The 141,500-nt window shown below is 42.9% G+C and overlaps 5 protein-coding genes and 3 non-coding genes across 12 annotated transcripts in view; 6 read left to right on the forward strand and 2 right to left on the reverse strand.

The window, feature by feature from the left end:
• ZNF485 (zinc finger protein 485) overlaps window positions 1-71 on the reverse strand; it is a 22,109-nt gene extending 22,038 nt beyond the window's left edge. Inside the window, 1 exon segment of the mRNA XM_076010250.1 lies at window positions 1-71. This exon segment is cut by the window's left edge and continues 270 nt beyond it. The gene's annotated coding sequence lies outside the window, so the exon portion shown is untranslated.
• An 11,940-nt stretch (window positions 72-12,011) lies between these two features.
• LOC142875787 (U7 small nuclear RNA) lies at window positions 12,012-12,073 on the forward strand. The gene has a single exon (XR_012923073.1). It is a non-coding gene; the product is annotated as a U7 small nuclear RNA (small nuclear RNA).
• A 7,471-nt stretch (window positions 12,074-19,544) lies between these two features.
• Window positions 19,545-32,248, forward strand: ZNF239 (zinc finger protein 239). The gene is made up of 2 exons (XM_076010251.1): window positions 19,545-25,245; window positions 28,479-32,248. The coding sequence occupies exon 2, from the start codon at window positions 28,782-28,784 to the stop codon at window positions 29,955-29,957; it is 1,176 nt and encodes a 391-aa protein (XP_075866366.1). The 5' UTR covers window positions 19,545-25,245; window positions 28,479-28,781; the 3' UTR covers window positions 29,958-32,248.
• A 6,060-nt stretch (window positions 32,249-38,308) lies between these two features.
• On the forward strand, window positions 38,309-39,808 carry LOC142875577 (high mobility group protein B1). The gene has a single exon (XM_076010253.1). The coding sequence runs from the start codon at window positions 39,080-39,082 to the stop codon at window positions 39,566-39,568; it is 489 nt and encodes a 162-aa protein (XP_075866368.1). The 5' UTR covers window positions 38,309-39,079; the 3' UTR covers window positions 39,569-39,808.
• A 3,888-nt stretch (window positions 39,809-43,696) lies between these two features.
• Window positions 43,697-100,311, reverse strand: ZNF487 (zinc finger protein 487). The gene is given in 12 exon segments (XM_076010252.1): window positions 43,697-48,427; window positions 48,429-48,549; window positions 48,552-48,725; window positions 48,728-49,586; window positions 51,797-51,892; window positions 52,168-52,292; window positions 74,827-74,885; window positions 76,766-76,968; window positions 78,383-78,433; window positions 79,615-79,785; window positions 95,640-95,833; window positions 97,383-100,311. Coding segments are annotated over 4 exon segments (630 nt in total). The 5' UTR covers window positions 48,834-49,586; window positions 51,797-51,892; window positions 52,168-52,292; window positions 74,827-74,885; window positions 76,766-76,968; window positions 78,383-78,433; window positions 79,615-79,785; window positions 95,640-95,833; window positions 97,383-100,311; the 3' UTR covers window positions 43,697-48,198.
• LOC142875839 (small Cajal body-specific RNA 2) lies at window positions 95,071-95,375 on the forward strand. The gene has a single exon (XR_012923119.1).
• LOC142875838 (small Cajal body-specific RNA 2) lies at window positions 95,469-95,837 on the forward strand. Its single transcript, XR_012923118.1, has one exon.
• Window positions 100,312-115,956: 15,645 nt separating the features above from the next.
• HNRNPF (heterogeneous nuclear ribonucleoprotein F) lies at window positions 115,957-136,230 on the forward strand. Of its 5 annotated transcripts, XM_012778924.3 has the most exons (6): window positions 115,957-116,043; window positions 116,365-116,428; window positions 126,642-126,801; window positions 127,330-127,459; window positions 129,088-129,146; window positions 134,304-136,230. In XM_012778924.3, the coding sequence occupies exon 6, from the start codon at window positions 134,358-134,360 to the stop codon at window positions 135,603-135,605; it is 1,248 nt and encodes a 415-aa protein (XP_012634378.1). In that variant the 5' UTR covers window positions 115,957-116,043; window positions 116,365-116,428; window positions 126,642-126,801; window positions 127,330-127,459; window positions 129,088-129,146; window positions 134,304-134,357; the 3' UTR covers window positions 135,606-136,230. The 5 variants fall into 5 exon arrangements, with proteins under 5 accessions (XP_012634378.1, XP_012634379.1, XP_012634380.1 ...); XM_012778925.3 differs by lacking the exon at window positions 126,642-126,801; XM_012778926.2 differs by lacking the exons at window positions 115,957-116,043; window positions 116,365-116,428 and adding an exon at window positions 117,011-117,160.
• Window positions 136,231-141,500: the final 5,270 nt, after the last annotated feature.

A 141,500-nucleotide genomic window follows, 5' to 3' on the forward strand; every position in this document is an offset into this window, starting at 1 on the left:
GCAACCGCACACCACAGAGGTGTCGACCGGCCAACCAGGCCAGCGACGCTCGCCCACGCATGCGGGGGGCCGGAAGCGGAAGTGGCCGCGGAGGCCTCTGGGAAGTGTGGTCTGGAGCCCTGGGGCCTGCGTATTGGGCGCTCTGGCACCGCCTGGGTCCCCGCGCCGGAGGTTCTGTGCTGGTCGTCCAGGTTGTGGTCCTAGCGTCGGGATTTTTAAAAGCTCCCAAGTGATTATAATGTGCTGCCAAGATTGGCACCCGCCCCATTCTGATGAAGATATGAGAGGCATATTTTGTTACTTCGGATAGCTGTTTATGATTGCTTATTTGTTTCCAAATAATCCTATTTTGATTTCAAACGAAGAAAAAGCACATCAGAAAAGTACGGCACCCAGAACATAAAAATGTTATTTCTTCACCATTTGCTGACAGAGAAAATGAAACAAGATTGATTCCATTTTAACAAATGTATTATTTTCTAGAAAGAAATATCTTTTTCAACTTATAAACTGCAGAAATTGGGAAGTATAGGAAGGAAAATGTATCTCTTTTGTTCAATTAGGACGTTTCTTTTAAAAGAAGATTTCTCAGGACGGGCGTTGCTTTGCAGATTTGGCAATGGTTGCTGAAAGCCCCACTACATGCCACTCACTTGACTGCACTTGAGGCAGGCTCCTTCACATCTTCCTTTCCACTGTGCTTCACCTTGGTCTGATGAGCCCAGTTTCAGCAAAGAATCCTGATAAACCGCTTTATCAAGAACCGCCCCCCCTTGATATCCAATGAAGCTCCTCTTCCCCTGCACTTGATACCAAGTTCCTCTTAGTAATTTTCCATCTACTCCCTCACTCTGCCCATTGGTATAAACCCCCACTTGGGCCTTTTGCGTTCAGAGTTAAGTGCAATCGCTTTCCCCTATTGCAGTAGTCCTGAATAAAGTCTTCCTTGCCATTTTTAACAAGTGTCAGGATAACATCTCTTTAATACAGTGAACAAATGAATAATGACCTCCTCAAAAACCTACGTTCCAATGGGGGTCCAGAGGACAGAAATTAAACAAAAGCAAAAGGGTCAAGAAGTGGGAGAGGATTGTTATTTAATATAAATGACAACAACAACAACAAAAAAGCCAAACCGTAAAATAATTTTAAAGAGATTTATTCTGAGCCAAATTTGAAGACCATGACCTGGAGCCACTCCCAAGAGGCCTTGAGCAGTGGACTCCATGTGACTGGCTTACAGTTTGGTTTTTATTCATTTCAGGGAAACAGGAGTTACAGGTAAAATCATAAATCAATACGTGGGAGGCATACATTGGTTTGGCCCAAAAAAGTTGGGATATCTTGAAGCAGGGGGGCTTACAGGTTATAGGTGGGTTTAAAGGTTCTTTGGATTGTAATTGGTTAAAGACATGAAGCTTTGTCTACAGGCTTGGAATGTTTTCATATAAGGAGCTGTTATCAGAGAGAAGCCACCCGACATACATGTGTTGTGTAAATTGAGGACCTGCAGGATTGTCTTGCATACCCTTAGGCCTGTTAATGGGTTATAAAGGATGTCTCCAGACAGGCATGATGAGGCCTGTCTGACCACCCTCCTCCTGGCAGACAATTTAATTTTAGGATATTCCTTTGGCCACGAGGGGGTCCATTCAGTAAGCTGGTGGGGGTTGAGCCTTAAAATTTTACTTTAGTTCACGTAGAGCTATGATGAATGGCCTCTTTGATAAGAAATTATATGAGCAAAAGAGGACTAAAGTGAGGTAACAAGGAGTGCATTTGTGGAAAGCCTGTTCCAGGCAGATGAAACAGCAAACGCAAAGACCCTACAGAGAGTGTGTTTTGTTTATATGAGGAACAGCAAAAAGTCAATGTGTGAGGACGCTAAAGACAGGAAAGACCGGGCGTGGTGGCGCACGCCTGTAATCCTGGCACTCTGGGAGGCCAAGGCGGGCGGATTGCTCGAGATCAGGAGTTTGAAACCAGCCTGAGTAAGAGTGAGACCCCGTCTCTACTATAAATAGAAAGAAGTTAATTGGCCAACTAATATATATAGAAAAAATTAGCCAGGCATGGTGGCGCATGCCTGTAGTCCCAGCTACTCGGGAGGCTGAGGCAGAAGGATTGCTGGAGCCCAGGAGTTTGAGGTTGCTGTGAGCTAGGCTGACGCCACGGCACTCACTCTAGCCTGGGCAACAAAAGTGAGACTCTGTCTCAAAAAAAAAAAGACAGGAATAAGCCAGATCATATTTTTCCATTTAGTCCACCAAAAGGATGTTGGCTCTTATTTTAATGAAATAAGCCATCAGAATGTAAAGAAATTGGAACCCTCATTTATTGTTGATGGGATAGCAAAATGGTACAGCTACTTTGGAAAACAGTTTGGCAGTTCCTCAAAATGTTAACCATGGACTTACTGTATCATCCAGTGATTTTATTCCTAAGTATCTACTGAAAACAAATGAAATTTATACATGAATATTCATAGCAGCATTATTCATAAAAGCCAAAAAATGGAAGCAACACAAATATTCATGAACTAGTGAATGGATAGAAAAAAATGTGATATATCCTGTCAATGGAAAAGAAGCCAAACTGTTTAAAGTAATTTTAACGAGATTTATTCTGAGCCAAATTTGAGGATCATGACCCAGAGCCATATCCAAGAAGCCTTGAGCAAGTGGACTCAGTATGGCTGGTTACAGTTTGGTTTTATACATTTCAGGGAGACAGGGGTTACAGGTAAAGTCATAAATCAATACATGGGAGGCATACATTGGTTTGGCCTGAAAAATCTTGAAGGTGGAGTGCTTCCAAGTTATACATGGGTTTAAAGATTCTTTGACTTATAATTGGTTAAAGACAGGAAGCTTTGTCTAAAGACTTGGAAGGTTTTTAAGATAAGGAACTGTTAATCAGAGTCAAACCACCAGACATATATTTGTCCTGCAAATTGAGGATCTGCAGATTTGTCTTGCATACTCTTAGGCCTGTTAATGGGTTACAAAGGATGATTCCAAGAAGGGAGGGGGGCATAATGAGGCATGTATGATCTCCCTCCACATGGGGGGCAAGCTTTAAGATTTTATTTCAGGCTGGGCGCGGTGGCTCACCCTTATAATACTAGCACTCTGGGAGGCCGAGGCAGGAGGAGCGCTCAAGGTCAGGAGTTCAAAACCAGCCTGAGCAAGAGCGAGACCCCGTCTCTACTAAAAATAAGAAAGAAATTAATTGGCCAACTAAAAATATATAGAAAATATTAGCCGAGCATGGTGGCACATGCCTGTAGTCCAACTACTTGGGAGGGTGAGGCAGCAGGATTGCTTGAGCCCAGGAGTCTGAAGTTGCTGTGAGCTAGGCTGAGGCCACAGGCAACAGAGTGAGACTCGGTCTAAAAAAAAAAAAGGATTTTATTTTAGTTCACAATCCAAATGATGGAATAATATTTGTCAATAAAAGTAATGAAGTACTGATACATACTACATGGATGAACCCTTTGAAAACACATTAAGTGAAAGAAGACAGCCACAAAATGTCATTCATTGTATGACTGTATTTATATAAAATATCCCAAAAAGGCAATTCCATAGAGGAATTAGGAAATAGATTAATGGTTGCCAGCAGCTTTAGGGGAAAAGGGCTGGGAGGAGGTATGGGAAGGTAGGAATAGAAAATGACTGCTAATGTGTATGTAGTTTTTTAGAGGTGATGAAATGTTCCCAAATTAGATGGTGGTTGTATTAGTTTCCTAAGGCTGCTGCAACAAAGTACTACAAACTTAAACAACAGAAATCACTTTTATAGTTCTGGAGGCCAGACTTGCAAAATCAATACATCAAGAGGGTTGGTTCCTTCTGGGACTCTGTATGGAATTCTTCCTTGAATCTACCTAGTTTCTGGTCACTGTCAATCCTGAGCGTTCCTTGGCTTGCTGTTGTATCACTCCAGTCTGCACCTCTGCCGTCGTGTGGTGTCCTTCCTGTGTGTCTCTGTCTTCATATATCATCTCCTCCTCTTATGAGAACACCAGTTATATTGGATTAGAGCACACTATGTTTTCATCTTAATGTAATCACCTCTGCAAAGACCCTATTTCCAAATAAGGTCACATTCTGGGTACTGAGGGTGAGGAACTTGACATAGACATTGATGGGGGCACAATTCAACTCATTTTAGTACTTAGTTTTGTGTTTTGTTTTGTTTGTTAATGTTTTGCCCTTAATAATCTGTGATTTGTTTTTGTAAAATTCACATAGTGTAAGTGATGGATCTAAGTTTGTTTCAGATGACTGGTTAATGGCCCAGCATCATTCATTGTGAGGACTGAACTCTGATCTTTTTATTTTGCTTTAAACTCCTTCCTAAGGAGGCCAGCTGGGTCAGGCTGACAAATGGTAAATTCCCACTAAGCAGCTTTTATTAACCAAATAAAGCAGTGGTTTACTTCCCTGATTCTGGTATAGCATTAACATCACCTAAAAGATAAAAAGCCCCTATCTTAACTCAAGCATCCTAACAGATGCCTATCTTAAACTTGAAATATTCTCCTGTCTGGACTTCCCAGAGTGCTCATTTAATTTGTCTTAAATTAAGCATATCCTTTCTGGTCTTTTAGATAAAGCCTAACTCTCTCATCCAGTTGCCAGCCAAAGAATCTTTAAACCCACCTATAACCTGTAAGCCCCAGCTTTGAGATGTCCCACCTGTAAGGCTGGTGGCAGGGGCCCCCTCCCCTCCCTAGATGGAAAAAGAAAACGCTTAGTGACCTGACCTGCCAAGGACAAACTGCCAGGCCCCACTGAGAGGAACCACACCCAGATCTCCACCTGGATTCGCTCCTGGATTCCACAATACCTCCAGCCCCTCCTATTTCTCAACGACCTTCCAAGGTCACAATAGAGAATCCCAGCTCTTCCCGCCACAAGTCCCTAGCCCCGCCCAAAGGGTATAAAATGCCTCAGCCCCTTCAAACTGCGGCGACTTCTGGGGCGCCCGCTCTTGGGGCCCCAGAACCTCGTCCACAAGTGTATAATAAAGCCACGTGGTTTGGCCCCCCCACTCTTTCTCTTTCTGTGTCTCTTTTCTTTTCGCCACCGCCGAAAAACCTTACACCACCTTTTGGGGCCAAACCAATGTATGCCTCTCACGTATTGATTTGTAACTTTACCTGTAACCCCTGCCTCTCAGAAATGTTTAAAAACCAAACTGTAACCCAGTCACATCAAGTCCACTTGTCCAAGGCCTCTTGGCAGTGGCTCCGTGTCATGGCCTTCAAATTTGGTTCAGAATAAATCTCTTTAAAATTATTTTACAGAGCTTGGCTTTTTTTCCATTGACAATTGAAAAGTCCATTCACTCCTCCACTAAAACAGAAAACCATCATCATCTCATGCCACACTCCACTGTTTTAAGTCACAAGAGAGATGATTATTGTCAAAAACAACTCTCCAGGCTCCTCAAGAGACACAGCGTGAATGCTGAGCAAATGCTCTGATGGTCTCCCTTTGACTGGCTGCGTTTATTCCTCAGATTGTGGCTCCTGCAGTATCTTCTCCAAGCCCCCAAGGTGGCACAGGGCTCAGAAGGCAGGAAGGGGGGAGGTAATGGTGGAGAGGGACTCATGCTGGTGAAGTCAGTCAGTGGCCGAGTATCTGAAACAGCAAGCCATGTGGCCAAAAATGGGATTGGTACACCCACCATCAGGAGACCAGGAGACCTAAGTCTGCACCAGGCCTGTGAATGTAGGGATGACAGTAACGATCACTATCACTATTGTTTCACTAGGTCCCAAAGGGACCACATCATTGAACCATTCCCCTTTTTCCAACAAGGGCACCTGAGGACTACCCCCTCCTTACTTTGGGGCCTGATCCAGAACCTGCATTCATTTACATATGGACATGCAGAGCTCCTTGCTTATGTAATTGCACTGAATCCTTTCCCCTGCTGAAGGAGGTACAGTTATTATTCCCATTTTGCAGAGAACTCGGTTTGTCTTCTGTCCCTCACCTAGAAAAGAGCAGAGCTGGGATACCAGCACCTATTGTTGGTTCCCAAAGCAAAACTGCCACATTGGCTTTCCGTTGTCCCTTGGCACTTTTACAAAAGCAAGAGAAAGCATTAATCTTACATTTCTATCTTGTTTTTGCACAATCTGGGGGGTTTGGAGCCTTGAGATGGGTTTTGTAGGAGTCACCAGCTACAGCTAAGATTCAGCCGAGAGGAAGCCTCTGAAGTAGCGTAATTATGGACATTAATCCTAGTTGAAATACATCCTGCATCCTGTGATATAAGCCCAAGTGCATTTCTCTAGGTACTTGAAGTATGTCAGGCACCTCAGGGGTCCGGGGCATTTTGACCATGGCCTAGCAGCTATAGTTTGTGGGCAGTTGTACCGTGCACCACCGCCCTTCCCCTTAGTTTCTAAACTTAATCACACTACCAGAGGCGAGATGGCAGGTGCAGAATCAGATAAGGGTCTGTTGAAAATTTTCCACTCTCCTAAGCAAGCAAGCATAATACAGAAGGTAATGGCAGGTTATTTGCTACCTATGGTCCCTAGGCCCTAACAAATGTGCTCACAAAATATTCTTGAGTGAAAAAAATCAGTTTACAAAACAGCCTGTGTAATACAATCCCAGATACTAACTATCCCACATAATGAGGAGACAACAGTGGAGACTGGCTGCAAGGTAAGACCCACCAGATGGCAAGCCCTGTGCTAAGCCTTGTGAACTAAAATAAAATCTTAAGGCTCATCCCCCTACCAGCTGACTGAATGGAGCCCCTCTTGGCCAAAGGAATATACTAAAACTAAATATTATAGCTGGATAACTGGATTGAAAAAAAAAATAAATAAAAATAAATAAATAAAACTAAATTGCCTGCCAGGAAGAGGGAAGTCAGACAAGCTTCATCATGCCCCCCTCCCTTCTTGGAGACATCCTTTGTAATCCATTAATAGGCCTAAAGCTATGCAAGACAAACCTGCAGGTCCTGATTTACAAAATAAACCTATGTCAGGTGGCTTGTCTCTGATAAACAGCTCCTTAAGTTAAAACATTCCAAACCTTTAGACAAAGCTTCATGTCTTTAACCAATTGCAAGTCAAACAATCTTTAAACCCACCTATAACCTGTAAGTGCCACCCCGCCCGCCCCTCAGGCCAAACCAATGTAGGCCTCCCATGCATTGATTTGTGACTTCACCTGTAACCCCTGCCCCCCTGGTATAAAACCAAAGTGTAATCCAGCCACACCAAGTCCACTTGCTCAAGGCTTCTTGGGCGTGACTCCGGGTCCTGGTCATCAAATTTGGCTCAAAGTAAATCTCTTTAAAATTATTTTACAGAGTTTGGCTTCTTTTCTGTTGACATATCCAAAATGCCCTCAGTGCCTTACATCTTTCCTTTATAGCTAGTTTGTTTGAATGAAATAGGGAGGCTTCAAGTTGGTCCTGGGTCCTTTACAGCAGGAAGCCCCTGGTCTTGGGGCTTCCCTGTGCGCTGGCAGGACAAGGCATCCCAGGCTCACACCACGTCGCCAGGAACTAGCCGTTTCCCCCAAAGAGCCCCGGCTTCTTCAGCTCCCTGGGTCGTGTGCAGGAGCCAGGCAGGGTGCTCTGCCAGGTTCCCACAATGTTCTCAGGGCTGCTTGCCCACAGTTCCACTCAGGGGCTCTCTTCTCCGGGGCTGCGTTATTTGTTGGCAATTTCTGGGCTCCAGGATTCTCACTATTTTAGCGCAGCTGTTAAAATCTGGTGGTGGTTTGGTCCCACCATCCGTCCTCTGGGATTTGTGGGGATGCCCTGACCCCTGGTTCCAGGAGGAAGTTTCTTCTGCTACCCTACTGACTCCCTTCATTTTTATGAGCAATTTGGGGAGATCAAAAAAATGCTGCCATTACGATGTCACCCTGCTCCCCATTTGTTTAACAGATGAGGAAGATTTAGGAAGGCTAAAGAGTTTGGCCTCAGTTTGCTCATCTGCAAAACAGTTAATAATCTCTGTTCACCTACATGCCAGGACTGCTGTGAGAATTAACCCAGATAAAAGAAATGAAGCCTCAGGGGCCTCAAGGAGCAGTGTCCCACAGGGGGACAAGGGCAAGGGCAAGGGCAGACACACTGGAGCAGGCAAGAAATGTCCTCCTGTGACACTGTCATGGCTCTGAGGTCATGCCTCCAATGACTGCCATCTGAAAGTCAGAGATGCCAGTGACAAAAGCTGACTTTTACTGCCACGCACTATGATAGCACCTTCTGTACAAGATCTCACACGCCAGCCTCATACAAAAACAATCTGCAGCAACCTTGGAAGTCAGAACTCGGTGACATCGATAAACCTCCAAGTCACACAGTTTTCTGGTGGCAGAGCCTGCATTTAAACTCAGGCTATCTGTCTGGCTCCACACCCCACCTTTGGCTCTGAGAGCTGAAGAGGTACTAATTTTCGCTGAAGATGTAGGAAAGAGAGAGGAGCATGGAAGGAGGTCTGGTTGGACACTCTGCTAAGGGGCTTCAGCAGGATGGAGTCTGTCCACACAGCTACTGTCAGTGTCCACTTTCTCTGTGCCAGGTGACCAAGGTGAAGGCAGGGCTGAGCCCAGCTTTTGGTGAGCCTACAAGATGGCAAATCCACTTCTAGTCTTCTGAGGAGTTCTCAGAAGCATGCCCCTCTTCTAGGGCTTGTCTGAGACAATATAGGATGCCCAGCTACATTGAACTGCAGAAAAACAAACGTTGCATGGGACACACATTCTATTTTTTTAAAAAGTGTTCACTGTTTATCTGAAAGTCAAGTTTAGCTGGGTATACTGTGTATTTATTTGCTAAACCTGGCAACCCAACCCTCCTCACACCATACAGATATATATTTTTTTTTACACATTTCTATTACCTGAATACAACATCTAAAAAGCCACAATTCCTTGGTGTAAAATCTAAATCGTTAGGGATGCCCTATGTAAATACATCTGACCCTGGATTAGGGGGATTCCTCCCTTAGGTTGTGATCTACTCATCAGTGTCCTTCACTGGCTGCACCCAACATCTTTTAAAAAGTCTTTGGGTGGAGTTTGAAGACAGGTGGGGAGGTGCAGCCACAGCACAGGACTAGGGAGAAGCTGAAAGGAGGAGGGAGAATTCATGGTGCCAGAAACATCTAAACTCTCCTTGGCTAGTGCTGGCCGAGCCCTACAGAGAAACAGCATTTTGTGTGGCAATGTACACAGTGTACATGCAGCGAATGCATTTGAGTAAGTGTGGGAGTGATGAGTTTCTGCATCCTGAGACCATTTTCCCTGGACCCCTAGCAGGGCAGCACCAAGAGCCAGGCAGGATTCTTTCCCTCCTCCCTCCTCCGCACTTGCCTGGGTGTGCTCGAACAATTCTCAACCCTCAGTATGAAGAGTGAAGAGGGCTGGATGAGACCACCCTTATTGCACTATCTCCATGGCATCGTGGCATTTGGAGACATCCTGGGGACAGCTGGGTACATTCTTGGAACCCACAGAGATCTGCAAGGAGACTGTCTTGTGTTCCCTGCTGTGGGGGCCATCTGGGTTGGGGAAGGTGCTGTAATCCACACAGGAGAGTCAGGAGGAAAGGTAAGGAGTCTCAGGTACTGGCCTTCCTTTCCAGCTGCTACTGTGATTTCTTCAGCTTTCCCTGGAGTCTGTTATGGCCAGGCCTGGGTCTACCACCAACCCTGCTCAGATTGATGTTGACTTTCTGTGTCAGAGCCCCTCCCCCATGGGCTGGGCTAGGTGGCCAGTCGAAGGGGCCACACGGAACCCTCTTCCCTCCACTCTGGCCTGTGCTGTGTGCGACGCCCTGAGAAGACACAGCGCTCCTGAGCCATCACACAGGTCTGAGTCCCAGCTCTGCCCTTCACCAGCACACGGCAAGCCACTGCCGTCCTCGTCCTCTGCGCTCTCACCTTAGCACGGTGAGCAATCACCCTACTCTGCAGAGCCATTAGGAGGCCAGGACAAAGGCTGGGCCCTGAGCCAGGCAAGGCACCCAGGAGGAAACCAGTAAACGTGGTGGGGTTCTGTGAACAAGGGGGTGAACATGAGGAAGGGGTACAGAAAGCACATGTCTCCCTCTGCCTGGGGCTGCTGAACACAGCCTGGGTGCCTTACTAACAACAGAAACTTATTTCTCAGTTCTGGAGTCTGAAAAGTCCAGGATCAAAGCACTGGCACATTCTGTGTCTGGTGAGGCCCCGCTTCCTGGCTCGTAAGTGGCTGTCTTGTCGCTGTGTCCTCACATGGCAGAAGAGGCAAGGAGTCTCGGGCCTCTTTTATAAGGGCACTAAGCCTATTGATAAGGGCTCCGCCACCATGACATACCAAAAGTCCCACCTCCTAATAACAACACCTTGCAGGGTTAGGATTTCAACATATGAATCATATGAATTCTGGGGGGACACAAACATTCAGCCCATAGCAGTGTGTATGTGCAAGTGTGAGGTTGCATGCAACAGGGAGGCCTATGATATGTGGAGGTGAGTTCCTAAGATAAAGTGTGACAGTGTACTGGTTAGCTATTTTCACAGTGCTATGTAAAAAGAAAATACCCCAAAACGTGGTGGCTTGCAACAATCACTTGTTTTGTGCTCGTGCATCTGCAGGCCAGCTGGGGACTGGATGATCTAGGCTGGGCACAATTGGGCTTGGCTTTGGGCCACAAGTTGGGTTCAGATCTGTTCCACATGTCCCTTATTTTCCTAGGGCAAGAGGACTGTCCAGGCCATGTTCTTCTCATACGAATGGCATGAGAAGTGCAACAGAACCAGTACAACCCTACAATTCCAAGCATCAGTGGGCTTGGAATTGCATCCTTCCTCTAGTAAAAGAAATGCAAATTTATATGGAAAAGAATGTGAATAGATGAAAAATTAAAACAGGGACTTCTTGTTCCAGCCAAGATGGGGTATTCCCAATTCTCCCAAGTCCTCTCTCCTACGACTAACACATTCTGAATATAGCACAGTTAACAGGCCCAGAAGGCCCCTCAAAGGTGGGGGGAAAAGGCAGACTGCCTAGGGACCTTTGGACTTGAATAACAACAGCAAGTTCCCAGGTTTTCTTTCATGCTTTCCATATATCCCAGACAGGGTTCTGGGAAAAACCTACAGCCCAGAACTACCAATGATCACAGACCCCCCCAAAAAAGTGAGAAAAACCTGGTCCCCCTGGAAAAAGATTGGAAAGAAAAGGGCTTGACAGACAATGTATTTTGACACTAACCTCCCCGCTCCAGCCAAACACAGATGGAAAACCTCTCTGCCCACCCCCCCAACACACATTCAGCAGAGCCAAGTGGATAGCTGATTTCCCACCTGCCAAACAGCCCCCCACCCTACAGAAGAAGGTGGAAGTGGCAAGCAATGCTCCAATTCTCGTCACCCCAACCCCCAATGGTAGTAGCAGCAGGGCTGAGCCGGTAGCTATTTTTCTGTCCCCTGCCTGGAAGAAGCAGGCAGGGCTCTGATTTCCTGCTGGGTGGTGTTGGCAGAGCTGAGCAAGGAGCAGATCTCTATCCCCTGTGTAGCAGAAGCATGTGGTTCCAGTTCCCTCATGGGGAGAGTGTCAATGGGGTCCACGAGGGAGCTGAGCCTCTATGCTCACTTGGCAGTGATGAGACGTTACAAGGTGGTGCAAGGAGGGATAGCTACGGCAGTGGGCAGTCTGCTTTGCCCTCCGCCCTGTATCGAGGGTTGAGCAGACAGCAAGCGTCGACTCTCAGCCAGCAGCAACGAGGTGCAACAGCGGGTGAGTGAGACAGGGCTAGTCTACACTCCACCTTCTACCCATGCTTATACCAACAAGACACAGCTGGGAGCTGAATCTCCAACTCCAACCAACATCAACTAGGAGAAATGAGATGGTAGGAGGAGTTGTGGTCAGTTCATTGGTGTAGATTGGGGCTAATCAGCACTACCCTCCTTCCACTGAATGGATTTTAAAAAAGTGCTGGCTATATTCTGTCTTCAAGAAATTCCCTCCAAGTGTTACAGCTCTTTTAGAATTTGTCTAGCAGGTCTTCCGGTCCTTACCGGAAGGCCCCCCCCACACACACAAAAAAAAAAAAAAAAAAAAAGAAATTCCCTCCAAACATAATGACATAAGTAGGTTGAAAGTAAAATAATGGAAAAATATATTATGCAAATTACATGATAAAAAGATTAACCCATCAGGAAGAAATAGTGATCATAAATGGGTATACATCTGTCAACCTAAATGAAAGAACACTAGAGAAAATTATTCCTAAATATGCTGAGTCTACTTGGAAATAAAAATAACGATTATAATCTGGAATGCATGAAATGACAAGCTGCCAGTATATTCTAAGAGGGAAGGGTAATGATAGCTTTTATTAGCAAAAAGAGTGACTTACATAAGCTACTTAGAAACAGAGTTCATTGGTTCTAGAGGTTCAAAGCCAGTGTTCTGGTCAGTTCTTTGGTGTAGATTCTGTTACCTAAAGGCTTGAAGAGCTCCCCTGTATACCATCTATAAAAGAAATATTTGAGGCACTTAGGGAGATTGAAGTCATGCACTTTGAAGATGGAGGAAAGGGTTGCGAGTATATATGTAGTCACTGGAAGCTGGAAAAGGCAAAGAAATATTCTTCTCTACAGCCTCCAGAAGGAATTATCCCTGCCCACATGTTGACTTCAGCTCAGGGAAACTGACTTCAGACTTCTGACCTCCAGAAGCTTAAGAGTCTAAATCTGTTGTACACCACTAAGCTTGTGCAGATTTGTTATTGCAGCAATTGGAAACTAACACACCAAGGAAAGGAGAGTACATAATAGGTCCAGGCAACAGCACTTTCATCTTCAAAATACATCCAAAGGAAAGGAACTGGGAAGAGACCAAATGGCCTGGACCGGCTCTTTGTCACTCAGTGAGAAGGGAAGGAATTCTGATACAGCCTTGGAGAATGTTGGTGCCACCCCTTGAAGGCATAAACGACTAAAAGGGTCTCAGAAGGCAAGGTTTCTGTATCCCCAGTGAATCTATGATACACAGTACTAGTGAATTTTCAAAAGCAAACTGCAGGCCCATATATATGCCAAGACCTCATTTTTGTTTAAAAAGTATATCTACATGTGTAAATAGCTATGTCTGCTTATGCTGACTGCTGGGTACCGCCTAACTAATCCCCACACCTCCTCAGTCTTTGCTCCAAGATCTCCTATTTAAAATTGCAAAGTGCACTCCAAACCCACACCCACCCACACAAGCTCCCCTAACCCCCAACCCAGCTCTATTTTTTCCATAACACGTATCACCTTATAACACGCTATGCCATTTATTAGTAGCCAGACACTGAATAGGCTATGCCATTTATTTATTATAATTATGGATTACTTGTTTACTCCACTAGAATTCAACACCCACGAGGACAGTGATTTTTGTGTAAGCGTCTTTAACAGCTCCTGTTACACAGCTGCCTCTTAAATAATATTTGTTAAACGAATGAACTTCAGAGGTGAGATGGAAGATGCCAAATGGTCAATATTTATTTCAGAATAGTTTTAAAGGTAAGGACAAATTATGGGTGTTATTTACCTCCTTTTCCCTCAGTAGCACTTTAACAGGTATTGCTAAAATAATTCTTATACGTCTGTGATATTAAAAAAAAAAAAAAAAAAACTAGGAAAGCTTGAAAGAAGTCGTGCCCGTGGCCAGGTCCCTCTCTCATTACAGCGCCCTCAGATAGGCCTGGACCGGCGCCGGAAGTGGGCGCCGGAAGTAGGTGCCGCCCGCGCGCGGCTCCCTGGGACTTGTAGTTCGGGGCCCGCCTCGCGGGAGCCGTCAGTGTCCGAACCCGGCGCCACCAGGTCTGGGATTCCACGTGGGAGGTGAGACCCACCCGGTCACCCGCGCCGCCGGCGGCGGCGTCCCGGGGTCCTGACGTGGGTGTGGCGCGGGGGAGGCGCCGGGCCTCCGAGCTCCGGAAGGCGGGCGGGGCGGCCGTGGGAGGGCGCGCGACCTGCGGAGGCGCGGCCCGGGGCGCACGTGGATCCCGCGCCGCGTTTGCGAGCTGCTGCGTGCGCCCGGCCCCGCTGCGGTCACGCGGAGGCGGGCGGCTCCGAACCACCTTCTGTTGCCTGGGGTGATCTGGCCTGGGTGGGCCTCGGGGCTTCTAGCTGGCCACAGGGGCCTTTTCCACGCCAGTGACCCGGCTTATTCCAGCGAGGTCTTCGGAGGGCGTTAGGTGACGGACAGGGGCTCCTGTGAGGGAGGTTCTGCGCCACAGCACTGCCCTTGCCGAAGAGAGTCTGCTCCTCTGCTCTGAGAATGAGACTGGGGACGGCCTCTTGGGCGACCGCAACCCATCCCAAGAGGCAAAACGCGGGAGCTCCTACTCTAGCTAGAACTTGAGGGCAGAAAACCAAAGGCCTGCGAAATGGGCACATCTTAGAGCTGCTGGCAGCTGTGGAATTTGCTTAACCTTATGTGTTTTGGGAGAAGGCTTTGCCTGTTTGATCTAAGCCCCGTGGAGAGAGATGAGGGAGGTGACGGGAAAAGCGCCCCAGGAGAGGGAGTGCGAGAGAAGGGTTGACTGAAGAGGGGCCAGGAGCAGGAGCTGAGTAACTCCCTACAGTCTTGCTGGGCTGGCTAGTGTGTGTCCCGCAAGGTGGGCTTGGTGTTCGTGGCCCTTCTTCATTCCCTAACTCTGCCTTTCCAGGAATCTTCCCCGCCCTGAGGGGAGAAAATGAGCAGGGTCCTGGTGAATTGGGGTTTATTTTTTCCTGAAATGCCATCTCAGAAATGCCTCTGTACTGTGTGTTGTTTCTCTATTGTCAGACCCAGTGTAAGACATAGAGTATATATAGCTGTGGGTACAGGGACATTAGGATACTCAGGGCATATAGCTAGCAAATGATGTCACCAGGCTCCACACAGAGGAGCTTTCTCTGTCTTACCCTGCCTCTATGAATTTGGGCCACTACTCAAAGCACTGGGCTGTGCTCTTTTGTAGAATCCCCAGAGCACCTTTGCCTGGTCCTCTCAGAGCCTGCCTTTTCCTGCCAGACATTTCACTGCCATTGAAAGTCATTCAAAGCTATTCCATGCTCAGCAGTGCTAAGAGGTCTAAATATGGTGCTTTTCTTCAAGGAGTTTACTGTTTTAATGAGATTACCTGTATGCAAAAAGTATGCATATTAATAGTGATCATTTTTAACCATTAGAAAGTAAAAAACATGAGAAAATTTGTTAAATGGCAGCATAGTAGTTACAAAATCACTCCTAGAAATGTTCCTCAACCAGGCTGTGCACCAGAATTATCTGTGGTGTTACAAAGTTAAGATTCCTTAATGAGGTGACTCATTAGCTCTGCGGGCACCAGGGAGACTATTCATTTTTGAGTCCTTCAGTCCCGACTCTGTCTTGCTTTAACAGGAGCACTATTCTCTTTCCCTTTCTCCCTTCCCCGTCACAAAGATCCCTCTCATTTGGTCCACTCTCGCCATTTTTACCTATTACAGAGTTAGTAGCCTATCAACACATCCTTTCCATTCTCAGCATGGAATTGCCCCCACACTTTATCTGCAGGATCTTAAAAAAATTAATAACTCTGATCTATGGATGGAAGTTGACAAAATGTGTACTTAAGAAGAACTGATAAGGAGTTATTGTGGTCTAGGTGAAAAAAAAATGAGGGCCTAAGACAGTGGCAGTGGAAATGGAGAAGAGATAACATATTGGAGGGAAATTTAGGAGGTAGAATTGACAAGATCTGAAGTGGTTTGAATATTGTTGGGGTAGAGAAGGAGACTTAGGCAATCCAGATGACTGAGTAGAAAGTGCATAAAAAAATAAAGGGAGAAAAGATGATCAATGGGCTTGAGTCTCAGAAGAGAGAGGAAGGGAGGGACCTCGAATGTACAGGGAGAGATTAACCTTGAACAGAAGGAATCCTTTTTTCCCTGCACTCAGAAGGAAAAGCTCTGGTGGAGAGGATCAGCCAGTCCACTTGCTTGACCTTCCCAGGGTTATGCTTTGCTGATGGGTGTGGTGCTGAGGTTGTAAGCTGCTTCCACTGCTTCTTTGTCCCACCCTTGCTTGGAGCTTGCGTGCTTCTCTATCATGGCAGAGTGGAAAGCAGTGAACTCCAAAGGAGAGCTTGGGAGAAAGCTCACTCTTTCCTCATCCTGACCTTCTCCGATGGTGACCCATTGGGAAAGTCATGTCCTTCTGCAGGGCAAGCCTGAGGAGGAAGGAAGTGGTGTCCCTTCAGCCTCAAGTTGAAGCTGGCTTAGCTGATCCAGTTTACAAGACAGCCTTCATTGTCTTTTATATATTCTGTCACTCTGCTTTTCAAAGTGTGCCTTATGGACTGGTGCCAGCCCATGCACCATGCAGACACAGGACAGAAATAGAGAGTGTTTATTTAGAAAACAAAAACCTGGTTCTTCACCACATGTAGCTTGAGAAGTATTGCTCCAGCAGACGGAACCCTGGAGGAAACCAGATTCACTGAAGTTAACTGAGTAAATATTTGGACTGCTTTTATGTGCCAAGCCCGCTTGGGGCTTTGGGGATGCAATAGGGGACAAATCACACAGCCTCTCTGCTCCCAGGGAACTTAGGTCTCAGCGGGGAGAAACGGACAGTAAATAAAAGAGCAAATGAATAAACAAGAAAACAAGGTAAGGCGTAAGTAATAGGAAGAAATTAAAACCAGGAAAGTGATAGTTACTGGGTGCTACCGTGATTAAATGGTAAAGGAAATGCTTTTCTGAGGAGGCAACAGTTGGGCTGAGGCATGAAGGATAAGGACAAGGACAAGGCATGTGAAGATGTGGGAAAAGAACATTCTGCAGAGAGGGCAACTAGTGCAAAGGCCCTAGGTTGAGAATGGGTTTGACGTGGCTCAAGGGCTGTGATGTTGCTGTGGATGTGTGTGATCGTAAGAGAGGACTCACTCAGGCCAAGGCGGAGAGGTGACAGGAGCCAGATCTGCAGAGCTCCGCCAGGGTAAAGATTCTGGGTTTTACTTGATATCCACTGAAAAGCCTTTGGAGGGTTCCACACCTGACCTGGTTGGTGTTTTGAAAGATCACCCTGGCTGCTGTGTGGAAAACTCGTGCAGGGAGAAAGTGGAGACAGAGACCAAGCAGGAGGCTGGTGCGGGAGATAATGGCGGTGGGACCTGGAATGCGGGGTGGGAAGAGGTGGGGAGATGCACACATGCTTTAGAGGCAGAGGAGTGGGACGTGTTGATAGGTGGGATGTGAGGAAGAGAGAAGAGAATGAAATGACTTCTGGGATTTGGGTTGAGCCCACTTGGGTGGGCCGTGTGGCTGTTTGCTAAAATGGGACAACTAGGAGTGAGCAGATGGTGAAGGAGATTGCCAGGGCAAGAGTCTTGTAAGCTTTAAGCACCTTTTAGACATCCCAGCGTAGCTCTTAGGTGGAAAGCTGGAGTCTGCAGTGCAGGGGAATGGTTAGGGCTGAATATAAATATTTGGCAGTGGATGGTATTTTAAGCCACAGGACTGGATAGGATACCTAAGGAGTGTTTTGTGGTTGGGTGTATATGTGCTATTTTATTTTTCCAGTAATATTCAACTACTGAGGTAGGAAGAAGAAAGGACATATGATTGATACAGCTAGGGAAAACCTTGAGATAGAAATGTGCTTTTACTAGAGAAAAAAGAAGAAGAGTTACAAGGGTAGTCATCTTGATTGATAAAGTAGATGTGAGGGAAGAGAAAGAACAGAAAGAATAGGCAGTATCTTTAAGGTATAAGATACTAAGAAATTAGTATTTGAAAAGCAGAGGGGTCCAAGTAGTGAGCTAGACCTGATTATGTTTATTGCAGTTTGATGAAATGAGGCAGAGATTATTGACATTATGGAGATTGAGGTCACTGGGTAAATTGTCTCGAATGTTGAGGTATAATGGAATAGTGGCTGATGAAATAGGGTGAAAAGAACAACTAAGCAATGACCAGGAAATGACAGTGACAAGGAAAGATTCAGTAGCTGATAGCTTGAGCTTGGACTGCTTGTGGGCAGGAGGGAAAGGAATTGGATGGGTGTAGCAAAGTAGGTGAGAAAGGAAAGATTTTCTAACAAAACTTGACTTAGCTTACTCAGATTTCCTGAACTGCATACTAGTCTTCTATACTTTTCTTACCTTTTCCAGTGCTACTAACATCACCCTCCCTCCAGGGCATTTGTGGTTGTCAGCTGAGCAGAAATGTGCTTAATGTCTTAGGAACCAGTCACATTCAAGGATGTGTCTGTGGACTTCACCGAGAAGGAGTGGGGTTGCCTTGACCCTGCTCAGAGGAAGCGGTGCAGGGGTGTGATATGGAAAACTACAGGAACTTGGTCTCAGTGGGTAAGACGTATGAGCGTGGACACTTACCCATTGTGTTCTTTGTTTCCTAATTCCTTTTTGATACAAATGATGTTTCCTGACTATTCTAAGCAGCTAAAGAAATTTACTTGGTAAGAATTGGAAAATGGTATTAATAGTGTTACTGAGTTTTCTCAGAAAGCGTACCTATTCCTTCCCTTGTAAGCCAGAGCTTGGGACTGATTTTGCTTTCTGCACAATCACCCAATCCCTGTGTGTTTCCCAGATGTGATCATTCAGTTGGAGTAAGATAAAGATCATTATGTAATGGAGAATGAACTCCAAAGATTATCAGCCATCATGGCAAGTTCCAAGCCCAGGCTACTCCATGAAAGAGAAGTCCCTTGATACATGTTCTGGGAATTCTCTGACATCTGGTCTGTGTACACATGTGATCTGTGTAGAGAGGGGGGCTTCTGGGACACTTTCTACATACTGTTCCACCTGGATCTATTCACTTACTCTGCCTCCTACCTCAATAGAAGGTTATGGTCTTCTCCATGATGGCTCTCTTCTCTGTATTCTTATCTTTTCCCACGTTGCTCCCACATTGGTCTTGTATAGTCTTTGCTTAGACTTATTTTCATTGAGTATCCTTCCCCTGCCTTGTGGTATCTAGTTTCCATTGTTTCTTTTCTTAAATATTCAGGGATTCATCCATCTTCCCTCCTGAAAATGATCAAAACCTCATGGTGAGACTGTCATACCCTAGAAATAGATAAGAGTATAATTGATACAGTTTTTCTGAAAACACTTTGCATGAATCAAAGAGCTTTAAACATTTCAAATGTAGTATTTCATTTTTAAGTATCTGTCCTAAGGTACCAGTCAGTAACTCCAAGCGAAAATCATAAACAAAGATAGTCATTTTAGAATTATTTAAAATACTGAAAAATTAGTTACAAATGTATCACAGGGGATTGGTCAAATTATCATGGATTATAGAAAAGAAAGATATGTAGCCATTAAAATTGTGTTGATAAAGAATTTTTGATTGTAGGCCGGGCACAGTGGCTCACGCCTGTAATCCTAGCTCTCTGGGAGGCCGAGGCGGGCGGATTGCTCGAGGTCAGGAGTTCAAAACCAGCCTGAGCAAGAGTGAGACCCTGTCTCTACTATAAATAGAAAGAAATTAATTGGCCAACTAATATATATAGAAAAAATTAGCTGGGCATGGTGGCACATGCCTGTAATCCCAGCTACTTGGGAGGCTGAGGCAGAAAGATTGCTTGAGCCCAGGAGTTGGAGGTTGCTGTGAGCTAGGCTGACGCCATGGCACTCACTCTAGCCTAGGCAACAAAGCGAGACTCTGTCTCAAAAAAAAAAAAAAAAAAAGAATTTTTGATTGTATGGGGAGTTGAATGTACACCTACTTGGTTGAACCATGTTAAATTGCCTGCCATTTTGTAGTCAAAAGCAGACATTCTACAGAAACAACTGAGAAGAGGCCATCATGGTGCCTTTCGGGTTTTGTTCCCACATCAGCTCTTGGGAGGGCCCTGATTCTCTCCCCTCAGTGACCTGGTTCTCTACTATCAGCTAAGCCTGAAGAACAAGAAAGGGAAAGTGCTGTAGCGTGCAGTGGTTATCCCTAGGTGGGGAGTCGGGTATTTCCACATTTTTAAAGTAAATTTTTATTCTTTTAGAGACATGATCACAGCTCACTGCAGCCTTGAACTCCTGGGCTCAAGCAATCCTCCTACCTCAGCCCCCCGAGTAGCTGGGACTACAGGTGTGTGCCACCACGCCTGGCTCACTAATGGTTTTTACAATGTTGACCTTCTCGTAAAATTCTTTGTCTTATATGAAATCATAGTTTTCCTCTTTCTCCTGCCTTCTTTCTTATTCCTTTCCCCACAGATTCACTGGCTTCTCTTTCTTCTAACTTTGCAAATCCCAAAGGGCTCTTTGCTTTTCTGTCACAGCACGTACCACTGTACATAGCATTCTTTGACCTTTTTTTTATCATCACTCTCCCTCCACTAAAAGGAGACAAGCTAAATTTCTCCTTTAGAGAAATTAGGTGCTAAGGAATGAGATGTGTTAGATAGGATTGAGGTTTTGCGGGCCACAAACCGAGTGTAGTATGTAAGATTTTTCGTTCTCCCCAAGATCCAGTTCTCACCGTTGAGGGCAGCGGTGCCCCTATGAGAATGCATGCTGGGCATGCCCACTCATATAAGGAGCCATTACACATTTCATGGTTTCGGCTGTCCATTTACTTATTTATTTATTGAGAGATGGAGTCTTGCTCTCTTACCTGGCTAGAGTGCCATGGCATCAGCCTAGCCCACAGCAACCTCAAACTCCTGTGCTCAAGCAATCCTCCTGCCTCAGCCTCCTGGGTAGCTGGGACTATAGGCATGCACCACCATGCCTGGCTAATTTTTCAAATTTTTAGTTGTTTGGCTAATTTCTTTCTATTTTTTGTAGAGACAGGATCTCGCTCTTGTTCAGGCTGATCTTGAACTCCTGAGCTCAAGCAATCCACCCACCTCGGCCTCCCAGAGTGCTAGGATTACAGGCGTGAGCCACCATGCCTGGCCTGTCCACTTATTTTGATAACTCTAATGATAGGCAGAGCAGTAGTTACCCTGTTCTATACTGAGCCCGACCACTCCCGCCATTAACTGCAGGTAGCAGAAAGTCACCTACCCAATCCGGATGCCTCCTAACACACCAGTTGATATGGATCAGAGACTTTACATCTCCAGTCACCTGCCTGACCACAAAAACAATACGGATCATGAGTTCTACCCAGGAACAACAAAGAATTGAATGGTGCAGGTAGGGGTGGCGGGGATTATCTCTCCCCAACTTATAAAAATCCTCACAAAACCCCCTTCTGTGCTGACTCTCTTTTTGGACTCAGCCCACCCGCACCAGAGTGAATAAACCAGCCGTGTTGCTCCCACACAGCCTGTGTGTGAAATCTGTCCTTTGGGTCATTCATTCTTTCACCTAATATCTTTATTTCCTGTCATGGTATTAAACTCTATTCCCACATGTTTTCTTGGCTATGGGATATCTACACTGGAATATATAGCCACTTCATATTCAGTGTGTTGAGAATTTTAAAAGTTCCTTTTCTTAACCTCCTTTGCTGTATTTCCACTTTTGTCAGGATTAAAGTTCTTCCATTCCCTTTATTTATTTATTTATTTATTTATTTATTTATTTATTTATTTATTTATTTATTTTTGAGACAGAGTCTCACTCTGTCACCTGGGCTAGAGTGTCATGGTGTCAGCCTAGCTCACAGCAACCTCAAACTCTGGACTCCATTGATCCTCCTGCCTCAGCCTCCCGAGTAGCTGGGACTACAGGCACATGCCACCATGCCTGGCTAATTTTTCTATTTTTAGTAGAGATGGTGTCACTCTTGCTCAGGCTGGTCTCCAACTTCTGACCTCAAGCAATCCTCCTGCCTCAACCTCCCAGAGTGCTAGGATTACAGGCGTGAGCCACCGCGCCCGGCCAGTCCCCTAGTATAGAAATAGGTCTTTACTGCATTGTTCCTCTCTCCCCCATCCTTAGTATCTGCAAATTTATCGACAGTTCTTTTTTAACTTCCTTTAAATTTATTAACTCTCTTAATTCCCACAGATATCACCGTAAAATGGATCCATTTAATGCCTGAATTATGGTATAAATTGGCCAGGTTGTTAACATCATTTTTCATGCTCAAGTTAGATGTTGCAAATAGACTTGTCTCCCTTAAATACATCACTTACAATGTCACTCTTTGGATGAAAAGTCAAATTACCCTCAGCTGCTGTGTGTACATAATCAATATTTAGTAATTGCTGCAGAATTTACCAGAGAAAAAGTAGTTGTTACAGTCTTGTAGCAGAAACATTAAGTAAACACAACATAAATTTGACAAGTCCTGTGAAAGCTAGAACAGTGCTCTGAGAGAACCAAGGCATGTGAAGGGACAAGGGTGACGTAGGTGTTGCTGAGAGTGTCAGGGAAAGCCTCTGAAGTGACATTTAAACCAGAAGGTAAAAGATTAAATAAGTGACTGGGGAGAAGAACATCCCAGAGAAGGGAAACTATGCAAGGGGAGACCCAAAGACCTGGAAGGAAGAGCATGGCTAGAACACAGGGTACATCTGGGCAGAACAGAGTGGGCAGAAGTGGTGGGCATGCCTGGCTCATGACACTGACGCATTGGTAAAAAGTGGATCTATGCTACATTCATTGGATAACAGAGTGGTATGCTCTGAATGACCCAGCGTCACTGTGACTGCTTTGTGGAGAATGATTTGCAGAGGAGCAAAAACAAAGTTGGAGATGGGTTTCCAGTTTCAAGCTCTGCCCTAGATTATTGTGTTTTGTTTTGTTTTTTGAGACAGGGTCTCACTCTATTGCCCAGATTAGAGTGTGGTGGCGTCATCATAGTTTACTGCAACCACAAACAATCCTCCTGCCTCAGCCTCCTGAGTAGCTCAACTGCAGGCATGTGTCACCACACTTGGCCGATTTTTTTAATTTTTTGTAGAGGTGAGGTCTTTGTTGCTCAGCCTCACTTTTCATTTTTAGTATTATAAAATTGAACATAGTTGTTCAACATTTTTGTTTTATACAAGTAAGACATAAAAGTCAAAAATGCAAACACAAGCATAATATGAAATAAAATCACTAATAGTTTGTGATTCTATATTTCTATGTACTCTATACATATGTATATATATTACAAATTTATATGTTAAAATTTTATGAGATTATACTGTATGTATTATTCAATGTGCTGTTTTATGCAGTGTGTTAAGTGCTTCTTTATGTCATGTTAACTACCTATAAAAGGACCCCTTTTCTCATGTCAGTATTTTCTCCTAATGGTATGTATTTATTCTTCATATTATTTTAGATATTAAAAAACTAATATCACAAAGTTTCAGCACTACTTATGAAAACGTACCATTAATAAAATTCCTCCCCTATTTTCATATGCCTATGATTTCTGCAGCCACTAGCCATTCCCAAGTACTGTACAGTAAAAGCTGCTGAAGCAATCCTTTAACCCTTCATTTCAGGCCACTTCATGACTTAACTGGCACAAACTGCACTCTTTTATCATTTTTAATTTTTCTTTTTGCCATTACTTTTGAAATTTGTAAACAAAATGATACATTCACCAGGGTAAAGCAAATTGTATTTACAAGCTTTTAATAAAAATGTTGCCCGGCCCCGCTGCTCCTGCAGCAGCATGGCTTCTCAGAGGCACTCCATGTTAATCCTGTCAGCTGTTCCCTACTCAGTTCCTCTTCATACATCCAAGCCATGTGCTTATACAGTTATTTCTTTTTTGTCTCTTTCTTTTAAAAGAATAAATGTATTCACATGGTTTATAAGAAGTATAAAAAGATGCACAATTAGGGGCAGGACCTCTTGGCTAGTCACACACATTTGGCTCGGATAAACCTCTTTAAAAGTTTCTTTAATGTCTGTAACTCCAGTCTACTCAGGTTCTGGTCATTGGCTTCTACAGAGTATCTGTTATCTCATAAATGTCATTTCTCCATTACGCTTGGAAATCTGAAGAGTAAAGCCACCAAGCTGTAATGCTGAGTGTATACATTTGTGATTTTAATTGATGACTGTCAAAATGTCCATCCGTCATCATGGGTGATACCAGTTTATATTCATGAGCAATTTTAATCTTCAGACTTTTTGGGTTTGTGCTGATGTAATAGGTGGAAAATGGTACCTTAGAATCATTTTAATTTGAATTTATTTATTGTGATATACTGCTATGTCTCAATTTATCACTATTTTATATTGACTTTCTCATATCGTAGATGAGAATATAGCTTTTTGGTTTTTTTTTTTTGTTTTTTTGTTTTTTTTTTTGAGACAGAGTCTCACTTTGTTGCCTAGGCTAGAGTGAGTGCCGTGGCGGTCAGCCTGGCTCACAGCATCCTCAATCTCCGGGGCTCAGCGATCCTACTGCCTCAGCCTCCCGAGTAGCTGGGACTACAGGCATGCGCCACCATGCCCGGCTAATTTTTTGTATATATATTTTTAGTTGGTCAATTAATTTATTTCTATTTTTGGTAGAGACGGGGTCTCGGTCAGGCTGGTTTCGAACTCCTGACCTTGAGCAATCCGCCCACCTCGGCCTCCCAAAGTGCTAGGATTACAGGCGTGAGCCAGAGAATATAGCTTTTTTACATTATTTCCCCCAACATGCCCAGTCTCCCAATGATTTATGTTAGAGTCATGTCAGTGATTAGTGCGTAGGTTCTTTGACCTGGTAATTACTGTTTACTCTACAGGCAAGTAGTATACTATAATTATAGTTCCTTTTCCTTCCTTTGAGGTAATAGTTGCTTTTTAAAAACATATTTTATTTGGGGGGATTTTCATTCCATACTGTGATTATAGTCTTAAGTAATTATTTTTTCTTTCATTTATCAACAATTAATTCAACTTCATTATGTATTTTATTGACTTATTTGTTTACTGCAATTTCCTGTATGATATATCATCTTTTATTTAAATTAATTTTAAAGATTTTGCTATAGTACATTCTTTTTTTTTTTTTTTTTTTGAGACAGAGTCTCACTCTGTTCCCAGGCTAGAATGCCATGGCATTAGCCTAGCTCACAGCAACCTCAACCTCAGACTCCTGGGCTCAGACAATCCTTGTGCCTCAGCCTCCCGAATAGCTGGGACTACAGGCATGTACCACCATGTCTGGCTAATTTTTTCTATATATATATATTTAGTTGTCCAGCTAATTTCTTTCTATTTATAGTGGAGACAGAGTCTCAATTTGCGCAGCTGGTTTTGAACTCCTGACCTTGAGCGATCTGCCTGCCTCAGCCTCCAAGAGTGCTAGGATTACAGGTGTGAACCACCGCTACCGGCCTATAGTACATTCTTGAGTAATTGTTTCAGTAATCGAATCCTTTCTTGTCTAAAAAAGTATCTATTTTTTCCTCTCATTGAAATGGTTAATTGGCTGGGTAGAGAATTCTAATTTCATACTTTTCCTCCAAAATTTGAAGATACTGCTCTAATATTTCCAGATACAAAGTTCCATATCAATGTAATTCTTACTTATTTGTACATAATCTGGCTTTAGGTGTGATGCTTTTAGAATTTTCTTGGGATTTTTTTTTCCCCCTAAAGTCCTGAGGTTTTATAAGGGTATGTTTAGTTGTAGGTTTTTTTCTCATACCATTTTTAGCATTCACTGGGCTCTGAATCTTGATTTCTGGGAAACATTTTTTTCTGTTATGTGTTTGACCATTGTCTCTTGCTTCATTCTATCTTCACTATCCTCATGGAACTCCCCAAGATGGGCTTTTTTCTTTATCTTTCCATTTGTCTATCCTTTTAATATGCATTCCAGGAATCCCTCAGTCTTCTGTCGTACCATGTTTCCATTTGGCTCTTCAACCCTCTAGATCAGGGGTCCTCAAGCTTTTTAAACAGGGGGCCAGTTCACTGTCCCTCAGACCGTTGGAGAGTGCGCACTGTGGGCCCAGGACAAGTTGGCTGCTAAGCAGGACAGGTAGCGGCAGCAAAAACACCCAGCAGGCTAGATAAATGTCCTTGGCAGGCCGCATGTGCTCTACGCGCCATAGTTTGAGGACCCCTGCTCTAGATTGTAGGCCTTACAAAGATAGCCTGACACTTAGCTATGAGCCAAGTTACTTTAACCTCTTTCAACTTTGGTTTCCTCATGTGCAAAATGGGTGTCCTAATAGTTCCTCTCACATAAGATTTCACAATCCTTGGCTGAGAGCTTCAATCAAACACAGTAGGTATTTCTTAGTATTATCATCTTCTTTAATACATTTTACTAATTTAGAATTATGGTTCTTTTTTGTAGCAACAGGTCTATGTTTTATAATTAGATTGTGTTTAAATGTGACACTTTCTATGATTTCTGTGAGATTTTAATTATGTACCTTTTAAATTGTTTCCTCTGATCACTGTTTCTCATTTGTGCTTCTTTTATTAACTTGCTACTTTTTTTTTGTTCTCCTTATATATTTTTTAACTGTCTCCTTATATGTTTTTTGAAAAGTCTTATGTTTCTCTGTATGATACTGGAGTGTGCATCCTCGGCAGATGTTCGACCTACTTTGGGGCACATATGTGTTCTACTTTAGGGGATGCCTCTGCCAGTTGGGTGGGGGGGGGAGATAAGAATCCAGATGGTAGATGGTGTAGGCCATTTTTTAAGGCTGCCTCTTCATGCTAGAAAGTTCTCTGGGGCACACCCTGCTTCTTCAGCCCCAGCTCTGGACTACCTGCCTTGTCAGAGCTCCCTCTTCAGAGGTTACCTTGAGGCTTTTTCCTGGGCACATAGGGAGTCAATTGCTCTTTTTTGTACCTAGGTCGACTTTGTCATTGTGTAGATTCAGTGTTAACGCAGCCTCTGCTTCTTTCTTCAGCCTCAATACTAATACTACTATTAGCAATCTTTCTTTGGCAGATCATTTGTTTGATTCTTGAGGCTTTATATGGGGCCACTGCTATTATCTACCCAATATTTCTATTTTTGAAGGGAAAAGGGGCATTAGGAGAGGTGCTGCTAATGGCAACAACTAGCCCAGCCATTAAGAATGCCTAACTTGAATTAATGAATCTGTCTTTGTTACTGTTGATTCTGAGGTTGGAATTAGAATTTCTAGGAGTTGCTGAGAAGATCTCTTAGCCCTGAGGGAGGCTTCTCCTGTACAAGATTTGAACTGTGCATTTTTTCCCTGGTTTCTCCATCTTTCCCAATCCATCTGCTCTTTATCATCTAGGAGTTCCTCAACATTTTTATTCTGGTGACATCAACCTTTCTTTTTTTTCCAAGACTACTATGGATTTCTTTTTGTCATTTCAGTGTAATATTTGGATGTTCACTGTAACTGTTTTGACCAACATATATTCCAGTAAGTCTAAACTACTCTGTATTCCTAGCACAGTTCTCTCAAGAGTTCCAAAGCCCTACATGTCACTGCTCGCTCAGCAGGGCTGCAAGTGTTCCAGCAGCACAGATCAAACAAGGCAGATTTTGAGTTTGTCATCCACTCCCTTCCCCACTCCAGCCTTGCCCTCCTGCATTTCCTGTCTTATTGTACAGCACCACTGTACCTAGTCGCTCAGGCAAGGAGCTCAGGGAGCATGCATGGTGCCTCCTTTCCCTTGCCTTCTAGGTTTAGTTTGTCATCACCTAATTTGAATGAATCTCTCCCCTTTTCTCTACAACCATCATCCTTACCGTTTTTCTTCTGGTTTGCTATAGCAGCTGTCCTCTACCTAAAGCCTTGCTTTCCAGTGGTGTTTATAATCACAAAGTCAGTTACTTCACTACGAATTTAAATCCTTTAATAGTATTCACTCCCTGCAGAGATTAGCCCCAAGTCCTTAGGATTAGACACCAAGCCCTTTGCTTAGGCTCCTACCTTCCCTGCGGGGACACATTCTTTACCACTGTTAAGCTTTTTTTTTTTTTATCTCCTTCACAAGAAGCTACTAGTAGTCTTCCTGAACATGTCATATTTTTCTCTCTACATTTCGCTTTTTTCCCCCATCATTTTCTCCCAGAAATCTTCCCAATACCCCAAAGTACAAGTTGTGTGCTCCAGTTCTGCGTTCTCATAACTGATTGTGCATGTATCTGTTGTATGTTCATCCACACAGCTTACTATTATTGTTGTTGGTATATCTTGTCTTTCTCCCAAGAGGCTTTATCTTGTTAAGCAAAAGGATTTCTATTTTCTTCCTTGTATTCACAATGCCTGTGACAGTGGAGGAGTACTAATTAAATATAAATTTAATTAAAAGAAAATGAAGGGAAATGAAGTGGAATGTTATTTGTGGCAATGTATAGGATTCAGAGCCTTATGCAGGACTAGTGAAGGAATACTTCTATTGGCTATGCTTAAAAGCAGAGAAAAAATTTCTATCTTCTGTACCCAGATATTCTCTCCTTCTGACATTAACCCAAGGGAGAGGACTATAAGGACAAGTTGAACGTTTTCCCAGTTACTAAATGTTCAGGCCTTAGGCACTCCCATTCTGAAATCTTGAAATCTACCTTCTGTTCTTATCACTGAATACTCTTTGTTCCCTAGGAAACTTGAATGAAAATTTCGTGGAGCATCTTCAAGAGAAAAGACTTAAGGATCTGTCATATGAGCTTTCTTGCTGGCTAACTTTGGAAGAGATGGCCAGTACAATAACTGGAAGTCAGGATGGTGTTGTGCATCTTTAAGGGGAAGTGTATGGGAAGCCTGAACTAGATCTCCCCCCTTGTCAAAAGTGGGGAGAAGCATCTTCTCATATTTCCAGAAAAGGGCAGTGTGGCGACTCTTCAAAGTGATGATTTCAAAAACACTGGAAGTGAAAAATATTTGTCTTTGAAAGTCCCCAGCCAAATGGCCACACAAGAGTCATCAATAAAGGTCTATAAAGACAAGCATCAGGATGCTCGGGCAAGCACGTGTCTCTCTATAACTGAAGAAAGCACTGAGAGCAAGGTGACAAGCAGGGGAAGTTCTTCTGTGGACCGCTGTGCAGAGAACCTTCAAGTTAAACCCATGTCTGATGTAACAGAACTGGCCTCACCATTGTACAGTGGTGAAGGAACTTGCCAGAATGGCCAGTTGAAAGAATCTTTGGATACCTTTGACTGTAACTGCAAAGACATTTATGGGCAGAAATCACAGTTGGTCAGTTGTCAGCAGCGAGCTCCTACAGAGGAGAAACCCGGTACCCGTAATGACCATGGGAAAGTACTTAATACCAGCCAAGGTGCTCATCCATTTGAGAAAGTCCACACTCCAGAGAAACTATACAGATGTGGCCATTGTGGTAAGGACTTCAGTCAAAGCTCAGAGCTGCTACTTCATCAGAGAGACCACGCAGAAGAAAAGCCCTACAAATGTGAAGAGTGTGGGAAGGGCTTCACCAGGAGCTCAAGTCTGCTAGTCCATCAAGCAGTCCACATGGATGAGAAACCCTATAAGTGTGACAAGTGTGGGAAGGGCTTCACCAGGAGCTCGAGTCTGCTCATTCATCATGCAGTCCATACAGGCGAGAAGCCTTATAAATGTGATAAATGTGGGAAGGGCTTTAGTCAGAGCTCCAAACTGCACATCCACCAGCGAGTGCACACTGGGGAGAAGCCTTATGAGTGTGGGGAGTGTGGTATGAGCTTCAGTCAACGCTCAAACCTGCACATCCACCAGCGCGTCCACACAGGGGAGAGGCCCTACAAGTGTGGTGAATGTGGGAAGGGCTTCAGTCAGAGCTCGAACCTCCACATTCACCGGTGCATCCACACAGGAGAGAAGCCTTACCAGTGCTATGAGTGTGGGAAGGGCTTCAGCCAGAGCTCAGATCTTCGCATCCATCTCAGAGTCCACACTGGAGAGAAGCCATATCACTGTGGCAAATGTGGGAAGGGATTCAGCCAGAGTTCCAAACTCCTCATCCACCAGAGGGTACATACTGGAGAGAAGCCCTATGAGTGCAGCAAGTGTGGAAAGGGCTTCAGCCAGAGCTCCAACCTGCACATCCACCAGCGGGTTCACAGGAAAGATCCCCATTAAGTGACATGAGCCACTCAGGTCTTCAGAGGGCTCGTACTGTTAAAACTGTCACATATTTTCAACATCACTCTTTATATTCTACAAAGGAGAGAGAAAATAAGGGTTATTGAGATATTTTCCCTCACTGAAAAATCATTCATTCATTTAAAGTATTTAAGTATCAAGCACTTTGTTATGCTATACAATGAATAACTTGTTCTGATTTCGTAGATGGGTAGAGTGAAAACATCTGTACTTTGCAATTCAGTGTTATTAGAACTACATATTCTACCCAGCATTTTTAATTGCCAGAACTTTGTATTTGTCAAACCATGGCATATTTCCCATTGTTCACATTCTCTTAGAAATTGAAACTTTGTTTTTTCTTCAAATTATGTGCCTGCGTTTTTTTGTATTTTTTTGTATTACCTTCCAGTCCTGATTAGCCCTTTCTAAACTACAATTATATTATATAATATGCCCATTTTAGGCTGAGGGGGTAGTTGGAGATACAATGAACATGGAAATCTCTTCTGTTTACTGTAAATATGTACAGTGGTTTGTGACCACACCACAAGAAGGTAGAAAGTTACTCATTACTCATGTAGTACACCCTCATGTACTGTTTTGACAGAAAGTAGAACAACTTCTTCCCTCCCGGGCAACTGTTCAGGAATGTAAGTAGTTTTTTCTTGAGTACATCTAGTTTACTGGGGGTACTTCCAGAGTGAAAGCAGGGGAAGGTCCAAAGCAATATGCCCCAAGTAGTTGACAGAGTGTGGCTGGCAGTGAAGGATGGCACCTGAGAGCAGGTGATACCAACAGATAGGTTCCAGACACAGAGCTTGGAAAAGCTAATACATAGGGAGCACATGTCAACTGATGAGCAAAGGCTGCAGAAATCACTGGGGCTTGGTAAACTATTAATAAAAATGGCTAGCAGAGAAAGTTCTAATTCTCTAATGAATGTGCTTTTGTTAAACATATCTGGATGTCCCTGAACAACATTAAAATGCTAGGAAAAAGTTTTTTTATAAAACCACAGCAATAGAGAATGGGAGAAGACCATCAGCAAGTGCGATCTCAACACAAATTTGAAAGACGGAAAGAAAATGGAAGGAGAGTTATTAGAGCATAAGCAGGCACAGATATGCTGCTTATACGTGGGGATAAGGAAAAGACAGAACCAGTTTGGCTCCAGGCTCAGACATGGTTAATATCCTGGAGGATGGGAGTGAGACTCAAAGAGAAAGCAGTGAAACTAATGGCCGTTTTATATGGAACATTCTTCCTTGTCCCATAAATACACATTTTCCCCCAACCCCTGTGCATGGCCAACCAGGGATTTTTCCTCCAGCTAGAGATGGGAAATTTCTTCTCTGCAGAAGTTGAATGGTCCCAAGGAAAGGACCTCTATATTCTGGCACTTGGGAATCCAATAGTAAAGCAGCTATCTTTCTAGCTGTGTATATACACATATATTAATAATATAGCTTCTAAACCCATGATATAAAAACTGATACAATTGAAATACATAGAGGTAAATTTTAAATTATAATTAGATATTTCAATAATCAAGTAATTGATAGCACAAGTAGACAAAAAGTACGGCTATATAGACTGGACATGTACTCTCAACTAACGACTAATTTGCATTTGTAGAACACTTCACTCAAGAGCATAATATACATTCTCTTCATGTGTACCTATTATGGATTATAAAATTAAGTCTTTAAAAATTTAAAAGAAGGCCGGGCGCTGTGGCTCACGCCTGTAATCCTAGCTCTTGGGAGGCCGAGGCGGGCGGATTGCTCAAGGTCAGGAGTTCAAAACCAGCCTGAGCAAGAGCGAGACCCCGTCTCTACTATAAATAGAAAGAAATTAATTGGCCAACTGATATATATATATAAAAAATTAGCCGGGCATGGTGACGCATGCCTGTAGTCCCAGCTACTCGGGAGGCTGAGGCAGAAGGATCACTCGAGCCCAGGAGTTTGAGGTTGCTGTGAGCTAGGCTGACGCCATGGCACTCACTCTAGCCTGGGCAACAAAGCGAGACTCTGTCTCAAAAAAAAAAAAAAAAAAAAAAAAAAAAATTTAAAAGAGTGAAAACTATGCAAAGTATGTTATTGCCCCAGGACAGAATTAAGTTAGACATCAGTAAAAAAGATATCTGAAGAATCCTCAAATATTTGGAAACTAAACAACACACTTGTAAATGAGCAATAGGTTAAAAAGAAAGAAAATTTTGAACTGAATGAATATTAGCAGAATTTGTGAGAATGCAGCTAAAGAAGTGCTTAGAAGGAAAATAATAACATAAAATACTTAAATTAGATAAAAAGAAAGAAATCAATAGTCTAAGCTCCAACCTTAAGAAACTAGAAAAAGAGCAGATTTAGCCCAAAGCAAGTGGAATAGGAGATGATAAATATAAGAACTAAAAACCATGAAATAGCAAATGGACAATAGAGAAAATTCAGTGGAACGAAAACCTTGCTTTTTGAAAAGATCAAAAGAATTGCCAGTATCAGGAATGAAAGAGGAAGCATACTACAGATTCTATAGGTGGTAAAAGTATAACAAGCAATTTTATTAACAATTTTATGGCAATAAATTCAACAACTTCGATGGAATGAAAGAACGCTAAATTGGCATATTAACGTATTAGAGGCTCACCTTCATGGCAGATCAAGCAACCATAGAAGCACACACATCCAGGCTTGTAGGTAAGAGCTGCGATCTGTCTTGTTCTTACCCACACTTTAAGGAGTAATAGGGTCCAAGTAACCCTCGGGAGTGGCAAGACCCTTCCTAAAGATCAGGGCATTAGTATTCCCCATCCAGGGGACCAGAGACCAACACAGGCATCAGATTACCTTGTAACTGGCTCCTCCAGGCAATCTGCAACCAATGACAGAGATGGTAGCCCCATAGCTTAACACAGTGCCCTCCATCTCAAGCTATTGGAGTTATACACAGGTACAATTCACCACATGGGAGCTTAAGCTGGGGGATCAAACTCACTAATCTCTACTGGCAAGAGATGAAAACAACAGTTCATAGGTCACTCAAATTGATAAAATACCTCAAAGGCAATACAAGACCAGCACACCTCTTCCCACCACTGTCAAGGAACATCCTTGGGGGCTTGAAGTAGAGGCACAAACCAGGCCTAGCACTCTAAGTTCTCAACTACCCTGATGAGAAAGAACCAGCGAAAGAATGCAGGAAATATGAAAGATTAGAGAGAAAAGTCACTCCCAAAAGAAATCATTAGACCCTCAAAAATAGACACTAATTTAAGTGAAATGATTAAAATGACAAAGGAAGAATTCTGAATATGGATTATAAGGAAACTCAGTGTAATTGAAGAGAAAATGGAAACAATACAGGCCACAAGAATAATACAGGAAATAAATAAAAAATTCTCTAAAGAAATTGAAATATTATGAAAGAACAAACAGAAATCCTGGAAATGAAAGAGGCATTCAAGGAACTTCAAAACACAGTGGAAAGCCTTAAAAATAGAATGGATCACACAGGAAAGAATCTCAGAGCTTGAAGATAGTGTCTGTGTGCTAAACAAATCAGATGAAACAAAGAACACAGAAGCAAGAGACAAGAACAAAACATAAAAGAAATGTGGAGTTGTGTAAGGAAACAAAATAAAAGAATTATAGGCAGCCTAGAGAGAGAAGAAGAAAATATACAAGGGCTGGATAAATCTATTTCTTGGAATACTAAAGGAAAATATGCCTGGCCTAGCCAGAAACCTAGATATCCAGATATAAGAAGTACACAGAAGTCTTGGGAGACTCAATGTGAAAAAGCAATCACCACGTCACATAATTATTAGAGTAGCCAAAGTAAACATGAAAGAGGCAATCCTTGAAGCAGTAAGGTGAAAACAGCAAATAACCTATAAAGGAAAACCTATCAGACTAACTGCAGACTTCTCAACTGAAACCCTCCAAGCTAGAAGGGACTGGGGACCCATCCTCAATCTTCTAAAACATAATAATGGCCAACCTAGAATCCTTTATCTGGCAAAACTAACCTTCATCTATGAGGGAGAACTAAAGTCTGTCCAAGCAATCACTGATGGAATTTGCAAAGACCAAACCTGCCCTGCAGGAAGTACTCAGACCTGCATTGTACACTGAACAGTGCAATAGACACTGACCAAAATAAAATTACTCAGGAGTTAAAAACTAGAACCCAGATTCCACAATGGCTTGAAAGGTAAAACAAAACAATAAGAATTTACCCAAAAATATGAACAGAAATCTACCCCAAATATCAATCTTCTCAATAAAAGTGAATGGTTTGTCCAGATGCAGTGGCTCACACCTGTAATCCTACCACTCTGGGAGGCCAAGGGGGAAGAATAGTTTGAGCTCAGGAGTTTGAGACCAGCCTGAGTAATAGCAAGACCCCATCTCTACTATAAATAGAAAGAAATTAGCTGAGCATGGTGGCGCATGCCAGGAGTCCCAGCTGCTTGGGAGACTGAGACAGAAGGATTGCTTGAGCCTGGAAGTCTGAGGTTGCTGTGAGCTAGGCTGGTGCCACAGCACTCTAGCCCAGGCAACAGAGTGAGACTCTGTCTATAAATAAATAAGCAAACAAATGAACAAACAAATAAGAATGTCTCAAACTGTCCTCTGAAGAGACATAGACTGGCTGAGTGGATAAAAAATTATAAACCAAGTATCTGCTGTCTCCAGGAAATGCATTTAACCCACAAAGACGCTTTCAGACTCAAGGCTTGGAAAACAAAGTTCCAGGCAAATGGAAGCCAAAAGAGAGCAGGGTAACAATCTTGATTTGAGACACCATAAACTTTAAAATAGCAAAAGTAAAGACAAAGATGGTCACTATATAATGGTGAAAGGAAAAATCCAACAAGAAGACTTAAAAATTCTTAATACTTATGCAGCCAACCCAGGGACACCCAGATACATAATGCAAACCCTGTTTGATCTAAATAGCATGATAAACAGTACTGCAATGGTAGCTAACAATTTCGACACCCCACTGATGGACAGATATTCCAAACAGAAAATAAGCAAAGAAACAATGGACTTAAAAAGAGCTCTAGAAAAAGTAGGTCTCACAGACATATACAGAACATTCCACCCAAATAAAGCCAAACATCCAAACATACATTCTTCTCATCAGCTTATGGAACTTCTCTAAAAGGCCACAAATCAGACCTCAACAAATTTTAAAAAATAGAAATTGTACCATGTATCTTCTCGGACCCTAGTGGTATAAAATTAGAGATCAATTCCAGGAGAAACAACACTTTGTAAAGTAATGGAAATAAAGCAATCTACTGCTGAATGATTACTGGGTCAAGGAGGAGATCCAGGTGGAAATGAAAAGATTCCTTGAACTAAATGACAATGGGGACACAAGTCATCAAAATCTGTGGGATACAGGGAAAGTATTCCTGAGGGGAAAACTAATAGCATTAAATGCTCACATCCAAAAGCAGCTCACAAATCAAGAAACTAAAAAACTGAAGATGGCGGACAAAATACACCGCCAGACAGAGTGTCTCTGCAGAAAAGACAGATTCTAGCACAAATTAGAAGAAAGAAGCAAGAAGACGTGCATACAGTGGATGAGGGTCGGAAGGAGGTGTACCTGAGAGCACAGGAGACTCCACGGGAGGAGGTTGCGGAGGAGAACTGGAAGCAGAGACGTCAGGAGCAGCCTGGAGACCAGTGGCAAGGGTAGGTAAAGTGGTTAACTCTCCCCTCCCTTGCATCTCGGACTGCTGGTGGGCTCCACAGTGGGTGGAGAGACCTGCGGACACGAGCCCAGAGATGGCCGCCGCCAGTGAGCGGTAAGCCAGTAGCAGATGCGGCACCATGCTCTCAAATCCCGCAGGGAAACTCCGTGTGCACAGACCCAAGCCACGCGGCAGGCGCCATATTGATTTATTCTCCCTTCTGCCAGCCCTATCCCGGATTACGCAGAGAGACAATATAGCCACAAGCCGGAGGCACCTCCAGGGAATGGGACCTTCCCTTTTGGGGCCCTACAGCTGACGAAGGGGAACTTAGACTGTGAGCTCCCTACCCGCCAGCCCTCCCAGGTGCTGCTGGCATGGTGTTCCCAGGAGAACAGGGCAGACCATGAGGCTGAGAGACATAGACCCAGCTTGGGCTCCCCGTGGGTGAATTGGGACTGGGACTGCTCTCCCTGGTGGGGATATAGTTTGAACTCTGGGGCCCAGAGGTCAGACCTGCAGACCAGATCCTGTGCACCAAGGTCTCGCATTGCCCGAGGAACAGAAGGGATATACGTGAACAGCCTACTGAGGTGTGTGTGCCTTCGGGGGCAGATCAGCGTCCTAGAGGGCAACCCTTCTCCCAAAGGAAGGCTGTGAGCCCAACCCAGGTGGCTTTCCTGCACAGGGAACCTCCCTGCCGGCATCACAGTCAGGGGAGGCCTGGTGGTGGGAGGTCTGGCCTGCTTGCAGAGGCCCAGGAGTAGCTGCAGAGTTGGAAAGGGTGGAAAGAAGTGAGGCCCGCTCCAGACTGTGGGTCTCAGACGGCATCACCCCACACGTAGACTTTCTGACTGAGTGGGGCCATTCCAGCCCCTCCCTGACAGCCTTTCCTGAAAGCAGAGAACAGAACTCTGACCCCTGCTAATGACATTGGTGGTGCCTGAGGGCAGGCTGACCTAACTCAGCTCTGCCCAGACTCATTCCCAGACCAGCACTCACTGAAGGGGAGAAAAGTACTCACCTGGAAGTCCCATGACCCCACCAACCACCTGAGGCACTAGAGTGCCCCTCTACAGTACAAGAGCTGATAACAGGACACAAAAACAACAGTGTAGCCTGCTCCTCCAAGAAAGCGCCACCTACTGACAGGGAGAGCATCCTGCACACCCTAATCATGGCACCTACTGACTCATTATACAGAGAGTGGTCGAATCTCACCCACAGACATCACCTACCAGCTGAGAAACTAAGCAAGGCATGTGAATATCCAAACAAAAACCTAAATGAGAGAAACAACAACTGATCGACATGGGAAGAAATCAGAGAAGGAACTCTGGAAATATGAAGGACCAAATGGAAAACACACCCCCAGAGGAGTACCAGCCCATTGGAAATGGACACCAACCAAAATCAGGCAACCAAAATGACAGAAGAGGAATTTCGAATGTGGATCATAAGAAAATTCAACAACCTGTAAGAACAACTCAATAACCAACACAAAGAAACCACAAAAAACCTCCAGGACCTGGAACAAAAGTTCACTAAGGAAATCGACACAATGAAGAAAAGGTTAACCGAACACCTGGAAATGAAGAATCAATTCAATGAAATACAAAATACAGTGGAAAGTCTCAAGAACAGGGTAGATCAAACAGAAGAAACAATCTCAGAGATTGAAGATAACACCCTCCAATTAAAGAAATCAGTCACAGAGATAGAGCAGAGAAACAAGAGAAAAGAGCAAAGCCTACAAGAGATGTGGGATTATGTGAAGAAACCTACTGTGAGGGTCATAGGGTTAGCAGAAGGGGAAGAAGACAACACTCAAGGGTTGGACAAGCTATTTGAAGATACAATAGAGGAAAATTTCCCAGGCCTTGCTCAAAATCTCGATATACAAGTTCAAGAAGCTCAGAGGACTCCTGGGAGATTCAATGCAAGCAGGAAGACGTTACAACATGCAGTCATCAGACTGACCACAATATCAACTAAAGAGGCCCTTCTAAGTGCTGTAAGATGAAAGAAGCAAGTAACATACAAGGGAAAGCCAATTCGAATAACACCAGACTTCTCTACTGAGACTTTACAAGCAAGGAGAGACTGGGGCCCCATTCTCACTCTTCTGAGACAGAACCGTGCCCAGCCTACAATCTTATTCCCTGCAAAACTAAGCTTCGTATATGAAGGAGAAGTAAAGACATGCTCAGGTAGGCAAAGTCTCAGAGAATTCTCCAAGATAAGACCAGCCCTACAAGAAGTACTCAAAACAGTCTTAGGCACAAAACATCATAATAGAAACTCACGAACATAAAAACAACCAAAACCCAAAGATTAAAGGCCAGATATTACAATGGCTCAAGAGAGAAATCAAAGCAACAACATCCAACAAAACAGAATGAACAGTAATCTACCTTACCTATCAGTTCTCTCAATAAACATGAATGGCTTACACTCTCCACTCAAGAGACATAGGCTGGCTGAATGGATAAGAAAATGCAGGCCAAGTATATGCTGTCTTCAGGAAACACATCTAACCTGCAAGGATGCATATAGACTAAAAGTAAAAGGGTGGAGATCAGTATTCCAGTCAAGTGGAACCCAAAAGAAGGCTGACATGGCAGTACTAATTTCAGACGATTTAGTTTTTTTTTTTTTTTTTTTTTTTTTTTGAGACAGAGTCTCGCTTGTTGACCAGGCTAGAGTGAGTGCCATGGCGTCAGCGTAGCTCACAGCAACCTCAAACTCCTGGACTCAAGCAATCCTTCTGCCTCAGCCTCCCGAGTAGCTGGGACTACAGGCATGTGCCACTATGCCCGGCTAATTTTATATATATATTAGTTGGCCAATTAATTTCTTTCTATTTATAGTAGAGATGGGGTCTTGCTCTTGCTCAGGCTGGTTTCGAACTCCTGACCTCGAACAATCCGCCCGCCTCAGCCTCCCAGAGAGCTAGGATTACAGGCGTGAGCCACCGCGCCCGGCTGACGATTTAGTTTTTAAAGCAACAAAAGTAGGGAAAGACAAAGAGGGTCATTATATAATGGTAACGGGCACAGTTCAGCAAGAAGAGATAACAATTTTAAATATATATGCACCCAACTTAGGGGCACCCAGTTTCATAAAGCAAACCTTACTGGATCTAAGCAAATGGATTAATAGCAACTCCATAATCACCGGAGATTTCAACACCCCACTGATGGCACAAGACAGATCCTCCAAACAGAAAATTAATAAAGAAATAATGGGTTACAGAGCGGAGAGAGTGAGGAGGCTGCGTCTGGCTCCCGCTCTCACAGCCATTGCAGTACATTGAGCTCCATAGAGACAGCGCCGGGGCAAGTGAGAGCCGGACAGGCACTAGGCGACTCTGTGCCTTGCTGAGGAAAAATAACTAAACATGGGCAAAGGAGATCCTAAGAAGCCGAGAGGCAAAATGTCATCATACGCATTCTTTGTGCAAACTTGCCGAGAGGAGCACAAGAAGAAGCACCCAGATGCTTCAGTCAACTTCTCAGGGTTTTCTAAGAAGTGCTCAGAGAGGTGGAAGACCATGTCTGCTAAAGAGAAAGGAAAGTTTGAAGATATGGCAAAGGCAGACAAGGCCCGTTATGAAAGAGAAATGAAGACCTATATCCCTCCTAAAGGGGAAACAAAAAAGAAGTTCAAGGATCCCAATGCACCCAAGAGGCCTCCTTCAGCCTTTTTCTTGTTCTGTTCTGAGTATCGCCCTAAAATCAAAAGAGAACATCCTGGCCTTTCCACTGATGATGTTGCAAAGAAGCTGGGAGAGATGTGGAATGATGCTGCTGCAGATGACGAGCAGCCTTATGGAAAGAAGGCTGCAAAGCTGAAGGAAAAGTACGAAAAGGACATCGCTGCATACTGAGCTAAAGGTAAGCCTGACGCAGCAAAAAAGGGAGTCGTCAAGGCTGAAAAAAGCAAGAAAAAGAAGTAAGAGGAGGAAGATGAAAAGGATGAAGAGGAGGAGGAAGATGAAGAAGAAGATGATGATGATGAATAAGTTGGTTCTAGCGCAGTTTTTTTTTTCTTGTCTATAAAGCATTTAACCCCCCTGTACACAACTCACTCCTTTTAAAGAAAAAAATTGAAATGTAAGGCTGTGTAAGATTTGTTTTTAAACTGTACAGTGTCTTTTTTTGTATAGTTAACACACTACCGAATGTGTCTTTAGCTAGGCCTGTCCTGGTGGTATTTTCAATAGCCACTAACCTTGCCTGGTACAGTATGGGGGTTGTAAATTGGCATGGAAATTTAAAGCAGGTTCTTGTTGGTGCACAGCACAAATTAGTTATATATGGGGATGGTACTTTTTTTACTCTTCAGTTGTCTCTGATGCAGCTTATACGAAATAATTGTTGTTCTGTTAACTGAATACCACTCTGTAATTGCAAAAAAAAAGTTGCAGCTGTTTTGTTGACATTCTGAATGCTTCTAAGTAAATAAAAAAAAAAAAGAAATAATGAACTTAAGCAAAACCCTGGAACAATTGGGTCTGACTGACATCTACAGGACATTCTACCCAAAATCTACTGAATATACGTTCTTCTCATCAGCTCACGGGACATTCTCTAAGATTGACCATATCCTAGGACACAAAGAAAATCTCAAGAAATTTAAAAAAATAGAAAGCATACCATGTACCTTCTCAGATCACAGTGGAATAAAACTAGAAATCAACCCTAACAGAAACTCACATTTCTACACAAAAACGTGTAAATTAAACAACCTCTTACTAAAAGATTACTTCATAAATGAAGAAATCAAGACGGAAATAAAAAAATTCTATGAAGAAAACGACAATGGAGAGACAAGTTATCAACTCCTCTGGGACACAGCTAAAGCAGTTCTGAGAGGAAAGTTTACCTCCATAAATGCCTATAACCAAAAGACAAGAAGATCACAAATAGACAATCTAATGAAACGACTCAAAGAGCTGGAAAAAGAAGAACAGACCAACCCCAAACCCAGCAGAAGAAGTGAAATCAACAAGATCAAATCAGAACTAAACGAAATTGAAAACAGGAAAGCTATTCAGGAGATTAATAAAACAAAAAGTTGGTTCTTTGAAAAAATAAACAAAATTGACACACCATTGGCTAAGCTAACGAAAAGCAGAAAAGAGAAATCTCTAATAAGCTCTATCAGGAACAAAAAAGGAGATATCACAACTGATCCCAAAGAGATACAAGATACAATTTATGAATACTACAAAAATCTTTATGCACACAAACTGGAAAATGTGGAGGAAATGGACAAATTTCTAGAAACACACAGCCTCCCTAGGCTCAACCAGGAAGAAATAGATTCCCTGAATAGACCAATCTCAACAGCTGAAATAGAAACAGCAATTAAAAATCTCCCTAAAAAGAAAAGTCCCAGTCCAGATGGCTTCACACCTGAATTTTACCACACTTACAAAGAAGAACTAGTACCTATCTTACAGAAACTATTCCACAACATCGAGAAGAACGGAAACCTCCCGACACTTTTTATGAAGCGAATATTACTCTGATACCAAAACCAGGAAAGGATGCAACAAAAAAAGAAAACTACAGACCAATATCCCTAATGAATATAGATGCAAAAATTTTCAACAAAATCTTAGCTAACCGAATCCAGACACTTATCAAAAAAATAATCCACCACGACCAAGTGGGCTTCATCCCAGGGATGCAGGGATGGTTCAACATATGTAAATCTATAAATGCAATTCACCACATAAACAGAAGCAAAAACAAAGACCACATGATTCTTTCAATAGATGCAGAAAAAGCTTTTGACAAAATTCAGCACCCTTTCATGATACAAATACTTAAGAAAATAGGCATAGAAGGGACATACCTAAAAATGATACAAGCCATATATGACAGACCCATAGCCAACATCATACTGAATGGGGAAAAATTGAAATCATTCCCACTTAGAACTGGAACCAGACAAGGCTGCCCACTATCTCCACTTCTGTTCAACATAGTGCTGGAAGTCTTGGCTACAGCAATCAGACAGGAAAATGGAATCAAAGGTATCCAAATAGGGGCTGAAGAGATCAAACTTTCACTGTTTGCTGATGATATGACATTGTATCTAGAAAACCCCAAAGATTCAACCAAGAAACTCCTGGAACTGATCAATGAATTTAGTAAAGTCTCAGGATACAAAATCAATATACAGAAATCAGAGGCATTCATATACGCCAACAAAATCTAATTGAGAAACAAATCAAAGACTCAATTCCCTTCACAATAGCAACAAAGAAATTAAAGTACCTAGGAATTTACTTAACCAAGGACGTAAAAGACCTCTACAGGGAGAACTATGAAACACTGAGGAAGGAAACAGCAGAGGATGTAAACAGATGGAAATCCATACCATGCTCGTGGATCGGCAGACTCAATATCATCAAAATGTCTATACTACCCAAACTGATCTACAGATTCAATGCAATACCTATTAAAATCCCATCAGCATACTTCACAGATATAGAAAAAATAATTTTACGCTTCATATGGAACCAAAGAAGACGCCGAATATCAAGAGCAATTCTAGGCAACAAAAACAAAATGGGAGGCATTAATATGCCAGATATCAAACTATACTACAAAGCTGTAGTAATTAAATCAATATGGTATTGGCACAAAAATAGGAATATTGACCAGTGGAACAGATGTGAGAATCCTGATATAAAACCATCCTCATATAGCCATCTAATCTTTGACAAAGCAGACAAAAACATACGCTGGGGAAAAGAATCCCTTTTCAATAAATGGTGCTGGGAAAACTGGATAGCCACCTGCAGAAGGCTAAAACAGGACCCACACCTTTCACCTCTCACAAAAACCAACTCACGCTGGATAACAGACTTAAACCTAAGGTATGAAACTATTAGAACTCTAAAGGAAAAAGTTGGAAACACTCTCCTAGACATCGGCCTGGGCAAAGAGTTTATGAAGAAGTCCCCAAAGGCAATCACAGCAGCAACAAAAATAAATAAATGGGACGTGATCAAACTACAAAGCTTCTGCACAGCCAAAGAAATAGTCATGAAAGTAAACAGACAACCTACAGAATGGGAGAAAATTTTTGCATCCTATGCATCCGATAAGGGACTGATAACTAGAATATACTTAGAACTCACGAAAATCAGGAAGAAAAAATCAAATAACCCCATTAAAAAGTGGGCAAAGGACTTGAACAGAAACTTTTCTAAAGAAGACATAAGAATGGCCAACAAACATATGAAAAAATGCTCAACATCCCTAATCATCAGGGAAATGCAAATCAAAACCACAATGAGATATCACTTAACCCCAGTGAGAATGGCCTTTATCAAAAAATCTCCAAACAATAAATGCTGGCGTGGTTGCGGAGAGAGAGGAACACTCCTACACTGCTGGTGGGACTGCAAACTAGTTCAACCTCTGTGGAAAGCAATATGGAGATACCTTAAAGCGATACAAGTGAATCTACCATTTGATCCAGCAATCCTATTGCTGGGCATCTACCCAAATGATCCAATGACACTCTACAAAAAAGACACCTGCACTCGAATGTTTATAGCAGCAAAATTCATAATTGCAAGGTTGTGGAAACAGCCCAAGTGCCCATCAATCCAAGAATGGATTAATAAAATGTGGTATATGTATACCATGGAGTACTATTCAGCTCTAAGAAACAATGGTGATATAGCACATCTTATATTTTCCTGGTTAGAGCTGGAACCCATACTACTAAGTGAAGTATCCCAAGAATGGAAAAACAAGCACCAGATATATTCTCCAGCAAACTGGTATTAACTGAGTAGCACCTAAGTGGACACATAGGTACTACAGTAATAGGGTGTTGGGCAGGTGGGAGGGGGGAGGGGGGCGGGTATATACATACATAATGAGTGAGATGTGCACCATCTTGGGGATGGTCATGATGGAGACTCAGACTTTTGGGGGGAGGGGGGGAAGTGGGCATTTATTGAAACCTTAAAATCTGTACCCCCATAATATGCCGAAATAAAAAAAAGAAAAAAAAAAAGACAACATTTCAAAACAGACAAACAAAAAAACCTACCAAACATTATCACAGGGAGGTAACATTGACGTAAGCTATAAATACAAATATCTTGTTAATGAAAGGAAGGAACATTAGGGAAATATGTTATTCTAATTAGGAAGAGAGAAAAAATAGTATCACTGGTGTGCAAATATCAGAAATGGAAAGCTGAAGGAATCAAGAAAAATGTTACTACTCAGTTTTACCTAGAATTAACTAAAATCATGAGATTTTATTCCATAAACGAATTAAATATTACTAAATATATTAAAGTAAAATCTTTGAAACCCTCAGACACATGATGGGGACACAGGAAGGAGGAGCCTCAGACAGCAGCTGGAGACCATTTCGGTCCAGACCCTAATTAGATGCAGCCCCTTGGAGCAGCCTGGAGTGGAGCAGGAGGCCTGCCTGTCGACTGACCATTGTCCAGAGGGCGACAGCAGCCAGACATGGGGCCTCTGTCCCTGCACAGTTCCTGGCTCACCTGCCAACATGGTGGGTCCTTCCCTCTGGGGACTGTCTCTAGCATACTCCTCCTTCCACCCAGAATGTTCTACATTCCCTGTGTGTCCATTCAGACCTATAAATAAATAATAAAATAAGGTAAAATATTTGAAATGACCTTGACCTCACATTTATGACCTACTATTCTGAAAGTGATTATTATCAGTGGTAAAAATGAATAATCCTTAACATTTATTGAATATTTACTATATGCCACATAATGTGCTGGGATTATATCATTTAATCTTCACAACATCTCAAATAAAATGAATATTTTTATTGCCTGAAAAAAAAAAAAGAAGTTACCCACTCTGAACAACAAAGAGAAAATTGACTGGGGGGAAATGCATAGAGTGACTGGCACCTGACAGACCAGTCAAAAAACTTAACATTCATGTCATCAGAGTTCCAGAAGGAGAGGAGAAAGAAGAAAGTGCTGGAAAAATACTCAAAGAAATAATGGATCAAAACTCCCCAAATTTGAAGGATTTCTAGAGCAATGCCTTGAGTAGGCAACAGGGCCTGGGAGCTGATTCCCAGGAATACGATCTCAGACATTTCTTCCATAGTAATAGGAAAGAAGGCAGAGTAAATGGGAACAGATGCAGGTAGGTGAATATGTATGGTTATGGGAGTGTAAGAACATTCTCTTGCCATTGCTTTTTTCCTCAGTAAAATAAGAAGCATTGTCATTAGCTGAACAAGAGGTCGGGAAGGAGGTGTTGGAGGTTAAAGAGAGAGGAAAACGTACAGAATACGATCATTCTTGCGCTCAAGAGAGAATGGACTGGAGAAAAACAGTTGGATTGGCCGTGCACGGTGGCTCACGCCTGTAATCCTAGCACTCTGGGAGGCCAAGGCAGGAGGATTGCTTGAGCTCAAGAGTTCGAAAGCAGCCTGAGCAAGAGCGAGACCCCGTCTCTACTGAAAATAGAAAGAAATTAGCCAAACAACTAAAAGTTGAAAAAAAATTATCCAGGCACAGTGGCGCATGCCTGTAGTCCCAACAGTAAGACAGGAGGATCGCTTGAGCCCGGGAGTTGGAGGTTGCTGTGAGCTAGGCTAACACTTGCTGTGAGCTAGGCTGATGCCATGACAACACAGTGAGACTCTGTCTAAAAAAAAAAAAAAGTCAATTTTAAGGGGGAAAATTGTGAGTGGAATAGTGCAACATTAAAATAAAGAGATATAAAAATCAAAAACAGTGAATCAATCTTGATAGAATCCTGGTTCATAAACTATCAGGCATAGGACATTCATTGGACAATTGGATAAATTTGAATTTGGACTGGATATTAGATTATATGATATAGAATAACTGTTAATTTTCTTATATATGATAATGGAATTTCTGGTTAAATCAGAGAATGACATTATTCTTAGCAGATACATGCTGAAATACATATGCATGAAGTGCCAGGATCACCATATTAATTCCAAATGGTTTAAGCAAATAATAATAATATTAATAAACTACACATGGATACATAAATGAAGCAAATATAGAAAAATTTTAATAGTTGTTGAATCTAAGAAGACATCTGGGTGCTCACTGAATTATTCTTTTATATTTTCCCCTATGTTTGAAATGCTCAAGTTGAGAAAAAATAAACTAAGTTCTTAAAGCAAATACAGATGCCATTTAGCCCCTTAAAACCAAGCATTTTGGGATGGATAATACTAAAAGCAGGAATCCTAAAGATATTGACCAACAGATTGTATAATAGTACAGAAAATTAAACACCTTAATTTCAAGTGAAAAACTTTTAGTATTAAATAGAAAACTTGAAAATACACTTGTTACATATTTGAGAGACAAAGATTTATCTTAATTTACAAACTTATATAAATCACTACAAAGTTCAACACTACAATATAAAAAGGCTAAAACATATAGAATAAAGAAAAAATATAAGTGAAAAATTAATATTAAAAGTTTCATTAAGAAAAAGAGGCTGGGCATAGCGGCTCGTGCCTTTAATCCTAGCACTCTGGGAGACTGAGGCAGGATTGCTTGAGCTAAGGAGTTTAAGACCAGCCTGAGCAAGACTCGTGTCTACTACCGTGTTTCCCCGAAAATAAGACAGGGTCTTATATTTATTTTTCCTCAAGAAGACACCCTAGGGCTTATTTTCAGGAGATGTGTTATTTTCCCCTCAAAGCCTCAGCTTGTAGCACGCACAGGATGGCTGGGACCTGACAGGGGGAGTGACCTTGTTGGTGGGGCTGCCCGCACCTTTCTGGTCACCTCTGGGATAGTAGCTGTCATGATGGGGCAGACGAGAACTGTTCATCTTCTTTACCGCTCCTCGATGAAATGCATGGGTTATGCAGATATGCTGTGTAGCCACGCCCATCACTAGGTCTTATTTTTGGGGTGGGGCTTATATTGTGCAAATGCTTAGAATTCCTGCTAGGGCTTATTTTATGGGTAGGTCTTATTTTCAGGGAAACACGGTAAAAGTAGAAAAATTAGCCAGGTGGGTGGCAGGTGTCTGTAGTCCCAGGTACTCGGGAGGCTGAGGCAGGAGGATTGCCTGAGCCCAGGAGTTTGAGGTTGCTGTGAGCTAGGCTGACGCCACGGCACTCTAGCCTGGGCAACAGAGTAATACTCTGCCCCCCCCCAAAAAAAATACATACACACACACACACATATATATATATATATATCAGGGACTACTGAATTCATTGTTTTTTAAAAATCCCTATTCCATATGTGCATAAATTTAAATAACTTTAAATAAACTTTAAATAAAAATATATCTGAAACAGAAATTCAGCAGGGTGTGGTGGCTCACATCTGAAATCCTAGCACTTTGGGAGGCAAGGTGGGAGGACTGCTTGAGGTCAAGAGTTTGAGACCAGGCTGGGAAAGATAATGAGACCCCATCTCTATACAAATTTTTTTAAAAATTAACTGGGCATGGTAGTACACACCTGTAGTCCCAGCTACTAAGGAGTTTGAGGCAGGAAGACTGCCTGAACCCAAGAGTTTGAGGCTACAATGAGCTATGATTGTGCCACTGCACTCCAGCCAAGGCAGTGGAACAAGATGCTGTCTCTAAAAAAAATGTTTTAATAAAAAAATATAGACTTGCTAATATAAGGTATAAACCTTTGTTGACACTACAACAGCTACAAGATATTAATGAGGTTTCCAAATAGCAATTATTTGCTGTTCAATGCAATGTCACTTCTGGGCAAAAGATTTCTCATATTTATTGTGTGCTCCATCCCCACCCTGGGTCATTTCTGCTGTGCAATGAGTCGGACAAAAGGGTAAAGGTTTCTGAGCCTTCTGGATGTTGATAGGAGCTTCTTCTGTGTTGTCTCTCTGATGTTGGTGAAGTCAGGATTCCGGTGAAACATTTCATTATACTCATAGGGTTGCTCCCTGCCTAGTGTGTGTTCTCTGATGTGTTGCAAGAGATGACTTCTGATGGAAAAATTTCCCACATTCACTACATTCATAGGGTTTCTCTCCTGTGGGTCTTCCCTGACTTCAGGGAAGTACTGCAAGGCCTAACCTATATCCAAAGGATATCCAACATTCATTAAATTCATAGGGCTTTTCTCCTCTGTGTATCCTCTTATCTAGAATGAGAGAGGATTTATGGCTGAAGGTTTTCCCACATTCACTATACTCATATGGTTTTTCTCCTGTATCTGTTTTCTGATATATAGGAAGCTTTAGCTTATTGCAAAATGTATTAGCATACTGATTAGTTTCATAGGCTTTTTCTCCTATATGTGTTTCTTGATGCTGAGGGGAATTTAGCTTCTTGCAGAACACTTCCAATCTCTATTATAATCAAAAGTTTTCCCTCCTTTATAAATTTGTTGAGTATGAGTGAGGAGTGCCTTCTTGACAAAACTGTCCTCACTCTTATTACACGCACAGCATTTCTTCTCCATGACAACGCTATGGTGTTTCGAGCTGGCGTCTCACCAACACACAGTGTCTACATTCACAGCGATTCTCCCTTGTGTGAGTTTGCTGATGAACAATGAACACCGGTCTATCAGAAAGGCTTTCACATGTCCATCATATTCACAGGGCTTCTCCCATGAGCACGCTCTCTTTTAGGTAGTGAAGACTGCCTCCTTGTCAAAAGCTTTCCCATGCTCATTATACTCAAAAAACTGCTTCAGAGTTTGAATGTTCTGATGCTGTCAGGGCCTCATTCTGACTGATGGCTTTCCCATTTCTATCATGTTCAAATGGTTTCTCTCTGGCATGAGGATTCTTGTGCTTTCTACAAAGGAGAAATTTCCCACATGCCTTAAATTCATCAGCTTCCTTACCAAGGAGTTTCTATTGCTAATAATTAATTCTGAAATATAATATAAACTCATTCCATATGAGTAATAGTTACCAGGTATTTTTCTTAATAGAATAGGGTTTGTGTCCAGATAAAATGTTTTTCCTAATACACTATTTCTTTCCTAAGTCAGTGTTTTGCTGTTGACAAATGCTGGTGTTGGTTTTCCTGGCTCTTCTCCATCAGATCATCAATTATGCATAAATCTAGAAATAAGCATAAGTTACCACCATTTACAAATGTTAACATATTTCTCATGAAAAGGACACATATTCACATGCCTTATAATAGACTGGTCTTTTGGTATGAAAGAAATCCCAAGGGTATACTTCCTCACTCCCACAGGTTTAGAAAAATCAAATAACTTGTAGTAGTAAAAAATGACTAGGAAATTTGGCAACAAAACACTTTAATTTGGTACTTCAAAAATGTGACTTTGAAAAATGGACAGATAATTTGAAATAAACACAAACAATACATAAAATTTCAGAAAGTGTCAATTTCTACATGTTCAAAGGAAAATTCTATTGCCTGGCCTACATTTGATTCTAACTGGGATTCATAAGAAATACTAGTGTCCAAACAAAGTACATATTACATTCATGCTGTTTTTAGAACAGGATCAGATACACACCTTTATTCATCTAGGACAACATCATCTAAAACTAATAGCCTGTATTTCACTTATACAATAAATTACAGCAGGCCAGGTGTGGTGGCTCATGCCTATAATCCTATCACTCTGGGAGGCCAAGGTGGGCCGATTCTATGAGCTCAGGAGTTCAAGACCAACCTGAGCAAGAGCGAGATACCATCTCTACTAAAAATAGAAAGAAATTAGCCGAACAACTAAAAATAGAAAAACTTAGCTGGGCACGGTGGTGTGTGTCTGTAGTCCCAGATACCGGGGAGGCTGAGGCAGAAGGATTGCTTGAGCCCAGGAGTTTGAGGTTGCTGTGAACTAGGCTGACACCATGGCACTCTAGCCAGGGCAACAAAGCGAGACTCTGTCTTAAAATAAATAAATAAATGCACATAATCATTAGATTCTACGTGCTTCTACCTGTCTCTTTTCATTCATCTTCTGATGTATCTAATAATTGTGAAGTCTTCCTCCTTTGAATTTTCTACCCTTTGAAACTAAGGGGAGAAAATAAAATTCTGAATTCTCAACTCTGCCCAATGAAAGCTAAAAAAGGAAACTACAAATAAGGTATCTCCAGGCTTCTTTCATATCTTCATTACAATTGATGCAATACTTCAGGCAACTCAGTAAGAAAATTGAAAGGTGGACCGGGCATGAGCAAGAGCAAGACCCTGTCTCTACTAAAATAGAAAGAAATTAATTGGACAACTAAAAATATATAGAAAAAAACAGCCAGGCACGGTGGCACATGCCTGTAGTGCCAGCTAGTTGAGAGGCTGAGGCAAAAGGATTGCTTGAGCCCAAGAGTCTGAGGTTGCTGTGAGCTAGGCTGATGCCATGGCACTCACTCTAGCCTGGGCAACAGAGTGAGACTCTGTCTCAAAAAACAAAAAAAGAAAACCAAAAGGTGATATAATAGTGATAATTTACTTCACTATTGCATTACCCTTCTAAGCAATTCCATCATTCTTCCATTTTCTTACTATTTTATCACAGTTGGACACAATTGATGAGTAATGTAGAAATAATTCTAAGGTAATAACATAGCAAAACATTTCAAACTTAGGAAAAATAAATAACTTCAATCCTATGTTTCCTAGATTATAAATGGGCTCAATACACCCATATGACAACTGCAAAATAGAATGAGTTTTATTCATTAAAAAATAGAATTAAATTTTCCCTTTGTTCATTCAAGTTAAAACTTTTTACATTTTGTAAGAAATTATGAAAGTCACAAAGTATCAATCTTTACACATAGGTTTGAAAAGAAACTCAAAAACTAAAATTGGGTCCACTGAAACCCTGATGGTATAATGAGGGTTAATGTTCTATTTTGTTTAGTATTGGATTGTGTATCCTTATTCTTTTTATAAAACAGCCCAGGCTAGCCTGGTGCCTCACACCTGTAATCCCAGCACTCTGGGAGGCCAAGGCGGGCGGATTGCTCAAGGTCAGGAGTTCGAAACCAGCCTGAGCAAGAGCGAGACCCCGTCTCTACTATAAATAGAAAGAAATTAATTGGCCAACTAATATATATAGAAAAAATTAGCCAGGCATGGTGGCGCATGCCTGTAGTCCCAGCTACTCGAGAGGCTGAGGCAGCAGGATCGCTTGAGCCCAGGAGTTGGAGGTTGCTGTGAGCTAGGCTGACACCACGGCACTCACTCTAGCCTGGGCAACAAAGCGAGACTCTGTCTCAAAAAAAAAATAAAAATAAAAATAAAACAAAAAAACATGTTAGCAGGGCCTGCAGTAGTTCTATGTGTGCTAAATGTGTTTGTGACAGGATCAAGTGTACTTTCCTTATCAAGGAGCAGAAAATCATTGTGAAGGTGTTGAAGGCACAAGTACAGAGTCAGAAAGCTAAATAAGAAAATGAAGCTTTTTTGAGTAATAAAAATTAAAAGGCTTAAAAAAAATCTATCAACAGTCCAACAAGCTATCTCTATGATAGCATTTCTTATATGCTCCCCTCCCCCACAGACCTCTCCCTAGCTGGGCTCACTGCTGCCCTGCACATACTGTGTACTCTGCCTCAGGTCCCTGGCACAGGGTATGCTGCCTGGCAGGAATACTTGGAATCCGTTGCCTCATTTCATTCAAATCTGTGTTCATTAAATTATTGACTTCAAAAAGGCCCTTTCCTGACCATACTTTCATGAAGAACACACTACACCTCATTCTCTTCTACCACTAGAATACAGAGTCATCGTGCGGTCAGAGCTGTGTCTCCAGCACAGACACAGCCGGCATGCCATGTGTGTAGAGTGACTACAAAACATACGATGAAAGAAAGATAACTGAAACTGATGCAGAAAGAGTAGTCAAGTGTCTGAAATGAGACAGGAAAGGATTGGATTTTTGGAAGAAAACAAAGACCATTTAGCTATTATCTGCCAGTATGATATATGCATCTGAGGCATGCAAACTCTTTACAATCACTGTCAAAGTTCTTGTAACTTGACAAAGATTCCTGAAAAATTTCAAAGATGACAATATGTCTACCAACAACTATCTACCAAGGACTCAATTTCACCCTGCTTTAAAGCTTCCTATATACTCACTAACTCACCTCGTGGCTCTGGCTTGGGGACTCTTCCTCCACTATTCAATGGCTCCTCTCTTTGCTCCAACTTGAAAATTTCCTCTGGTTTGTTAACACAACACCCTGTGAATGAAAATGACATAGGACATGGGCCAGGTAGACTCAGGTTCAGGATATTTAAAGGAGGACAAAGGTGTGCCTGCACAAAAATAAATCCACTTGAACATTTCACTGGAGAAAAGAACACAGATGTTCTTTATGGTACCAAAAGGGATGAATCAGCTTTGGTTCCGGAATCTCAAGTTTTTAAATCATACTCTCTACAAAGAAACCATCTGTAATCAGCAGCTAAAAATAAAATGAATGTTGTTCAGAGTTTCACATTACACGATCCTCACCCACTGAGAGAGGTGGCTGTCGTTCCCCAGCATCACATCCCTGTACAGAGCCCTCTGAGCAGGGCCAGGTGCTGCCAGTCTTCCCAGGTGAAGCCCACAGTCACATCCCTGAATGACACTGATCCCTGAAACAGCACATGTGTTCATTCTACAGTGATCAGAAGTGGATAGCATGCAATGTTACTGTCAGTAGTTAAAGAGAAAATGCTACATAGAATGATTCTTATCAGTACTACACATCGTAGGGAAATGAGAGACCATGAAGGACTCTGCTAATGTATTATTTCTTGATGCATACAAAAAGTGTGTGAGTTACTGCTAGTATACTGGAAACTACTCCAATTTCTGGAGACATAAAGATAAATAAAAGAATACTCCAACTCTCAAAAATAATCATGTCAGAGACATATTTAAACATAAATGCTTACACTAAGTATTACAGTGCCAAGCTAGCAGTCTCTGAAAGGTAAACATGTAGTTGCAAAGAGAAAAGAAAAGGTAAGTTTTATTTTGTATTTCAGATTGAGCTTCATTCAGGAGTAAAGCTTTGAGTCTTTTTCTTTTTTTTTTTGAGACAGAGTCTCACTCTGTTGCCCAGGTTGGAGTGCCGTGGCATCACCCTAGCTCACAGCAACCTCAAATTCCTGGGCTCAAGCAATCCTCCTGCCTCAGCCTCCCAAGTAGCTGGGACTACAGGCATGTGCCGCCATGCCTGGCTAGTTTTTTCTATATATATTAGTTGGCCAATTAATTTCTTTCTATTTATAGTAGAGACGGGGTCTCGCTCTTGCTCAGGCTGGTTTCGAACTCCTGACTTCAAGCAATCCACCCACCTCAGCCTCCCAGAGTGCTAGGATTATAGGCGTGAGCCACCTCGCCCAGCCTAGCTTTAAGTCTTGATATGTAAAATCATGTGTTCTTTTTTTTCTTTTTTGAGACAGTCTTGCTTTGTTGCCCAGGCTAGAGTGAGTGCCACGGCGTCAGCCTAGCTCACAGCAACCTCAAACTCCTGGGCTCAACAGATCCTACTGCCTCAGCCTCCCAAGTAGCTGGGACTACAGGCAAGCACCACCATGCCCGGCTAATTTTTTTGTGTATACATATATATATATATATATATATATATATATATATATATTAGTTGTCCAATTAATTTATTTCTGTTTATAGTAGAGACAGGGTCTCACTCTTGCTCAGGCTGGTTTTGAACTCCTGACCTCAAGCAATCCATCCACCTCGGCCTCCCAGAGTGCTAGGATTATAGGCGTGAGCCACCTCGCCCGGCCAAATCATGTGTTCTTTTTTTTTTTTTTTTTTTTTGAGACAGAGTCTCACTTTGTTGCCCAGGCTAGAGTGAGTGCCGTGGCGTCAGCCTAGCTCACAGCAACCTCAAACTCCTGGGCTCAAGCGATCCTTCTGCCTCAGCCTCCCGAGTAGCTGGGACTACAGGCATGCACCACCACGCCCGGCTAATTTTTTTGTATATATATTAGTTGGCCAATTAATTTATTTCTATTTATAGTAGAGACGGGGTCTCGCTCTTGCTCAGGTTGGTTTCGAACTCCTGAACTCAAAGGATCCGCCCGCCTCGGCCTCCCAGAGAGCTAGGATTACAGGCGTGAGCCACCTCGCCCGGCCTGTGTTCTTTATACAAGAGAACATAACTACATAAACTACATGAAAAATATTTGGTACATTAATGGAACTAAATAATAGTACAGGCCTGGCGCAGTGGCTCACACCTGTAATCCTAGCACTCTGGGAGGCCGAGGTGGGAGGATAGCTCGAGGTCAGGAGTTTGAAACCAGCCTGACCCCATCTCTACTATAAATAGAATGAAATTAATTGGCCAACTAATATATATAGAAAAAATTAGCCGGGCATGGTGGCGCATGCCTGTAGTCCCAGCTACTCGGGAGGCTGAGGCAGAAGGATTGCTTGAGCCCCCAGGAGTTTGAGGTTGCTGTGAGCTAGGCTGACACCATAGTACTTACTCTAGCCTGGGCAACAAAGCAAGACTCTGTTTCAAAAAAAAATAGTACAATAGAGGCTTCAGATGTATTAAGATAAAGTCTAACAGACATAATAAGGAGCCAGATTAAAATTAGAGACATATTCCTACAGCCTTGAGGTTCCAAAATACTTGATCATTTACCCCTTAATTAAAATCATTTAATTAAAATTTGAGCACCTGTCTAGCATAGCTATTTATATATTTATATGTATATAAAATCTCATTTCCAGTTATTTTTAATACAAATACCTGCATATAAACATGCTAATACAGCTGGCCCTTGAACAGCAGGCTTGAACCGTGCAAGTGCGCTTAGATGCGGATTTTCTTCCACCCTGCTTCCCTGAAACAGGATGACCAGCCCTCCTCTTCCTCAGCTTATTCAATGTGAAGATGACAAGGATGAAGACCTTTATGATAATACATTTTCACTTAATTAATAGTAAATATATTTGTTCTTATGATTTTATTAATAACATTTTATTTTCTCTAGCTTACTTTAAGCATATAGTATATGTGGGAAGCTGAGGCATGAGGATTGTTAAGACCAGGAGTCCGAGATGAGCCCGAGCAAGAGCAAAACCTGTCTTCACAAAAAACAGAAAAATTAGCTGGGAATGTTGTGCACTCGTAGTCCCAACTACTGGGGAGGCTGAGGCAGGAAGATCGTTTGAGCCCACGAGTTGGGGGTTGCAGTGAGCTGTGATCACATGACTGTACTCTAGCCTAGCAACAGAGTGTGATCTTGTCAAAAAAATACAGGCGGGGCCAGCGCGGTGGTTCACGTCTGTAATCCTAGCACTCTGAGAGGCCAAGGTAGGCGGATTGCTCAAGGTCAGGAGTTCAAAACCAGCCTGAGCTGAGCAAGAGCGAGACCCCATCTCTACTATAAATAGAAAGAAATTAATTGGCCGACTAATATACATAGAAAAGTTAGCCAGGCATGGTGGCGCATGCCTGTAGTCCCAGCTACTCGGGAGGCTGAGGCAGCAGGACTGCTTGAGCCCAGGAGATTGAGGTTGCTGTGAGCTAGGCTCACAGTGAGTAAGTGATGCCACAGGACTCACTCTAGCCTGGGCAACAAAGCGACACTCTGTCTCAAAAAAAACCCCACAAAAATAAAACATACAATACAAATAACATATAAAATATGTACTAATCGACTTCCAGTCAACAGTAGGCTATTACTAATTAAGTTGTTGGGGAATCAGGCCAGGCACAGTGGCTCACACCTATAATCCTAGCACTCTGGGAGGCAGAAGCAGGAGGATCCCTCGAGGTCAGGAGTTCAAAACCAGCCTGAGCAAGAGCTACCCTGTCTCTACTGTAAATAGAAAGAAATTAATTGGCCAACTAAAAATATATATAAAAAAAATTAGCTGGGTATGGTGGCGCATGCCTGTAGTCCCAGCTACTTGGGAGGCTGAGGCAGGAGTATTGATTGAGCCCAGGAATTTGAGGTTGCCGTGAGCTAGGCCGATGCCACAGCATTCTAGCCCGGGCAACAGAGTGAGACTGTGTCTCAAAAAAAAAAAAAAAAGAAAGCCATTCAGTCCCTGTTGCAACTACTCGATTCTGCCATTATTATGTGAAATCAGTCATAGACAATAAATACATAAACATATAAGCGCTTCTTTTTTCCAATAAAACTTTATTGACAAAAACAAGTGGCAGGTCAGATTTGGTCTGTGTGCCACAATTTGCTGAAACCTGATCTAGAGAGCAGACAAGAAAAGTTAAGATACAGTCATATCAAAATTAATCTAATAAAAAGCACCTTAAATACAAGAAGGACTGTCTCTTGAAAACCTAATCTGCATTTCTAACAAGTTCCCAGGTCATGCTCATGACACTCACTGCTGGTACATGTTAGGAGTACAACTCCACTTCTGAAATCACGAATGCAAACAATAGAGAGTCAACAAAGAGGTGAAATGAACACGAGAGATACATGTCCAAGTTTGTATTTCAGAAGCAATGATATAGAGTTATGTTAATCAATATGGTAGCCCCTAACCACATGGGTTATTGAGCACTGGATATGTGGCTAGACCAAACTGAGGTGTACTATAATTATTAAACACACAATAGATTTCAAAAACTTAGAACAAAAATATATAAACAATTTTATTCAGTGTTTTTAAACATTGATTACATGTTGAAATTATAATATTTAGATATACCAAGTTAAATCAAACACATTATTGAAGTTAATTTCACCTGTTTTTCACTTTTTTTTTTTTTTTTTTGAAACAGAGTCTCACTTTGTTGCCCAGGCTAGAGTAAGTGCCATGGCGTCAGCCTAGCTCACAGCAACCTCAAACCCCTGGGCTCGGGCGATCCTCCTGTCTCAGCCTCCCAAGTAGCTGGGACTACAGGCATGTGCCACCATGCCCAGCTAATTTTTTTTTTTGTATATATATTTTTAGTTGTCCAATTAATTTCTTTCTATTTTTAGTAGAGACAGGGTCTTGCTCAGGCTGGTTTTGAACTCCTGACCTCAAGCAATCCGCCCGCCTCGGCCTCCCAGAATGCTAGGATTACAGGCGTGAGCCACCACGCCCAGCCCTGTTTTTCACTTTTTTAATGTGACTACTAGAAAACTTAAAATAACATGTAGCTTGCATTACGTTTCTATTGGTCAGTGCTAATCGAGAAAAATAGTGGAAAATGGCTTAAGGGGAAATAAAGGGCAAAGAGCAAGATAAGAGTTGACCACCTAATTCAGATGATAATGATGAGGAGGCAAAAGAGACTTGATCCAACAGAAATAGCTCTAAGAATATCAGGTCCCTGATTCATAATACAGAGAGAAAGACAGGAAGATTATCTCCTGGAGTTTCTTTACAAGCATCCAGGTAAATCCAGGTGCCATCTGCAAAGACTGGGAAGTGGAATGAAAGAGGCAGGGCAGAAGGTAAGGGTTAGAGAGCTCTCCGACATGCTGTGCTTTAAATGTCTGCACAACGGGCAGGCAAGGATCTCCAGGAGGCAGCTGACGTGTGGTTCTGGAGCTCAGAAGGAAAGCCCAAGACGAAAGTGAGGGCCAGGGGAGTCACTGGTGTCTTGGTGGCTGCTGAAACCAGCAGTGAGTCAGATGCTCCCCAGGAGAGAGACCAAGGGGGCAAAGGACAAAGGACAAGGACAGGATCTGAGGGGACCCCACATGGGAGCCTAGAGAGGAACAGGCCAAGAAGAATGAGAATAAAATTCTCTGAGCATAAAAATAAAACTAGCAACCTACACTAAGCCTAAGAGTTCTTCACTTACGGAAAATGAATTGGGAATGAAAAAGCAGTGATATTTTAGGAAAACCAAGGACATAACAGTAAGAACTAAAGATAAGCAAAACAACTGAATATGGAAAAAACAGAATTACAGCAAGAAATGGAAGAAAATCTGCTTTTAACTCCAAATGATGCTCTTACAGATTTCAGCAGGAAACTGCTTCAATAGTTCAAGTAGAACTGACTTCAATTACAAGAATCCATCAGAGAACAAGAAAGAATTCTCAAAAGTTAAAAAAAACTTGACTGCTGAATTGTGAAAACCAAAGTCAATACTCTCAAATGAAGTTCTGAAACAGAATGGACATAAATGAAAAATTATGCAAATATCCTAGAATATAGGATGAACGACAGAGACTGCCAGGTCCAGATGGAGATCCCAAGAGTACAGAACATTTTTCCTGAGCATTTAAAATTATACCTGTTTCTAGCTTATTAGAAACGCTTGTGAAGGTCACAGCCCAGGGACATAGGCCCTTTGAAAGCCTGAGATTTAATTCCAAGATTATGCAATGCTTCCCTCCCCAAAAGCCACCACCACACCAACAGGCTCCAGTGCAGTAACTGCTTATCACAGCTGAAAGAGCTGCAAGACCCAAACTCTCCTTCAAGAGGATTGTGCATGGAAACCCAGTCAAGAGGGGAGACAACAACAAGGACAGTAAAGGAATTTGAAGCTTCTGGTACCCAGAACTACAACAAACATTAAGTCCAGTCCAACTTCTAGCCAGAATAACATAAATCTTCACACAAAGGCCTGTTTACCTCAGTTCCTATAATCAGATGCAACATGTCTAGCTTTCAACAAAAAATTGCAAGACATGCTAAATGGCAAGAAAAACCACTCAGAAGAGACAAAGCAATCATCAGAACCAGACTCAAACACGACACAGATGTTGGAATTATCAGGGAATTTTTTAAAATTATGATTCATATGCTAAGGACCTGAATGTAAAAAAGTAGAAAACATTCAAGAACAAATGAATAACGTGGAAAAAGGCAACAAAGAAAAATAAAGAAAAAAAAAGAATAAAAATAAATAAATGAAAAGAACAAATGAGTAATATAAGAAGAGAGGCAGAAATTCTGAGAAAGAATTAAAAAGAAATGCCAGAAGTCAAAAACATAGTAACAAAAATGAAGAATGCCTTCAATGGGTTCATCACACAAAAAGCTTAGGGAAGAACCAGAACTTGAAAATAGGTCAACAGAAACATCACAAACCAAAATGCAAAAGGAATAAACAAAATAAAACATCCAAGAACTGTTGGACAACATTAAAAGGTATAATACATGAATAATTAGAATACCAGAAGACAAAAGAACAGAGCAGAAGAAATATTTGAGATAATAGTAGCCAAAACATTCTAAAACGACAGATTCGGGAAGCTCAGAAAATGCCAAGCAGTATAAATACAATGCATACCCCCGACCCTGTATTAGGCATATCATGTTCAAACTGCAGAAAACCAAAGACAAAGAGAAAAATTTAAAAGAACTCATGGGAGTGGGGTTGTAGGAATACCAGAAACAAGGATAAGAATTACAGTTGTCTGGGTACGGGGTGAGGTGCGGTGGATGGATTAAAGCTTTCTAAAATCATCTAGGAGGAGATAGAGGAGGAGGAGAGTGGCAATCGCTACACCATGGAGCAGCAGAAAGCAACGAATTAATTCTGACATAGGCTCAGTTACAATAACTAGGCATGGGTTGGTAGCTAAGAGAAATGAATACCAGAAAACTACCAAACTAACAAAGTGGAAAATGAAATAATAAGAAATCTGAACAAGCCAAAGTAAACCTTCTGAAAAAGTATAATCGATAGTATAAATTATGATATAAATTTTATCATGTTAGATTGAAATATATTTAGTAAACTCTCTATGGCCATACCAATACCACCCTGAACACACCCAATCTCATCTAATATATGTAGTAAACTAAGATGGATGTATAAAACCAAAAATACGGCTAGGTGCAGTGGCTCATGCTTGTAATCCTAGCACTCTGGGAGGCCGAGGCGGGCGGATTGCTCGAGGTCGGGAGTTCGAAACCAGCCTGAGCGAGACCCTGTCTCTACTAAAAATAGAAAGAAATTAATTGACCAACTAAAAATATATACACACACAAAAAAAAATTAGCCGGGCATGGTGGTGCATGCCTGTAGTCCCAGCTACTTGGGAGGCTGAGGCAGGAGGATTGCTTGAGCCCAGGAGTTTGAGGTTGCTGTGAGCTAGGCTGACGCCACGGCACTCACTCTAGCCTGGGCAACAAAAGTGAGACTCTGTCTCAAAAAAATAAAAATAAAAACAGAAAGAAATTAGTTGGACAACTAAAAATATATAGAAAAAATTAGCCAGGCATGGTGGCACATGCCTGTAGTCCAAATCTACTTGGGAAGCTGAGGCAGGAGGATCATTTAAGCCCAGGAGTTTGAGGTTGCTGTGAATTAGGCTGACACCACGGCACTCTAGCCCATGAAACAGAGTGAGACTCTGTCTCAAAAAAAAAAAAAAAAATATACGAATTATCAGAGAAAATGTGAGTGGTTGTCATCTGACAACAAAGCCCCACTTATCACCATTATGTTATGCTCTCCTCCTAGAGAAAATATTGCTGACATCTACAAATCACAGCTTTTACAAGCTACATTGCCTGTTTATTGCTATAATACCAAAATGAAAAAAGTAATCTCACCAAAAAGTCACTGACTCATAAAACAAGAGTTTCTAAATAAAACCTTTAGATGAAAGAAAAGTAATCAACATCCAAATTACTAATTTCCTAGAAAGAAATGAAGGGGTGGGGCCGGCATGGTGGCTCACACCTGTAATCCCAGCACTACGGGAGGCCGAGCCAGGATGGCTTGAGTCCAGGAGTTCAAGATCGGCCTGAGCAAAAGTGAGACCCTGTCTTTACAAAAAAATAAAAAATTAGCCAGGCATGGTGGCCTGCCCCTGTAGTTCTAGCTACTCGGGAAGCTGAGCCAGGAGGATGGCTTGAGCCCAGGAGTTGGAAGATTCAGTGAGCTATGATGACACCACTGCATTCCAGCCTGGGGGACAGGACAGAGTGAGACCCTGCCTGAAAAAGAAACAAAAGCAAACAAACAGGGCATACATTACATGAAAACTTAAGAGGCACAACTAAAGCTATCAGAAAAAACTTGTCTTTAAATCACACCTGTAATCCTAGCACTGTGGGAGGCCAAGGCAGGCGGATTGCTCGAGGTCAGGAGTTCGAAACCAGCCTGAGCAAGAGCGAGACCCCGTCTCTACTATAAATAGAAAGAAATTAATTGGCCAACTAATATATATAGAAAAAAAAAACTAGCCGGGCATGGTGGTGCATGCCTGTAGTCCCAGCTACTCGGGAGGCTGAGGCAGGAGGATCGCCTGAGCCCAGGAGTTTGAGGTTGCTAGGCTGAGGTGAGCGAGGCTGACGCTACGGCACTCACTCTAGCCTGGGCAACAGAGTGAGACTCTGTCTCAAAAAAAATAAAATAAAATAAAATAAATAAAAAATAAAATAAAGATTGAAAGTAATTATAAACTCTAAATTTACCTTAAAAATAAGATAAAAACAAAATAAACCTATATACTTCTTATTGGACCATGAAATAAAAATATAAAATAAACCAAAGAAAGCATGAAAAAATAAAGATAAAATCTAAAATTAATAAAATTATAATAAAGCCAAAATAAATAAGGAAGACTAAATACAACCACAACCATTTTTTTTTCAGTATGTCCCATGAGAGTTTACATACCAAATGGGAAAAATTAGGAGAGAAAAAGGAGAAGGGAAAAATATACATCACTGAGGAAAGGCATCTACTGTGTTTCCCCAAAAATAAGACAGGGTTATATTTATTTTTCCTCAAGAAGACACCCTAGGGCTTATTTCCAGAGGATGTGTTATTTTTTTTTAAGTATGGTACAACAATCTACATTTATTCAAATAGAGTTAATAGAGTCTTCTGGAACATCATCATAACTCTCCAAACCCCGAATTCCATCCTGAATTTCTTGCAACTCTATTTCCTTTAGAACCATTGGCCCCAATCTCTCATGTTGAGCAATAGAGCTCTCATTAAATGAGCAAGGCTGGCTGATTTATCACAGATCCAGTGAGCACTGGGTCCAATCTGCACAGTGGAGCAGAAATGATCTCTCTGGACTCAGTAGGAGACTGCTTGCTGAAGCTTTCCCCTGTCCCCTGGTGTCTGTGGGGGTGAGAGAGGCCCACAGTGCTGAGTAAAATGGCAGCCACAGCTTTCCTCCTTCCCCCTGGGGCCACACAATACCTAAAGCGGTGCGTCCCGCTCCTCACTGCACTGAGGAGACTTTCCCCCCCGAAAGCCTCAACTTGCAGCACGCACAGGATGGCCGGGACCTGACGGGGGGAGCCGCCCTTGTTGGTGGGGCTGCCCACACCTTTCCAGTCACCTCTGGGATAGTAGCTGTCACGATGGGGCAGATGAGAAGGGCTGTTGGTCTTCTTTACCACTCCTCAATGAAATGCATGGGTTGTGCAGATGCCCTGCGTAGCCACGCCCATCACTAGGTCTTATTTTTGGGAAACATGGTAGCCACAAAGATGGAAGAGTAGTAAATTATAGGAGAATCATACATGGCACTTCACAGCAAAAATTTTGAGAATATAGAGGAAGAAGCAGGTTGTTTATGAATAAAATTTTAATAAAATTGATCCCTAAAGAACATAATCAGACCAATAATAAAAATGACATTTGCAAATCTGCTGATGATGTAAAAGCCAGCAAGGCTGGGAACCTTTTCACTGAATTCTAGCTAGCCTTTCAAGAACAGATGAGTCTCATATTGTCATACGCTATTCCACAAAACATGGAAAGCCCCCAAATCACTACTGAACTGGAAGAATCTTTTTTTTTTTTTTTTTTTGAGACAGAGTCTCGCTTTGTTGCCTAGGCTAGAGTGAGTGCCGTGGCGTCAGCCTAGCTCACAGCAACCTCACACTCCTGGGCTCAAGAGATCCTCCTGCCTCAGCCTCCCGAGTAGCTGGGACTACAGGCATGCGCCACCATGCTCGGCTAATTTTTTCTATATATATTAGTTGGCCAATTAATTTCTTTCTATTTATAGTAGAGACGGGGTCTCGCTCTTGCTCAGGGTGGTTTCGAACTCCTGACCTTAAGCAATGCGCCAGCCTCGGCCTCCCAGAGTGCTAGGATTACAGGCGTGAGCCACCGCGCCCGGCCTGGAAGAATCTTAATACCAAAACCTTAAAAAAGTAGTACAACAGAAATTATAGGAAAATTTCTCTTGTAATTTTGATGCAAATGTCCCCAACAAAATATTAGCAAACTAAGTGCAGGAGTATATATTTTTAAATATTAATAATACAGCAAGGCATGATGGCTCAGGCTTACAATCATAGCACTCTGGGAGGCTGAGGGAAAAGGATCGCTTGAGGTCAGGAGTTCCAGACCAGCCTGAGCAAGAGCAAGACCCCGTATCTACTAAATATAGAAAAAATTAGCCGGCCAACTAAAAATAGAAACAAAAAATTACCCAGGTGTGGTGGTGAGCACCTATAGTCCCAGCTAATTGGGAGGCTGAGGCAGGAAGATCACTTGAACCCAGGAGTTTGAGGTTGCTGTGAGCTAGGCTGACGCCACGGCACTCTAGCCCCAGCAACAGAGTAAGACTCTGTCTCAAAAAAAAAAAAAAATATATATATATATATACACACACACATAGATATATATATGTATACACACATATACATAGATATATATATATATGTATACATCATGACCCATTAGAATATGCTCTCTATGAAAGCAGTGGCTGTTGTTCTTAGTGAACCATGCTCCTAAAATATAAAAGGTGCTTAATAATTTTTTTCAAATACATGAAAAATCATATAGGTCTTTTTCTAATAATGTAAGGCCAGTTCAATGATAGGAAACCAATCAACATGAGTCATTACATCAATATATTAATCTTAGACACAGACAAAAAGCACTAGCTCATGAACAATTAGATGTACACTTTTAATTATATTAAATATTAGCAACAATCATTTAATAATGAAAATGTGAGAAAAAAGAAAGTTTAGGAAGAATATCAAAAATTATAAATAACTAGAAAATGTATGATTCAGATCAAAAATTATTTAAAATGTTGGGAAAAATCATAAATCTGGTATGAAACCTATATCCAGAATATATAAAGATCTCCTACAACTCAATAATAAAAGACAAATAATCCAATTTTTAAAATGGCCAAAGGATTTTAATAGATATTTCTCCAAAGAAGATATAAAAATGGCCAATAAACACATGAAAAGATGTCTGACATCATTATTTATCAGGAAAATGTAAATCAAAACCACAGTGAGATACTACTTCATAGTCATTAGGATGTCTACAACCAAAAGAATAGAAAAGTATTGGCAAGGATATGGAGAAATTGGAATCCTCATATATTGCTGGTGGAAATGTCAATGTGCAGCCACCATGGAAAATAGTTTTATAGTTCCACAAAAGCTAAAAATAGTTACCAAACAATTCACTTTTAGGTATATACTCAAAAGAGCTGAAAATATAGGTCTACACAAAACCTTGTACACAAATGTTCATAGTAGCATTACTAATAATAGCCAAAAAAAAGTGAAAATAACCCAAATGTCCATTAATTGATGATTGAATAGACAAAATGTGGCATATTCCCACAATGGAATATTAATCAGCAGTAAAGAAGAATGATATACTGAAACATGCCACAGCATGGACAAACCTTGAAAACAGTGTATGCTAAGTGAAAAAAGCCCGTCACAAACGGACACATTGTATAGTTCTATTTATATGAAATTTCCAGAATAGGCAAATATGCAGAGACAGAAAGTAGGTTAATATTGCCAAGGGCTGGAGGAGGGAAGAATGGGGAAGGACTGCCAATGAGTACAGGGCTTCTTTTAGAGGCAAAGAAAATATTCTGTGAATACATTATTCTAAAAACCACTGAAATGTGTACTTTAAAAGGGTAAGCTATATGGTATATGAGTCAATAAAATTATTTTAAAAAATGTTTTGGAAGAACATAAAACAATGCTCCTCAGAGATAAGATTTATTTATCAAAATATTGAACCACCAAAATTAACATAAAATTTTAAGAAAATTTCATTTAGTAAGCCAACTTTTTTGGTTGTTGTTTTTCAATTGTTATTATAACAGGTGGAGAAGATCCACTGAATATAATTTTATTTTTAATTCAAAGAGGAAAAAAGGTATATGCAAAACAAAAACTATAAAGGGAGCGTGCCTTGCTAAATGTTACTATTTATTACAAAGCAGCTCCTCTAATCCTAAGAAAAATGTATCAGAAGAAAGGAAGAAGTCTAGAAATAGATTCAAATATATAGAAACAGTATCTTAATATATGGTAAGGTCAAAATTTCAATTTCATGAGGCAAAGGATGATAAAATGAGATTGACATAATTATAAATGAGATAATCTGTCATTAAAAAAAAAAAAACCTAAGGCCAGCACGGTGGCTCACGCCTGTAATCCTAGCATTCTGGGAGGCCAAGGCAGGCGGACTGCTCAAGGTCAGGAGTTCAAAACCAGCCTGAGCAAAAGCGAGACCCCCGTCTCTACTATAAATAGAAAGAAATTAATTGGCCAACTAATATATATAGAAAAAATTAGCTGGGCATGGTGGCACATGCCTGTAGTCCCAGCTACTCAGGAAGCTGAGGCAGCAGGATTGCTTGAACCCAGGAGTTTGAGGTTGCTGTGAGCTAGGCTGACGCCACGGCACTCACTCTAGCCTGGGCAACAAAGCAAGACTCTGTCTCAAAAAAAAAAACCCTAGGCCTCACTATATAAAAATGCATTTCTGGCTGGGTATAGTGACTCATGCCTATAATCCCAACACTTTGGGAGGCCAAGGCAGGAGGATGGCTTGAGGCCAGGAGTTTGAGACCAGTCTGGGCAACATAGCAAGACCTCGTCTCTACAAATGATAAAAAAATTAGCTGGGCATGGCGGTGCGCACCCACACCCAGCTACTTGGGAGGCTGAGGCAGGAGAATCGCTTGAGCCCAGGAGTGCAAAGTGATGATGAGCTATGATGGCGCCACTGCACTGCAGCCTGGGTGAGAGTGAGACTCTGTCTCTTAAAAATATATATATTTCAGTAAATATAAAACATAAAACAAGGAAACACTCAAGCAATGATATATTAAGTCTGTTAAAAAAGGTAGAAAATCTTAAATTGGATTTTAAAAAATTGCACTATTAATACATAGTACTTACAAAGGAGATGTCTAAAACTAAACATACATAAAAGTTCACTCACTCAATGACTTCTGAATACTTTTTATGTGCCCGTCACTACCCTAGGCACTTGAGAGACAGCAGTGAAAAACAAAGCCTGCAAGAGGATCACATTCACCCAAGAGGGAGAAAATAGACAATCGACAATATAAGAAGAAAATCGCAGAGCATGTTGGATGAGAAGTGCTATGTCGAAAATACAAAGTGGACCAAGGCAAGGGGGTGGGAGTTTGTGCAGAGGACATACATGGTCCTGAGGCGGCAAGAAGGAGCCACAGGCTCCCTGGGAAAGCGCTCCAGGAAGAGGGCACATTTCACACGAGGACAAAGGTGGCGCTGTGCCTGGCATGTGCAGCAAAAAGGCAAGTCAGGCCGGAGCAGAGTGATCCAGAGAAGTCAGAAAAGTAATGGGCCACATAACCCACTACTGGAACTTTGGCTTTTATGTAAAAGGCACAAGAGGAACATAGAATAACTCAACTCCCATCCTTCGAGGGTACACTGGATGCTATGCCAGGAACCAGGACTGAGCAGCAGAGAAACTGCTGTGTGACTCTTGCTGTAACCCAGGCAAGAAATATCACAGAGAGGACCAGAAGAGGTGTCACACTCTAGATATATTCAGGATGTATGGCCCAGACGTTCTGCTGACAAACAAAGTGTGGCACGCTGAGAGAAACAGGTCGAAGATGATTCCGAGGGGTCTGCTATCAAACAGGAAGGGGAAGGAGGGCTCCGGAGGGTGCAGGTTTGGGAGGTGGAATCCAGGAAGCCAGCTTTAGTCATGTTGAGCTTGGATCTATAAAACACTCCAGTGGAGACGCAGAGTGGACAATTAGATATATGCATCCTAAGTGCAGGAAGAAATCTGAGCTAGAGATATTATCAGGAATGACCAGGCCCCAGGAGTTATTAGGAAAGTACTGATGAAAGCAAACAACATCGCCAAGAGGAAGGACCTCAGAGAAAGGACAAGGACCAAGGACTGCACATGAATATGCAGAACTAGGATGAAAAAGAGAAACCAGCAAACAATGAGAGCAAAGGAAAGTTAAAAGAATGTGGTCTCCTATAAGCCAAATTATTAAAGTCAATCACAAGAAAAAAGTACAGGTATACGAGACCAGCGCAAAGAAGTGAATACTGGAATACAGTGAGTCATACAGATCTTTTGGTTTCCCAGTGCATATAAAAGTTACGTTTACACTTTACTGTTAGTCTATTAAGTGTGCAATAGCATTACATTTAAAAAAACCAATGTACAAATCCTAATTTAAAAACTACTTTATTGCTAAAAAAAAAAATGTTAACAGCCATCTGAGCCTTCAGCAAGTTGTAATCATTTTGCTGGCGGAGGGTCTTGCCTTGATGTTGATGGCTGCTGACTGATCAGGGTGGTGGTTACTAAAGGCTGGGGTAGCTGTGGCAATTTCTTAAAACAATGAAGTCTGCTGCATCCGTTAACTCTTCCTTTCACAGAAGATTTCTCTGCAGTCTGTAGCATGGGATGCTGTTTGGTAGCATTTTACCCACAGAACTTCTTTCAAAATTGGAGTCAAACCTCTCACACTTTGCTGCTGCTTTATCAACTAAGTTTATATAATATATCTAGATGCTTTGTTGTCTCAACAATGTTGCAGGACCTTCACCAGGAGCAGATTCCACCTCAAGAAACCACCCTCCTTGCTCATCCCCAAGAAGCAGCTCCTCATCCGTCCAAGTTTTATCATGAGATTCCATCAATTCAGTCACATCTTCAGGCTGTACTTTTTTTTTTTTTTTTGAGACCAAGCTAGAGTGCCATGGTGTCAGCCTAGGTCACTCACAGCAACCTCAAACTCCTGGGCTCAAGCAATCCTTCTGCCTCAGCCTCCCCAGTAGCTGGGACTACAGGCATGCACCACCTTGCCCGGCTAATTTTTATATATATTTTTAGTTGGTCAATTAATTTCTTTCTATTTTTAGTAGAGATGGGGTCTCGCTCTTGCTCAGGTTGGTCTTGAACTCCTGACCTTGAGCAATCCGCCCACCTCGGCCTCCCAGAGTGCTAGGATTACAGGCGTGAGCTACTGCACCTGGCCCAGTCTGTACTTCTAATTCTAGTTCTCTTGCTATTTCCACCACATCTGCAGTGACTTTGTCCACTGAAGTCTTGAACCCCTGAAAGTCATCCACAAGGGTTGGAATCAATTTCTTCCAAACTCCTGCTAATGTAGATAGTTTTATTTATTTATTCATTTTAAAGACAGGATCTTGCTCTGTCACCCAGGCTGGAGTGCAGTGGCACCATCACAGTGCACCATCACTGCAGCCTCAAGTGATCCTCCTGCCTCAGCCTCCCAAGTAGCTGGGATTACAAAGCACCTCTTCCTATGAATCATGACTGTTCTTAACAGCAGCTAGAATGGTGAATCCTCTTCAGGTTTTCAATTTACGTTGTCCAAATCCATCAAAGGAATCACTATCTACAGCAGCTATAACCTTATAAATATATTTCTTAAATAATAAGATTTGAAAGCCAAAATGACTCCTTGATTGATGGCTGCAGAATGATGCCATGCTAGCCGGCATGAAAACAACATTAATCTCCTTGGACATCTCCAGCAGAGCTCTTTGGTAAACAGGTGCACTGGCAATGAGTAGTATATATTTTGAAAGCAATCTTTTCTTCTAAGCAGTAGGTCTCAACAGTGGGCTTAAAAATATTCAGTAAACCATCCCATAGAAAGATGAGCTGTCATCTAGGCTTTGTGGTTCCATTTACAAATACAGGTTTGGGCATAATTCTTAAGGGCCCTAAGATATTCAGAATGGTAAATGAGCATTGGTTTTCACTTAAAGTCACCAGCTGCATTTGTCCCTAACAAGACAGCCAACCTGTCCTTTGACTCTTTGAAGTCTGGCATTGACTTCTCTTCTCTAGCTATGAAAGTCCTACATGGCATCTTCATCCAACAGGTTGTTCTGTCTACATTGAAAATCTGTTGTTTAGTGTAGCCACCTTCATCAATGATCTTAGCTTCTACATCAGCACTTGTTGCTTCATCTTGCACTTGCACATTTTTGTTATTGTTGTTTTGAGACAGGGTCTCACCCTGTTGCCTGGGCTAGACTGCAGTGGTGTCCTTGTCCATAGCCCACTGCAACTTCCAACTCCTGGGCTCAAGCCATTCTCCTGCCTCCGCACCCCAAAGTACTAAGAACAAGAGCCACTGCGCCCAGCCGATCTTGCACTTTTATGTTATGAAAATAGCTTCTTTCCTTAAACTTCATGAACCAACCTCTGCTAGCTTCAAGCTTCTGTAGCTTCCTCATTTCTCTCAGCCTTCAAAGAATTGAAGAGTGTTAGGGCCTTGCTCTGGATTAGGTTTTAGCTTAAAGGAATGTTGTTGTAGCTGGCTGGATCTTCTATCCCATCCACTAAAACTTTCTCCATACCAAAAATGAGGCTATTTCACTTACTTATCATTCTTCGAAAACCTTCCCTTTGCACTTATAACTTGCCTGTTTGAAGCAAGCCTAACTTTTGGCCTATCTTGGCTTTCAATATGCCTTCCTCACTTTTGATTTAAAGCTAGAAAGAGTTAGGAGACATGCAACTCTTCCTTTCATTTGAACACTTAGAGGCTACTGTAGGATAATTAATTAGCCTAATTTCAATGTTGTGTCTCAGGGAATAGGGAGGGCCGAGGAAAGGGAGAGACTGCAACAGCTAGGTGGTAGAACAGTCAGTCACAGCACACACAACATTTGTTAAGTTCGCCATCTTATATGGGTGTAGTACAGTTACAACAGCAACATCAAAGATCACAGATCACAGATCACCATAACAGATATAATGGAGTCTGAAATATTGTGAGAACTACCAAGATATGCCACAGAGACACAAAGTGAGCACATGCTGTTAGAAAAATGGTACCCACAGACTTCATCAAAGCATGGTTGCCACACACTTTCAACTTCTAAAAAAAAAAAAAAACAAATTATCTGCAAAGCACAATAAATTAGATATACCTGTAATCGATAGAGCCAAATGCGTCTACAAGGTCATGTAAGAGGAAGACTAAGACTTAACCACTAGAGGGCACTGTTGACCTTGACTTAAAATATTAAGGGGCGAGCCACGGTGAAGACTTAAGTTCCTATCAAGAGGCAGGGCGCGGCGGCTCACGCCTGTAATCCTAGTACTCTGGGAGGTCGAGGCGGGCGGATTGCTCAAGGTCAGCAGTTCGAAACCAGCCTGAGCAAGAGCGAGACCCTGTCTCTGCTAAAAATACAAAGAAAACGAATTGGCCAACTAAAAATATACGGAAAAAAAAAATTAGCCGGGCATGGTGGCACATGCCTGTAGTCCCAGCTATTTGGGAGGTTGAGGCAGGAGGATCCCCTGAGTCCAGGAGTTTGAGGTTGCTGTGAGCTAGGCTGACGCCACGGTACTCTAGCCAGGGCAACAGAGTAAGACTCTGTCTCAAAAAAAAAAAAAAAAAGATTAGCTGGGGCTGGGCACAGTGGCTCATGCCTGTAATACTAGCACTTTGGGAGGCCAAGGCAGGAAGACTGCTTGAGTCCAGGAGTTCAAGACCAGCCTGGGCAATAGCAAGACCCTATCTCTACAAAAAATAGAAAAATTAGCCAGTCTAGGCACTGTGCACCTGTAGTCCCAGCTACTCAGGAGCCTGAGGCAGAAGGGTCACTTGAGCACAGGAGTTTGAGGCTGCAGTGAGCTCTGATCACAGCACTGCATTCTACCCCAGGAAACAGAGTGAGACCTAAAAAAAAAAAAAAAAAATGGCTCTAAAAAATAAAAAAATAAAGGAAAATAATCTATCTCAAGAACAAAGACACAAAAATCCCTAACAATTTATCATAAAATATATTTTAAAAGGATAGAACATTGACCCCAAGTGTGATTCCTCCCTTCCCCAGAAAATAGACTGATTTAACATTTGAAAATCAAAACATTAACAGAATTATCTCAATCAATAGGTTAATATCAATCAATCTATTTAAAGAAAAAAGGAGAAAACCATATAATCATCTCAATAATAATGTCCAAAAAATATCTAACAAAAAACTGATAGTAAACATATACTAAATGATAAAACATTGAAAATTTTCCCTTGAGACTGGGAAGAAAATAAGCATGTAATACCGCAATTTCATTGAACATCAGAGTTAGGGCTACTGCAATAAAGAAAGAAAAATAAATAAAAGTTTAAAGATTAAGAAGGAAGAAATTTTCATATAAAATATAAGTGTAAGTAGAAAATCTAAAATAATCTACAGATAAAATGTTAGAATTAATAAATGATCACTGAGTACAAGTTCAATATACAAAACCAACTACAGGCTGGGCATGGCGGCTCACGCCTGTAATCCTAGCACTCTGGGAGGCAGAGGCGAGAGGATCGCTCAAGGTCAGGAGTTCAAAACCAGCCTGAGCAAGAGTGAGACCCTGTCTCTACTAACAATAGAAAGAAATTAATTGGCCAACTAAAAATATATAGAAAAAATTAGCCACGCATGGTGGCACATGCCTATAGTCCCAGCTACTTGGGAGGCTGAGGCAGAAGGATTCCTTGAGCCCAGGAGTTTGAGGTTGTTGTGAGTTAGGCTGACATCACGGCACTCACTCTAGCCTGGGCAACAGAGTAAGACTCTGTCTCCAAAAAAAAAAAAAAAAAATTTTAAAATAAAAAACCAACTACATACTAGCAACACCCAAATGGGGAAAAATTTTTCAAATACCCAGGATAAAGTTAACAAAAGAAGTATAAGACATCCACATGGAAAAGTGCCAGACACTGCTGAGAAAATGAAAAAAGACTTAAGTAAACTGAGAGTAACGTCATGTTGATGAATGGAAAAAAGTTAGTATTAATATGACCATTCTCCCAAATTGATCTATAGATGTAATACAATACTAAAGTACAGCAGATTAGGGGTGTGAGGAAGCAAGGGGATTGACAAGGTGATTATAAAGTTTATACTGAAATACAAAGGACCTAAAGTAGCCAAGACAATCTTAAAGGACAAAGTTAGAGGCCGAGAGCGGTGGCTCACGCCTATAATCCTAGCACTCTGGGAGGCTGAGGCGGGCAGATTGCGCAAGGTCAGGAGTTCAAAACCACCCTGAGCAAGAGCAAGACCCCCGTCTCTACTATAAATAGAAAGAAATTAATTGGCCAACTAATATATATAGAAAAAATTAGCCGGGCATGGTTGCGCATGCCTGTAGTCCCAGCTACTCGGGAGGCTGAGGCAGGTGGATTGCTTGAGCCCAGGAGTTTGAGGTTGCTGTGAGCTAGGCTGACGCCACGGCACTCACTCTAGCCTGGGCAACAAAGCGAGACTCTGTCTCAAAAAAAAAAAAAAAAAGGACAAAGTTAGAGAACTTATACCCGCAGATATGAACACTTTTATAATGCTACAATAATAAGGGCTGGGTGGTATCAGCACAAGGCTTGATAAACAGACAATTGCAACACCACTGAGAATTCAAAAAGAGATCCTCACATATATGGTCCCTAATTTTCGACAGATGACAGAGGTCAAAATAACAGTTACCCTTATGTGACAGTGGGCAAGTACAATCTTGGAGAGAATACAAGGCAGCCTTCCACAGCACAGAAAACGAAATGCCCCTCATCTTGATCTGGGTGACAGTTATCCAGGTGTGTGGCATATGAAAATGCATCAAGCTGTGCACTTACGATTTATGCACTTTGCCTCAACTTCAAAAAAAGAAAGAAAGATTAACAACTTGAAAGTCACAAGACTTGATCACTGACTGGATGTGCTACTTGCAGGTAAAGGACAGCAGTAAAGACAAATGTTTGTCATTTGTATGATGAACTGGCTGACATTCTATGGGAAAGAAAGGAGAAAACTGGAGACTATAAATAACAACTTTCTCTTTGGATCTGTGAAATTTGAGGGGCCTTTGGATGAGCTACACAGAGATGACCAGCAGAAAGTTGGCCATTAGAGTCTAAAGTAGAGAAGTCTAGGCTAGAGATCCAGAGCCAAGCATCTCAGCAGATGGTGTAACCTCAGAGAGGAAAGGACACACGTCAGCAAGCCCAGGAAAGTGAGGATAGTAAGAGATCAAGAATGGACACCTAGATGCAGTAATAACAAGAAGCGGGAAGAAGAAGAAGACTCCACTGCCGTGGCCCGTTTACAGGATGGAGGATGAACACAGAACACAAAACACAAATGCAGAACACAAAGAAAAACACAGACACACATACAGATGGTTGACTCGAGTAATAATACTCCGGGTCAGTTTTATTTTTATACTCTAAAAAATTAAAATTAGTTCCTTGTACATAACCACCCAGGCATTACAGCAATGGCCATAAACTGGAATGCGTAGCCTTAGGGAAGCAGATATCCCCTGACTCAGAATTTCCAGGTGGTTGCTTGAGGCACTAGGCATAGATAAAGGACTGAGATTAGCAAGGGTGGGCAAGGCAAGCCACAGGGGAATTTCTCATCCCCAGCTTCTCTTAGGGTTACCCTCTAAGATCTTAGGCTGACCTCTGGCAGCTGTGCATGGCTTAGGTCGCCCCTTTTCTTGAGGGGTCTTACCAGTCATTGACTAACCAGCCATATTATGGGGTTTAAGCAGCAATCACAGGAACAATGTGTTTATCGTGTGGCTCCAGACCCCCAATGCTGTGGGGCTGGGTAGCTCTTGTTCACTTGCAGCTCAGGTCCTTTGTTATACCTCTAGGCAACAGCCTTGTTTATCACAGGGAGCCTGACTAGAGCACATTACTTTCAAACGCTCTGGGCAGAGCACGTACATTACTCACTAATTCTTTTTTTTTTTTTTTTTTTGAGACAAGAGTCTCACTTTGTTGCCCAGTCTAGAGTGAGTGCCGTAGCATCAGCCTAGCTCACAGCAACCTCAAACTCCTGGGCTCAAGCAATCCTGCTGCCTCAGCCTCTCCAGTAGCTGGGACTACAGGCATGCACCACCATGCCCGGCTAATTTTTTCTATATATATTAGTTGGTCAATTAATTTCTTTGTATTTATAGTAGAGACGGGGTCTCGCTCTTGCTCAGGCTGGTTTCAAACTCCTGACCTCAGCAATCCGCCCACCTCGGCCTCCCAGGGTGCTAGGATTACAGGCGTGAGCCACCGCGCCCGGCCTAAATTTAATTCTTAAACTAGGAAAATATGTCAGTCCCTTACACTTCACTGAGGACAAAAAAGAAATAATCACAGAGGAAGGACCAGATCAGAAACCAAACAGTAAGACATTCTGGGAGACATGCCATGAGCATCAACTGGACAGAATGCTCAATTAAGGCAAGCACTAAAGTATCCATGACATTTGCCATAATAAGGTCACTGGTATCCCTTACCAGATAGATCCAGCAAGTTGGGCAGTTTGAAATACAAAATGGAAATGGTGAGACATTTGCCAGAAAATATAACTTTAACCTATCTGCTGTCCAATCTATACATAATATTTAAGGAGTTTATCTGAAGGTGACATAATCCATTCTCTCTCGCACATATGCAAGGTTCTATGCCTCGATCAAGCAGGAACCATCAGAAAAAGGTCTAAGGGATGCACGCAGACCCTTAGAAACATGTACCAACTGAGTACTCCACTAGCACAAAGTGCTCTGCTTCCCCTCAGGAGCAATCACAGGCAGCAGGCTGCACTGATTTCTGGTACTCACTGAAAGATATTTACTATGTTACCTACAGGAAAAGAACATTTTTTGGACTTCAATGCCAATAACTGTTCATGTCTCATGCAGAATTCTTGATTTCTTTTAATAGCCAATGCAAATCATATAACAGAGAACACAGCATTTTACTATGACCATCAGAAAGATCAAACAAATTTGCTGAAAGATCATGGAACCTACATAATTCTGCATACTGCTTTGTCCTGATATTGATGAACTCTTTTATATTTTCTCTGAAGTTGATTTTCATCTATTTCTACATTTCCATTCTAATCTAAGACATTGTAAACCAAATAGGGAACAAAAAATAAACAACTCACCTGAGATCTGATCATTTTCTGCTGTGCCAGAAAACACTTACAGAACTAGGAAGGCGGAGCTGTAAAAGAAAGAATGGATGGCAGGAGCTCTGAGGCAGGGTGTCTGTAGTGTAGTGATTGCCACATTCGCCTGCCCTGCCCTGAGCCTCCTGGATTCTCCTGCCTATAAAACTCTACACACTGGCTGGATACACTGTGCTCCTGTAGGAGAATGCCCTTTGGCCCTTAACTACCTTGGCAGTATTTTCTCAGTCTTTTGACGGAAACTGACTTTAACTTACGTCAGGAATTCTGACTACTGTCTAGGATACTAATGAATGGGATGACCTGGACAGTCACTCTCCAGAGCTCCGTGTTTTTCATCTTTCATGTTAGACAAAAACTGGTACTCCAGGAAGTTCTATCCTTGCACTGCTTTCTGAATGTGTACAACAGGATGGAGAAAGCACCCACATTTCTCAAGGCCACCTATGGTAAGGAGCATGATGTGAGGGTCCCTCAGGATCTGAAAGAATGGAGAATTTGAAAAAAGTCAAAGGCCATTGGGGAGTTTAAGACAATTGTCTCAATAGTAGGTGGTATTTCTTTCCCCAGACTCTCTCAAACCTGCAGATGGGCCAGGCACAGTGGCTCACACCTGTAATACTAGCACTCTGGGAGACGGAGGCAGGAGGATAGTTTGAGCTCAGGAGTTCGACACCAGCCTGAGCAAGAGTGAGATTCGGTCTCTACTAAAAATAGAAAGAAATTAATTGGTCAACTAAAAACATACAGAAAAAATTAGCCAGGCATGGTGGCACATGCCTGTGGTCCCAGCTACTTGGGAGGCTGAGGCAGGAGGATCGCTTCAGCCCAGGAGTTTGAGGTTGCTGTGAGCTAGGCTGACACTGCACTCTAGCCAGGGCAACAAGAGTGAGACTGTCTCCAAAAAAAAAAAACAAAAACAAAAACAGAAAGAAAAACCTGCAGATGAAGTGACATTTCCTGGGCAGACCTGCCCCTTGCCTTAGGCCCAGCGAACCTCTCTTCTAAAACCTAGCATACACCTCTCATTGTTTCACAGTTAGAGGTGGCTTGTGGAGCACAAGGATCACACGCTGCTTCTAGCCGTGCAAATCTAGCTCTTTCTCAGCCTTGTCTTCCTCCAGATGGGGCTGCTCTTTACCTCAGAAAAGCAGCTTTGCTCTTAAGAGCCAGGATCTGGGCCGAGTGAACAAAATCATTTTAGCTGGAACTTACATCGGGGCTCAAGTCTTGGAACTCCCTATGCCCCAGAATCTCAGGTTGGTCCTTCAAAGAACCCAAATCAGGACCACTGAGGATACAATGGCTGGATAGTTCAGCCAGGCCCAGAGCCCTCCATTATGCAGTGTGACCCAGCAGCCCTGAAAACACACCAGGAGCCCAGAACTATGAGTGCCCCAAGATAAAATGCAGCCCACGTTATACTTGACAATGGTGTCCTAAGGTTCAGCGCTGCGGCAACGCTGAACTTGGGCGCCATCAGATTCTAGGGAGCAGGCGAGCGGTGTGCCCACGCCCCCTCCCGCGCGGAGTCGGCCGGGCACACGCGCGCCCTCCCGGGGCGCCAGCAGTCCCCGCAGGCCCCACCAGGCGCGCGGCGGCCGCGGCACGGGCGGCAGACGCCGCTGCGCCTGCTCGCCGCAGAGCTGCCGGGCCGGCCGCCCGCCCGCCTCTCGCCCTCTCCTGCACTGCGGAGGGCCGCGGCTGCCGGAGCGCGCAGAACCGAGGCCCGACCCCCACCCGCGGGCGCGGCTGGCTCTTTGGTCCGGGCGGCGCCCCAACCGCGCCCCGCTCCCGCCGCGCCAGGACCGAGGCCGCGCATGCGCCGGGCGCCCGTCTCGGCCTCGAGCGAGGCGCGCACCAGCGGCGACCCGGAGAGGCCGTTTCCCGTGGGGCTGCGCGGCGGGAGCCTCACCCCGACGGCGTCCTCCGCGCCGGGAGGGGGCGCGCAGGTGTCTCCGCGAGCACGGATCCCGAGCCCGCGGGGCAGGCTCTGAACAGGAAAGCGCAGCCGTGGCGGCAGGGCTGGTCCCAGGACAGCGAAGCAGTTCGGTGCTGGTGGTCTTGGTCGTAGTAGTGATGACAGTAAGCTGTGATACTGCTAACTTCCCAAGATCACTGCAGGCACAAAATTTGTGGATAAAGCACACACAAACTAAAAGAAGAAAACAACTATAACATGGCCTTACCTCCTTTGGAGAAATGACTTTTACAAAAACGGAATAACTATAGCATATATTCAGTAAACAATATAAACCTTTTCTTGGTCTATATATTTGCCAGCGTTCTTACTGAAAATGTCGAATGGAAAATTTGAAAGGATTCAATAAACGGACCTCATTTAGAGTCAACAGCTACTGATATTTTGCCATGTTCACTTTACCTATGTGCATTTGTGCTAAATCATTTGAAAGTAAATTGCAGGCCGGGTGTGGTGGCTCAAGCCTGTAATCCTAGCACTCTGGGATGCCGAGGCGGCAGGATCGCTCCAGCTCAGGAGTTCCAGACCAGCCTGAGCAAGAGTGAGACCCCGTCTCTACTAAAAATGGAAAGAAATTAGCTGGACAACTAAAATATAGAGAGAGAAAAATTAGCCGGGCGTGGTGCACATGTCTGTAGTCCCAGCTACTTGGGAGACTGAGGCAGGATTGCTTGAGCCCAGGAGTTAGAGGTTGCTGTGAGCTAGGCTGACGCAGGGCACTCTAGCCCAGGCAACAGAGTGAGAGTTTGTCTCAAAAAAAGAAAGTAAATTGCAGAAGTGAGGACACTTCAGCCCTAAATATGTCATGTATTTCTAAAATTAAGAACAGACTCCACATAGTAACAACACCATTGCCACACCCATAAAATTTAACCATGATTCCATAAAAGCCATCTATTATCAAGTCCATATTCAGATTTCCCCAATTATCCCAAGAATATCTATCATAGAGATTTTAAGACATTCCAAGCTTTTTCTTTCTTTCTTTCTTTTTTAAGAGACAGGTTCCCCTCTATCGCCCAGGCTGGAATGTGAAGCTGTTTTTTAACCAAGATGCAACAAAACCCACATATTACAATGCACTGCACTTGGCAAGATTCACTCCCTCCATAATCAAGTACTAATTTTCCCATTGGAATAGTGCAAACGGAAGGCATCAGAAGGCATAAATATACAAATAGGGTAGAGAAATTTTGTTTTAATTATGCTTTATATTTTCTCAGCATTTCAGAAACTATTCTCTACCAATTTAACTGCAAAAGTACATCAAATTTTATTTAAAAACAAAATATTCCAGTTATCAATTTTCAGGCATATTTTATAGCACAAGCATTAATACCATACTAAATGAATACTTGGGTTAGTTGGTTAAAAAATGATTTTGACTTTAACAACACTGAATATTAGAATAGCAGCACAAGTCAGCAGACCATACACAAAAGTTTTAAAGAAAATACACAGCATTTATAGGAGACTGACAAGTAAGGGAGTTAAATTTTATGTTCTAGTGAAAGGCAACTAAGTATAATGATAACACTGCCTTCGACTTACTCTTCAAGAGTATTTTGAAATTCTTTGATTCCTTTCAGTGCAAGGACCACACTAGAAACAAACAAACAAAAAATTGATTCCTGATAATTTTTTAAAATATTAAATGGATTGCATTACTTCAATCTTTGTATAACATACAACTTTCAAATATTCACATTTTTAAATGTGCATGATTTAAATCCCCATAAAATATGACAGCACTATACTCAGCAGGCAGCCTTTGTTTAGCATGGTTCTGATATACATGAATTTCAGTCACCATGGTTTAGTTAAATTGCACCAGTACCCCAACATGATTTAAATTTCAGTTACCACAGTATAATAACCATGAGTAATCCCATAAAGTACAAACTCGCTGCTAGCTATTCAGTCTACACTTCACTACATTAATCTCAAAGGCACATCATGATCAGTGACCAGTCACATCTCTTCTTTCAAAGTCTGTTGATTGGTCACTGTAAATCTGTTATTCAATTCACACAGAGACAGCAACAAGTCATTGTGTGGACTTCTTGTCTCCCATTGATAAACTGTTGTGGTTACTGAGAGCTGCAGATCTCTCTGCATATAACTCCCTCTGAAACCTCTGCACTGAAAGAAACTCTGGCATGGCTGCCAGCAGCAGAGCCTGTGTCCCTCAGATGATTCCAGTGCCCTGTTCAAATGCCTGCCTGAGAAAGCTGAATGCTGCCAGGATAACTTACTGTTTGTTCTAGCCAACACCCGACCATAGACATCTGTTTCTTGGAGCATTTACTAAAAATGACTTACAATTATCAATCCTCCTCCTCCTCCCTTTGAGAGGCATATGTGACTCGCGTGTGTGTGTGTGTGTGTGTGTGTGTGTGTGTGTGTGTGAGGAAAGATAAGGTCTGTCTCCCAGTCTCTGTGGGAGGATAGAATCCTAACTTTGATAACAGCAGGCAAACACAGCTGGCCTAATCACATTTACGCTGACCCTTTGTAATTTTTCACTTCCTCTCCCTACTCCTTCATTCTCCCTTTTAAATACCCAATCACACACACAGAAAAAAATACCCAATGACCTCTGCACAAAGTGGAATAGAGCTCAGCTTTTTAGTTTCACCACTTTAATTAATGTCCACTGTGTTTATCTTCGATATTACCCTGAAGATTATGATCTGGATTCCCCACCCAAAACTTGGTTTGATTTTCAACTCTGATGACGGCCCTATATGCACAAAGAGAATATGTAAAGGTTTATGACTCACGTGATGAAGCTGAGGAGAAAAGTGATAGCTCCCAAACAAGTTCAAAAATGGCTTGGGCCGGGCGCGGTGGCTCACGCCTGTAATCCTAGCACTCTGGGAGGCCGAGGCGGGTGGATTGCTCGAGGTCAGGAGTTCGAAACCAGCCTAAGCAAGAGTGAGACCCCGTCTCTACTATAAATAAAAAGAAAATTAATTGGCCAACTAATACATATATAGAAAAAATTAGCCGGGCATGGTGGCACATGCCTGTAGTCCCAGCTACTTGGGAGGCTGAGGCAGGAGGATCGCTTGAGCCCAGGAGTTTGAGGTTGCTGTGAGCTAGGCTGACGCCACAGCACTCACTCTAGCCTGGGCAACAAAGTGAGACTCTGTCTCAAAAAAAAAAAAAAAATGGCTTGATAAGACTGGACTTTAAGAGTAAAAAAAAAAGAAGAAAAAATGACTTGAGAGCAGGGAAAAGCGTCTGGCTTTCCGGTATTATTACGGGTAAGGGGTGAGGTGGAGGTGAGGTCTCCAGTGCACATGCCAGGGCCCCTGTGGCTTGAATTGCCCTTTAGAGTCTAAAGAGGAAGCACCTGGGCTTTCAAAACAGCTGCCCACGTGGGGCTTGAGAGCTGTCAGTAGTCAAATATCAAATATGTCATTAGACTCTCTAGTACATAAAAGTCACATTTAAATGTCCAAAAACATGAATAATTCTAAGAGGGAATTGGCCATAAAAGATGAAATTGCAGCAAATAAAGAAAAGTGACAACACAGGAAGTGAAATTCGAATTGAACAAATCCTGCAGTGTGGCCTAGTCCTTGTCCCCACCATAATGCTGCCCTGCTCCTCAGAGAACCATCAGTTTACTTTGTGGTGCAGGAACTCTCTTCTAGTACTGTTGCCATTCTTCCATTAATTACCAGGCTTTGTAAATGCTCTAATAGTAATGACGCAAAAATTGAAGTTTACAATGCTCCTCCAAACATATTACTTGTAGGATCACTACAGTGAAGGTGATCACCTTCATAAATGAAGAAATGGAAATGCCAAAGCTTTTTTTTTAATACTAAATCTTTTTTTTTTTTTTTTTGGAGACAGAGTCTCGCTTTGTTGCCCAGGCTAGAGTGAGTGCCGTGGCGTCAGCCTAGCTCACAGCAACCTCAAACTCCTGGGCTCGAGTGATCCTTCTGCCTCAGCCTCCTGGGTAGCTGGGACTACAGGCATGCGCCACCATGCCCGGCTAATTTTTTATATATATATCAGTTGGCCAATTAATTTCTTTCTATTTATAGTAGAGACGGGGTCTCGCTCTTGCTCAGGCTGGTTTTGAACTCCTGACCTTGAGCAATCCGCCCGCCTCGGCCTCCCAAGAGCTAGGATTACAGGCGTGAGCCACAGCGCCCGGCCAATACTAAATCTTTGATATCTGCTGTGTAGTTTATATTTAACAGCCATCTGAATTAAAATGCTAAATTTTTATCAGAAATACTTGATCTATAATTAGAGTTCACTAAACATACTCTTGGGGGGGATTTCACATACCCACTTAAAAGTTTCCATTAACTGAATCAACAATCAGTATTTAAATTCAAACAAATTAAAAATATTTTTTAAGTTTGTAGAAATGGAGATCTCACTACATTGGCCAGGCTGCTCTTACCTTGGTCTCCCAAAGTGCTTAGATTACAGGCATGAGCCACTGTACCCAGCCATTACACTACAATTAAGAATTCAATACCTTGGTCACACTAGCCACATTTCAAGTGCACCCCAGCCATGTGGGGTTTCATGTGCACAGGGCAGCTTTACACAATCAGACATGACTTTTTCAAGGAATACCTTAGTGAGATCCTAATTTGTGTCTCCACAGGATTTATCTTTATCTCTTCATAGACTCAACACCTCTCATTACAAGTTTCGGAGAGTTTTTGTGTCTTTTTTTGAAATTAGACTGTGATAATGTTAAAGGCAACATTCTTATTCACCTTCTTATTCAGGTCTCCATTGCCTGGCACCACTCCTGCCACAGGTAAGGGCTCAGGCAAGTCGCTCCATTTAATAAACAAGTAGGCCGGGCGTGGTGGCTCACGCCTGTAATCCTAGCTCTCTGGGAGGCCGAGGCGGGTGGATTGTTTGAGCTCAGGAGTTCAAAACCAACCTGAGCAAGAGCGAGACCTCGTCTCTACTATAAATAGAAAGAAATTGACCAACTAATGTATATAGAAAAAATTAGCCGGGCATGGTGGCACATGCCTGTAGTCCCAGCTACTTAGGAGGCTGAGACAGCAGGATTGCTTGAGCCCAGGAGTTTGAGGTTGCTGTGAGCCAGGCTGACGCCACGGCACTCACTCTAGCCTGGGCAACAAAGCGAGACTCTGTCTCAAAAAAAATAAAATAAAATAAAATAAAAAATAAACAAGCAGTGTAGGGGGATATCCAAGTAATAACCCCTGTCACCTGTTGAGAAGACCTTTCTTTTTGTTGTTGATGTACTATAACTTTATTTAAAAACTTAGTGAAAGCCAATATTGAAGTCAATATTAGTAAAAAGCCAACACAGTATGTGGGAAACAAAAGATAAAGAACAAAAACTGTCGAAAAATAAACGCAATTTGCTCATTGCTAGTTCCTTTGGTATCACTGCCACGCTTCTGTGAAAGACTTATAATAAAGACTAATTGCCGACCGGTGCGGTGGCTCACGCCTGTAATCCTAGCACTCTGGGAGGCCAAGGCGGGCGGATTGCTCAAGGTTGGGAGTTCGAAACCAGCCTGAGCAAGAGCAAGACCCCATCTCTACTAAAAATAGAAAGAAATTGGCCAACTAAAAATATATAGAGGCCGGGCGCAGTGGCTCACACCTGTAATCGCAGCACTCTGGGAGGCCGAGGCCGGCGGATTGCTCGAGGTCAGGAGTTCGAAACCAGCCTGAGCAAGAGCGAGACCCCGTCTCTACTATAAATAGAAAGAAATTAATTGGGCAACTAATATATATAGAAAAAACTAGCCGGGCATGGTGGTGCATGCCTGTAGTCCCAGCTACTCGGGTGGCTGAGGCAGGAGGATTGCTTGAGCTCAGGAGTGTGAGGTTGCTGTGAGCTAGGCTGACGCCACGGCACTCACTCTAGCCTGGGCAACAAAGCGAGATTCTGTCTCAAAAAAAAAAAAAAAAAAAAATATATATATATATATATATATATATATATATATATAGAGAGAGAGAGAGAGAGAGAGAGAGAGAGAGAAAATTACCCGGGCATGGTGGCGCATGCCTGTAGTCCCTGCTACCCGGGAGGCTGAGGCAGGAGGATCATTTGATCCCAGGAGTTTGAGGTTGCTGTGAGCTACGCTGACGCCACGGCACTCTAGCCAGGCACTCCAGCCTGGGCAACAGAGAGAGACTGTCTCAAAAAAAAAAAAAAAATTCCTAATCTTCTATTTGCCTGCTTCCTCATTTGTAAAATAGTGTTAGCAATAGCAATGTTACACAAACCATAAAGGAGGACAGTCTTAGGATTTCAACATGGTCCTGAGGGGTTTAACCAATAAAGTATTTCGCACTTTTTTATTTGGATATGTAACCCATTCTGAGTTAATGTACAAGATATGAAGTTTCAGTTCAGGTTTATTTGCATATGGATATACAGTTGTTCTAGCACTTACTTGTTGAAGACAATCTTTTCTGTTGAATTGCTGCCAACTTATTCAAAAATCAATTGACCATGTGTGTGTAAATTTCTGAACTCTATTCTGTTCCATTGATCTGTCTGTCCCTTCATCAATATGATGCTTATATGGTTAATGTAACTTCGTTAAGTCTAAAAATTGGGCAGTGTTATTCTTCCAACTTTATTCTTTTTCAAAATAGTTTTGGCTACTCAATTCTTTTGACTTTTTTCATTATATACTATTCTTCTTTATTCATGGTCATTTTCATTGCTCTGAAGTCTACTTTGTCTAATATTAATATAGTTGCATCAGATTTCTTGTTCACTGTTTACATGTTATCTTTTCTCATCCTATTACCTTTAAACTACCTGTATCTATAGGTAATCATATATATAATGACTTTCTTATAGATAGCATATAGCTAGGTAATGATTTAATTCATTCTGACACTGTCATTTAACTGGTGTCTTTATGCCATTTATATCTTGTGCCTAAAATAGTTAACACAGCAGGCCCAAGACTGCTCTCTTTAGAAAGGTCTGCTTGCCAGGCTGGCCCTTGGCTGGTGTCTATGAACTTAACTGGTAAACAGCTGCCTACACTGATATAAAACTTTCCCTAAATAATAAAGGTGGCTCACTCTGCCTAGACTATACCAAAAAAATGTAATTTATGCTGAAAACCTGCTTTCCTTCTGGGTGTCTGGAATTTCAGAGAATCATCAATCACACTGGCAACTATGTGCCTACATAGCTCACCCCCAAAAAAGACCTCAGACTCCTAGTCTTGGATGATGAGTTTCCCTAGTAGATAAGGCAATTTGCCACAACTGGTTGCTGAGGGAACTGAGTGAGTCCTGTGTGAAACCACTGAGAGGACTCTGCCAAGCTTGTGTCTGGTTTCAAGATTTCACCCAATGCACCACTTTTTGCCTGTGCTGATTGTACTCTACATCCTTACATTGCAATAAATCTTAGCCATGAGTACAACCACGAGTCCTGTGATTTAGTCTGTGAAAAATAATTTATTTTGAGAGAAAAATTTTAGTTAAAAAGTTTCACTTAACAAAATATACCTAAAATTAACAGTAAAAAGAGATCTTTAAATCAAAGGCTTAAAAATTTCATATAATCACAAAGACCAAAATTCTACAGTATAAATGTTAATACTCTTCAAATTTAATGTTTTAAAAATCTTAAGCTTACCTTAAAGGATTATAAATGAAAAAAAACTACTTTTAAAATTATAGATCTATCAAGATGTACGTGCCAAGGTATTTATTATAAAATTTAAAAAAGAAATTTAAAAAATTATGGATCTAAAATTTTTTATTATATTTTTCAAAAAAGGACACCTCTCAAATATGTCCAGTGCAACATGGTATAAAATATTTCACATAATTGAATTTACTTGAACATAAATATATACATATATAACTGCTGAGGTAGATAAAATAAGCTCAAAATGCATTTTGAGGCATTACAAAATACTGATTTCACGAGTTTATTGTTCCACTTTTGTAATAACAGCTGTTCATTATTATGTTCCTTAGTTACCTCTACAATGTTAGGCTGAATTAAGTGGAGTTCTCCCATAAAACTAGCTTCAAAACACGAGCTGATTTGACTAATACTATATGTATCACTGTGCTTTAATAGCCAATCCATTTCAATTCCATATGACTTGAAATGTCGATATACTCAGGTCCTATGGTTTCTCTTTTTTCAGGACCATTTGATTCACTGTTTAAAAATGCAGGAGTTAGGAGCACCAACCTCCTGAACAGTCAAAAATGTGTGTATAACTTTTGACTCCCCCAAAACTTAACTCCTAATAGCCTACTGTTTACCAGAAGCCCTACTGATAACATAAACAGTTGGTTAGCACATATTTTGTATATATGTATTACATACTGTGTTCTTACTATGAAGAAATGTTATTAAGAAAATCATGAGAAAATACATTTACTATTAAGTCGAAATGGATCATCATAAAGGTCTTCAACCTTGTCTTCACATTGAGTAGGCTGAGGAAGAGGAAGAGAAAGGGTGGTTGGGCTGGCTGTCTCAGAAGTGGCAGAGATTATTAGAGGTAGAGGAGTTAGCAGGAGAGGCAGGTACACTTGGTGTGACTTTATGGAAATACATCATAATTTCTGACCTTTTTAGTTTTTCATTTCTCTAAAAATGTTTCTATATGGTACCAATCTTTCTTCCACTGTTGGCTTTAGTTTCAGTGCCCATATCATAGACCGGTCCATGGTGTAAAAGAAGTCAAAAGCAGTCTTGATTAATTGGAACCCTTCTGCCAGACTGTCTAATGTCAATTTGTTTTCTGGCACTGCTTCTTTCTCATCATCTGGCACAGGCTGGGAATCACTCATCTCTTCCTTACTCATGTCCTTTGTGGCATATTTTCCAGAAAAGCACTATTATGTGCATTTAAAACCTTTTCAGGCAGATATCCTTTCTCCTCAGTGATTTTCTTTATGGTGTCTGGGAACTCAGCTGCTGTCTCTTGGTCAGAAGTTGCTTCTCCCGTTATCTTAATATTTTTTAAGCCAAACTTCTTTCTAAAATTAGCAAACCTGCACATAGGCCGCTGGCCAGGTGTGGAAGGGGAAAGCTGGGGCCTTGCTCCGTGTGTAGGGGTTACGGCCGGCAGGGGTCCCCAGAAGGAGACTGCTAAGCTGCAATGCTGCGTCTCAGGTGGGAAACAGTTCACCCCGCTGTTGGAACTGTGGCAGCCCAGGGAGCCCTGGGCAAGGGGACCGGTTCTTCTGTCCGAAGTGCCGCGCACTGCAGCCACCTGACCCCACCCGAGATTACTTCAGCTTCCTGGATTGCTAAACAGAAAGAATTTACTAACATTGTGAGCAGAGCTTTTGAACAAGATGACTTTGAAGGAGCCAAGGAAATTTTAACAAAGATGAGATACTTTTCAAATGTAGAAGATCAAGTTAAAGAAGATTCCCCTCTAATTATTCCTAATTTAAAGTTTTGAAAAATAAAGTTTTTATATATTTCTAAAAAATAAAATAAAATAAAATTATCAACTTGCAATCCTAGCACTCTGGGAGGCCGACGAGGGCGGATTGCTCAAGGTCAGGAGTTCGAAACCAGCCTGAGCAAGAGTGAGACCCCCATCTCTACTATAAATAGAAAGAAATTAATTGGCCAACTAAACTAATATATATAGAAAAAATTAGGCCGGGCATGGTGGCTCACGCCTGTAATCCTAGCACTCTGGGAGGCCGAGGCGGGCGGACTGCTCGAGGTCAGGAGTTCAAAACCAGCCTGAGCAAGAGTGAGACCCCGTCTCTACTATAAAAAAAAAAAAAAATTAGCTGGGCATGGTGGCGCATGCCTATAGTCCCAGCTACTCGGGAGGCTGAGGCAGAAGGATCACTTGAGTTTGAGGGTGCTGCGAGCTAGGCTGTGCCACGGCACTCACTCTACCCTGGGCAACAGAGGAAGACTGTCTCAAACAGAAAAATTATCAAATCATCCTTTGCTGGCATTAAATTATCCAGAGTTAGATCCACCTCCTTTTTTTTTTTTTTTTTTTTTTTTGAGACAGAGTCTCACTGTTCCCCAGGCTAGAGTGCCATGGCGTCAGCCTAGCTCACAGCAACTTCAAACTCCTGGGCTCAAGCAATCCTACTGCCTCAGCCTCCCGAGTAGCTGGGACTACAGGCATGCACCACCTTGCCCGGCTAATTTTTTCTATATATTTACAGTTGGCCGATTAATTTCTTTCTCATTTTAGTAGAGACGGGGTCTCGCTCTTGCTCAGGCTGGTTTCGAACTCCTGACCTCGAGCAATCTGCCTGCCTCGGCCTCCCAGAGTGCTAGGATTACAGGTGTGAGCCACTGCACCCGGCCCTTTTCTATATATTTTTAGTTGGCCAACTAATTTCTTTCTATTTATAGTAGAGACAAGGTCTCGCTCTTCTTGCTCAGGCTGGTTTCGAACTCCTAACCTTGAGCGATCCACCCACCCCAGCCTCCCAAAGCACTAGGATTACAGGAGTGAGCCACCACACCCGGCCTCCTTTTCTTTTTTTACAATGGTCCTTACACTGGATTCATTTATCTTGAAATGGCGGACAACTGCAGCTGCAGATTTCAATCTATGGTACACATCAAGTAATTCAACTTTTTCTTACAATGTCATGACTTTTCTCTGCTTCTTGGGAAGACCTCCAGCATCACTACTGGCACATATGGTTCCCACGGTGTTATTTCAGGTTTATAGTACTGCCCTAAACATGATGAAAAATGCACAGATCACAAGGCATCACTTTTTACTGCAATATGCAATTTACTAGATAAACTGCTCACACAGAGATGATTAATGTCACACAGCATTTTACATGGATACTCATAACACTCGAGCTCACTGCAATAGCAACAGGAGGTAGCTACAAAATTATTACACTAGCATAGTATGTACTACAGTTAATTTTATGAAATTATGATTTTTTTGTTTTTAATTGTCTACTTTTGTTTTCTTTGGCATGTGATGAGCTACAAATATGATTTAATACTGCATCTTTTATGTTTGTTTACATTTTTCTCAATTGAGAATGGTACCATGTATGGTCTGTAAAATATGTGCATACGTTTTGATAAATTTTAACTTAAAAGATTTGTACATACTTCATGGTAGTAATGATGAAATAGACTAATATCTACATATATCTTATGCATTCATGACATACCTACATTTTTAAAAAATTTTTTCAGTATTTCTAAGCTACATGGTTCATCTGAGAGTTCTTTCAAATTGTTGCACATCTCCAAACAAATTTTCCAATATATTTATTGAAAAAAATCCACATATAAGTGGACCTGCACAGTTCAAATCAGTTGTTGAAGAGTCACTCCTACTTGTACGATTAGAGTTCAACAAATAATTAAATGAATGCCTAATACCCCATCTTCAATTTTCCACTTCAGGGCAAGATGGATTGAATATCAGGAACCAGATTAACCTTTCCACCTAAAACAATAAAAAAATGACAATATATATGGAAAAAATGGTTTCTAAGACATTGAACAGGCAACGAAGGAGAGTAATCCCTGAGAGATAGGAAACAAATGAGATGAGCCCTACAAATGCCCCAGTTTACTGTCTTGCATAGTATTTAGATTGTGCTGTAGCAAAAAAACAACTAAGCCAGAACCTGGCAGACTCCCTGAGTTGAAGAGATAGATTTGAGAGTCTGGGGCAGCCAAGGCAGCTCAAGTTCAGAGACCATAATACCAGAAAGGAGAGAGCTACATGAAAAGAAGAACCGAGAGATCTGCAGTGTCCAGCAGAGTATTGATCAGCACATGAGTATAAGGAAGTATCTATGTCTGGGAGAAGAACCATCCAAAAAGATCAGAGGGAACAGTGACCTGTGCTCACACAGGGCCCAGAACAGTACCTGCCTGTTCCTACCAGGCAGACTGTAAAATGTCATAATTCATGGCCCAGTGGGGATAGTACTCAGGAAGATCCTGCCTCAGTAGTGGTGAATAATTAGTCCTAGAATAAGCAATGCCCTGGACCTGCCTAATGAATCCCAAGAAGACAGAGATCAAACTATTTTCGAGTAACTTAATCCTAAAATAAAGCTCAAGAAGATTTATAAGATTACAAAAATATTCCACGTAAAAGTAAAATTCACAATGCCTAACATCCAGTAAGATACCAAGTACACGAACAGGCCGAAATCATGACCTATAATGAGAATTATAGTTGTTCAGCCATGAAATATTTTAAAAGACTCAGTCAAGATTCTAGAAATGAAAACTATAATGTCTGAAATGAAAAATGCATTGGATAGGAGGAATAGATTAGACATTACATAGGAAAAGATTTTGAACTGCACAGAAGAAAGAAAATAGATGAAAAGTTTTTTTCTAATAAAAATTTCTAATATTTTTTAAGAAAAAAAAGATTGCTGAACTTTAAGGTAATTGAGTTCATTTCTCAAAAAAAAATTTAGAAACATCAATGAGCTATGTTTATAGCTATAACTTAAAGCAGACTAAAATATACATAACTCCAGACTCAGATGGTTTCACTGGAAAAATGTATCAAATGTTTGAAGAAGAATTAAAGCTAATCATATACGTCTCTTACAGAAAATGAAAGAGAAACACTTTCCAATTTATTTAGTGAGATCAGCATTACACTCAGATACCAAACCTAAAGACAGTAAAAGAGCAAAACACCAAAAACTAAACCAATATCCTCATAATACTTATACTGATAATTATGCACCATGTCCAAGTATAGTTTAGAATATTGGCTGGCTCAACAGTTGAAAATCAATTCCAAGTCAATGTCCAAGTTAAAAAAAAAAAAAAAAAAGAAAAGAAAATCAAAGTAATACAGCATATTAATAGGGTAAAGAAGAAAAACTATTATGATGTGAATTGACATAGTAAAGACATCTGACAAAATCTAACACCACCCATTTATGATAAAAACTCTCAACAAGTTAGAAATAGAGGGGAATCATCTCAACTTGATAAAGAACATCTACGAAAACTACAGCTAACATCACACTTAATGGTGAAAAACTGTATGTTTCTCCCTAAAATTGGGAACAAGGAAAGGATATCTACTTTCCACTCTTACTTAACATTGTATTGTAAGTACTAGTCAACAAAATAAGGCAAGAAAAGAAAATATGAGGCATACAGATTGGAACAGAAGTAAAACTACCCCTATTTCCATATGGCATGATGTATTATATTACACAGAAAATCCCAAGCATTAGACAAAAAAAAAAAAAAAAAAAAAAAAAAAAAAACCTGTAGAACTAATAAGTTTAGCAAGATTGTAGAATATAAGATCAACTATAAAAATCAACTATATTTCTATTACCAATAAAATATGTACAAGCCTAGATTAAAAATAAAGTACCATTTACAATAGCTCAAAGAAACTACTTATATATAAATCTAACAAACATATACAAGACTTGTGTGCTGAGCACTAGAAAATGCTTATGAAAGAAATTCAAGAAAATCTAAGCAAATGAAGAGACATACTACATTAACAGATTAGAAGACTCAATAAAGATGTCAATTCCCCCCAAAATAATATATGTTTAACATATTTGCTATCCAAATCCTAGTAAGATATTTTATTAACAGTATTAGTCTAAAATTAATATGAGCTGGGCAGTGGCTCATGCCTGCAATCCCAGTACTTTAGGAAGCAGGAGCAGGAGGATTGCTTGAGACAAGGAATTCAAGACCAGCCTGGGCAACATAGAAGACCTTGTCTCTAAAAAAAAATTTGTTTTAATTAGCTGGGCATGGTGTCGCATGCCTGTAGTCCCAGCTACTCAGAAAGCAGGAGGATTGCTTGAGCCCTGGAGTTTGAGGGTGGAATGAACTATGATCCCACCATTGCACTTCAACCTAGCTGACAAAGTGAGACACTATCTTTAAAGACAATAAAAAATAAATAAAAACTTCTATGTCACATGTAAAATGTAATGGTGCAAAACTTTTAGAAGAAAATATAGGAGAAAATTTTCAGGATTATGCAAAGAGTTCTTAGATATAACAAAGGCATAATCTATAAAAAAAAGTTAACAAAATTGACTTCAAAATTTAAAACTTTTGCTGTACAACACTGTTAAGAGAAGACAAAAATAAACTACAAATGGGAAGAAAATAATTGCAAATCACACGTCTGGACTTGTATCCAGAAACCATAAAGAATTCTCAAAACTCAACAGGAAGGAGACAATCCAATTTTTTTAAAGGGCAAACCACTTAAATAGACACTTCATAAACATATTCATGGATGGCAAATAAGCTCATGAAAAGATAATCAACATCACTAGCCATTACCACAATATATATTAAAGGTATGATGAAATATGGCTATATAACCCTATAGAATGGCTAGAATAAAATTTAAACATTTTTAAATTGACAATATCAAGTGATGGTGAAGATAAAAAGCAAGTGGAACTCTCACACTGCTAATGGGAATGCAAAATAAAAATGGTATGACACCGTAGAAAAGTCTGGCAGTTCTTATTAAGTTAAATAATATATACTTACTATATGATACAGCAGTACCACTGGGGTAGGGGAGGTAGCCTGGTACAACTGTTTTGGAAAATATCCTTATATTATGAAGTTAAATGTGAACAAATCTATGACCCAACAATTCCACGTGGCCCAGGAGACACATGCTTGTTCAAAGCACCACTGTAATGTCCCAAACTGGAAACAACCTATAAATCCTTTAACAGAAGAGTTGAAAAATAAGATGTGGTTCTGCTTATTAAATGGAATACTATAAAACAGCAAAAAATACTATAGTTTTATCATTGGACATGGAATAATTCTTTGAAGATAACATTAATTAACAAAAGCAAGGCACTGAGGAAAACATATATTATGAAGACAACATATATAAAGCTCAAGGTCATGCAATACTATTTAAACATCTCTTTCTGGTATACAAACAATTTTAGAGAAATTATAAAGCAAAGTCAATAGCTGATAAGCATAAAATTGAGGACAGTGATCACCCCAGGGTAAAGAAGGGAGCCCTGATGACCGGGACTACATAAAGTGTCATAAAGATGAGGGTAGAGTTCTATTTCTTAAAATGAGTAATGAAAGTCAGGAGAGGTGTCTCACGCCTATAATCCCAGCACTCCAAGAGGCCAGGACTTTGAGAGTAGCCTGGGCACCATAGTGAGACCCCAGCTCTACAAAAAGTTAAAAATTTTAAAAAGACTGGGGGTAAGAGGTGATGGGTAAATTCACACCTAATGGGTACAGTAACTTTGACTCAAACTGTACAAAAGCAATTTATGTAACCAAAACATTTGTACCCCCATAATATTCTGGAAAAAAAAATTAGCTGGGTGTGATGGTATACAGCTATAGTTCTAGCTACTCAGGATGCTGAGGCAGCAGGCTCCCTTGAGCCCAGAAATTTAAGGTTACAGTGAGCTGTATATTCACCACTGCACCTGAGCCTGGGCAACAGAGCAAGACCCTGTCTCTTAGAATTAAAAAAAGGAGGGGGGGGGAGTAATGGCTACATAAATCTTGATTTTGGTAAGATTCTTTATATCGTCCAATAAGCTTTACAATAAAACTCTTAAATAACTTGTTATATTTCTTTCTTTTCTCTTTTTGAGACAGAGTTTCACTTTCTTGCCCAGGCTAGAGTGAGTGCCGTGGCGTCAGCCTAGCTCACAGCAACTTCAATCTCCTGGGCTCAAGCGATCCTATTACTTCAGCCTCCCGAGTAGCTGGGACTACAGGCATGAGCCACCATGCCCGGCTAATTTTTTCTCTACATATTTTTTTAGTTGGTCAATTAATTTCTTTCTATTGTTGGTAGAGACGGAGTCTCACTCAGGCTGGTTTCGAACACCTAACCTCAAGCAATCCACCTGCCTTGGCCTCCCAGAGTGCTAGGATTATAGGCATGAGCCACCTTGCCCGGCCTTAAAATTCTTTTTATTGTGATTAAGAATATATATAACGTAAAATTTACCAATTAACCATTTAATGTGTACATTTCAAAGTTAAGTACCTTCACATTGCTGTGAAACACATCTAAAACCTTTTCAACCTGCAAATCTGAAACTCTGTACCCATTAAACAACTCACTCTTCCCCCTTTCCCTAGACTCTTGAAACTATTATTCTACTTTCTGTTTAATAAATTTGACTCCTGGCCGGGCACAGCGGCTCATGCCTGTAATCTTAGCACTCTGGGAGGCCGAGGTGGGCGGATCCCTCGAGATCAGGAGTTCGAAACCAGCCTGAGCAAGAGTGAGACCCCGTCTCTACTATAAATAGAAAGAAATTAAATTGGCAAACTAATATATATAGAAAAAATTAGCCGGGCATGGTGGCGCATGCCTGTAGTCCCAGCTACTCGGGAGGCTGAGGCAAGAGGATTGCCTGAGCCCAGGAGATTTAGGTTGCTGTGAGCTAGGCTGCCGCCAAAGCACTCACTCTAGCCTGGGCAACAAAGTGAGACTATGTCTCAAAATAAATAAATTAATGAAAATAAAAATAAATTTGACTCCTTTAGATCCTCATATAAATGGAATCATTTGTATTTTTGTGACAGGTTTATTTCACTTAACATAATATCCTCAAACTTCATCCATGTTGCAGAATGTGACAGGATTTTCCTTTTTTAAGGCTAAATAATATTCCATTGCATTTACTTTTTTTTTTTTTTTTTTTTTGAGACAGAGTCTCGCTTTGTTGCCCAGGCTAGAGTGAGTGCCGTGGCGTCAGCCTAGCTCACAGCAACCTCAAACTCCTGGGCTCAAGTGATCCTTCTGCCTCAGCCTCCCGGGTAGCTGGGACTACAGGCATGTGCCACCATGCCCGGCTAATTTTTTATATATATATCAGTTGGCCAATTAATTTCTTTCTATTTATAGTAGAGACGGGGTCTCGCTCTTGCTCAGGCTGGTTTTGAACTCCTGACCTTGAGCAATCCCCCCCGCCTCGGCCTCCCAAGAGCTAGGATTACAGGCGTGAGCCACAGCGCCCGGCCTGCATTTACATTTTGTTTACCTATTCATCTACCAATAGACACTGTGGCTACTTCCACCTTTTGACTATTATGAACAATGCTGCTATGAACATGGGTGTACAAATATCTGTTCAAGTCCCTGCTTTCAATTTTTTTGGATCATAAACTCAGAAGTGATAATGCTAGATCATATTACAATTCTATTTTTAATTTTTTTTTTTTTGTTTTTTTTTAGATGCATTCTCGACTGTGGCATTTTTTTTTTTTTATTTATTCTATTTTTAATTTTTTGAGGAACTTCCATACTGTTTTCCATAGTTGTGGTACCATTTTACATTCCTATCAACAGTACTCAAGGGCATATTTCCTATTTTTAAGATGAAAAAAAAAATACACACAAAAATCTTAACTGGCCGGGCGCGGTGGCTCACGCCTGTAATCCTAGCACTCTGGGAGGCTGAGGCAGGCGGATTGCTCGAGGTCAGGAGTTAGAAACCAGCCTGAGCAAGAGCGAGACCTCCATCTCTACTATAAATAGAAAGAAATTAATTGGCCAACTAATATATATAGAAAATTAGTCAGGCATGGTGGTACATGCCTGTAGTCCCAGCTACCAGGGAGGCTGAGGCAGGAGGATCGCCTGAGCCCAGGAGTTTGAGGTTGCTGTGAGCTAGGCTGATGCCACGGCACTCACTCTAGCCTGGTTAACAAGCGAGACTCTGTCTCAAAAAAAAAAAAAAAAAAAAAAATCTTAACTGTAGGTTGGGCACAGTGGCCCACCCCTGTAATCCCAGCTACTAGGGAGGCTGCGGTGGGAAGTTCACTTGAGCCCAGAATTTTTTTTTTTTTTTTTTTAGACAGAGTCTCGCTTTGTTGCCCAGTCTAGAGTGAGTGCCGTGGCGTCAGCCTAGCTCACAGCAACCTCCAACACCTGGGCTCAGGCGATCCTCCTGCCTCAGCCTCCCTGTTAGCTGGGACTACAGGCATGTGCCACCATGCCCGGATAATTTTTCTATATATTTTTAGTTGGCCAATTAATTTCTTTCTATTTTTAGTAGAGACAGGGTCTTACTCTTGCTCAGACTGGTTTCAAACTCCTGACCTCCAGCAATCCGCCCGCCTCTACCTACCAGAGTGCTAGGATTACAGGCCTGAGCCACCGCCCCGGGCCTGAGCCCAGAAATTAAACCCAGCCTGGGCAACAAGGAAAGACTCTGTCACAAAAACAAACAAACAAAAAAAACTCTCGTTTATAAAGAAGACACCCGGCAGGGAGAGTGGCCTGGGGCGAGGTGGTGTGCGTGGTGCCACGGTGTCGTGGAAGGCACGCGTAGGCCGAGTGTGAGTGGGTGCGCAAGTGGGTGCGCGAATGCGCGGGGCGTGCGAGGTGAGTGTGTGCGCCCGCCCCTGCGCCCCTCCCCCTGCCTACAACTTGATCTTTTTTTTTTTTTTTTTTTTTTTTGAGACAGAGTCTTGCTTTGTTGCCTAGGCTAGAGTGAGTGCCGTGGCGTAAGCCTAGCTCACAGCAACCTCAAACTCCTGGGCTCAAGCGATCCTACTGCATCAGCTTCCCGAGTAGCTGGGACTACAGGCATGTGCCACCATGCCCGGCTAATTTTTTCTATATATATTAGTTGGCCAATTAGTTTCTTTCTATTTATAGTAGAGACGGGGTCTCGCTCTTGCTCAGGCTGGTTTCGAACTCCTGACCTCGAGCAATCCGCCCGCCTCGGCCTCCCAGAGAGCTAGGATTACAGGCGTGAGCCACCGCGCCCGGCCTACAACTTGATCTTATTTGATCGGGTAGTGGCCCCAGCCTGCCCGGCAGACCCGAGATGAAAAGCTCTCCTCCTGCGAAGCCCCTCTTCGGAGCACTGTGCAGCTAGGCCCCTTGGAGGGCGGCAACGCCCGGGCCTCTGAGGTCCTGGAGCGGTCCTGCGGGCCCAGCGCTCAGAAGTGATGAATTGATCAGATAGATGAGGCTGGGCTTATCCCGGGCCACTGATTATCGAGGCGATTCTGATCTGAAAAAAAAATAAAGAAAGAAGAAGAAGACATATGGAGCCTGAGACAAAGCCCTGGATCCACCTGAAACCTGATAAACTCAGGTTCTTTCCTAGATGTTTTCAAACGGAATCTGTACAAAATATAGGGCCGGGCGCGGTGGCTCACACCTGTAATCCCAGCACTCTGGGAGGCTGAGGCGGGCGGATTGCTGGAGGTCAGGAGTTCGAAACCAGCCTGAGCAAGAGCGACCGCGTCTCTACTATAAATAGAAAGAAATTAATTGGCCAACTAAAAATAAATAGCAAAAATTAGCCGGGCATGGTGGCCCATGCCTGTAATCCCAGCTACCAGGGAGGAGGATCACTTGAGCCCAGGAGTTGGAGGTTGCTGTGAGCTAGGCTGACGCCACGGCACTCACTCTAGCCTGTGCAACAAAGCGAGACTCTGCCTCAAAAAAAAAAAAAAAGAAAAGAAATCTGGGCAAAATATATTTAAGAGTATATCTAGAAAAAGGGAAAAAAAAAAACAAATGGCCTACTACACACATGCAACAGAAAAGACCAACAGGCAAAGGAAATCAATGAAGAAATATTTCAGACCAAAGTATACAAATTTAGTAAAGCTAACGAAGGAAGAACATAGGGGAGAAATGCCCATATAAGAAGAAGAAATGAGATTTCTGGAGAAGAAAGTTCAAAGGCTTGAAACTATTTCCTCAGAAAGAAGGAAATGGAGAAAAGATGAAGTTTTGAGTAATATGGCCTTGTGCAAGTTTCTGATTCTTTTTTTGAGACAGTCTCGCTTTGCTGCCCAGGCTAGAGTGAGTACCGTGGCGTCAGCCTAGCTCACAGCAACCTGGGCTCAAGGGATCCTCCTGCCTCAGCCTCCCGAGTAGCTGGGACTACAGGCATGCGCCACCATGTGCGGCTAATTTTTTCTATATATATATTAGTCAGCCGATTAATTTCTATTTATAGTAGAGACAGAGTCTTGCTCTGGCTCAGGCTGGTCTCGACTCCTGAATTCAAACGATCCTCCCGCCTCGGCCTCCCAGAGTGCTAGGATTACAGGTGTGAGCCACCGCGCCCGGCCAAGTTTCTGATTCTTAAGTATGTGAATGAACTGCCTTAAAAAGTACAGCCAGGGCGTGGTGGCGCATGCCTGTAGTCCCAGCTACTCGGGAGGCTGAGGCAGGAGGATCGCCTGAGCCCAGAAGTTTGAGGTTGCTGTGAGCTAGGCTGACACCACGGCACTCCAGCCTGGGCTAGAGACAGAGCAATACTCTGTCACTAAACATAAATACATACACAGATAAACTAAAGCAAAAAGAGCCTCTTTTCTCAAAACAACCCAATAACCCCGGAGGTATTCCTGCAGGTGGTTAAGACCTCTCGCGCCTCCGGCCCTGATGCCCGCCCACCCAGGGCTGCCGTCCTCCTGCCCGGCGGAAGCGCTTCCTCAAGACCCGCCCGGATCCCAGACTCCAGCGCCGGTGGGTCTAGTCCCCACTTGGTCCCGGGGCCCTCGACCTCGGACCCACCGCCCGCCCGCTGCGGCCGCCCTCACCTCGGGCTCGGCGTCTCCGCGCTCCACCTCCTCCGTCGTCCCTCGCAGCACCTAGAGGAGAGTGGAACGCTGGGCACTGGCAGTTGAGACTGGTTTACCGTCACCATGGAAACCCGGCAGCGCGCTCTGGGCGGGGCTTCTCCGGGCGGCGTGAGGAGCGCGGCGGGCCCGAGACCTCAGCTCCGCCCGTCGAGCGCACGCTGCGCGTCGGAAGCCCTCCTGCTCCCGGCGTGCTCAGCCTCGGACTGACCTCGCGCCCTGGGCTCCCCGGCCCCGGGCCACCTGCCGGCGTGACCGCGAGCCGGACCCCACCCCCACCTCCTTCAGGAAGACGCGGCGCAGTCGCACTTCCCCCACCGAGCCGGAGGACTCACGGACCGCGGCAGGCGCCCCCGCGGCTGGCGCCCGGAGGGCCGGGTGGGGAAACTGCGACGGCGCCACTGTGACGCTCCCGGGCTGGAGCCGGCGATTGGCCAGCCCGTCGCGGGGCGGAACCTGGGGGGCGGGGCCGGCGCGGGACAGACGCGGTCGCGCTGGCCACTCGCGGACGCCGATTGGGTGAGCCGAAAGGAGACCCGGTCTGAAGACCAGCGGGAGAGAGGAAAATGAGAGTCGTTTCCTGCAGAGGAAGAAAGGAAACCCAAGAGCAACGGAGTTGGAGTGCCTGTACCCCCAGCTCCAGGAGAGACGGAAACGATTGACTGTCCACTGGGTACCGTAAAGTCGTCTCACGTGCCCCGGCTTCCTCCGGGTGGCAGGACTAGCGTGAGGTCCTCAGGGGCAGAGTGCACGGTGGAGGATGTCACCACCAAGACCTTCGCCGCTGGAGAAGCACGCGTCCAGTTCAGTATCATTTGATGCTGCTCCATCCAGGGCTGCTGTGTTTGCTCTGAACAAGACAACTTCCCGGCCCTTGATGAGGAGTTACTAAGTACATGCACACAGTCGGAATTAGCAGTACCAGGGACCAAGAGTTGTCATTTCTGTAGCACAGCTGCTAAGCAGTATCCTTTTGCTTGCCATCTAAATGTGATTAGCTGCCGCAGTGTTAAGAAAGCAACCCTGAGAACCCGCAGTAGCTGTCTTGGATCCCCTGGAGAATATAAACAATTTCACAGAATACTGATATCAAATGAGGTCTCTGTGACACGATGGAAGGAGAAAATAAGTCCACTCGGTAATCGTGCCTGAACAGATAAAAACTGGCACTGTGCAATCACATAAAAAAGAATTAAACATCCCTTCGCAGCCAAGTAGAATGACTACTGCTTTTTCTCCAGTGACAACTCTAGCTTTGCTCAGTTCCTCCTGCTTTCTAGACAAAAACTAAGATAATCACTGAATTGCCCTTGCTTTCTGAAGCACCCAAACCAGAATAGACGCCTGTTTCCTTGGACCCTCCCCCAGATCAACCACAGCCCAAGTACTATAACAAACGCTCTTTAATGGAGCCTCTTGGAAACACCACATGATTCCGCATTAAGGCCTCCCTCACTGCAGCAACTAATAATCCTGAATAGTAACTAATTCACAAAGCAGGAAATACATCCATTCACTGAAATAACAAACAAATCACCATTTAATCATAAGTATAGCCCTGATAGTCTTTGGTAGTCATGGCCAATACAAATAAACTTTTACATTTATATAGGGATTATACATAACTCATACACACAAAATAAACCTCAGAGCCTATTCTCTAATGAAAAAATAAGTATTTCTAATATGAGTGGTAAATAGGGTCGAGATCTTGGTATATAAAAAGCTAGTATGCTAAATGCAATGTGGGATTCTGGATTGGATTCTAGAACAGCAGAAGGACATTAATGGAAAAACTGATGAAATCAGATTAAAGTCTGTAGTCTAATTAAGAACATAGTAGCAATGATAATTTCTTATTTTTAACAAATGTGCCACAGTTATATAAGATGCTAACTACAGGAGAAACTGGGTGGAGGTATACAGAAGCTCCCTGAAATATCTTTGCAAATTTTCTCTGTATCTAAAACTACTCCAAAATAAAAATTTTATTAAAACAAACACTTATGCACAATTTATTCTCCAGGAAGAATTCTTATTTTTACTTTTGACTGGAGGGGTGGTGAATGTTATTGCATCATGAATGACCCTCATATGAGCAACATAAATATAGTCACAACAACAGCTCTCCTGCCTCACCTCCACTCTCTGACTCTATGTATAAGACATTTCCAGTTTCCCTCCTGGGTCCCCACACACACCCTCAAATGGGAAGGCAGCAGTTACCGAAATTGACTACACCTGGTCTAGGTCCTGCCCCACTATTGGACTGTCACATAGATCCAAGTCAGCTTAGGATTCCTGACTGCTTCCACAGTGGAAACTACTCAAGCTGTTAAGTGGATAAGAATCACAAATGTACAGAAGGAGTTATGGCAAGGCAGCATTGTAAAATCAAAGATAGAAGGAAGGTGTCCTTTGACTGTAAACACATTAACACATCTCCTGAGCTTTCCTTGCTGGTGTCAGGCTGCCCCCAGCCTTCGCCAGGCACAGGAATTAATTAAGGGAAGGCATCAGGATCTGATACACCAACAAAACATAGGAAATAGGATACTCAAGGCTGGACACCAGAAGGTCACCATGGGATACCCCAACCTTTTGCAGTAAGAGTAGACAGAAGTTTCCATTGAGGGAATCCTCCCACGATAAAAGACAGATGTGCATGTTAAGGGCAGAAGAAAGGAAGAACAGAGTTTATTTGACATGAAACAATGGCAGCTCAAAGAGGAGTATATCTTCAGAATCTGGTGGCTTTATGTGCTGGGAGTGGAGGTGACCTCTATAGCAGTGCTGTCCAGTAGAAATATGTTAGCCACAGGCCGGGTGCGGTAGCTCATGCCCGTAATCCTAGCACTCTGGGAGGCTGAGGCAGGAGGATAATTTGAGCTCAGGAGTTCAAGACCAGCCTGAGCAAGAGTGAGACCCCATCTCTACTAAAAATAGAAAGAAATTAGCTGGACAACTAAATATATATAGAAAAAATTAGCCGGGCATGGTGGCGCATGCCTGTAGTCCCAGCTACTCAGGAGGCTGAGGCAGAGGATCGCTTGAGCCCAGGAGTGTGAGGTTGCTGTGAGCCAGGCTAATACCATAGCACTCTAGCCCGGGCAAAAAAGTGAGACTCTGTCTCAAAAATAAATAAATATGTTAGCCACATATATAATGTAATTTTTTCCTAGTAGCCACATTTGCAAAAGTAAAAAGAAACAGGTGAAATTAATTTTAGTATTTGTATTTGTTTGGATATGTCCAAAATATAATTTCACATGTAATTAACATATAAAATTGTCAATAAGACATTTTACATTCCTTTTTTCTGTATTAAGCCTTTGAAACCTGGTGAGTACTTTCCACTTACAGTACATCTCAATGCAGTTGCTAAATTTTAATTGGAAATATTTAATGTATATTTAGAATTCATGGAATTTACAGCTGAAAAAGTAGATTCATATACCCAAATTGGGGTTTTTTTGGTGTGTGTGTGTGTTTTGATACAGAGTCTTGCTCTGTTGCCAGGCTAGAGTGCTGTGGCATCAGCCTGGCTCACAGCAACCTCAAACTACTGGGCTCAAGTGATCCTTCTTGCCCTCAGCCTCCCACTACGAGTGCCTGCCACCATGCCTGGCTAATGTTTTCTATTTTAAGTTGCCTGGCTAATTTTTTTTTTTCTATTTTTTAGTGTAAACTCAGTCTCACTTTTGCTCAGGCTGGTCCCAAACTCCTGACCACAAGTGATCCTCCTGCTTCAGCCTCCCAAGATTATAGGTGAGCCGGGCGCGGTGGCTCACGCCTGTAATCCTAGCTCTCTGGGAGGCCGAGGCGGGCGGATTGCTCGAGGTCGGGAGTTTGAAACCAGCCTGAGCAAGAGCGAGACCCCGTCTCTACCATAAATAGAAAGAAACTAATTGGCCAACTAATATATATAGAAAAAATTAGCCGGGCATGGTGGCTCATGCCTGTAGTCCCAGCTACTTGGGAGGCTGAGACAGAAGGATCCCTTGAGCCCAGGAGTTTGAGGTTGCTGTGAGCTAGACTGACGCCATGGCACTCACTCTAGCCTAGGCAACAAAGCGAGACTCTGTCTCAAAAAAAAAAAAAAAAAAAAAAGATTGTAGGTGTGAGCTACCATGCCCAGTCCCTAAGTTGTTTCAAACATACTTAAAAGTTTTCAATAAGTGGATTGAGTATCAGTTTTTAAATTTAAATTAAGGCAAGGATGTACAGAAATTTAAGTCCTTTTATTCTGTTTGTGGAAATGTTTAATAATATAGCCACTATGGAAAACAGTTATGGCAGATGCTCAAAAAATAGAATTACTGTGATCCAGCAATACCACTTCTGGGTATATATGCCAAAAGAACTGAAAGCAGGGACTCAAACAGATTTTTGTGGGGTTTTTTGTGTTTTTTAGTTTTTTTGAGAGAGTCTCACTTTGTCACCCAGGCTAGAGTGCAGTGACAACATCATAGTTCACTGCAACCCTCAACTCTTGGGCTCCTGCTTCAGCCTCCCAAGTAGCTGTGACTACAGGTAGGCACCACCCCACTCAGCTGATTTTTTCTATTTTTGGTAGAAATGGGCTCTCGATCTTGCTCAGACTGGTCTTGAACTCCTAACCTCAAGCGATCCTCCTGCCTTGGCTTCCCAGAGTGATAGCATTACAAGCATGAGCCACCATGCCCAGCCTCAAACAGATATTTGTACACCCATGTTCATAGCAGCATTACTGACAATAGTCAAAAGGAAGAGTTAACCCAACTGTCTATGAATAGATAAATGGATAAACAAAATGTAGTATACACATACAATGATTATTCAGCCTTTTCTTTTACTTTTTTCTTTTTTATTCTTTATCCTAACCACTAGACTACCAACAATTTTTTTTAATTTTAATAGTTTTATTTATTTTTATTTATTTTTATTTTTTTGGAGACAGAGTCTCACTTTGTTGCCCAGGCTAGAGTGAGTGCCATGGCGTCAGCCTAGGTCACAGCAACCTCAAACTCCTGGGCTCAAGCGATCCTCCTGCCTCAGCCTCCCGAGTAGCTGGGACTACAGGCATGCGCCACCATGCCTGGCTAATTTTTTCTATATATATTAGTTGGCCAATTAATTTCTTTCTATTTATGGTAGAGACAGGGTCTCGCTCTTGCTCAGGCTAGTTTCGAACTCCTGACCTCGAGCTATCCACCCGCCTAGGCCTCCCAGAGTGCTAGGATTACAGGCGTGAGCCACCGCGCCCGGCCTTTGTTTTATTTTTTTAAAGATAGGGTCTCACTATGTTACCCAGGATGATCTTGAAATCCAGGGTTCAAACAATCTTCCTGCCTCAACTTTCCAAGCAGCTGGGACTACAAAAGGACAAATACTATATGACTCTACTCCTAGGAGGTACCTAGAGTAGTTGAAATTATAAAGGTAGAAAGCAGAATGGTGGATGCCAGGGGATGATGGGGAGGAGGAAATGGAGAGTTGTTTAATGGGTGAGAGGTTTCAACTTTGCATTAATAAGATGAAAGAGTTCCGTGGCACTAACCGAATTTCAAGCACTCAACACCCTGAGTGGCTAAATGTCCCCTATATCACACACAGGGCAGCTTTGGACTGAGAGAGAATGACAGAAATCCTGCTATTTAAATCCACCACTCTGAAAGTGCTGCCCTGTGGCTCTGTCTCAACTCTAAGCCATTGCCTTTCTTGACTTATCCTGGAAGGTTGGAACCATGTTATCTGACAAGTTTTGCTTTTTTTTTTGAGACTCTCTGTTGCCTGGGGTAGAGTGCCATGACATCAGCCTAGCAACCTGAAACTCCTGGGCTCAAGCAATCCTCCTGCCTCGGCCTCCTGAGTAGCTGGCACTACAGGCATGTGCCACCTGCCCAGCTAATTTTTTCTATTTTTAGTTGTTTGGCTAATTTATTTCTATTTATAGTAGAGACAGAGTCTCCCTCTTGCTCAGGCTGGTCTCGAACTCCTGAGCTCAAGCAATCCTCCTGTCTTGGCCTCCCAGAGTGCCAAGATTACAGGCATGAGCCACCACGTCCGGCCAACTCTTATGTCTTATTCTAAATATTTCATAATAGCTTCAGTTTGCTTTAAGGAGTTTAACTTATGCGTATAGAAAAAAGTGCATGAGGCTGACGCCACGGCACTCACTCTAGCCTGGACAACAAAGCGAGACTCTGTCTCAAAAAAAAAAAAAAAAAAAAAAAAAAAAAAAAAAAAAAAAAAGGAAAAAAAAAAAAAAAAAAAAGAAAAAAGTGCATGGCAGGAAGGTCCTGGCTCACACCTGTAATTCTAGCACTCCGGGAGGTTGAGGTGGGAGGATTGCTTGAGGTCAGGAGTTTGAGGCAACCTGAGCAAGAGTGAGATTCCATCTCTATTAAAAATAGAAAAAATCAGCTGGGCAACTAAAAATAGAAAAAATTAGCTGGGTGTGGTGGTGCTCACCTATAGTCCCTGCTACTTGGGAGGCTGAAGAAGGAGGATCACTTGAGCCCAGGAGTTTGAGGTTGCTGTGTGCTAGGCTGATGCCATGGCACTCTAGCCTGGGCAAAAGAACGAGACTGTCTCAACAAAAAAGAGAAAAGTGCAGCCTTCCAATATGTTATCAATCCACTTTTACTTTGTGGATATAATATTGCTAAGAATGAGGGGAGAGGGGACTTATTCTAACTCCATTTGTTAGAATGTTCTAACCCCATGAAATTTTACCCTAAAATGGATGACTTCACACTAAAGCCACTGATTCAGTGTCTACAATAGTTTGCTCTGACTTTTCCAGGAGGGCTTGAGTGTGGCTGGTTGTTATTTACAGTTTTTAGTACAGCACAGAGTTCCTTACAGGTACTCAATATATATTTATTTCAAACAAGGATTGATTGGAGATGTTATTTTTATGTTAGTCATTTCTTTACTCTGTGATTTAGTCAAACTTTTCTATTCTCCAATAGTTTTTTTGTTTGTTTGTTTCCAGTTACATGTGATTCATGTATTTTTTTTCTTTTTCTGAAAATGCATAATGTCTGACTTATCCCTCAGCTTGGCCGTCAGCTCTCTAAAAGCAAGAACAGAAGAATTTCTCTTTATCTTGCATACCATCAAGCACAGGGATCAATAAACTCTCATAAAGTATTTGCCAATTGCTAGAAATGATTTTTTCTGTAGGTGTTCATGTGTATTTTAATTTTAGTATATGTGCTGCTGGAAGACATGTTCATGTGTATTTTTAATGAAATTATCCTGTTTTATTTAACAAGAACTGTCTCTGTTGCTCACCAGTTATCAAGGGCAAAGACCAAGTTCAGCTTACTGCTTCATCCTGAGCAACTGGCATGGTCCCCTGCCAGGAGGAAGGACTTGAGGCATTATTGAATTAGTAGATAAATACATGAAAGTTAACTATTTTCTCAGGTAAACTGCTTTAAAATGAATAGATAATTTCATGTATTAGTCCTTAGGAAGAACTTTCACACTGTATAAATATTTTAAATACTAAAAGATAGAGCTTTCTGGCTATGGTGGTGCATGCCTATAGTCCCAGCTACTCAGGAGGCTGAGGTGGGAAGACTGCATGAGCCCAGGAGTTGGTGACCATCCTGGGCTATACAGTGAGACCCCCATCTCTAAAAAAAAAAAAAAAAAAAAAAATTGAGCAAAAGTGAAGTTTTTGTTGTGTTTTTATTTTTTATTTTTTTACAAGAATGGAGGGAGAAAGTGAAATTTTTGACATCCTCTCAGATTTTGCAAAACAAAAAAGCACATTCAAGGGGCACAGTTTCCCAAATTGCATTTTGGCACCAGAAAGAGCCCTGGTGACAGGAGTTCAACCATGGAAATGGGGCCTCTGTCAGGTGTGATCAGAATGAATGTGAAAACCAACCTGTGACTAAGTCAGCCAACATCCCGATAGGAAATAATAAGTTTACAGTTCACATTTTCAGGAAATTCCAAATTGCCTTTCATTGCTTTTACAGATTTAGGTAGACTTATAGATTCAATATTCATGACTTCATTGTAGATTGAGTCACATGGCCCTCCATTTTAGAGGATAAAAGGTAAACCTGACTGGCAGAAGTCAGACTGGCCAGGACAAAAGAGAAAGAGTCAGAATTAAGTCCCATTATTTCACTGTTGAGAAAACTAAGCCCAGGAAGGCTAAGCAACTTTTCCGGAGTCACCCCAATAGTAAATAGTTCCACAGAAACCCACTGTGTTTGGGTCTCATTCTAATGTCTCAAGCCAGACTGACTCTTTGCCATATGTGTGTATGTGCCTGGTACAGTAGTGTACCGTAAGTACAAAGTAGTCTAAGACTATAAAAATGAAATTGTTAGCTGAAACAGTGCAAATCGATCTTTTTTTTTTTTTTTGAGACAGAGTCTCGCTTTGTTGCCTAGGCTAGAGTGAGTGCCGTGGCGTCAGCCTAGCTCACAGCAACCTCAAACTCCTGGGCTCAAGCAATCCTGCCTCAGACTCCCAAGTAGCTGGGACTACAGGCATGTGCCACCATGCCCGGCTAATTTTTTCTGTATATATTAGTTGGCCAATTAATTTCTTTCTATTTATAGTAGAGACAGGGTCTCGCTCTTGCTCAGGCTGGTTTCGAACTCCTGACCTTGAGCAATCCGCCCGCCTCTGCCTCCCAGAGTGCTAGGATTACAGGCGTGAGCCACGGCGCCCGGCCACAAATCGATCTTAATTATCAATGGAAAAAAATGATCGTTCTGTGATCTTCAAAATTTTTTGCCAAAACATTAAAAATTCTCTTTCAGGCTGGGCGCGGTTTGAATAACACTTGTAACTTAAAACACAGAGTGAGCATCTTCATACTCCTTTACAAATTTGAATCCACTTTCAACATTTTATCCTTTACCCTTTTTTTTTTTTTTTTTTTGACAAGAGTCTCACTTTGTTGCCCAGGCTAGAGTGAGTGCTGTGGCGTCAGCCTAGCTCACAGCAACCTCAATCTCCTGGGCTCAAGTGATCCTCCTGCCTCAGCCTCCCGAGTAGCTGGGACTACAGGCATGTGCCACCATGCCCAGCTAATTTTTTTCTATATATATTAGTTGGCCAATTAATTTATTTCTATTTATAATAGAGACTGGGTCTTACTCTGCTCAGGCTGGTTTCAAACTCCTGACCTCGAGCAATCGGCCCACCTCAGCCTCCCAGAGTGCTAGGATTACAGGTGTGAGCCACCACACCTGGCCTATCTTTACATTTTTAATGTCATGAAAGAGCTCCAAAAATTCTTTTTTTCTGTGAAAATGTATTTATTTTTTTTCAGCATATTATGGGGATACAAATGTTAAGGTTACATATATTCCCTTTACATATACCCCCCTTCCAAAAATTCTTAATGTGAATTTTTTTGCCATTTCCCCTGAGACACCTTCATCCTTTCTGTCACAATTCCTTTTCTCATGTATGTTGATAAGTTCCCCTACAGAAAGTTCCTGTGGCTGTAGCTCTAGAGCCTCTTGAATAGTGGCAGTGTCAACATGTTCCCAGTCAGGTAGTTCTTCTAGTACTTCATTTTCATTCAATTTGAATTTTACTCTCAGCATTATAACTTACTTGCTGCACTTTGATCTTTGTTGGTCAATTCCCTCTTTCAGTGATCCATTTTTGTAAAGTGTCACATCACATGGATATTACTAGGAGATGACATGCATCACAAACACATGCTTTTCTGTGCACATATGAACTAAATAACAGATGCTCTGTGACCAATTGCCTATGGACTTTCAAAAAAATTATGTGACTGGTCACTGATCATGTGCATGTGTTATTTATTTATTTATTTATTTATTTATTTATTTGAGACAGAGTCTCACTTTGTTGCCCAGGCTAGAGTGAGTGCCGTGGCATCAGCCTAGCTCACAGCAACCTCAAACTCCTGGGCTCAAGTGATCCTGCTGCCTCAGCCTCCCCAGTAGCTGGGACTACAGGCATGTACCACCATGCCCGGCTAATTTTTTCTATATATATGGTTTGGCCAATTACTTTCTTTCTATTTATAGTAGAGATGGGGTCTCGCTCTTGCTCAGGCTGGTCTCAAACTCCTGACCTTGAGTGATCCACCCGCCTCAGCCTCCTAGAGTGCTAGGATTACAGGCGTGAGCCACCACGCCTGGCCATGTGCATGTGTTATTTACACAGGCTTTTGGGCACTGAAGAGTTTATATTTTCTGCAATTGCTTACAGTTAATATACTGTAGTAACTGAAATTTGAACCATGTTGTTGGGGGAATGGTGTTACTTATCAAAATCAGGGTAAGTTCTAGGCTACATAGTTTGTCTGAAAAAAAAAATCATGGTAAGTGAAAGCTGTGCATATCTGGGCCCTATAAAGCAAAGCCTTGCCGTGCCCAGGTACAATATAGTAGTGTTCAGGAGGAACACAGACTTGGTTGGACAGATGTTGGACAAGTCCTTCACTGGTATAATGGAGATAAAATTACCCATCTCTTAGAGTAACTGTGAGAAGTAGTGATTACATAAAAATCTTGTTCCACATAGCACTGGGCAGGCAGCTGCCAGGCATGCAAGTAGGAACAGTAAGGCTTATGTCAGCAAAAATAACATCTAAATTTTCCTCAATTTCAAAATTGGTTTTTTATTCTTACTGATGTCATTAAACAGAAGGAGATAAAATACTTTATGGAAACATATCTACTCACGTTCTAGCAGTAAGAAATTTCTTATGACTACCTAGATTGCCTAGTTTTGAGAGGATGGGGGAGTTAGAGTGTTCACTGTATAAACACTTGCCAGGACCCTCGCCTCATTTCCAAGGAAGGAGGAGGGAAGGTAATGGCATAACATGAGGAAAGGTTCTACACAATGTTCTACATGGGTTTTTAAACATCTTTTTCTTTCCCTCTCACCACTCCTATTCAATGTTCTGTGTTTTTCTGAGTCAAATCTACATGAGAGCTTCATTATTTGGTTTGCAATAATGTCTAGAACATTCTTCAGTCTATTGGCAAGTGCAAGAATAACCATATTCCAGTAACAAGTAACATTTTTGACATCTATAATTTTAGTTTTCCATACCATTGTTCTTTTCTAACAGTGTTCTTTCTATGTGGAAGTACAGATATATTGATGAATCATATGGATAAGGAAAACAAAGTTGATGACTCATAGTCTTCATTATCATTTTTTCCCAGAGTCTATAAAATGGTCATTTAGGAGAGTATAAGAATTGCTTTTCTGGGCTGGGCATGGTGGCTCACTTCTGTAAACCTAGCACTCTGGGAGGCCAAGGCAGAAGGATTACTTGAGCTCAGGAGTTGGAGATCAGCCTGAGCAAGAGCTAGATCCCATCTCTACTAATAATAGGAAAATTAGCTGGGCATAGTGGCACATGCCTATAGTGGCAGCTGCTCAGGAGGCTGAGGCAGTAGGATCACTTGAGCCCAGGAGCCCGGGAGTTGGAGGTTGCAGTGAACTATGATGATGCCACTGCACTCTAGTCAAGGCAACAGAGACTTTGTGTCCAAAAAATAAAAAAGAATTGCTTCTCTGATTAGTGGCTTGCTCATCAAAATCTATTCGTTGTAGCCAGTGGAACTGACATTGGTAAGGGTTCCTCAAGACCTATAAGAGCAAAGACAGCCAGCCTATTTCAGGAGTGCACCCAGATGACCTGCAAATGACTTTGCTGCAATGAGGCCCCTGAGTTTGGAGGAAAAAATGAAGGAAAGAGGAAGGGCTAAAATAACAGAAATTGTCTGTGGTTCAATAGTCCAAACAGGAGAAGAATGGAGGAAACTACTGTTAACATTTTAGGTACATCCTTCTAGAACTTTTCAGTGTATTAATATATTAAGTTATATATTGCCCACTTAATCATAATACCACAATACATCATTCTAAGAAAATGTGCAGTGAACCACTTATTTTATTTTATTATTATTATTACTAATTTATAGTCCTGTGAATGGACCACTTTTTTAAAAGGTCTAGATTCTCTATCCCTCACACCAGCTCAAGCCTTTCATAGGTCACTTAGGCAGCAGAGTAAACCACCTGTCAGGTCAAGAGTTTTGCCTTCCGTGGGTGTTAAACAGGGTGGCAGGAAGGACTCTGTGGCCAAGCACCCAGTGACTGCAGTATGGAGTATACGAGTGCAACCACTTACCGTGGTTGGCGGCCTCCTGTATGTGTCGGGGTTCAAAGGAAGAAGCAGAACCACTGTGTGTACATGATTTGCTACAGGGCCTGTGGGGCAGGGCAGCGGAGGACTGCAAGGACGCGGGCGCAGCGCGCGGCTCCCCTGCCCGATCCAGCAGCGCGCGTCCGTGGAAGGCGGGCGCTTGGCCGAGCTGCGCGCACCGCGGAGGCGAAGTGAAAGCGGCGGCAGGCCCACAAGAGGCAGGCCCTCGGCGGCAGGCCCACAGGCGGCAGGCCCACAGGCGGCAGGCCCTCGGCGGCAGGCCCACAGGCGGCAGGCCCGCAGGCGGCAGGCCCGCGGCGGCAGGCCCGCAGGCGGCAGGCCCGCAGGCGGCAGGCCCGCAAGAGGCAGGCCCGCGGCGGCAGGCCCACAGGCGGCAGGCCCGCCCACCGGCGCCCTGCAGGGCCCGAGGGAGACGTTCGGGCAGGTTCAGGGACTCCTGGCGGGTATGCATTTTAAGGAAAGTTTCGGTTTCTTCTTTGTCCAGGAGAGCAGTCAGCCCTATCCCTTTCTCTTTTCTCCTCCTTCGATCTCTCTCATTGCCACCCCGCTTCCCTCCAGCAAACCACTTTTAACCACAATCGATCTTTAATTTATGAACCACCTGTTTTTTTTCCCCTGTTCTTGGTCAGAAAACTTCAAAGTCAACATTAAAAACCATGATTACAAAGATATTGTAAAGATCTCAAATTTGTTCCATTGTTCTGGGGTAGAACTTGAGATTTGTTTTTCATAAATAAAGTGGTCAAAACATAAATGCTGGCATGACACATTGCTGCTTAGTAAATCCCAAATGATAAAAAGAAAATACAGAACTTCCAACAAAAACCTAGGTAATATAAAACACTTAGCATATAATCAGCTGTGAGAGGGAGGCCTGGGCTTGCACTCTGTCCTGGCACCCTCTTTCCCAGGTGGAGTGAGGCTCAGGAACCAGTGGGCACAGGCCCTCTGGCACCTCCTCCCCACACACCCGCCCAGGGTGCTCCAGGAGGAATGTGGGTTTAATCAGGGACTCCAGTGCCAGGCTCCCTCCCACCTTGCCAACCATGGTGGTTTTGAAATAGAAGCTGCAGTGGGAGGGAATTATTTTAAATATATTCTCTTGGTGAGCTCAGACACAGACCAAGAGAGAGAAAACAGAAAGAGTTTTACACGTTTTACAGTTTTACAATTGTGCTGTACCCACAGTTTGGGGGAACATTAAGCACTTCAGGCATGGCCACTCAGGGAGAGCAGGAGAGGTCACAAGGCAAAGGGAGGAGGGGGGAACCTTGGGCAAGTGCCTTTATTGTGGTTTGTGCAGGAAGAAAAAGATTAGGCAAGGCAAACAGGTGTAGGGTTGTCAAATTTGAGTAATTTCAGGGGGCTCTAGGCCATGAGAGCTGTCCGTGCCTTTCTGGGACTGGGCACTGTAGTGATTAGGCTGGTGCACAATGGCCCCACTGAGGGACCCTGTCAAGGAGGTGGCTGGGAATGTGGAGTTAATCAGCTGCTCAAGACAATTAACTGGCCTCTAGCCAAGGCCTAGAAACTAGGTCAAGACAGCACACACCCCTCACACAGACTACATTACCAGAAGCAATATTCTTTTAAAAAATTTGTGTAAATGGTTCAAAAGTTTCACTCACCCTAAAACTTCAATACTCCCCACTGACTGTATATTATTTTCAAAATTTTGCTGAAATTTCAAACTATATTTACAGTAATGCTTTTTGTAAATTTTAATTTTAATTTTCTTTTTTTGAGACAGAGTCTCACTCTGTTCCCAGGGTTAGAGTGCAGTGGCATCATCATAGTTCACTACAACCTCCAACTCCTGGGCTCAAGCAATCCTCCTGCCTCAACTTCCCTAGTAGCTGGGACTACAGGCACGTGCCACCACACCCAAGTAATTTTTGTATTTTTTGTAGAGACAGTGTCTCACTCTTGCTCAGGCTGGTCTCAAACTGCTGACCTCAAGTGATCCTCCCACCTTGGCCTCCAGCGTGTTGGGATTACAAGTGTGAGCCATTGTGCCTGGCAGTAATGCTTTTTATTTTTATTTATTTATTTATTATTTTTTTTAAAAGCCAGTCAAATTTAGCAGTGGGGGGTTGAATACCAACTTTAGTGACACTAATGTGAATAAGTTCTGATAACCCACTACCATCGGACCAGCCAAGTAATGCTTTTTAGAGAGTTGAAAAGCACCTGAGAGCACTGGTTTATCTGTAATTTTTTGTCCAAAAACAATAAAAGGAAACAGGGCACAATGTCAGTATCTGCTAAAATTGTTATATTACTATTTGTAATTTGTTGTATGTTTAAAGTGTTTCATAATTTTTTTTAATGGAAGTTACTGAGAGAGAAAGAGAGGCAAAGAGAAAAAGAAGCTACAGGCTACTCTGGTCTTCGCACATGTTGATCCACATAAAGTTTTCTGACTCTCCAGAGGCTCTACAGAGGTGAAGGCATCCAACAGAACATACTTTTTGGTGGTAAAACTCATGATAAGGCAAAAAGCTGACAACTCCAAATGGAGATAGAGCTGAAACTTCGCTTACTCACATCCAAGCCAGGGCTTTCGCTGCTGGCCTGGCCTGCTTGGGGAAACCCAGCTGTGGTCTGTTGCTGGGTAAAGAAACCATTTCAAGTCAGTAATCAGCAAGCTCAGGCAGGCCAGAACCCCTCTTTCACTATTTAACACACAATAAAGTGCTGTTTGAAAGAACCGTAAAGTTCTCTGAAAGAACTGCAAGTAATCCAAGGGTCCAGCCTTCCTGGTGGTAGGTTACATCTTGTGTGAGTATCAGTGCTGCTTCAAAGGTGCAATTTTCTATATTAGTCAATAAAATTAACCAGACAAAGATGTGACTGCTGAATTTGCCTGCTTCCCATCTGGATTATCTTACCTCTCATCTCTGCTACTAGAACACCTGGCCTCAAGGAAAAAAGTGACATTTGGACAGGGCCTATACTGTGGCTGGACAGTTTAACTGGCTTTCTCACTTCCTTCATTCTCTTCTCAGATGGGAAAGTGAGGCAGAGGAGGGGCTTGTGAGCCAGTCTGAAAAATCTGTTTCTCACTAGGATCTAGAACACAGCATTTAAGAGCACCCACCCTGGAACCAGATGGCTTCTGCCCAATACCCAGTCCTAACTAGAAGCTGAATGACCTTCTAGTCACTCACATTAATGAGGAAAGTTAATGTAACAATTCTGTACCTCACTTTCGTTCCATTAAATGATGATGAGGTAAATGCCATCTACAGCTGGGTTGTGAAGTTTAAATGCGATTAAGGAATTAGAATAGTGCAGAGCACAGTGAAGGTGCAATGTGTTAGCTATTGTCACTGCTATTGGACAATTTTGTTAAATAGCAAGATATTGAGCAAGAGACTTTTCTGAACCTTGGTGATCCTTGCCATGGAGGATCACCATGGAGGTAGTCAAACCTTATTAGGTAAGTGATTTTTTTCAAGAGCTACCAACTGGAAGATTTTAACTCCAGATGTTCCAAACCTCTGTACCATTTGTATGATGCGTGGTTTCTAGAGAGGTTTTTTTTTAAATTTATAATTATTATGGATACATAATAGTTGTATATCTTTATAGGGTACATGTGATGTTTTGATAGAGGCATACAATGTGAATTAATCAAATCAGGGTAATTGGGGTATCCATCACCTCAGGCATTTAACTTTTCTTTGTGTTAGGAACATTCAAATTCCACTTTTAGGCTGGGCACAGTGGCTCACGCCTATAATCCTAGCACTCTGGGAGGCCGAGGCGGGCGGATTGCTCAAGGTCAGGAGTTCAAAACCAGCCTGAGAAAGAGCGAGACCCCATCTCTACCATAAATAGAAATTAATTGGCCAACTAATATATATAGAAAAAATTAGCCGGGCATGGTGGCACATGCCTGTAGCCCCATCTACTCCGGAGGCTGAGGCAGTAGGATTGCTTCAGCCCAGGAGTTTGAGGTTGCTGTGAGCTAGGCTGATGTCACAGCACTCACTCTAGCCTGGGCAATAAAGCGAGACTCTGTCTCAAAAAAAAAAAAAAACCAAATTCCACTTTTAGTTATTTTAAAGAGAGGAGCTTATTTTTTTAACTGAAAGTATTTATTGAAAAATGTTAAATTTGTCATAATAATCAATGTATATAAACCACGGGAAATAAACAAGTAGGTCAATCTATAAGATCATCTTGGAATGATCTTCATTTGTGGAGAATTTAATTATTCTTAAACCACAGATCTTAAAGGTACACCTCTATGAAGGTACTCTGAAGAATCAAGAAGCCTCACTCTTTGGATTTCAGAACTTAGGTAAAACACTTGTGGACATGGAGGTGAAAGAAAAGGCCACAGCTCAAGAGGTAGTCCAAGTGGACCAGGTGTGGGTGAGCATTTGCCAGTTGTTCAGATGAAGCCAGACCTTTGTGGAAAAGGCCTACGGTCTTGTGGCACCAGTCTGAATGACACCATCCCTCACTGAAGAAGGCCTGCCTACATGCGACTGTGTTGGTCCTCAATGCTGAAAAAGATATAGTGGACACCTGGGATGACTCCTTAGGACAGCAGGAAGCTCATGACTGGGCCACGGCCCTAGTCTTACATTCAGAGAAGACCATCTTGCCGGGCGTGGTGGCTCACACTTGTAATCCTAGCACTCTGGGAGGCCGAGGCGGGCGGATTGCTCGAGGTCAGGAGTTCGAAACCAGCCTGAGCAAGACCCCATCTCTACTAAAAAGAGAAATAAATTAATTGACCAACTAAAACAATATATATATACAAAATATTAGCCGGGCATGGTGGTGCATGCCTGTAGTCCCAGCTACTTGGGAGGCTGAGGCAGGAGGATCACTTGAGCCAGGAGATTGAGGTTGCTGTGAGCTAGGCTGACGCCACGGCACTCACTCTAGCCTGGGCAACAAAGTGAGACTCTGTCTCAAAAAAAAAAAAAAAAAAAAAGAGAAGACCACCTCAAAGATTATTGCATCATTGATGGATAGTGGAGAACTGTCAGGCTTGAGGGCGTCAAAGAGCCCACTTGGCTCACAGGCCCTTTTAATGAAGATTACATGAACATATCTGCTTGGAGCTGGTTTCACAGTCCTTAAGTTCTGAAACATTGCTACTTTTTTCTGGTATAATTTTCTTAATAGGTGACTCAGATTGACTACTTAAATTTTTTCTCCAGAAACATCTTTAGACATCATGAGGTATGATGGAGTCATTGTAGGATTTCTTAAGAATATCTAATTTTTGGCTGGGCGCGGTGGCTCACGCCTGTAACTCTAGCACTCTGGGAGGCCAAGGCTAGCGGATTGCTCGAGGTCAGGAGTTCAAAACCAGCCTGAGTAAGAGCGAGACCTTGTCTCTACTATAAATAAAAAGAAATTAATTAGCCAACTAATATATATAGAAAAAATTAGCCGGGCATGGTGGCGCATGCCTATAGTCCCAGCTACTCGGGAGGCTGAGGCAGGAGGATTGCTTGAGCCCAGGAGTTTGAGGTTGCTGTGAGCTAGGCTGATGCCATGGCACTCACTCTAGCCTGGGCAACAAAGCAAGACTCTGTCTCCCCCAAAAAAGAATATCTAATTTTTGTAGAAACTGTTTTCTGTAATTTTTGCCTCAAGTTATTTTTCTCCTTGGACATTTTCACCTCTTCTGACAGCTCCTTTTACTCTTCCCATTCTTTCTTTCCTGGAACCAGCTTTTACTAACAAACTGCTTCTTCATCATGGTCGACCACTCATAATTTGACATTGAGTACTCCTTTTATTTATCTGGTAATTTAAAAAATAATGTTCAGCTTAACCCGTGATGAGTGCCTTGATATCTGTTAAGAGTCCACCAAAATAAAATGGTGGTAAATTATTAGCCCTACAATGCATCAAGAAAAACCTGTTCCTCTGCCTCAAAAGGCATAGCCATTAGCCATCAAAATTTGTGCACTCAGCTGCCCTGTGACTGAAAATCCTGCACTTGTCTTCTGAGTCCCACTCTGAGGTTTGGGGCGTTCTCACCCCACCGGATTATCCCATGATCTGCTTCCACCTGAGAAATCCCTTCTAAACCCAATCCCTCCGAGATGCCTTAGACTGTCTCTGGATTTCTTGAGCTCCTTTCTTCCCGCGCAGGGAGGACATTTTCTTATCTCAAGCTGGTCTTCAAACTAGGCGTCTTTGGGACGCTTCCGCGTTCAGCCAAGCTCACCCAATCAGTGCCCGCCAGGGACTCGTACCGCCAGCGGGACCTGACCCTCCCCGCACCGCCCGCGCCGGCCCCAACTGGCCAATCGACGGCTCCGCTCCGGCGTGTCACAATGGCGCTGTCGTAGCTCCGCCCCCGGATGCCAGCCGCTGGGGTCCCGCCCTGCCGTGGTCCTTACGTCTTTCCGGCTCCGTCGTGGAAGCAGGACTGTGCCGCGTCTTCTGAAGAAGGTGGGGTTCGGGGGGGCACCCCACGCGGTCACGCCGTCAGGTAGCAGCGGGGTGGGTACGCAGGCTCCTGGGGCTGCCGTAAGTGGGTGCCTGGGGCGTAGGGCCGAGCCAGGGCTGAGCACGCCGGGAGCAGGAGGGCTTCCGACGCGCAGCGTGCGCTCGACGGGCGGTAGCTGAGGTCTCTGGCCCGCCGCGCTCCTCACGCCGCGCCGGAGAAGCCCCGCCCAGAGCGCGCTGCCGGGCGTTTCCATGGTGATGGTAAACAAGCCTCAACTGCCTCTACTACAACTGCCAAGTGCCCCGCGTTCCACTCTCCTCTAGGTGCTGCGAGGGACGACGGAGGAGCCGTATGTGAGAGCGGAAACGGGGAGACTCCGAGTCCGAGGTGAGGGGCGGCCGGAGCGGGCGGGCGGTGGGTCCGAAGTGGAGGGCCGCACCCCCGGGACCGAGTGGGGACTAGACCTACTGGGGCTGCAACCGCGGGGCTGAGGTTTGGGATCTGGGAGGCGGGATCCGAGGTCGAGGGCCGCGCACCCGGGACGGGGCGGGGACTAGACCTACCGGGGCTGGAGACTGGGAGGCTGAGGTGCGGGATCCGAAGTCAAGGGCCTTCCACCCGGGACCAACTGGGGATTGGGCCTAACGGGTGGGGACTGTGGCCTGGGATTAGGGATCGGGAGGCGGATCCGAGCGCAGGCACCGCGCACACCCGGGACGGCGCTGGGGCCCGCTGGTTTCGGGAGGCAGTGTGTGAGCTCGGGAGCCGCCCGGGGCCTGGTCCCCCGGGGTGGGTGCTGCGGCTGAGGCCTGGGCGGGGCTGGCGGCCCCAGCGGGCAGGGCCTGGCTGGCGGCGAGGAGGGGTGAAGGGCGGCGAGCGGCAGCCGGTACTCCGCGTGGGGCGCCGGCGGCCGCCGGAGGGCTCTTCGGAAACGAAAGCTGCGCGCTCACGTGGCCGAGGGCGCCGGAGTTGCACAAGACTGTCTTGTGGGAAGCTGGCTCCGCCCTCCTCCCACGCCCCGCCGCCGGAGCCCGCTCGCCGGCCTGGGCCCTTTCTTCCTCCTCGGCGGCGGCGCGTGTGCTGGGAGCCGCGGCCTCTGCGTCGTCTGCTGTTTTAGAGGTATCGTGTCGGCGTTTGGGGTGAAAATCCTTGCCTCGTTAGCTTAATCGGCCGTTTCTCTTTCCTTGAGCGTTACTTCTTTGTATCTTTGAGTGTATCCTGCTGATTCCTCACTGCTCCTGGGGAACTTGTGGCCGCGGCCCTGGCCTGCGCGGCGCGCGCTCCCGCGGTGTCTGTCCCCAGGGAGGGCGGAGAGCCGACCCGGCCTGCCTCGCGGGGCGCCCCTCCGCGGCTTTTCCTTCCCGCGTCAGCCGGAGGACGAACGAATGAGCCGCCTCCTAGTTTTCGAAACTACTCGTGGGGCGCCGGCCTCCTGCCTGCGACTGTGGGCCCGCTGCCTGGCGAGGCCGCGCGCAGGGCCGGCGCGGTGGCGGCGGCTTCCCGGAACCGCCTGGGCGGGGTGGGGGCGGAGCGCGGAGGCCCGGGCGGCCTCGGGCGGCCGGAGCCCGTGGAGCCGGGAAAGTTCCGAACGCAGCAAATAATCTTTTGGATTCAAAAAGTTATCCTAGCAGTACTGATCTAAATATAATTCTTCGTATTACTTCAGTTATATTTTTAAAAGTTAACTACGTATTTGTTTCTGGACTTCTGGTAAGAATGAACATTCCTAGGGTTCTCCGATTAGACAAAAAATACATTAAGATCTGTCATTGAAAAGTGATGTTTTCAGGGCAAGGTTTCTATTTTCCATTTATCTAATTTCTATACAAGGTTTCTTCATTTTAAAATAAGTAAGTAAACTTTCTACTTTTAATGAATATTGAGAGATTGCTTTATTACTGATGTTAAGCAAGTCCGTCTTTTGTCTTTAAGATCTTATGTTCTTGTAAGCATTTCTGTAAAGATTTATGATTTACATATTATGATCCTTTTTCTAACTTAACATTCTTTTTTCAGTATTTACTTTTTTGGTTTTTTTAATGGCAAATGACTCTAGTTTCAGTTAAAGGGTATTGTTATAAAGCTTCCTTTTAAACATTAAATATTCAAGTAAAAACTCAAATTAATTTAAGGCAAAACATTGGGTAAATAGGAGAAGAGTTCTCCCATGTGGCCAAATCTTGGAAGATCCTGGAGACAGATGAGAACCCAGTGGGGTGGGTGGTGTGGACAAGCAGTAATGGGCGAATCCCTTTCCCTGGAAGTGACTTCCCACCTATCCTCTCTCCCCCACCTGAGCTCTGGTTCTCTGGCTATTAAGTGAACCACATTAATTGACCTTTACTGGGTCCAGGCACAGAGGTAGGTGTTTTACCCCATCTTTAAATCACTTGCTCATGACTACTCTAAATGGGGTTGCTGTATTATATGCATGGTACGGCTCAGAAAATGGAGGCTGGGGGAAGTCACTTGCCCAGGCATACAGTTAGGACTAAGTAGACAGGGATGCCCTCCTGCTAGAGCTCCTGCCCACAACCGGTTGCCCCGAGCCAGTATTCTTGTGGAGGACAACGGGTGGGCAGAGGAAGAACTGAGCTCAGCCAAGACCACTCTGGCTTATTTTACAGGAAACCCTAGACCCATAAGATTTTTATTCATAAATATTTACTTCTGTGTTTCTAAGGACACTCTTAAAACAATACCACAATACCATTATCACACCTAAAATAATTCCTTGATGATCTAAGTGGTTCAGGGTTCACATGTCCCTGATTGTGTAGTAAATATTTTTATGCAGCTGGTTAATTTAAATCAGGATCCAAACAAGGTCATACTTTAATTTGATAGATATTTCTTGTTGTTTTTTAATTCAGAATAGCACTGTCTGATAGAAATATAATGCAAGCCACATCTGTAATTTTAAATTCTCTAGTAGTAAAAAGAAATGGATGTGGTTCACTTCAATAATTTAACCTAATGTATATCTACAATAGTATTTTACATATAATTTTTAAATTAACATTTTCATATGAAGCCATCAAAATCCAGTGTGAATTTTACACTTACCAGCATGTCTCAATTTGTAATAGCTACCTTTCAGTCGTGGTGAGTGGCTGTTGTATTAGGGGTGATCTAATGGATCCCCTTTCTTTCTTTCTTTCTTTCTTTTTTTTTTGAGAGTCTCACTTTGCCCAGACTAGAGTGAGTGCCCTGACATCAGCCTAGCTCACAGCAACCTCAAAGTCCTGGGCTCAAGCGATCCTCCTGCCTCAGCCTCCCGAGTAGCTGGGACTACCGGCATGTGCCACCTTGCCCGGCTAATTTTTTTCTATATATTTTTTTAGTTGGCCAATTAATTTCTTTCTATTTATAGTAGAGACAGGGGTCTCACTCTTGCTCAGGCTGGTTTTGAACTCCTGACCTTGAGCGATCCACCAGCCTCAGCCTCCCAGAGTGCTAGGATTACCGGCATGAGCCACCGTGCTGGCAGGATCCCCTTAAAGGATCCTTCCTTACAGTGTATTTGTAATGTCAAGTGTATAGTTCCTTCCCTACACTCTGGGTTTTTCTGGTTGCATTCTCAATGGTGGTGTTTGAGTCTCTGTTCTTTATATTTCCTATAAAATGGTAGTTACCTCTAGAGGTAGTTCTGATTCCAGTGAGAGTTTTTGGAAAGAATACTTCATTCTTAAGGTGCTGTGTGCACATATTTGTTGGTGTTATCTCTTTTGTGATGTTAGCAGCTATTGATGATCATTACCTAGATCATCATTTTTTTAGTAGTTTCCAAATTAGTGATAATTCTAATTATACATTCCTTCTCATTTATTAGCAAGAGTATTTTTATATTTTCTTAATCATTTGATAACTCTATGATGTACTTTATATGTTAAAGGCAGGTCAAGTTTTTGATTCCTTTTTATGTTTACCAATATCCAGCATGGTGAATTGGATCCCTATCATGTGCCAAAGGTAGCCAATAATATTTTTTCTAGTTTCATTATGAAGTCATAGATTTTATTTAACATGTAGGATGTATTTTAATCTACAGCATCTTTTACTCTCTTTGCTCAGATTATCCAGTTTTTCGCCAGTGAAAGCCATTCAGACTGGTTCCAGTTCTTGACACAACTTTAGCTTAGCATTTCTCATAAAACATTAAAAAATTTATCTTTCCTCATACTTTGTACCCATTGACATATCAATATGAGAAATTAGCCGGGCGCGGTGGCTCACGCCTGTAATCCTAGCACTCTGGGAGGCTGAGGCGGGTGGATCGCTCGAGGTCAGGAGTTCGAAACCAGCCTGAGCAAGAGTGAGACCCCCATCTCTACTATAAATAGAAGGAAATTAATTGGCCAACTAATATATATATATATAATTAGCTGGGCATGGTGGCGCATGCCTGTAGTCCCAGCTACTCGGGAGGCTGAGGCAGAAGGATTGCTTGAGCCCAGGAGTTTGAGGTTGCTGTGAGCTAGGCTGACGCCACGGCACTCACTCTAGCCTGGTCAACAAGCGAGACTCTGTCTCAAAAAAAAAAAAAAAATATGAGAAATTGCAGTAATTGACTTTGAAATGATCAACTACATTTGCATTCCTGAAATAAACCTAACTTGGTCATGTTATTTCTTTGTGTATTGCTGGATTTGGTTTGCTAATACTTTGGTTATGATTTTTGAATCTGAGTTTTATGATTGAAGTTAGCCAGTGATCCTTAATAAACTAATTTTAAAACTTTTTTGGAAATAGAAAATCAATTCCAGGTTGATTGTAGATTACATGTAAAAATACAAATCAAAACAGAGCTTTATACCTTAAGAAAATAACCATAGGTCCTTGGGCTAGGAAACAGATCTCTTAAACATGACACAAAAAGCAGTAATCATTAAGGAAAGGAGTGACAGACTGGGATTAAAAACTCATCTCCTGTTAGGTTTCTCTTGACAGTATGCGCTTTTACAGAACTCTTCACCTAGTGTATATACAGATGCTCCTCTACTTGTGATGGGGTTTGTTCCCATAATAAGTTGAAAATGCACTTAATACACTTAGCCTTAAACATGCTTAGAACACTTACATTAACCTACAATGTCAGGCAAGATCATCTAACACAATGCCTGTTTTACAAGAAAGCGTTGGATAGCTCATGTGATTTACTGAATAGTGTACCAAAGTGAAAAACAGAGTGGTTTTATAGGTACTTAGGTTCCTACTCGCACCGTGGTAAAGTTGAAAAATGTATTACACATTCCTTATCACACTATGTCTCCTTATAAGTCTAATTGTATCTATACATGAGAGCTATCATTGACATCTCCATTCTTCTTAATCTTCTAATTGAGGGCCCTTTTCAGCTCTGATATTTGGTTAGAATAATGCTGTCCAATAGAATTATGATATGAATGCCAAATATTATGTTTTCAATTTTTAAATTGGTGCTACATGCCATATAATTAATCTTCTAAAAGTATATATAATTCAGAAGTTTTTAGTATTTCCACAGAGTTGTGGGACTACCTCCACTATCTACTTCCGTAACAATCTTATGTTGAAACACCCTTCCATTCCTGGGATACATCCCACTTGTTCATGGTGTATGATCCTTTTTATGTGTTGCCAGATTTGGTCTGGTATTTTGGGGGGAATTTTGCCTGTATATATTCATAAGTCTGTAGTTTTCTTGTGATGTCTTTGTCTGATTTTGGTATCTGGGTGTATTAGTTTGATAGGGCTACCAAAGAAAGTACCATAGACTGGTGGCTTAAACAGCAAATTTATTTTCTCAAAGTTCTGGAGGCTAGAAGTCTTAATATCAAGATGTTGACAGGGTTGGTTCCTTCTGAGACAGGAGAAATAACATGTGAATAATAGGAATTCCAGGAGGAGAAAAAAGACACAGATTGAGGCAAGAGAAGAGATAAAAAATGGAAGGGAATATTCCTGGCTTAACCTCAATTCTGTAGTTTCCATTAGGACATTTTTAAAAGATACAATGCAGGCCCAGCGCGGTGGCTCATCCTAGCACTCTGGGAGGCCAAGGCTGGCAAGATCACTCAAGGTCAGGAGTTTGAAACCAGCCTGAGCAAGAGCGAGACCCTGTCTCTACTAAAAATAGAAAGAAATTAGCTGGACAACTAATATATACATAGAAAAAATTAGCCGGGCATGGTGGCGCATGCCTGTAGTCCCAGCTACTTGGGAGGCTGAGGCAGCAAGATTGCTTAAGTCCAGGAGTTTGAGGTTGCTGTGAGCTAGGCTGATGCCACAGCACTCACTCTAGCCTGGGCAACAAAGTGAGACTCTGGAAAAAGAAAAAAAAAAAAAGACTTTTATTAATATGCCTGCATTGTGTCTTTTTTTTTTTTTTTTTTTTTTTTAAGGCATGAGCCACCGTGCCCAGCCTAATAAAACTCTTAAGTTTAGAATATAAAGAAAACTGCATTGGAAAAAGTATGTCTTCCCCCTATTATTTCTTTTTTCTTTTTGAGACAGAGTCTCGCTCTGTTGCACTGGCTAGAGTGCCGTGGCATCAGCCTAGCTCACAGCAACCTCAGACTCCTGGTGGGCACAAGCTAGCCTCCTGCCTTAGTCTTCAGAGCAGCTGGGACTACAGGCATGTGCCACCATGCCCGGCTAATTTTTTCTATATATTGTTAGTTGGCCAATTAATTTCTTTCTATTTTTAGTAGAGACGGGGTGTCACTCTTGCTCAGGCTGGTTTTGAACTCCTGACCTTGAGTGATCATCCCACCCGACCCATTATTTCTTTTCCTTTTCCTTTTTTTTTGAGACATTTCTTCCATTTGTTAACTGATAAATCAAAACTCAGTAATTTTTAGTACCAGAAAGGTTTTTATTCTATAATGGAATATCTAAAAGTGCTCGTTATATTTTTGTCTTTGTGAAAATAATTATGGTTTTTGTCCTGCAGTTCTGGTGGCTTAACCTGCCTGAGGCTGGGTGTGGTGGCTCACGCCTGCAATCCCAGCACTCTGGGAGGCTGAGGCAGGAGGATTGCTTGAGTTGAGCTCAGGAGTTCGAAACCAGCCTGAGCAAGAGTGAGACCCTTTCTCTACTATAAATAGAAAGAAATTAATTGACTGACTAATATATATAGAAAAAATTAGCCGGGCATGGTGGCACGTGCCTGTAGTCCCAGCTACTCGGGAGGCTGAGGCAGGAGGATCGCTTGAGCCTAGGAGTTTGAGGTTGCTGTGAGCTAGGCTGACGCTATGGCACTCTAGCCTGAGCAACAAAGTGAGACTCTGTCTCAAAAAAAGCCCGCCTCCTGCCTGGGTGAGGTGTGTGTTCTGTGGGTGCTGATACCCTCTCTAGTATATTGCCATGTTCCTTTCCTTCTCCCAGCTGTTCTCTACTCCCCTGAGGCAGAATGCTATGGCCTCCTAAGCTACAAAGAGCACAGTCTCAACTCCTGTGGCAGGCTACATGGAACTTGACAAGGTGTCAGTTTTCGATGGAGGCCCATCCCTCCTAGGCTCCTAATGGGGACACCTTTCTGAGGGGGCTGTGGGCACCATGAGCCTTTCTGCCCAGCTCATGAATTTGACTGCATCACTCAGGGGCTGCTTGCTCAGGGTTACAGGAGGTGGTCCTGGAGTCTTACCTTCCCATAATTGTATTTTTCTTTAGCAGAATCTGTACACACCCATTTCTATTTCTTAAGCTACTCATGGATCTTATTTTCTACTATGGGGAGAGAGCCTCCAATTCATCTAAAATGATGACATTTTCTCTCACTTGAGAACAGATTTTATCTTTAGGAACAGAAGTCTAATAGTGCTTCCTTTGAACATTTTAAAGAATCCTCACCTAATATATACATTTTTGTGTTTTCCTTTGTTTACCTGAGATATCTTGATACTTGAGTCAATTTGCAAAATACAGTGAATATCAAAGAACAGCTGTTCTATGTTGGGTAAAAATGTGTTCATTTCAAGCGTAGGTAAAATTTACCTAACATTACATTATACTATTTTTGCTTTTTAGTAACACTGCTTTTGAGAAATTAACACTGAGGAAAACTATTATTCCCCTAGACTTAGGCTTAACTATTAACTTGGTTAAGTAAGCTAAAGGGCCTGATAGCTAGAAAGTAATGGAAGACAGCTTTCCTGTTGCATGCAGGTCATGACAGATCCCCTTTGTTCGATAAAAATTTGTAATAGCATAAACATTTAAAATGTTAAAGGTCTGTCTGCAGCTTCTTGGACCTTAGTAGCTCTTAAGATAGCTCTGTGTATGGAGCTTGGCATGTTGTACAAATTGGGTCAGAACTCTCACACTTCATATCCATGAGCCCCTGAAAAGTTAAATAAATACAACTGTTATGTTGGTCCTTTTTTTTTTTCCCAATGAAGTTGGTCCAGACTTGCATCATATATTTAAGTGAACCCATGACTTCTAGAAGTGTTTAAAAGCTACTGACTTGGGATGTTACAAAATTGCTGGTTGGAATAGACTTTTGAGGCCATTAAATCCAATTTCTAATGACACACAGGTCTGGGCTCAGTTCACATGCCGTACCATGACAAGGAGTTTTCCCCCTCAAGACCCATCCATGCTCCTAATGTGAACAGGCATGAGCAGCAGAAACTGTATCCTAAGTTCTATTTGGTGAATTTAATTTAATAAAAATTGAACATAAAGATTTAAAAGGATTCCCCACAAATAAAATATTACTACAAAGCAAACAACACCAAAACATATCCTGGCAAAGAGCTGCATTAAAAGAAAGAAAGAATTTGAACAAGTGTCCAGAGGGAATACATAGGTAATGTACAAAGGAAACAAAGAATAATATGGGCTTCTAACTTCTACTTGTTTTAAACCTTAGCTATGTATGGGCATGGGGGGAATAGTTCCCGTTCTTTATGGAATTCTGTCACACTCAGTTCCCGCCTACCCCGTTTATGCTTCCTGGCTGTTTAAATGTCTCTTCCTCAAAACCCCCTCTGAACTAATCCACATTTTCTATTTTTTGTTAATGCCAAAATTTGTCATAAATTTGCTTGTGCGTTTCTTTGTTGATTTCCTAGTCTACTGTTCTGTGGACTCACTAAGGCAGGAACTATGCTTGTCATTCCCACTATCTAAGCCCAGCCCCTAGCACAGTGTCTGCATCTTACGTAAGTGCACAGTATATTTCTTGGTGAATGAATGGATCTCTCCACGTTTGGTAAATTTTTATCTACTGCACATCACTCAAATCCTTTCACATTATGCAATTCCCAATTCAGTCTTCCTGGATTTGTTCATTGCTTCCCATTTTGTCCCTATGTGTCTTCCCACTATTCGTTTTCCAGATAGCATCTAGTAATGTTCTATTAAAAAGCAAAACTTAAATCACACCACATTCCATTTTGAAACAATTAAGTGGCTTCCCGTTGGCCTTAGAATAGCATCCAAAACACCAAACCAGGCCTTTAAGGGTTGGAAGAACCTTCCTCTGCCACCTCCTTCCAAAATTGACACGACTTGATCCTCTGGCTCCAGGCCTGTGTACACATTGTTCCCTCACCGCCCATGTCATGTTTGATCAATAATGAACACTTGCCTTGCCTGAGTCATGAACCAGTTAATGGAAGAAGGCATAAATAAAACTACTTGAATGCAACAAGTGCATTCAAATAAAATTAGTAATATTTGCATGCCAATCATAAATTACCAAGAATATTTATCTGAGGAAGATTTTAAGAAACAGTTAATGCTTATGAAGCAGTTAAGGCCATTTTCATACTGGGTACTCTTTCTGAAAACAAGCCAATTTTCTGGCTAATTTTCCTTTATTCTCTTAAATGTGTTTTTGGTCTCTTTCTCACTTTCCTTGGAATGACTGGATTTTTGAATCCTCTGAATTGTCTTCATTCTCTGATAGTAAGAAATAAGCAAGGAGGTAGTGTAGTGTTGGTGGCATTTTTACTGTGGGCTATTTCAAATAACAAAGGTAGACTATATTAAAATGGAACTCCCATGTACGTGTCAGTAAATGACACTCAGTCCTTTTATTTGGAACTATTCAGAGGAAGGACTGGATAGTTTTTCCTCTATAAAGGGTCTTGTAAAGAAGATTACGGTAGCATAATAGCAAAATTTGTAATTCCTAATATAAAATATCCAGTCACTCACTGCTCACATCATTACAATTGTTTTATAATTGTTCTCCATATCATTTGAGTTAAGATTCAAAAGTTCCTAAAATATAATTGCTTGCTAGGTATACATTTTAGGAATTGTGTTTTAAATTATTTTGGTTATGCAAACTGTTTACATGAGTCCGTGGTCAAATGTACAAAAGAAGGTATTGTTGGTAGTGAAGGTACTAGCTTCCGTTTAGTCTGGTGGTTTCTCTTCCACACTGCACTACCCGTCCCGGTCCCCCCATCCCCTCCCTCCCTAGCTGGTGCTCTGGACTTTCCCCAGCTCGCTCGCTCCCTCCCTCCCTCCCTCCCTCCCTCCCTCCCTCGGCTCTTGTCTGGAGAACTCACTGAGAACTGTCTTACTTCTCTCCCTGCTTTTCTTCTCTCCTTCCCCCACTTCCTGCCTGGCCGACCGCGCGGGCCGCGGGCCACACCTGCAGGCACGCGTTTCCCATTGGTGACTTCTTGGCGGGCCGGCGGGGCACTTCCTCCTCTGCACCCCGTGACCCACGTCCGGCTCTTGGCCTCGGATCACGCGGCCTCTGCTTCCCGGACTCCGGACCCACGCTTCTTAGATCCCGACTGCCCGTCCCCAGCCTGGTGAGCCGCTGTGGAGGCCCCCGGCAGCCCGCCCCTGCAACTCAGCCCCTTCGACCGGGAGCGGGCCCGGGCGCTCCGCTCTCCTCCCCGCCCGTGTCCTGGCGCTCCTCGTTCCCGCCTCCCCGTACCCTGCCCACCCGTCTGGGAGCTCCCGGGGGTGACAGCTCCAGCCCCTGCCGACCCGGGAAGTCACACCTACCCTACCCGTTGTCCTCTGGTCCCTGGAGGCCCCTGGGGTAACTCCTCTCCCCCACACCCGGGCCCGGAGCCGCCCCGCCCTCCCTGCTGCTGGCTCCGCCCCTCGCCCGGAAGCTGCAGCCCGAGCCCGCGCCGGCCTGGGGACAGCCTTCCTGCTGGGGCGGGCGGTCCCGAGGCTGTTGAGTCGCCAGGTGGAGGCCACGGGAACGCAGTTACCTTGTCACACGACCTCAGCGGTGCTTCCCGCCAAAGTACGCACAGCCGCGTCCCTGGGGTTTCCAACCTTAGCAGAAAGCGTTTGTCCCTGGCCATTTGAATTTCTATTTTCAGGTTAACAAACAGAAGATGCACCTGGATTTTCCTCGGAGCCCTCTGCGTTGTTAAGCTTCGGGTGGAATTTGGGGGCCTTGGGCTGTAAGCCTTGCTTGCTTCATAGAAATCAGTCCTGCTTCCTCTGTGGGTAAGTCTTAGAACAAAACAGTCCGCGGCATAGTCCTGAGGCCGCGCGGTTCCCGTGGACTTTGGTTTTAGGAGCAAACTATCTGAGTAATTAAGGCATTCGGGACAATGGTACTGTGTGTGCTCCCTGCTGTCTGGAGGTTAAAATTGGTGCTCTGAGTGATGGCGGGGGTGGGCTCCTAGTGAAAGCCCTCCTCTGGCCTCCCTGGTGCACAGATATGTAAAGTAGGTGAAGTCTAGGTTTGACCGGCACCTCAGTCCTGAACAAAAGAAAATGTGCTGGGTGGTGCTTAAACCGCCCTATTTACTTTGCAAATAAACAGGACTAGTGCTAGTACTCTTAGGCACACCCTTTTTATCTTGATTGGATCTGCCTGAAGGCAAGTGTAAATCCCGTCTAACCTGTGCAGGGCGGGGGGTGGGGGGTTGAAGGGCACTTTGCCCAGGGGTTTTAGAAGTGCAGACTCTTGGGTCCCCACCGTGACCTGTTTTACAGTCTGTATTTTAACGAAATCCCTGGGTGGTCCACGGGCATCAGCACGTTTGGAAGCCACAGATGTAGAACTTGGAAGTCATCACGACCCAGTCACCATGGGGAGTTGAGCAAAGTCCTCCCAGCAGTTCCATGGTCAGCCTTCTCTATGCAGTACCACGGTCTACAGGCTCACGAGGTCTTTTCTGAACGGGGTAAAGTGGGTCTGGCTGCCAACTTATGTGTGTCCCCAGAGAGGCCCCAGGTGTTGAATGAACTTCAGATCACCCTGGAAGGAGCTGGGAGCTGGAGTTAACAAGGCAGAAAGTGGACCTTGACTGGGTTGCACTGTCTCTTGGGGGGAAAGGCAGAGGGGACTATGGGTGGTTACAGCCTCTTGAAGACCTGTTCCAGAGTATTTGAAACTGTACTATTTCTGAATAGGTTTCCTGACAACTATAATGCTTTCATGTGTACAGCTCCTCCCAATAGTATCATGTAATAATCGCAGACAATTGTAAGGAAGATATAGTTTTATTTTAACACAACAGATTCGACAAAATTAACTGACTTTTTCGAAATTTCATATTTCCAAAACTAAGAACGCAGCTTAGTTTTTCTCACAAGAATTCCATGGTCTTCAGCCCATGTCCTAGTCCTTTGGGGACAGCTTTATCACATGAATGTTGGTGATGATAGTGCATATGATTTTCCTACTGAAAAGCATATTTCAACGAAGTTGCCCAGTAACTCGGAGTCTTTTGAGTGTGTCTCCACGCTACCCCCAGAGAGGTTCTTATAAAGCTGGTCAAACTAGGTCTGGCAACCAGAGGTCTTAGCAAGCATTGTTGCTGGTGCCCAGCCCCTGCTGGAGTTGGTGCCCCTCCTCCTCATTTTACTCTTCTGTACTTTTCATTTTCTGTAGACTCACCAGTTGGGTGTTTCCCTTCTGTTGTGCTCTATATTACCCTATGAAAAGATAAACCTCCTAGGTGCCGTCAGGGTGTAATTGTGTCAACCTTGGGGCTATAAAGGGCTTTCGGGATGGCCACCTTGGCCTGGAAGAATTTAAAGCACCCAGCCCCAGAGACTGCCTGCTGCTCTGCTGAGTTGCAGGGGTTCCAAAGCTACACTTCCAATATTGCTCTTTTTTTTAGGACAATTGGTTACCTACCAGAAGTGTCAGCCACTGAAGGCTTCAAGGTTGTTCTTTAAGGTGAGCTATTTTAAGAAAAGTCATATTTCAGTTACAGTGTTTATATTTGATTTGTTGTATTCACAGGCTCTTGAAGTAAAAAATTGTTTTTCACTAACTTTAAATAAATTTGTGTGGGACTCTTCAGTTGAGTTTTGGCCAATGAAAAGTCTTAGGACTTCTGAGAAAAGGAAGAGAAAGCTAAATAGACAATAAATGTTTTAAACATAGACATGTGTTTTAGAGAAGAATCACCTTGTCCTCAGAGGAAATAATTTTATTTCTGAAGCATTTCCTGAAACATTTGTAATGTGTGATTGATTATTTTTACTCACCACTGTACAAACAAGGATATAATGTGTAAGGTGTCATTGGCAGGCATTTAAAGTAATTCTTACATGAAATGTCAATGTTCTTTTATGCTTCTTGCATGTCTTTCAGCCTAGCTAGGCTGCTGCATTCTCAAGGAAGGTGTTGACCCCACATGGTCAGCAGTTAATCCTCAGCTAATCTTAGGCCTGCTAGGTTGGGCCTGTGCTGAGAGTGCTGTCACAGTGGCCACCAGAACAGGCACACACAGTCTGTCCCCGGTAGGCTCCCAGGGCGGGTTTGAAGATACCTTTTATCTAAGTCACAGCAAGAGTTCTATGGGAGTATAGAGCTACAGGACTTATTTGTGGAGAATGGGAAGATTTTTAAAAAGGCGGTTTATTTGAGCTCTGAGACCTTAAGGATTAGCAGGATTTAGCTAGACAGAAGGTTGGGCAGAGTATATTTAGAGAGAGAATTAATGAGAGCCTCAACCATGTGCGTCACATCCCTGAGGGAGCAGAGAGCATGGCACATTCCAGGAGAAAAAGAAAGGAAGTGATGTGAACTAGGCAGGAGAGTGTTGCAGGCTGAGGACCCCATTATCCCTGTCGACCTTTTTCTGAAGCCAGTGGGAAACCACTGAGGATTTAGAAACAGGACAGTAACATAAGTTTTAAAAGAACACTTGAGCTGTGGGTTGGATTGCAATAAATGCTAGCCATTAATGCTTGGGGAACTTCTAAAATGGGATAAGGGTAGCCTTGAGTAGGCCATATATAGGTACTTGGAATCAGGGAGGAATATGAGAGAAATGCAAAAATAAAATGGCAGTTTGATAATTCACATTACAAACAAAAGAATTATTGTGCTCATACTCTGTCATTGAGTGTGTAAGGGACTCTGTAGAGCTATTCAACACTGTTATTGTTGAAAAGGCCAGGGTATAATAGGATTTTTAGGGGTCAAGGTTCCATGGAGAATGGAATTGCCCAAGAAAGTTGATGATTTGGGTTTGAGGGCTTGGAAGAAGTGGTTCAAAGATTACTTCAGTTTCCTTCTAGAGCCTCTGGGTGCAGGTAAGGCAGCAATTGGAATACAATTGAAGAGAAAATGCCAATATCATTTGTGGTAAGGAGGGGTAGCTGGGAAGTGCTGTTGTATATGCCAAGTCTGGGCTTCCAGGAGACCCAGGGGGCAGGGAAGGGAGGGCCACCTAGAAGAGAATGGGGACAAGTGAATCCCTACAGTTAATGTTTGAGGAAGGACTTACAGACTGAGAAAGAATGTCTAGTGAAGTAATAGGAATCCCTAACCAGAGTTGCATCATAGGAGTGAAGGGGAAAGAGAGTGGTTTCCAGGAAGAAATGGTTAAATCCTGCTGTGGGAAAAAGATGAAGGTAAGAAAAGACTTGGTCTTCTTCCCATGGAGATCTTTGGCACAAGTGGGATCATGCCCTTATGATGGTGGGGTTGGAGGTGACATCAGTGGAGCCCCTTTGACAAGATTTTACTGGAAGAAAAGGCAGGTAGCTGGAGGCAGAGTTGGCATGGGGAAGGATATATGTTATGTGATTGGTTGGACCTGAGCTTATTTGGTTGCCAAGGAGACAGTGCACAATGGAGAGGAAAGAAGAAAGAATTTACATAGGGTGGGTGAAGTTGGGACCCAGAACAGAGTTGTTGATAATGATCTCAACTGTAAGGAGAGATCACTCCCTCTTTACAAATTCTTAGATTCTGAGGAATATAAATAATAAATATTGAGGCCGGGCGTGGTGGCTCATGCCTGTAATCCTAGCACTTTGGGAGGCCGAGGCGGGCGGATTGCTCAAGGTCAGGAGTTCGAAACCAGCCTGAGCGAGACCCTGTCTCTACCAAAAATAGAAATAAATTAATTGACCAACTAAAAATATATATACAAAAAATTAGTCGGGCATCGTGGCGCATGCCTGTAGTCCCAGCTACTCGGGAGGCTGAGGCAGTAGGATCGCTGAGCCCCGGAGATTGAGGTTGCTGTGAGCCAGGCTGACGCCACGGCACTCACTTTAGCCTGGGCAACAAAGTGAGACTCTGTCTCAAAAAAAAAAAATAATAAATAAATAAATTAATTAATTAATATAAATTCTTAGATTCTAATCTCTTCAGAAGATCCCCATTCCTATTGGGAGTGGAAGGTGATGAACTGAGAGTAAGAGGAGATGGGAATACATAAGGCCACCCTACACAGCTAGGGGCTAACTGAAGGGAGCTCTAGACCGTGGGGGCATCTAGAGACCTTTTTGGTTGTCACAACTTAGGTGGGAAGTGCTACTGGCATCTAGTGGGTAGAAACAATGCATGGGCCTGCCCTGCACAACAAATAACTGATCCAAAATGCCAGCAGTGCTGAGGCTGAGAAACTCTAGTCTGGAGGTACCATTTTGCCTGGCTGTGTATAGCTGTGCAGACCAGCCATGGAACAAAGAGATATTTGGAATCTTCCAGGGCTTTGGTTTTCCTGGGCAGATACAATAAAGGGAGACATGTCTATGAGTTCTATATACTGTGGGGAAAGACTGAAGTGGTATGTGGGGTCTAAGCTGGATCAGGAAGAAAAGAATTGGGGGGTAGGAGGACTGTATGAAAGGAAGCTGAGGGAGGATGGCAGTTGTAGGAGAGGCAGGAGGATATGATTACAGAGAAGGACTTCCACAATGTCGCTCTTAAATTTTGGGAGTCACTGGTGACAGCAATGCCTAGGGAGGCTCCTGACAGCTGTTGAGATCAGGGGAGGTAGGGATCTAGGGGAAATGGTGGGGAGCTATGGATTATACTCTCGAGCATTGAAGGATGATGGGACCTAAGGCTGGGAATGGAACTTTAGTGAAGCCTCCAGATTCTTGCAGGAGTGAAGAGCATGAGGAGGTGTGGGTCAAAGACAAGACAGTCAATACCTGAAGGAGCCCCCTCTCCCTCCCCTCTTGGGAGCCTATACCCATCAGCCAAGAGACACAATGAAAACTTGCCCTGGTGCAATGGTGCGATAAGGAGATTCTGAACTGGTAGTATAATATCTATCCATGGGCAAGGGAGGGAGAAGCTGCTACTTTTTTTTTTTTTTTCCCCAATGTTACACTGAGGTGGCTGAAGCCTTTTGGGAGTGGAGAACAAAAAGCTGCTTATGGCTGGGCATGGTGGCTCACGCCTATAATCCTAGCACTCTGGGAGGCCGAGGCCAAGGATTACTTGAGCTCAGCCTGAGCCAAGAGCAAGACCTCATTCTCTACTGAAAAAAAATAGAAAAAATTAGCCAGGCGTGGTTGGTGGGTACCTATAGTCCCAGCTGCTTAGGAGGCTGAGGCAGGAGGATCGCTTGAGCCCAGGAGTTTGAGGTTGCTGTGAGCTGGGCTGACACCACAATACTCTAGCCCTGGCAGCTGACACTCTGTCTCAAAAAAAAATAATAATAATTGTGCTTGTGTTTGTTTCTTTCACTGTTATCCTAAAAAGCATTTTTATTTTAAAATTTGTAACTTGGTAGCTAAACCCATATGTGTTCTCAGACTAAAGCACAGTAAAAGTTTATTTAACTTACATGCACAGTCAGCATTAATACATTTGTGTGGGGGGGAGGGTCATTAGCGGTACAGGTTAGTCCCCCTGCGTGCCACCATGCCCAGCTAATTTTTAGTTGTATGGCTAATTTCTTTCTATTTATAGTAGAGACAGGGTCTTGCTCTTGCTCAGGCTGGTCCTGAACTCCTGACCTCAAGCAATCCTCCTGCTTTGGCCTCCCAGAGTGCTAGGATTACAGGCATGAGCCACCACGCCTGTGGGCCCCCCCGCCCCTCTTCTCCCTAGAGCCTGCCCCATGCCACTCATCAACAAGGGTGGTTTTGCCTTGGCTGTATGCTTTTCAAAGTAATTGCATTCCTAATCACGATTCATCAGTTAAATACTCAGTGTTAGGTCTTCATGATGCTTTCAGGTTGTTATATGTACATTGTTTCATTTGTGCTGTTTATACTATGATTACTGGGGGCCATCACAATGTTTTTCACTTCTTTGGTATTAAAAATAAGCATACAAGGGACATTCTGGTAATTAGGGTCTGTTGCTACTTAAATGCCACTGCTTACAGTGGCTACATCAAATTTTAAAATTATTAGCAACATCATGGGCTTTAAATGGTAACTCATTGTCATTAGTTTGATTTTCACTGATGCTACTATGGTTGAACATCTATTGATGACAAATTTGCTTTTCCATTTCTTACCTATCCATGCTTTTTGTCTGTTTTTTATTGTGGGTATACAGGGATTTATTTTTTTTTGAAGAGCTCTTTAATCTTTTTCTACATGATAAACCACATTTCTTGAAAAGACCACTAGTATTAATAGCTACTACGTCTGTTACACTCGACGGGAAATGACACTTTATTGAAACATTAAATTTGCACATACTCCATTTGCTCTTTTTTTTTGAGACAGAGTCTTGCTTTGTTGCCCAGGCTAGAGTGAGTGCCGTGGCATTAGCTCACAGCAACCTCAAACTCCTGGGCTCAAGCGATCCTTCTGCCTCAGCCTCCTGAGTAGCTGGGACTACAGGCATGTGCCACCATGCCCGGCTAATTTTTTCTATTTGGTGGAGATGGGGTCTCACTCTTGCTCAGTCTGGTGTCCAACTCCTGAGCTCAGATGATCCTCCTGCCCTGGCCTCCCAGAGTGCTAGGAATACAGGCATGAGCCACTGCACCTGGCCTGAGATTGAGTCTTCATTCATTCTTGCCTTCCTCATGTATAAGATGGAGGAAATAATATTTAGTGCATATTCTTATTAAGCATATAAAATGAAAATTTATGTAAAGTAGTTTTGCTTTCTTTTCAGCCTCAAAAAAAAGCTGTGCCCAAGCTTGTCTGACATCTGCCCTGCCAAGTGTCCATGATGCTAGGCCCTGAGGGAGGTGAAGGTTTTGTGGTCAAGCTCCGTGGCCTGCCCTGGTCCTGCTCTATTGAGGACGTGCAGAACTTCCTCTCCGACTGCACAATTCGTGATGGGACCGCAGGTGTTCATTTCATCTATACTAGAGAGGGCAGGCAGAGTGGTGAGGCTTTTGTCGAACTTGAATCAGAAGATGATGTAAAAATGGCCCTGAAAAAAGACAGGGAAAGCATGGGACACCGGTACATCGAGGTGTTCAAGTCCCACAGAACCGAGATGGATTGGGTGTTGAAGCACAGCGGTCCCAACAGTGCTGACAGCGCCAACGATGGCTTCGTCCGTCTTCGAGGACTCCCATTTGGATGCACAAAGGAAGAAATTGTCCAGTTCTTCTCAGGGTTGGAAATAGTGCCAAATGGGATCACATTGCCTGTGGACCCTGAGGGCAAGATTACAGGGGAAGCTTTTGTGCAGTTTGCCTCACAGGAGTTAGCTGAGAAGGCCCTGGGGAAGCACAAGGAGAGGATAGGGCACAGATATATTGAAGTGTTCAAGAGCAGTCAGGATGAAGTCAGGTCTTACTCAGATCCCCCTCTGAAGTTTATGTCTGTGCAGAGGCCGGGGCCCTATGACCGCCCTGGCACAGCTAGGAGATACATTGGCATCGTGAAGCAAGCGGGCCTGGAGAGGATGCGGCCCGGCGCCTACAGTGCAGGCTATGGCGGCTACGAAGAGTACAGCGGCCTCAGCGATGGCTACGGCTTCACCACCGACCTGTTTGGGAGAGACCTCAGCTACTGTCTCTCAGGCATGTACGACCACAGATACGGAGACAGCGAGTTCACAGTGCAGAGCACCACCGGGCACTGCGTCCACATGAGAGGGCTTCCTTACAAAGCAACCGAGAATGACATTTACAACTTCTTCTCTCCACTGAACCCTGTGAGAGTGCATATTGAGATTGGCCCAGATGGAAGAGTGACCGGTGAAGCAGACGTGGAGTTTGCCACTCACGAAGAGGCTGTGGCGGCTATGTCCAAAGACAGGGCTAACATGCAGCACAGATACATAGAACTTTTCTTGAATTCGACAACGGGGGCCAGCAATGGGGCATATAGCAGCCAGGTGATGCAAGGCATGGGGGTAACAGCAGCCCAGGCCACTTACAGCGGTCTGGAAAGTCAGTCAGTGAGCGGCTGCTACGGGGCTAGCTACAGTGGTCAGAACAGCATGGGTGGATACGATTAGTTTTGTAGAAATGTTGAAGATTTTTCAATCAAATTTTCACAGGCAGCCAACAAGCAATGAATGAAGAGCAGTTATAACTAGAGGAAGCTGTGGGACCCATTTTGCACCATGAGTTTGTGAAATCTGGATTAAAAAAAATTACCTCTTCAGTGTTTTTTTATGCAAACTTTTCTTCTAGCATGTGATATTGAGTAAACTAAAACTATTTTCAGCCTTTCTGAATTAACATTTTGGTAGTATACTTCAGAGTGATGTTATCTCAGTTTAAGTAGTTTCAGTATGTTGAATATAAGGACCTTTTGCCACCACATCGCAGTGAACACACTGGGGAGACGTGCGTTTTTGGAAAACTCAAAGGTGCTAGCTCCCTAATTCAAAAAGAAATACTTCTCATGTTCATTCTAGTTTATACTTTCATTTAAAATCTTTTAGGTTAAGTTTAAGCTTTTTAAGAGTTAGTTTTGAGAATTGAGACACAATACTAATACTGTAGGAATTGGTGAGGCCTTGACTTAAAACTTTCTTTGTACTGTGATTTCCTTTTGGGTGTATTTTGCTAAGTGAAACTTGTTAAATTTTTTGTTAACTAAATTTTTTTCTTAAAATAAAGATTTTTTCACAATGGCTGGCACAAGATTATCTACTCAGCAAAAGTTAGTAGCAAAATGGGTTGTTATTCATTTTATTCCTAATGTATTTTAGTGTGAATTTTAAAATTTCGTACATCAAATCTATGATCTCACTTATATTCTTACAATGAGGCTAAATAAAAGTTTAATAAAAATGTTAATTATGTGAATGGTGGAAATGGTGACTAGAAAACATACATCCTTGGATGTGTGAAGTAGACACGTGCAGCCCCGGGCACCCATGATTTGTGTGCACTGTGGTCTTAAGCCATTCATGATATCCTGCTGGCCCCTTCCTTGATGCGGAAGTCACATCCATTATTCCTGTAGCTAGAGAGCTTTGGTTTTGAGTGAGGCCATTTAAAATTTCTCTCCACCTAGCAGTGGAAAACTGTGTCCATACTCCATGCAGCACTGCACGCAGCAAATGGTAGTACTGTCATCTTAACAGTTAGAACATTCACTAATGGGATGATTAGTGAATCCTATCTACTAATGGATGATTTTTTAAATCATCCGTAGGTGGGGCGCAGTGGCCCAGGCCTATAATTCTCACACTCTGGGAGGCCGAGGCGGGTGGATTGCTCCAGGTCAGGAGTTCTAAACCAGCCTGAGCAAGAGTGAGACCTGTCTCTACTATAAATAGAAAAATAAATTGCCCAACTAATATATATAGAAAAAATTAGCTGGGCATGGTGGCACATGCCTTGTAGTCCCAGCTACTCAGGAGGCTGAGGCAGTAGGATTGCTTGAGCCCGGGAGTTTGAGGTTGCTGTGACCTAGGCTGATGCCATGGCACTCACACTAGCCTGGGCAACAAAGCGAGACTGTCTTAAAAAAATAATAATCCCATGCAAAAATGTTTTGATATGATTTTTCCAACTTCATTTTCCCACTTGTCTTTAATAACTGTATAATGGAACCTAGATGTTCTAATTTTACCAGTTTATCATCTGGTGTTTTCTGCTTTTAAAAAGAAAATGCTCTTGGTTATACCCCTGAAGGTTTCATTAAAAAATTAGGTCTGTGTGGGAAGACTATCCTCACTGGTCTTTGCAGGCCAAGCTTACCTTGGCAACCTTTGCCCCAGTGTACTGCATCAGATGGCCTGTCCTGGGTGCATCACCAAAGAATGCCAAGGTGCAGGGACACAGGCAGAATGAGGAACATGCACTGGGAAGACAACAGGAATTGTGCCCTTATTCTAGGCCCTGTTCCAGGGTCTCTGCCCATACCTTGGGCCCACCGTGCTCAAGCAACAGCAACCAGTAGGGAAGCAGAGGTCCACAGGTTGTGAGGGAGACTGGAGAAACCCACCCAGGTAGAGTTCCAGTTTAGGAGCTTTGGAAATTGCACTTACATGGGCTGAGGTACCATGAGGCTGAGACCTCAGATTTCATAGGGCAGTGGACTCTCAAGGCATACATACCTTCACTCCTGGAAGTCTGCTAAATTTAGGGTACATGTATGAAAGGAGTGGGCTCCAGGAACCTAGGATAGGAAAGTTGGGGAAATGTGCTAGGTGACCCGAAATCTCTGGAACTGCAACCATGGAGCACTTTATTGTTAAAAGGAAGACCGTATCAAAGTCTTCCTGAGGTAGGTGATAGTCATAAGATATATGCCCCCCTTGTGGTCTGCCCCGAGTCTCACTGTTTCCCGAATGGATTGGCAAACTTCACATAAACCAAACCCAGCTTGCCACCTGTTTGGCCCACAAACTAAGAATGGTTATTGGTGGTGGTTGGTTTTCTTTGAGACGTGGTATCCCTCTGTTACCTGGGCTGGACTGGATTGTTCACTGCAACCTCAAACTCCTGGGCTCAAGTGGTCCACCTGACCCAGCCTCCTGAGTAGCTGGGACTACAGGCACATGCCACCATGCCTAGCTAGTTTTTTCTTTTTTAGAAAGGAGTGAGGTCTCACTATGGTGCTTAGGCTGGGCTCAAGCCATCCTCTCACCTCAATCTCCAGGATTATAGGCATGAGCCACCACACCTGGCCAAGAATTGAGTTTTAGAATTCTTGTTTTACAATTTGATAACCAGGAACTCCAATTAAGCAACATACACTTTCCCTCAAAAAAATGCCATTATCAGTAAACCTGTAGTGCAAAAAGTTGTACTTATTTCGAGTTTAATGTGAAAACACCAGTTTTGCCTTTTGGCCTACAGAAGCTAAGATGTTTATTATCTGGCTCCTTAGAAGTTTGCTGTTAGTATTTACTATCTGACCCATGTTGCAGAAAACCAGTATATCAGGACTGAACATGGCACAGAGGGAAAAGTTCATACTACAAAAGGAAATGGACTTGGCCAGGTGCGGTGGCTCATGCCTATAATCCTAGTACTCTGGGAGGCCGAGGTGGGCAGGTTGCTTAAGGTCAGGAGTTCCAAACCAGCCTGAGCAAGAGCGAGACCCCATCTCTACTGAAAATAGAAAGAAATTGGCCAACTAAAAAATACATATAGAAAAAATTAGCCGGGCATGGTGGTGCATGCCTGTAGTCCCAGCTACTCGGGAGGCTGAAGCAGGAGGATCGCCTAAGCCCAGGAGTGTGAAGTTGCTGTGAGCTAGGGTGACGCCACAACACTCTAGCCTGGGCAACAGAGTAAGACTGCCTCAAAAACAACAAGGAAATGGACTTAACAAAATGCTGCAAGGCCTGGCTAGAATGGACAGAGCCTGTAGCACATGAGGGGGTCTTAGGGATGCTGCAGGAGGGTTGAATATGAAACTGGATTGAAATGAGACATCCCTTGTGTGTCAAAATTTGGGAATTCTGAGCAAATTGCTCAGTTTATCATCTGCTAGAACCACCCTTCAAAGATCATCCCTCCACAGGAGGGCATGCAGGATTGTCAGAGAAAACACCAGGTAAGTCTGTCCCTGGAAGGACTTAAGAACACTCACCACCATTTTGAAAAACTTACTGGAAGCTGTTCTCTCAACCAGTGTTGGCCATAGGAAAAAAATGGATGACAGGATTCCAGATGAGACACAGGTAGTGTCAATCATCAGATGTGAGGTAAGCTGTAGTGGGCAGCCTTGACCAGCCCTGGTCTGTGACAAAGGCCAATAGCAAGAGTATTGCTTGGTTTAAATAGCCAAAGTGGGTAAACTAGGAGCAAAAAGCTGATTTGGCCACTTCTATTGAACGTCAGGATCTTGTTCTATTTATTACCGGAAGAGAATCAAGTCTCAGACCCAGAAGCCATCAATTGAAGTGGAGGGAGGGCTTGACATCATTATTATTATTATTATTTTATTTATTTCTTTTTTTGAGACAGAGTCTCACTTTTGTTGCCCAGGCTAGAGTACTGTGGTATCAGCTTAGTTCACAGCAACCTCAAACTGCTGGGCTCAAGCAATCCTGCCTCCACCTCCCAAGTACCTGGGACTACAGGCATGCGCCATCATGCCTGGCTAATTTTTTCTATATATTTTTAGTTGGCCAATTAATTTCCTTCTATTTTTAGTAGTATATATAAAATTAGCCTGGCATGGTGGCGCATGCCTGTAGTCCCAGCTACTCAGAAGGCTGAGGCAGGAGTATCACTTGAGCCCAGGAGTTTGAGATTGCTGTGAGTGAGGCTGATGCCACAGCACTCTAGCCTGGGCAGCAGAGTGAGACTCTGTCTCAAATAAATAAATAAATAAAAGTACAAAACATAAATAAATATTCCTTGAACCTCCCCCCAGCCCAGGGCCAGGAGTGAATGACCCTAGTCCCTTGAGGGCCATTGGACATAGGGTGTGAGTTCAGGTGAGTACGAGGGGACCCAGAATGCCACTGTAGCCCCTTTGTTAGTGGAAGCATAGGAAGGCCATGTTCATCTCAACCTGGGTCAAGTGAGTGTGCAGAGCCTCGGGCTATCTCCTTGAGTGAGTTAGAGGGGCGGGGTGCCCTAGGCCGATAAGCCCACACTGGGTCCCTGCCTTGTGGAGTCAGAGTCACAGTGGTACAGAAGGCCAAGAGGAACCACTGGAATGGTGCTCCTCATCTAAGGCACCAAGATGAGAGGCGCTGTAATGGGTTGGAGCCACACATGTGGACAAAAAAAGCAAGCATCATACGCTGTTTTAATTTGCCTGTCTGGTTCCAACAAGAAACCAGATCGATTTTAGCAGGTGATAGCAGATGACCAGGAACTTAACCAAGTCATTACTAATCACAGCTGCAGTTCTTCCAGTATAGATCAACAAGCCTCTGACACTTTGGCAGCTACTGTCGTAGTGAATCATTCTTTTTCATCAGCATTAAGTAGATTAAACATTTTGCCTTCTTACAACATGGACAGTGAAATACATTCCCTGTCTTCTCCAGAATTCTGTTAACTTCTGTATGTTGCAGTACAGTCTGGAGAGACATTGATCACCTGGCAATGACTAACTAAATCGGCGACATACAAATTAGACTTGGTGGGGAGGACGCAGCAAGGATGCTGGGTGTGCTAGGAAGACATGATCCCTAGAGGTAAGAAGAGTGCTTAGAGTCTATAGTCATGGGCAGGGGCTGGCAAACTAAGGTCTGTGAGCCTAATCTGGCCTGCTGCCTGACTTTGTAAGTAAATTTTATTGGTACACAGCCATGCCCATTTGTTTACGTGTTGTCTGCAGCCACCTTTGTGCTGCAACGGGCAGAGAGATGAGTAGTTGCATCAGAGACCACATGGCCCACAAAACCTAAAATATTTAAATATTTACTATCTGACTCTACAGGATATGTTTGCCAATCGGTGGTCTTGAGCCTAACTGGGGCATTTCCTCCAAAGTAAAGGTCAAAATACTGCATCTTGCAACTTAAAAATTAGTTCAATTTAGCAGTTGTATTCCAACTTTAATGACACTAATGTTGAAAAGTTTTTCGTTTCTTTTTTAAAGACTGGTCAAGTGCAGTAGTGAGAAGAGGGGAAAGAGTAGAACAAAAGGAGTTCCATCTCTAACTGAACAATCACAAGATACCTTTCCACCAGCCACTAATGTTAATCAGTATAACCCACTACCATCAGCCCCACCACACCTTACAACTTGTATCACTAAAAAGAGACATAATTTTGGGTAAGTAGGACTTTTTGGATTTTGGAGAAAGCTTCTGTTACACGTGAAAATACTGCTTCTGCCCAATTATCAGGTGACCAGAAGGCTACAAGGGTTCTGCCAGCTGCTCTGCCACCTGCTACAAATGTCAGAGGAGCAGGCCCCAGCATAGAGGTACCTGTGTTCATAAATGATTCCAGGTGGTGTCCCTGACAGGTCTCAGTAG

Source organism: Microcebus murinus, chromosome 14, assembly GCF_040939455.1.
Source record: "Microcebus murinus isolate Inina chromosome 14, M.murinus_Inina_mat1.0, whole genome shotgun sequence".
Taxonomy (NCBI): domain Eukaryota; kingdom Metazoa; phylum Chordata; class Mammalia; order Primates; family Cheirogaleidae; genus Microcebus; species Microcebus murinus.

Coding starts and splice junctions, on each gene's coding strand:
- ZNF239 (XM_076010251.1), top strand. CDS start 28,782: ATGGCCACACAAGAGTCATCAATAAAGGTCTATAAAGACAAGCATCAG.
- LOC142875577 (XM_076010253.1), top strand. CDS start 39,080: ATGGGCAAAGGAGATCCTAAGAAGCCGAGAGGCAAAATGTCATCATAC.
- HNRNPF (XM_012778924.3), top strand. CDS start 134,358: ATGATGCTAGGCCCTGAGGGAGGTGAAGGTTTTGTGGTCAAGCTCCGT.